The following is a 144,179-nucleotide window of genomic DNA, read 5'->3' on the forward strand; positions in this document are numbered from 1 at the left end:
TCATAGACATATAGGAGTATGTAGAGTTCGGGTCTGGAGACCTGCACCCAGTCTTTAGTCAGATTATGAAACACGTACCTGTGAACCCAGCCACGTGTGAGCAAAAAAATGCCACAGGAAAAAAGTGTAATGGTGCCATGAGGAAAGTCAGTTGTGTTACCAGGAGGAGGGAGGCTGCAGGAAAATCAAGCAGCTTCATAGTAAGGGAATATTTAGTTGTTGGGGTTTTGCAACAATTTTCAATTCTGTGCTTTTTTTATAAGTGAAGCGTAAAATAAATGGATTCCATTTGCAAAAAACAATAACTACATTGAAAATCGTGGTAATGCCAACCGCAGTTTTTCAATTGCATTTCAGCCACCACCACGCCAACATGCGGAGGCCAACAGCCGTGTAATTTTGCTGGCAAATCTGAGCCATGTTGTACGGCTACAGGCCATCACATGCAGGCGGCTGCCATGGAGGTGCGTAAAGCTGGGTGAAAGCCAAGTCGTCCATTTACACCTCCTCACTGAGACTGTAACACAGCTTTTCCAGACTCCTGACCGTCAAATATGCGTGTTATGGAGGATGTCCTGTGTCACACGGTATGATGCTTGTGAAGATGTGGGGCTGAAATAACGGCCATATTGGATGCCGATTAGCTTTCCGATCATGACTATGAGTAGAATCCATGACACCGTGACAGACCTGACACCTTCAGGGCTTATATTAGATGACATTATGATCAGTTTGGAGTAGAATTCCTGTCACACAGCAAGTATACATTGCCTTTAGCATTTACCATGGCTGATATGACCACAGCAGCCTTAGCCCCGTGTTTCCCTCGTCTTATCACATCTGCACACAGTCTGCTCTATGCTACTGTATATTATATAAGGCGTGTAGCTCAGGGGGCGCCTGCGTAGCAAAGGAACTATTGTGCCCGTCCTTGTTTCCCACGGAAGCATTTAAAGCAAGGACCTAAAAGAAAACGAAAGCTTTTTTCTTCGAGCGGCTGACGTCATCGGAGGGACCCTTCCTGCTCTGAAAGTCCCGGATGTGAGGTGTGTTGCACTGAAATACTCCCCCTCCCCCCAAGGTGATAAAGGAAGAAGAATTGCAAAATGCTGGAAAAGTTATGGCTGTCGTGTAAACACAACCCAACGCTGCGGTATGGAGTGCCCATGCTGGTGAGCCCACAGCACTGCAGTGCACATTATGTAGTTTTCAGGCTGTTTACCAATGTGTGTCAGTATTCTCACCCTACACCTCCACCATTGCACACTGAGGTTGTATTTGCTTAATTACTTTATGCATGAAAAGTTATAACATCCTTTTCTTTCATTTGTCAGTTTATCACAATTTACTATTTCTATGTTTGCTGTCAGTGAATGGAAACACTCTTCATCACATTCAGGAGCTCTCCTCCTCCTCCTCTATAGAGCTAGTCCTCCTCCTCTATAGAGCTAGTCCTCCTCCTCTATAGAGCTAGTCCTCCTCCTCTATAGAGCTAGTCCTCCTCTGTAGCCCTGGTCCCCCTCCTCCTCTATAGATCTAGTCCTGCGCTCACCTGAGACAGGTGCAGGTCATATTAATACTCTGGTTGTAAAGGGAGTGTCCAGCTGGAAGAAGATGTCTTTACATGTGTTTAATATGGAAATATGCACAAGCTACTAATATACTGTCCTAAAATGTGCCGTGCTGGCAGCACCTTCTGACGTCTACCTGACACAGAAGGGTTGTGCCTGTGTTGGCACATCATCAGAGCTGTGTGTGAGGGGGATGGCTTATACAATCCATGCATAGAGGAGGGAGCTGGCTGGTACAGTCCATGTGTAGACCAAGAAGGTGGCTGGCTGGTACGGTCCATGCATAGACAGGGAAGGGGGCTGGCTGATGCTTTCAGGGCTGTGGAGTTGGTATACCATGGACTGGCTGGTAGGTCAATGCATAAACAGGGAAAGGGGCTCGGTGGTACGATCCATGCCTACACAGAGAAAGGGGACAAGTTGATATGATGAATGCATAAACATAGAAGGGGGCTTGCTGATACTGTCCATGCATAGATAGGGAAGGGGGCTGGTTGATACGATCCATACAAAAACAAAGAAGGGGACTGTCTGGTACAGTCCATACTTAGACATAGAACGGGGCTAGACGATAGGGGCCATGCATACAGGGAAGGGGGCTGACTTAGCTATTGAAATGAACCAGACAGCAAGCTTCCGTTGCATATAGCTCCGATACTGTGGTGTCGCAGGATTGGAGTTACCACTTAATGATATTATGATTTAACTATTAGTAACTTAGTCTTTTAAAGCTAGTTTATATGTATGTCATGTGGGAGAACAACCCCTTTAAAGCCTGCAGTCCAGACTGATACATGGCATCAAACTGTCAGATTGGTTTGACTGCTGATGCTCTTGGGTTACAGAAGATGGGGTAGACTGTATAGTATTACTTCCACCTCTCAACTGAATCCAGTACAGTAGATTAAAGGGGTCCTCTAGTCACATGAATTGATGATCTCAGGATATGTCATCATCGGATCTTTGGGGGGTCTAATATCCAGTACCTCCACTGCACAGCAGCTGCTACAGAGCTGCTTTTGTTCTCCTGAATAGGGGCTGGTGTGCAGTACCCGATAGCGGCCATTAAACAGTGACCACACATGCTCTGTTCAATTCTTTCGACCGACCACCACTGGTACTAATAGCAGCGACTTCCACTGGTCCTTTATTGATGACCTATTATTAGGATTGGTCATCAATATCAAGTAATTGGAGAACCTCTTTGTTCTACTGTCATGGATTTCAGCCACTGAATGTACATAAGCATGTTCTCATTCATTGATGGTAAGTAGAGATCTGATTTGCTGTACAGTGTAGAAATACACTGAGGTCCTAATAGAAAAGGGTCTTTTAGCTTGAGTTCAGACTGTTGTACTTTTGGTGTATATGTCAGGGAGAGCTTTCAACGCAAAGAACAAACGTATCCATGTGGCCAAAGACCTCCTCCAGATATACACCAAAAGAGGGTCCTTCTACGCTATGTCAGACTGCTGTGCGTTGCACCTATTATTGGGTCTGTGGGTAAGAATATACTTTATTTTCGATCCTTGACATGAAAATTAACACAATCAGGAAAAAAACATTTCCACCAACTTTCCGCAATGGCAGAAAATGACCTGCTTACATGATCTCAGTGATCTTCTCAATGGCTCAGGACAAAGTGTTAACAAGGACAAGGCAGCTGATATCACTGTGTCATGCTGATTGAATTATTAGAGCAGAATAGTTCATTTGAAAAGGGTACTGATGCTCGAAATCATTGTCTTATGTTAACCATGGTTACCTCCAAGGAGACACGTGCAGTCATCATTAATAGGGCTTACAGGCAAGAACATTGCTGCTTGTCAGATTGCCCCTAAATTAACCATTTATTGAATTATCAAGAACTTCAAAGAGAGAGGTTTTTTTTTTTTTTTTTTTAAATTGCATTTCATTTTCTGTTCTAAATTCTAGTTGTCACCAATGCTCTACGGTAACTGTTATGGCAGCTCCATACATTGTCTACATCCAGTCGCTGCCGGAGGTGCTAGCAGCTGATCATTGGTGGTGCCAGAGGTCAGACTCCATCGATCTGATATTATTCGGTCATCAATATCCTAGTACTGGAAATCCTTTTTAAGGGTTTGTAATCAAAATTGGAACTAAAAAAACCCCTCAGAAGTGTACTTCAGGTCTGAATACTGCACAATTGGTCTGCTTCCGGCCTCTTTTCATGGCACTGGCAGCTCCTCTTCTTCAAATAATTGCTAACATTTCCCTCTTGTATTGGTGACGTGTATCAACGAGCTGTCTGCATTCAGAGAAGGGGACTGGCTAGGTGAAAAACTGATCCAGACAGCCAGCATCCTTCAAGCATGTCACTAGTCATGTGCCAAAACCAAGACTGAGAAGAAGGGAATGGTGTCCAGGCCACAACAGAAGTGGATCTTCTGGGATTGTGAGAGAGGATCTGAAATCGAGCCAACATAGCAATGTTCAGAACCTTAAGTATATCAGTAAATGTTATCCGTTTACCCAAAGAACTTACGGTATGTTCCCTGACAGCCCTTATGGAATACTCATCCAAAACATGTACCTTGGACCCGTCTTGAGCATTACTTGCGTGTTACCGTCTGTGTGAGGCTAGAGATGAGAATCATTACTGCACAGCTACCATATTTTTGGGGAGGCTGCAGAGTTTGTGACCGCTGCCCCATAGCAGTTGCCTGTTTCCAAAAAATATATAAAATGTCCATTGTTCCTCACCTCTGCAGGCTTGCTCTCAGTCCAGAAAGGTCATGTCACATGCTAATTTTTACAGGGCTACTTTGCAGGAGGCTTGCATCCTATAGTTTTTTGTTTTTGAGAGACTGCCGAACAATCTTGGAGGGTTACAAGTACTTTCTAGGGTCAATGCACGTGATGCAGTTTTAATGTTTTTTTGTTGTCTGTTTTTCCCCGCTTAAAAAATTGCACAAAAATCCTGCATCAATTATCACTGAATTTGCATGTTTTTACATGTGTTTTTTTTTTTTTTTTTTTGTGTAATTCAATATTTGTTTTTGTAATATTATTTTTTTGCGGTGGGTTTTTCCAACTCCTATCACACCACATCCCTTCCGCTAAAACACACCTGCGTTTTTTTTATAGTGACAAATGTAAGTAGAATGCAACAACTCTTAGTACATGCACTAGTCATGCTGACATTGAGCTCCCCATTGAAGTCTATGCAGAAACAATTGACATGTTGCAGATTTAAACTCCACCCCACAAATCTATTTAGTTTCATAAATAAAAATTGAATTGCCGAGTAGACTATCATAGGTACGAGTGCTACCAATGAAAACTACGGATAGCTCTCGTACGAGAACATCGGACGTGTGAATGAGGCTTTAGAGAGAACACATAGTGATTGACATGATGGGTAACTCCGCAGAAACGTAACTAAATATCTAACGTTTTTTGCTGTAACCCAGATCCCCAGAGTCCTTTCATGACCCCACAGTTTTCATGCTGGAAACAGATGCCTAATTAATGCTGTTGCTCGTTCTTCCATGTTTTCATAGGGCACTGTTACATGATTAAACAGGTGGTTTGAGGATATATCAGACAGATGTATCCTCCTACTCCTTCCTTCAGGGTGCAGCTGATGTTCTTAGGAAGGGATCTTGCATCATTTAAAGATTTATAAAGTTTTTATTTATTTATTTTTATTTTTTTGATGTTGGGGAGAAAAGAATATAAATTGTCCACAGGTTGTTGAGCTCCTATTAAAAGAGTCGTCTTCTCTTGTTAAAAGGGTAAAATTGCAAATTGCTTGTAAAATGAAAAAAAAAAAAAAAAAAAAACAAGCAACTTTACAAATTAAAAATGTAATTCAATTGTTTAAAGCTGGTTACAATGCTTTCAGCATGAGAAAGCACACAGCTCGGAGCAGCTGCCTGATCATGCCCCTGGTGTGAACTGTCAATCTTCAGGAGCACGCCTTCACTCGGGAGGCAGGGGAGCGGTATGCTCCTGAAGCAAAAGATCAGAAAATCCCTTTAACAGGGAAAATGGTTTTCAAAACAGAAATAAATGAGGTTTTTAACATATTTTTCATTTTCTACAATTGGTGGAGGACGGTTGAATTTGATGGACCTAAGTCTTTTTTTCTACCTACGTAACTATATATACTCCCCTATGGCCTACTTTAAATCACTGTCCTGGAAGTGGAGCATTTTACCTTGTGTGGTGATGTTCTAGATGGGCAGAAAACCTCCTCTCCCTCTCTGTCCTTGCTTTTTAGATACGTTTATTAACCAAGTGTTACCCCTTCTTATTCTATGAATTGGCAATAATTCACAAGGGGGGCTGCCAATGAAATGAGCCTGACATCCAGCCCCCATTGTCCTGTAATGGACACTGTTTGCATCTCATGTTCTCTTACAAACATCTCATGTTCTTTTTACTTTAACCCCTTCACAACCTTGGGATTTTGTGTTTCTATTTTTTGCTCCCTTTCTTCCGAGAGCCATACATTTTTTTATTTATTTATTTTTTTTTACTTTTTGGTCAATATGGTCATATGAGGGCTTGTTTTTTGTGGGACAAGTTGTACTTTTGAATGACACCATTGGTTTTACCATATCGTGTACTGGAAAACGGGGAAAAAAATTCAAAGAGCAGTGAAATTGCAAAAAAGAGCAATTCCACAATTGTGTTTTGTTTTTTTTGTTTTTTTAACCATGTTCACTAAATGCTAAAACTGACCTGCCATTATGATTCCCCAGGTCATTACTAGTTTGTAGATACCAAACTTGTATAGTTTTGTTTTTTTTTATTTAGATGGTGAAAAAAATCCAAAGTTTGTAAAGAAGAAAAGAAAAGAATGGTGCCGTTTTCCAAGACCTGTAGCATCTCCGTTTTTTGGGATCTGGGGCTGGGTGAGGGCTTATTTTTTTGCGTGCCCAGCTGATGTTTTTATTGATACTATTTTGGGTTAGATACGATGTTTTGATCACCTATTATTGCATTTTATTGCAATGTTGCGACGACCAATAAATGTAATTCTGGTGTTTTCATTTTTTTTCTCATGCCGTTTACCGATTGGATTAATTATTTTTATATTTTGATAGATCAGGCGATTCTGAACGCAGCAATACCAAATATGTATATATATTTTTTTATTGTGAATGGGGCAAAAGGGGGGTGATTTGAACTTTTATATATTTATTTTTTTAATATTTTTAAAGAAAATTTTTCTACTTTTTACATGCTTCAACAGTCTGCATGGGAGACTTGAAGCTGCGATCGTCTGATCGCTTGTGCTTCAGCCCTGCTGTAACAGAATTGATCATCTGCTATGAGTGCCGGCCACTGGGTGGCGATCATAGCAGACCAGCAATGACAACCACAGGGGTCTCCTGCAGACCCCAGGCTGTCATGCCAACCCATCGGCACCCTGTGATCATGTGATGGGCGCTGATGGTCAGAGCTAGTGACACACAACCAGTTTGTGTGAGTTAAATGCCGCTGTCAGAAATTGACAGCTGAATTTAACATGTTATCAGCTACGGATGGATCATGATTCCACCCGTGGCTATTAGGGGCACGTGACAGCTGATCAGAACAGCTGTTATGTGCCTGGAAACATACGAGCTCATCGCCAGAGCCTGCATGGGATGTAGGGGCACGCTCGATGACGTACTAATACGGCATTGGTCGTGAAGGGGTTAAATATTTTTATTGGGTTTTAACAACATTGATATGAAAACAGAACATTACAATTATGTACAATAATAACAAAAAAGTTGACGGTTGTTATTAAGTTATCGTTAAACATCAGGATATAAGTATAACCAGCTGGATGAGGTATTGATATAAGCGCTTACATGAACCAAATAATTCTGTGTGTGTTAGAGGAATGCAAAGAGAAAGAATGAGCAGGAAAACACTACTTATTTAACTAGCACTTCAGAGGAGACCACATCTACCACGACATTTTATTTTAAGTATTATTTTCTGACAACCAGATTGCCAGGTCATTCCCCTCACTGAATAATATCCAACATGTCTATTTGTGATGAAAAGCTTTGAGGCGATTGTTATCATGTGCAATCATGTTTTCCATTTTTATAATATTATTAGGGTTTCAAATGGAGTGAGTTCATCCTTTATATTAGTCAAGAGATAAGTGAGAATTTATAAATGACCTGAGCTGGAAATAAGCCAGCCAGGATAGACGCCGCCTACCTGGACAGCAGAAATGGCTTTTCAGGAGCTTGGGAAAGCAGGGTAACAACCTTACGGAAGCTGACATCTCTGCTGGAAGATTTTCAGTGCAGGGGAAATATTGCATTACAGCCGTTCCAATGGCTGACTATGTGATGGACGGGCTAGGTCCACCAGCGCATAAGGCTTTGTTTGTTATAGACCCTCTTCTCTGGCAGATCGGAAGTAGCTGTCCAAGTCCAAAGAAATTGTCACAGCCCATTTGCCTCCTTTGGAAGAGTCCCTGCTATGTCAGACTTATTGAGATCATGCAACCATTGCAGTTTTGCCACTATATTGTTTTTTGCTCTAGAGGTCTAACCGAATTCTTCTTTTGACCCCCAATGCACATGCAGTCCCATCGTAGTGCGTAGGCGAATCCGAGTGCCGGGGTCACAGCACTCCCCTTCCTATTTCTCATCAGCTTTTCTTACTAATACATTACTTACAGATCTCACTATGTTTTATAATGCGCCATAGTAAGTGGATTTACCAGTTTACCCCCTTTTCTTGCTTTGCTTGCAGCTGCTGGTCATAGGCGGTTCTTTTGGACTCCGAGAATTTACTCAAATTCGTTACGATGTTCAGAAGCTAAAAAATACCGTAAGTAATGAAGCAATGGAAAAAGCATGAATGATGGTCACTACGTAGGGTGCTACCTTCATACTGCTGTCACAGATCACACAAGTTTCCCAGCCTGGTTATATTGTTATTCCAGAGTTATATGCTGTTTGACTAAAATGGATTTTTCCGGTTTTAGAACCCCCTATTCCCTGGCTACAGTTTGTTTAAAAAAAACAAAACAAATGTGCTTCATTTACCCTCAGTGGGTCCAATGCTGAGTCTCCAGTACTGCTCCTTATGTCTGTTATTGTCTGCAGCACTAATGCCGCATTGACAGCGCTGCAGTCAATCAGAGAGATCAGCCGCTCTGCTTAAGTTGATGGCACGTGCCGCTCTGAGCCACTGAACTCGCTGATTGGCTGCAGTGTAGCCAATGTGACATTAGCGCTGCAGACAGTAACAGAGACTCTGCACTAGACCCGGGGAGGGTGAGTAAAGAACAATTTGTTTTGTTTAAGCAAAATAAAGAGGTTTTTTTTGGGCTAAAGTTTAAGTTACTTGAGTAAGACTAGGGTGGCCGGATTTGCAGATTTCAGCTCGATTGGCCAACTACCGTATGCTATGGAAGTGTGGTGGCTGTGTCCCCTCCCCCCCTTCCTCCCCTTGCCCCCAAAAGCAGATGTTGGGGAAAATGAGGAACAGTCATTTTGGATTTCGATATGCTCGATCCTTATTTTATTGGGAATTAAGCCAAGGCCAGGGTTAGGTGGATCTGGAGGAATCTAAGGTGTATGGCTACCATATGGGGGTTACCTTGATGGTCAATTGGTTATTACAATTTTCTGTAACGTAATTTTGACCAAAGACTGTATAGGAAGACTTTCCAACATTTTCACTAACTAGCTTCACCTCTTGCTGCCTTGATTGACAGCACTTACCTAGCCGGCTAAACTGTGGAGGGAAATGGCTGCTTTAGAAGATTTGGCCCCTCCTATAGTGCTCCAAGCACCTAATTTGCATTTTAACATACTGCTGGCTTTCTCCAAAACTGTTCAGTGGATTTTTAAATCGAATGTATAGTTCCGTGAAGAACAAGACCCTCTACAAAGTCTTGTGGTTTCTCTTATACGGGTTTTGGAACTGATCGACTCCCTTTGAATGGTTTGTGAATAAAATGAGGTATGTACATAACATTCAGGATCTGTGGCGACTCCTGTGGGCACCGCCAGTGTCAGTGCCAGCATAGAAGACCAACATACAGGTGCTTCTCACAAAATTAGAATATCATCAAAAAGTTAATTTATTTCAGTTCTTCAATACAAAAAGTGAAACTCTTATTATATAGCGTCATTATAAACAGAGTGATCTATTTCAAGTGTTTATTTCTCTTAATGTTGATGATTATGGCTTACAGCCAATGAAAACACAAAAGCCATTATCTCATGTGAGGCAGTGACCGGAATCGTATACGAGGGACGTTATATATCCCCCAGAATGTGTACTGAGACCTATTAAACCTGTTGGCATGCATTGCAGTCACAGACACACCTGCAGCTGCAATGCAGGAATGAAGGTGAGCAATGACCTGGTCAGGCTATCTGGCTAAGGCAGATTAAGTAAAACCCGGCAGGGCCTTCATTTCTTGGAGGAGGCTACAGGAAGGCAGTGGGGCGGCCTCCTCCCTCCAACCTGGGTTTTCCAGTGGCTCTTGCCACAGGTCCTTTAAAAACCCTGCACTAAGGATTAGTGTTGTTCAGTGTTGGGACCTGCTAGGAGAATAGCAGGAAAGCTCTGCAGGCCTGTGTGTAGCTGAACCCACGCCTGGGAAGGCTCTGCACCTGCCAGGCTCTGAGTGGCCCGGCGCGGCCGTTGCCCACGGCGACCATTGTTTAAGGGCTTATGTTAACCCGGCTGCGAACCGGAGGACTTTCTGTTAACCCGTGAGTTGCTGAAATAAAAGCTGTTTATGTTGGACTTGCTTGGGTCACTGCCTCAGTTACTGCACTGTGTGAACACCGCCGCTTTACACTCAGTAAATTAGAATACTTTATAGCACCAGCTTGAAAAATGATTTTAAAATCCGAAATGTTGGTCTACTGAAATGTATAATAATAATAATAATCTTTTTATTTATATAGCGCCAACATATTTTGCAGTTCTCTACAATTCAAACAATTTACAGACATTATGGACACTGTCCCCATTGGGGCTCACAATCTATGTTCAGTAAATGCACTGAATACTTGGTCAGGGCTCCTTTTGCATCAATTACTGCATCAATGCGGCAATGTGGCATGGAGGCGATCAGCCTGTGGCACTGCTGAGGTGTTATGGAAGCCCAGGTGGCTTTGATAGCAGCCTTCAGCTCGTCTGCATTGTTGGGTCTGGTGTCTCTCATCTTCCTCTTGACAATACCCCATAGATTCTCTATAATAGATTCTCTATGGGGTTAAGGTCAGGTGAGTTTGCTGCCAATCAAGCACAGTGATACTGTTGTGTGTAAACCAGGTATTGGTACTTTTGGCCGTGTGGACAGGTGCCAAGTCCTGCTGGAGAATGACATTTCCATCTCCATAAAGAGGGAAGGGAAACATGAAGTGCTCTAAAATTTCCTGGTAGACGGCAGCGCTGACTTTGGTCTTGATAAAACACAGTGGACCTACACCAGCAGATGACATGGCTCCCCAAACCATCACTGATTGTGGAAACTTCACACTAGACCTCCAGCAGCTTGGATTGTGGCCTCTCCACTCTTCCTCCAGACTCTGGAACCTTGATTTCCAAATGAAATGCAAAATTTACTTTCATCTGAAAACAACACCTTGGACCACTGAGCAACAGTCCAGGTCTTTTTCTCCTTGGCCCAGGTAAGACGCTTCTGGCGTTGTCTATTGGTGATGAGTGGCTTGACACAAGGAATGCGACACTTGTCGCCCATGTCCTGAATACGTCTGTGTGTGGTGGCTCTTGAAGCAATGGACTCCAGCAGCAGTCCACTCCTTGTGAATCTCCCCCAAATTTTTGAATGGCCTTTTCTTATCAATCCTTTCAAGGCTGCGGTTATCCCGGTTGCTTGTGCACCTTTTTCTACCACACATTTTCCTTCCACTCAACTTTCCATTATTATGCTTGGATACATCACTCTGAACAGTCAGCTTCTTCAGCAATGACCTTTTGTGGCTTACCCTCCGTGTGTCAATGACTGCCTTCTGGACATCTGTCAAGTCGGCAGTCTTCCCCATGATTGTGGAGCCTACTGAAACAGACTAAGGGACCTTTTTAAACGCTTAGGAAGGCTTTGCAGGTGTTTTTTGTTAATTATTCTAATTTACTGAGATGACTTTTGTGTTTTCATTGGCTATAAGCCATAATCATCAACATTAACAGAAATAAACACTTGAAATAGATCACTCTATTTGTAATGACTATATAATACAGCTCTGGCAAAAATTAAGAGACCACTGCAAAATTTTCATTTTCTCTGATATTTCTCTTTATAGGTATATTTTTGAGTAAAATGTACATTGTTGTTTTATTCTATAAACTACTGACAACATGTCTCTGAAATTCAAAGCTAAAAATTTTGTATTTATTTGCAGCAAATGAGAAATTGTCAAAAATACTAAAAAAGAAACCGAGAACCAGAGAACCAGTGCTGTCAGACCTCAAATACTGCAAAGAAAACAAGTTCTTATTCATTTAGAAACAACAATACTCATGTTTTAACTCAGGAACAGTTCAGAAATCAATATTTGGTGGAATAACCATGATTGTTAATCCCAGCTTTCATGCGTCTTGGCTGCTTTCCACCAGTCTTTCACACTGCTTTTGGGTGACCTTATGCCACTCCTGGCTCAAAAATTTTAAGCAGTTCTTCTTTGTTTGATGATGTGTGACTATCCATCTTCCTCTTGAGTTTTCAATGAGGTTCAGGTCTGGAGGTTGGGCTGGCCATGACAGGGTCTTGATGTGGTGCTCCTTCATCCACACATTGATTGACTTAGCTGTGTGGCATGGGGCATTGTCCTGCTGGAATAACCAGTCCTCAGAGTTGGGGAACATTGCCTGAGCAGAAGGAAGCCAGTGTTTTTCAAGGATAACCTTGTATGTGGCTTGATTCATACGTCCTTCACAAAGATTAACCTGCCCAATTCCAGCCTTGCTGAAGCATCCCCAGATCATTACTGATCCTCCACCAAATTTCACAGTGGGTGCAAGACACTGTGGCTTGTATGCCTCTCCAGGTCTCCGTCTAACCATTAGACGACCAGGTGTTGGGCAAAGCTGAAAATTAGACTCATCAGAGAAGATTACCTTACTCCAGTCCTCTATGGTCCAATCCTTTTGGTCTTTGGCAAACTTCAGCCTGGCTCTTCTTTGCTTCTCATTGATGAAAGGCTTTTTTCTAGCTTTACATGACTTGAGGCCTCTAGGAGCCTGTTACGAACTGTTCTTGCCGTGCTCTTCACCCCAGCTGCCATTCCTTTTGTAGGTCACTTAATGTCATCCTGCTGTTTCTGAGTGACATTTGAATAAGATGACGGTCATCCCGGTTAGTGGAGAGTCGCTTTCGCCCTCTGCCGGTCTGTAGCTTTGTTGTCCCCAATGTCTGCTGCTTCACCTTGTTGTAATAGACTGCCATCTTCGAAATTTTTAGGATGGAGGCAACATGATGCTCACTGTATCCCTCTGCTAATAAAGCCAGAATTGAGCCCTTCTTTTCCGCACTCAAGACTTTTCTTTTCAACTCCTTTGGGATGGTTAAAAGTTATTTTTTCATTCAAATTACTTTTGGGCTCTTCCTAGCACTTGTTTTGCCATCCAGCTTGTCCTATAGCAAGAGGATTGTGAAGACCACAGCAGTGTTTTTTATACTTTCCCTAGTTACATAAGATTTGGTTCCGGCGATCACCTAATCAGAAGCACATTAAGTAGAATGAGGTGTACTTTGGGTGGAATTCAACTGACACTGGAATGGAATGGCTGTCAGACATGTAGAGATGGGGATTTTTAGAAAACTGTGCAGTCGTCTCTTCATTTTTGCCAGAGCTGTATATGAGTTTCACTTTTTGTATTGAAGAACTGAAATTAATTAATTTTTTGATGCTATTCTAATTTAGTGAAAAGCACTTGTAAATAGCTGGGTAGAATACTAGAAGAGCACATCTTGTATCCTTGGGGCTCATGCACACATGGAGCCTGTACAGCACCCACCGATGGCTGCGTATCCTCTTGTCTTGTTTCAAGGTCAGTCTTTTTTCTGAAGGTTATTGGAAGTGTTAAAATGAAAGATCTTTTAGAAGAAAAAAAATGTAATTCAATGCCGGAGACAGGAGCAGTTATCCAGATGTTCCCGCTGATGATCAGAGCTGTACCAGCCATGCAGTACTGCGATATAACCAGGCGGTGGAGCTGTTTTCCCTTTGTTTTATCTCCCATTGTATTTACTGGTGCACATTAAAGGAACGGGAGTTGCTGAGGAATAAGTATTCAGCAGGTGTCCTGAGAAAGGCTTTCTTATCCGACATGCTTCTTTTTTTTTTTTTTTTTAATACTCGTTTTAACCTTACTATATAAAAAGCAAAAGAAAATTTCTTTTAACGGTCACAGATGTCAGGCACAAATGTGTTCTGCGAATCTGTCTACATTGTAATAAGTATTGAAAGAAAACTGATGACAAAACCTGTTCTTTATGTATAAGGTTTACACAGCCGGCTAAAGCTTTAACTTGCTGCAGTTGGGAAATCTAGGTCAAGGAGATGGAGATGAAATACTTGGCTGTGTAATATTCTGCGCTCGCTCTCCTGTCGGGTGCTAGGTGTATGTCTGAGCTGAGTCATCCGAGATGCAAAGTAACAGCTGGAACATTACAATGCATCAAACGCTCCCTGCACCGGCCCGGGGCCGGGGCCACGTCTGTTACAAAGTCTCCTGCAAGTCGCACAATGCATCTTTTATTCTTCCATGAGAATGTGAAAAGGTTGTCCTGCCACCTCAATTATAGATCCTTTTATATTCACACCTATTGGTAGCTGCAGAGCTATGGCCGCCTTGCATCAGGCAGGTCAGCAGGGTGGGTGCGTTATCTTGCTGAGCAGTGCGACCTTCCAGCTAAATCTATGGGATTTTATTATGAAAGTTTGGAAATCTGTCGACAGATTTATTTTTTTTTGCCACTTAATCTGAGAGCAGCATAATGTAGAGACAGAGACCCTGATTCCAGTTATTTGCTGTAGTTTTGATTTAAATAATTTTTATCCGCATTACTAAACCTGCTGCCAGGAAGTCCTCCATATTTTATGAGCAGGGCTGTGGAGTCGGAGTCTGTGTCCATTTTGGTGGAGTCTGTATAAAATGGACCGACTCGACTCCTAAAATATGTACGGTAATAAATCGGGTACAATAGTTCAATGCAGTTTGTGGGGAATATTTTTTTTCATAAGAATTTGGGAAAGTTATGAAATGTCCTATAAATGTCTGTCCTATTCCTGATCTAAGGGTCTAAACTTTTACCTGAGATGAATCTGTGCTGCAGTTTATGTACATAAGTAGTGAAGCTCCTCCTCTACAGATAAGGAGAAAAAAACACACAGGGAAGGAATGCCTGCACTCATCTCAGAACTGCTGGAGTGAACAGGAAAGCAGGATTCAGAACAAAAAAAGAACAGGTTCTTGCTATTATAACTGATAATGCTTCAAATATGATAAGTATAATTAAACTGATAAATGAGAATAATGAAGGCGAACAATAGCTAGAAGAAGATTTCAGATTCTGTATGTTGGAGATGGAAGGCCACAGTCCTGTTCCTATGACGGAGGAACATACAGATAAACAGCAAAATCATTCTTAAGGTTAAGTGCACATGTAGCGTTCTCGCTGCTTTTCTGCAGCAGTTTTTCCGCCACGGAAACGCTGCGAAAACGCTTTGTAATCGGTCTGCCAGCTATTGCAATGGTAATCCTGATTGTGCTATGCACATGATGCGGAAATTTCCACTCAGGATTGCCATTGTGGAAAAAACTGCAGCATGTCAATTGTGCGCGCGTTTCCGCCTCAAATTCGCGCCCATTGACTTTAATTGAACCGCAGCAAATTTTCAAGTATAATATTTATACCTGCGGATTTGCTGTATTTCAATTAAAGCCAATGGGTGCGAATTTGCAGCGGAAACGGTACAGGTGGTACCCGGGTCGGCAGAGGAGGAGTACTACTTCCCCCTCATCCGACCTCCACTCCCTCTGATAACAGGGAGAGCGGCGCGGTTGACGGGAGCAGTAGTATCCTCAGCCGAGCCGGAAACCACTCGCGGTAAAAAATAATAACAAAAAAACACTATACTCACCTGGCCTGCGCCCCCCGGTGTCCTCCTGGTCCTCGGTCCCCGGTGATCCGATCAGGTCGGCGGCCGGTGGTGCACTGCCGGGAGTGTGGTCGCTCCCAGCAGTGTACTGCGCTGCCAGGACCTGCGGTCATGTGAGCTTTCAGCTAAAGATCAGCTGAGAGCTCACGTGACCTCACTTTGCAGCATCGGTGCTGCATGGGAACATTCTCAAGAATGTTCCCACCAGTACTGGTGCTGAGGTCACCGGGGCTGATCAGCTGATGAACCCCAGTGACCTCACTCCTGCAGCAGCAATGTACACTGACAGGAGTTATTTTACACTCCTTGTCAGTGTACATTGCTGTCTTCTATAGCAGTGACATCAGTGATTGCTGATGTCACTGCTGTAGAAGTGACCCGGATCGCCTAGGGCCAATCGTGATGGAATCGTGGACTACGTCGTGACAGCGGACAGGTGAGGGACATGGATGTTTTTTATTTTACGTTTTTTTTAGGAGACGAGGGATTCGGGGACTGAGAGTACAATAGAAAATTTTTTTTAAAACCGTGTGTGTTTTATTTCATTAAAATACTTTATTCTAGATTTATTGAAAAAGCGGTGACCACTTTACTGTGCGGTTAGTAATTGGGGCATCTTAGACGCCCTCCATTACTAACCTGGGCTTCACGTCAGCCGCCAATACAAGGCTGACGTGAGCCCCAACCGCATTACCCCTCTTGCCACAGGGCAGTTGGAAGAGCGGAGGCTGAGCTCCCGATTTGGCACATCTTATGGATGCACCATTTCTGGGACTGCTGAGGGGTGATATTATTAGTGGCGGAGGGGGCCAGGATCCATGGCCCCTTCCCTGGCTAATTAATATCAGCCCGCAGCTGTCTGTTTAGCCTTTTCTGGTTAGACTTTATAGGGGGACCCTACGTCAATTTTTTTATGGGGTCCCTCTGTAATCTAGCCAGTAAAGGCTAAGCAAATAGCTGTGGGCTGATATTAATAGCCAGGGAACATTGTTGGCTAATGGCCTCTTTCTCGGCTACTAATATCAGCCCCCAGTGGTCGGCTTTCCCTCTGCTGGTTCTAAAAATGACCGGGAGCCCACACCATTTTTTTAAAAAATTTTAGGCTCTGCCCACGATATGGACGTAGCAGCGCTTTGGACGCATTTTTTGCTACTTTTAAAACGTTGCATTCTATTGAACGCAGGTAAATCCGCATGTGTTCACTGAACAATGCGGATTTACCGCATTCAATACATTTTAGTGGTGAAATTTCTGTTGCGGAGACTAGCGACTCCAAGTGGATTTGACATGCTGTGGTCCTGAAAGAACGTGCCGCATGTCAGTGTCCACCGGTGATTCGCGGCCTCTGATGCACGCATAGTGGACATGGGATTTCTAGAGATCCCATTCACTGTGCTGTAACATCTGGACGCTGCGGGTTTGACGCTGTATAAGCACACAGCGTCCTGACCGTGGCCATATACCCAAACTCACCCGCAGCATGTCAATTTCTGTAGCGGACACACCAGTCTCTGATGCAGATTTTGACCGATTTGAAGTGTCATTATATGCGGTGGATTCACATGTACCAACAACAAAAGTGCGGCATTAGAACACCGCATTTTGGACGCAGCAAAAATACACTGCGTAAAAAGCGCCGCTGAGTGCTGATCGGGGGGACGTAGAGGCTAACTAAACAGCTGTGAGCAGTTAATTATAGCCAGGGACCATGTTTGCGTAATGTCACCTTCCTAGGCTAAAAATAGCAGCTCACAGCTGCCCCAGAAATTACATGAATGGAAATGCTAATGAAGATTGGGTGAATGAGATTAGCTGACACCTATCTCTTTTGTTTGGTGATGACAAGGTGTCAATCAGACCCCTTCATCACCAAACCTAATTAAAGTTAAGAAAATAGTTAAATAAACACACAGACACAGAGTAAACACTTTATTTGAAATACAGCAGACACATTCTTTAATCATTTAAATTAACCAATATGCTCACCCCAGTTCTGATGGTAATCCAAAAAGCAATATCCCACCAAATAACTTTTATTTAGCTACAAAATGCATTCATTGATGTACAAAAACGCTTCAAAAACCACATAAAAAACATGTTTTTTTCCGCAGTGTTTTTCCTCCCAAGGAGATGCAGAAACGCTGCAAAATTTTTTGCTTCAAATCCTAAATGTGCGCGCACAGCCTTACAATTAGATGATCTTGTTGAAGCTGCTTCACACCTCTCTCCTATTCATTACATGCGCTGTGTTGTGCACACGCTGCACCTGGCAATAAGAGATAGTCTGCAAGAGGGACATGCTGGAAATCTGACTGGAATGTGAGGAAATTCGCTATTGCTGCCAGAACCCCTAAAATTGATTCCATCTTGAAAAGACGTGCTGGAAAAGGGGCAATTGTGGAATTACAAAAATTTTCACTTGCTCTCAAAAAAGTGGAAGAGTTCAATCGTTCATCAAAACTGACTGTTTATGAGGCAATTCCTTCATACCCTGAAATTGTTAGAGATGTTGCCCATGTGGTTACTGCTTTGCCACCAACCAAAATTAGTATAGAGAGGTTGTTTTCTAGCCTTACAATAATTGGGTCAGATTTGAGGTCATCTGTCACAAACCGATCGGAGCCACGTGCCCCTGATCCTTCCTCACAACTTCCGTGAGTTCCGGGTTTAGGATAATGTGAAGCGAGCTTATAAATATTATATATTTATTTACTCAAAAGAGCGATGCTAGGTACAATATATACAAGCGGTTACAAGATATATATATACAGTAGTCAGACAGATACAGTAAGGAAGCAGTAATACGATACAGTAAAATTAAAAGGAATAAAAGTGAATATACCACACTTTCATCAAAGGTCTCTGGACACGGCAGGAAAGGTGCTGTCATGGGTCCAGGGCGGTTCCTTGTGTCTTTCTGCACATCTGTAGCGACAGGTGACCCTCAACAGAAGACCCCTTCTCTCTCACAGAGGGACACATTTATACGTAACTTGGGCAGGGCAGAAAATAGGCGATTTACATGTAATCTCCTCTTCCCTTCTATCAGACATTTCCCAGCAATATTCGCATTGTAAGGTGCGCATGGTAATTGATCTAACACAGGAGCTTCCCCTGACTTCAGAGGTAATTCAATTAGCTATTCCTCATTGCCATGATTCAATTAGCTCCCCCATACTCTTGTCAGGAATAGGCGTTTGCACTACAAAGGTATATATCCTAGCTGACCTGTATTCAATTCTCTCCTGGCTTGTCACCCTGGAATCGAATGGAGGCTCCCAGGGGTTGATGTATTGAAGGGAAACAAATGCTGATGTAAATACTTTGTCCTCTCTGAGGTGAGACTGCAGGCCCAGGTACCCATTGTGTTAATGCTGATTACCTGGAAGCAGCAGGTGGAAGGGGGGAACACATGGCCCTCCAACCCCCTGCTGACCATCCTGTATGCCAACCTCCAATACAGTGTCCTATAGCACAAGCAGAACATCTCACCTTGTACATAGCAGCCTGCAATATGATGTGTACTATCATATGGTCTATGTAATCACTATCCCATAATGATGCAATATATGATGTTGTCCCTCACACCTAGCACTATACCTTTCTCTCACGGCATATTCCTTACATTGGTCAGCTGCTATGACAATCAATATTACTTGTTATAAACATTTGTCATGTCCCTGTGAACGCCATCCTGGGCAATAGCATCCTTTTGGTAATTGCCTTTTGGAGCCGGCATAGTAACGTAATGGTAATTAAGTCATATCCTGACTGTGGGGAATACACCATTTCCCCTGAGGTCCTTTGAAGTCAGACAGACTAGCATTCCTGCTGAGACCTTCATACCTGGGAATATGAATTTCCAGTCCCTGGCCTCACCACACTGTCAGTAGGTTTTTGTTTCCCCATCTGAGAGCAGCAGGATGTAGAGGCAGAGACCCTGATTCCAGCGATGTGTAACTTATTTAACTGCTTGCTGCAGTTTTGTTAAAATCACCGTTTTATCTGCTGCAGATCTAGCAGTTCTCTGACTGTTGAGCCCTGTATAACCCCGTCCACACCACTGGCATCTTTCTGCCTATGCACAGTGTACACAGAAAGCTGCCAATCAGTGGTGGGAGCAGGGTTATACAGAGCTCATAAACAGGGCTGTGGAGTCGGTAAGTCAAACCTCCGACTCCTCAATTTCCATGACACCAACTCCAACTCCCTCATACATGGCTCATGTTTAAGTGATAAATTTACTGTAGTAAAATGGTAACATCAGGCTTTTAATCATTATTATGATACAATAATCAAGCTATTTAGATCGAACATAAAATATATTTATTGGAATACAACTTTAGAATAAAAAAACTTTTGCATATTTACAATTTATTATACACTCTGCAGTAAGTGGGAAAAAAAGTTTTCAAAGAAGTACTGAATAACATTTATGCAGTCTATGAATTTGTTCTGATAAATTGTATCGCCTCCATCAGATCCTCCTTCATAGATGACCTCAAATCTGACCTAATAATTTTAAGGCTAAAGAACAACCTCTCTACAGTAACTTGGGTTGGTGGCAAAGCAGTAACCACATGGGCAACATCTCTAACAATTTCCGGGTATAAAGGAATTGCCTCGTGCGCAGTCAGTTTTGATGAACGATTGAACTCATCTACTTTTTTGAGAGCAAGTGAAAATTTTTGTAATTCCACAATTGCCCCTTTTCCAGCACGTCTTTTCAAAAAAGCATTCATTAATGTACAAAACCGCTTCAAAAACCGCATTAAAAACAACATGTTTTTTTCCGCAGTGTTTTTCCTCCCAAGGAGATGCAGAAACGCTGCTAAATTTTTTGCTTCAAATCCTGAACGTGCGCGCATGGCCTTGCAATTAGATGATCTTGTTGAAGCTGCTTCACACCTCTCTCCTATTCATCACATGCGCTGTGTTGTGCACACGCTACACCTGGCAATAAGAGATAGTCTGCAAGAGGGGCATGCTGCTACTCTGATTAGCAAAGTGAGGAAATTTGCTATTGCTGCCAGAACCCCTAAAATGATTCCATCTTGAAGAGACGTGCTGGAAAAGGGGCAATTGTAGAATTACAACATTTTTCACTTGCTCTCAAAGAAGTAGAAGAGTTCAATCGTTCATCAAAACTGACTGCGCACAAGGCAATTCCTTTATACCCGGAAATTGTTAGAGATGTTGCCCATGTGGTTACTGCTTTGCCACCAACCCAAGTTACTGTAGAGAGGTTGTTCTTTAGCCTTAAAATTATTAGGTCAGATTTGAGGTCATCTATGAAGGAGGATCTGATGGAGGCGATACAATTTATCAGAACAAATTCATAGACTGCATAAATGTTATTCAGTACTTCTTTGAAAACTTTTTTTCCCACTTACTGCAGAGTGTATAATAAATTGTAAATATGCAAAAGTTTTTTTATTCTAAAGTTGTATTCCAATAAATATATTTTATGTTCGATCTAAATAGCTTGATTATTGTATCATAATAATGATTAAAAGCCTGATGTTACCATTTTACTACAGTAAATTTATCACTTAAACATGAGCCATGTATGAGGGAGTTGGAGTTGGTGTCATGGAAATTGAGGAGTCGGAGGTTTGACTTACCGACTCCACAGCCCTGTTTATGAGCTCTGTATAACCCTGCCCCCACCACTGATTGGCAGCTTTCTGTGTACACTGTGCATAGGCAGAAAGATGCCAGTGAAGTGGGCGGGTTTATACGAGGCTCAACAGTCAGAGAACTGCTAGATCTGCAGCAGATAAAATGGTGATTTTAACAAAACTGCAGCAAGCAGTTAAATAAGTGACACATCGCTGGAATCAGGGTCTCTGCCTCTACATCCTGCTGCTCTCAGATGGGGTAACAAAAACCTACTGACAGATTCCCTTTAATGAATGCAGCGGAGTTTGGATAAGCATCTAACAACCAACACTAGCCCTAATGTCATTTCATCACCGAACAGATGTTGAACGAACACTAGTATATATTGAAATTTAGCATTATCAGCATGATCTTCAGACTCCCTAACGCCGGCTTCACACGTCCACCATTTATGATCCTGATAAGAACCACAATGTCCACAATTCGCTGGTCTCCTGATCAAAACTCAACAGTCTAATATATGCCGATGAAGCTGTCCGTCAGGTCAGGTGATCGGTTCAGACATCGCAGTCCTTACTACGACCATGAATGTCAGATGTGTGAAGGTGGCCTAAATCATTTTTTGTAAGCTCAGTGGTTCAGGTGGTTAAATGGGAGCAAGCACACACCACCAATGGGTGACGCTGCTGAATCACCGTGCTAACTAGGAGATCCCATGGTGTTCCACATAAGGGATCTGGTATGTAATTAATAAACTTTTATATTGTTTTGCTATATGTGGTTCTCTTTTGTAATGGATTTACAGTACCCTTTTTTTTTTTTCTTTTTTTTTTAAACACTTAAAGTGCTAAATTGAGAGAAGATGTGACTCTAGCATCCAACCTGCTTAGTTTTGTATGTAGTAATACTCTTTTTGTTTAATTCCATGTACTCCACAAGGTAAAAATAAACTGAAAAAAGAAAAGAAAACCGCTTGAGAGCTAATGATAAAGTGATTTCGTCGGTAGGATCAACCCCGCAAGCCGTCTATATGGACATGCAGGTCATAGGAAGCTGAATAAAATGATACATTGACATTGATATCTGTGATCCCATGTCTTATTCCAGAGAAATACCCATTTTTCTTAATATGTAAATGAGTTGTTAAGATCTATGGGACGGACATAGATCTCCCTGAGAATCTGCCTGCAGAGATTATTATAACTGAAAGGAGACGTTACCGGTGTTACTACGGGAAGACATTTCATGACCTAACTAGTATCTAGGGGTAATATTTCTTCTTGCAGAGAGTGACATGTTAAGCACGTCAGGTGAGGAGACTTTTAAAGCCGCAATGCTCCTCTGGGAAATATGCAAATTGTCTCTTCAGAGAGGAAGAGGACTAGAACTCTAGTGCCACCTACAGGAAGTAGCAATCCTAAAAGTCAATAGTGACCCTTTAACTAGCCTTATCACATGACTTAGGATAAAAAGCCAAGACCAGAAACTCAATTTGCAGACACTGTGTTTCGGGGTATTGCCCCTCGTCAGTGCAAAGTGTGAGTTCTGGTTTAGCTGGATGCCAAGTATCAGACTGGTATCTAGGGGTAATATGGGGGCAGAGGATAATTTAAGTCTCCTCACCTGACGTGCTTAACATGTCACTCTCTGCAAGGAGAAATATTACCCCTTAGATACCCGTCTGACGCCTGTCATCCAGCCAAACCAGAACTCACACTTTGCACTGACGAGGGGCAGTACCCCAAAACACAGTGTCTGCAAATTGAGTTTCTGGTCTTGGCTTTTATCCTAAGTCATGTGATAAGACTAGTTAAAGGGTCGATATTGACTTTTAGGATTGCTACTTCCTGTAGGTGGCATTAGAGTTCTAGTCCTCTTCCTCTCTGAAAAGACAATTTGCATGACCTAACTAGTGACATCAGTGCCATCCTACTACAGGACCACGCTGGAATTCGGTGAGCTCTTTAGAACGACCCATTCTTTCACGAATGAACACCTGAATTCAGTGATTAAGGCGTGTTCCCCAATAATTTTCTCCATATAGTGTCTATTATATAGGGTTGTCGGTGATGAGCATTCTCTTTAAATCATCCAACCTCATCTGATCCTTCCTCTTTATGTTGCTATTTCCATTGTTAACAGCGCAGAGTTTTTTTGTTTTTGGCATTAATGTTCCTTCTCATTTAGTTTTAAGCTTTTGTTTTTTCTATCATCGTACAGACTCTGCTCTTCTTGGCCGCTTTGGTGATTCAGACACTGCTGATAGAGAACATATTCACTTGTGTTTCAATTATCGCATCTTTTATTTGAAATAATTTTCTTTTTTTTTTGGTCTTAAGTGTTTGTTTTGACATGATTAAATATGGAATGATAATGCATTGACGAGAAACACTAGAATGTATTATGCTGTGTAATATAATGACCTGGTGCATAATAGTCTATAGACAACCTTTGGGGAAGGACAATTTCCTGGTGGAAAACATATTTTGGTGCGGAACAAAACCTCTTCCTTTAGAAGTATGGTATACTTTTTGTTGAGATGCAAGATGGGTTCTGAATTGTGATCAAGTCCGTGGTTCAAAAATTGGGGTTTGGGGATACATTTTTGTTCTCTGTCCTGCCGTAGGCCAATAGGGTAACATTTATTTGGGGCAGCATACACTGGGGATAAAAAGTATTTAGTCAGCCACCAATTGTGCAAGTTCTCTCACTTAAAAAGATGAGAGAGGCCTGTAATTGACATCATGGGTAGACTTCAATTATGAGAGACAAAATGAGAAAACAAATCCTGAGGCTATGTGCCCACGTTGCGGACCTGAAGCATATTTTTTACGCTTCTCCCTGGCGGGAAAATCGCATGCGGATATTACATGCGGTTTTCCCGCCAGGTAGAAGCGTTTGTGAGGCGTCTTTGCATGCATTTCCGCATGCAGGTTATCAAGCACTTCTCCAAGCATCACTTGGAAAAGTGCTTGACAACTTGTTCAGAATGGTAAAAAATAAAAAAATAAACTTTATACTCACCTTCTGATGCATTCTCTGCCCCGTCCGGAGGCTTGAGCGGCTCACGCTGTTGTGTGCAGGACCTGCGGTGACGTCATTGAGTCATGTGGTGGGTCACATGACTCAATGACGTGGCAGGTCCTTCAGACAACAGCGCGACGGAGGGAAAACATCAGAAGATAAGTATAAACTTTATTTTATTCTTTTTTTTACAGGTTCTTTGGTACCCAGGTCTGGATGAGAGTCTCCTCTCATCCAGACTTGGGTACCATCCGCACATTGATTCCGCTGCGCTTCCGCAAAATTTAATGAACATGCTGCGGATTTTTGACCGTAGCATATACGCTGCGGAAAAATCCGCAGCATGGGCATTGACATTGCAGAATGCCATTGGGGACCATGGGGTGCGGATATACATGCGTTTTTCAAGCGTTTACGCTGCGGAAATTCCGCAGCATATACGCTTGAAAAATGCTACGTGGGCACACAGCCTAAAAATCACATTGTCTGATTTGGAAAGAAATTTTTTTCAAATTTTGGTGGAAAATAAGTATTTGATCAATTACAAAAGTTCATCTCAATACTTTGTTATATATCTTTTGTTGGCAATGACAGAGGTCAAACGTTTTCTGTAAGTCTTCACAAGGTTGGTACACACTGTTGCTGGTATATTGGCCCATTCCTCCATGCAGATCTCCTCTAGAGCAGTGATGTTTTGGGGCTGTCGCTGGGCAACACGGACTTTCAACTCCCTCCAAAGGTTTTCTATAGGGTTTAGATCTGGAGACTGGCTAGGCCACTCCAGGACCGTGAAATGCTTCTTATGAAGCCACTCCTTCGTTGCCCTGGCGGTGTGCTTGGGATCATTGTCATGCTGAAAGACCCAGCCATGTTTCATCTTCAATGCCCTTGCTGATGGAAGGAGGCTTGCATTCAAAATCTCACGATACATGGCCCCATTCATTCTTTCATGTACACGAATCAGTCGTTCTGGTCCCTTGACAGAGAAACAGCCCCTAAGCATGATGTTGCCACCCCCATGCTTCTCAGTAGGTATGGTGTTCTTTGGATGCAACTCAGCATTCTTTCTCCTCCAAACACAACGAGTAGTGTTTCTACCAAACCGTTATACTTTTGGTTTCATCTGACCATATGACATTCTCCCAATACTCTTCTGGATCATCCAAATGCTCTCTAGCAAACTTCAGACGGGCCCGGACATGTGATGGCTTAAGTAGGTGACATGTCTGGCACTGCAGGATCTGAGTCCCTGGCGGAGTAGTGTGTTACTGATGGTAGCCTGTGTAACGTTGGTCCCAGCTCTCTGCAGGTCATTCACTAGGTCCCCCCATGCGGTTCTGGGATTTTTGCTCACCGTTCTTGAGATCATTTTCACCCCACGGGGTGAGATCTTGTGTGGAGCCCCAGATTGAGGGAGATGATCAGTGATCTTGTATGTCTTCCATTTTCTAATTATTGCTCTCACAGTTGATTTCTTCACACCAACCTGCTTGCCCATTGCAGATTCAGTCTTCCCAGCCTGGTGCAGGGCTACAATTTTGTTTCTGGTGTCCTTTGACAGCTCTTTGGTCTTCACCATAGTGGAGTTTGAAGTGTGACTGTTTGAGGTTGCGGACAGGCGTCTTTTATACTGATAACAAGTTCAAACAGGTGCCAGTACTACAGGTAATGAGTGGAGGACAGAGGAGCCTCTTAAAGAAGAAGTTACAGGTCTGTGAGAGACAGAAATCTTGCTTGTTTGTAATTGACCAAATACTTATTTTCCACCAAAATTTGAAAAAAATTCTTTCTAAATCAGACAATGTGATTTTCAGGATTTGTTTTCTCATTTTGTCTCTCATAATTGAGGTCGACCTATGATGTCAATTACAGGCCTCGCTCATCTTTTTAAGTGGGAGAACTTGCACAATTGGTGGCTGACAATACTTTTTCCCCACTTTATGTGTCTACACTGCAGTAGCGGCCAGTTGAGGGCCCTGACGTCCTTGTCAGTTTGTGACTTGGCAGTAATAAAAGCCCTTATAAAAGTCTTCATATACATTGGACTAAAGTTGGCCAAACCTGCGTATATTGGCCAACAGTCTGTAGTGTATGGTGGCCTCTTGATTACACACCTGCAATACCTGACCTGAATATCCACGTGGTCTTTCTTCAATGGTCAAGTTACTCAGTAAAATTTTTAGACCAGTGGCTTGGAAACGCATGTGGCTCTTCCGTTGTTGTGGTGGCACCAGGGATGGCCTTCAGCATGGGAGGTGGTTTTGGTGGTGGCCAACTAGCCGTACCACACACAAACTGTTTGTAAGGTCAACAGTGGTGAGGTGCACTGGGCATGGAGGCCATATGAAGAGGTGACTGTTGGTTCACATGAGCTTGATGCCCTTGGTTGCTGTAGAAGTGCACCCTCATGTCTTGCAGATTGGTGCCATATGGGCTTGGTCTGGCATGTGTACTGTTGATCATATAGGCCTCCTGTGGGTGCTATGCTCAGACCAGGTTGGTGGTCATGTAGTCCTGAACTTAGTGTTGGACTAGGGATCTACCTGAGTGATGCTACTGTGAAGTATTAGGTGGGCTTGGTAAGATGTGGCTACAAAACCCTTTAGTTAGCTTTATTTGATCACTGTTTCGATGTGCAGATAAGTGTTTTTTTTTTCTTTCCGAAATAAAAATGTTGCCTGCGTTTAACAGCCTCCGAGTCAAGTCGGTGAGAAGTCATAAAACTCTTTGCCGTTTTTACGATCCTATCGATCTATAGACCTCAGTGCCCCGCAGCTCTGTCTTTCTGTGTAGCTGTGCAGTGGTCATTACCATCTTTGTTTCTCTCTTCCAAAAAGCTCCCTCTATATCATTCATGTGCTCCAGCTAAAATAAGTTACTTTGAAAAATGTCTATTACCATTAGTCCCATAATTTACCAAAACTGGCCAAAATATACTGCAGCTTCACTGAAGACCTGTGATGAAATAGTGCAGAATGTTCCTCTATGAAAAGAGAAGCCATTGTAAAGAAGTGACCATGATACTGCAGGTTTTGGAAAAGAATTCCCCGACTGAAGCAAAGTATAGAAATGCTAATCTTGTGTCAGTGGAATTATGGATTATGCAAAGATAATTTTTACATAGATTAGTGTTGAAGGGGGGGGAAAAGGCTGCGATCTTGAGTGTGTTTTTCTTTCTCTTTTTCTAATTTTCATTTTTTTGAATGTTCCAGAAAAGGCTATAGTGTAGAGTGAGGAAATAATCCCAGAAGAGGATTCCACATGTGTCATTTTCATTGCAACTTTTTATTTGGAGTTAAATTTGGCGATCGCTGTATCTCTACTGTCATAGCTGCAGATATTAATAGAGGAAAGTAATTGTAGACTACGGACTGAAATTTAGTGTCCACCGTCATTTTTCCAGTTCACATAGACAAAATTCCAGACTTTTGTGAAAAACATTGACTTCCAGACCCATCAAGAGATTATACCTGCCTAAATAATATTTTTTTTTGGCAGCGGTGTACACTATCCTTGTTTATTTTCAGACCTCTTAAATGCAGTTTGCAACTTTCTCGTAGTTTCAGACTTCTCCCAGTCTGGCATGGGCGCTTTCCTCCCTCTCCACACTCACATTTACTTTGCTTAACCTTCTCCCTGTTGCTCTCTCTGAGAAGAAGTTCACACTATTATATTAAAAGAAAAAAAATCATTTGATTTTTCATCCAGGACATTTTTCATTTGTATTGACCCCCTCCCCCTTGTAATTTGTATTTATACATCAGCAGTTATTAAAATTTGCAAGACCAAATACATTGCAATTCTTTAACATAGAAAATGGTATCTGTAAAAGTCAGATGCTGTATATCCTCCCTATTTAATAACATTGGTTCGGGTGCTGTCTGTTTTTTCCTCATCCAGCACTTGGACCTAAAATATGGTCATGTGAGTGTAGACTAACACTGAGAAGTTGGATCAAAGTCTGAAGCATCTGGACATCCAGCTATGTATAGGAGTTATGCAGGCTCTACATCAACAATAGAGTGGGACATTTTTTCTCTAATAACCCCCCACGACAGCACACAGGAGGATGTAACCCCACCCTAATAGGGACAGGAAATACGAAGAGGTTTAAATAGCCCCTCCCACATCCTCCCTCCAGTGTTATTTCCTGTCCCTATCAGGGATGAAGAGGTCATCCCCGGTGTGCTGAGCCGGCGACAGGCACTGGGGGAAAGCTACTAGCCGGGCAGCGGAGGATCGAGCGGTCTTTACCTCTCCTCCTCAGGGCACTGCTCCCGTCTCCTCTGGATTCGGGACCCCCTCCTGCAGTCCGCGCTTTCGGGCAAGGTCTGCAGGATCTTCTGACCGGAGGCCTCTCTGAGCTCTCCGGTCCATCTCCTCCTCCTCTCCCCCGCTGGATGCGCGGGCGATGCCGGCTCCAGGATGTGGAGCGCACGCACGCCGCGGCGTCGGAAGTGACGCCGGGCAGTGGATGATGATGTCACTTCCGGCAGTTTGCGTTCCACTGTAAACCGCATCAAAAAAGCTATGATCAGGAATCTTCACCTGGACACCAGGGGAGGAGCCCTCTAAACAGACGGAGGCGCTGGTCTGGTCGCCCATAAAAGGAGCCCTGGACAGGAAGACATCTACAGGTAGGGCAAAACCATGTCTGTCAAAGCTTCTCGCTCTGCATCTGTAGAGTCCAGCGCCGGTCCGGTCCCAGTAAGTATGGCACTGGTAGTCCATCTCCCAGATGTAGGAACTAGCGATTATAGCTCCCCTTCCCTTCTCCCCTCTCTTGTAGGGGGACAAGGAACCTGCATCTCGAGAAAAAGTTAAACCGTCACTCAGATGTCCCATCTGTACAAAAAACTATCGTCCTCCCATAGAAAGCCCCTATGCAAGGACTGTATGGAGAAGATTGTCAGGCAGGAACAACCTTCCTTAATGGAGGAGATAAAGGGGATTGTACGTCCGGAGATCAAATCCTCCTTAGCCTCGGTCACTCTCCCTGCGCCCTCACCTAGTCAGGGTTCTACATCTACTCCCTCAGCAGCCTAAAAGAGGAAGATTAGCCCGCCAGAGGGAGGAGAGGAAGACTCTCAAGAGGAGAGGAGATATCTCAGAAGATCTTGCAGAGGAAGGTGAACTAAGTCCAGCCCTTGATAACTCCCAACGAGAGAGATATTACTTTCCATCAGATAGTTTGGAGGAACTCCTCATGGCAGTAAGGAGAACTATGGAGGTCGAGGAAGAAAAAGTGCCCCATACAGTACAGGATCAGATATTTGGGGGGCTACGTTCCAGGAAAAAATTGGTGTTCCCTATACACCAGAGTATTAAGGACTTAGAGGAGTGGGAATCTCCAGAAAAGAGATTAAATACCCCTACATAGTTAAGAGAGAGATTTCCTGTAGACAATGAGACGGCAGAATGCTGGTCTGAAGTCCCAAGAGTGGATATTCAGATTGCACGAGTAGCAAAGAAAACCACACTGCCCTTTTGAAGATTCCTCTCAATTAAAAGACCCCTTGGAACGCAAAATGGAGGGACTACTCAGAAAATCCTGGGAGACCTCGGCAACACTATTAAGCACCAACGCAGTCTCTACGGGTGTAGCTCGATCAATGGCTAGTTGGCTAGATCAACTGGAGGAACACCTAGTTTCAGGCACCCCCAGAGAAGACATCTTGGCATCCCTACCGCTTCTACAGAAAGCTACGGGGTTTTTAGCAGATGCCTCTGCAGAATCTGTGAGAGTGGCGGCAAGAGCATCTGGGTTATCAAACTCTGTAAGAAGGGCCCTATGGTTGAAATCCTGGAATGGCGACGTGGCATCAAAAATGAAGTTGTGTTCCATCCCCTTTAAGGGGAAATGCATGTTCGGGCCAGCCCTAGATCATCTTCTAGAGAAGGCCTCAGACAAGAAGAGGACCCTCCCGGAACCTAGGAATGTGAGGAAGAGGCCTTTTCGTCCCTCCCAAGAGCAGACCCCTCAATATAGGGGTAAAGGCATAACGGGACGATGGAGCTACCCAAAAGGTAGAGGAGGCAAAAATCTTTTTCTCTCCCAAAACCGTCAGAACAGACCATGACGTCAGGGCAGTCGTGGGCCGCATCTCGAATTTTCTCCCTCAGTGGAAAGAAATCTGCTCAGACCCATGGGTCCTGAGGGTTGTCGAGTTCGGAGTAAAAATAAATTTCTCCTCCTATCCTCCAGAGAGGATAAGGTTAACACCGCTCTCCTCTCAGAGTCGTCAGGCCACCCTGATATCCGGTCTTACAGACCTATTGTCCTCAGGGGTGATATCCCTGGTTCCTGCAAGAGAGATAGGCACAGGACATTATTCCAGACTCTTCCTAATAAAAAAAACAAATGGTTCACACAGAGTTATAATCAATCTAAGGCCACTGAATCAGTATATCCCCAACGATTCAAAATGGAATCCATCAGGTCGACGGCCCCCCTGATAGGACAAGACCATGTCATGGCCACAATCGACATCCAGGATCCATATTACCATATCCCCATACATCCACTTCCCAGGAGGTTGCTAAGATTCGCAGTGGCTCAGGGGGATCAAATAGTCCACTATCAATTCAATGTTCTCTCATTTGGAATTTCATCAGCCCCGCGAATATTTTCAAAAGTCATGGCAGAAGTCATGGCTTATATCAGGCGTCAGAACATTTCAATACTACCATACCTTGACGACCTGTTATTAATCGGGCCCTCAGTACCAGTGCTTCCAGAGCATCTACAGTTGACCACTCAGATCCTATCATCTCTAGGCTGGTTAGTGAACCAGAAAAAATCAGATATGGTTCCCTCCATGACAAAAACATTTCTAGGAGTACTATTGGATTCCCACAGCCAGATGTCATTCCTGCCCAAACAAAAACAGGTCATGATAAAAGCAAAAATCAATGTCCTAAAGAGCAGAAGATCAGTATCCTTAAGAGATGCCATGTCGGTCCTCGGGTCTATGACATCCTGTATTCAGATGGCGGCCTGGGCTCAGGCGCATACCCGAACATTACAGACCCACATCCTTACGAATTGGGACGGATCCCCACGGTCTCTGAACAGGAGAATCCCTATACCATCAGGACCTCTCTATTCTGGTGGCTGAACGAAAAAAATCTGAACAGAGGAGTACCATGGATCCAGAATCCGCTAGTAACCATAAAGGTGGATGCCAGCGAAAATGGATGGGGAGCCATGGTCTCCTAAGAGCTATTCCAGGGTATATGGACCAAAGAGGTGAGCCAACGCTCATGAAATTTCAGAGAACTAAAAGCCGTAGAGGAAGTCCTCAGCGCAGCAGAGCCTCTGGTCCAGAAATCTCACATTCAGATATTTTCAGACAATATCACCACGGTAGCCCACCTTCGTCATCGCGGGGGGCACAAGATACAAAAGCTTAAAAGCAATCTCGACAAGAATATTCTCCTGGGCCGAAGAACATCTTCTATCCTGGTCGGCTCTTCATATCAAAGGTTCAGTCAATGTCCAAGCCCACTTCTTAAGCAGAACAAAGATTCATCCAGGAGAGTGGAGCCTAAACCCAGACGTCTTCCAGATGTTAGTTGAGAGATGGGTCTATCCAGAGGTAGATCTCTTCGCCGGACACCAGAACGCGAAAGTACCTCAATATTTCTCCCTAGATCCAAACGGCCCTTGCCTGGGCGTGGACGCATTCGCTTACAAATGGGAAGTCAAACTAGCTTATGCCTTTCCCCCATTACCTATCCTTTCAAAAACCTTACAGAAGATAAGGACCGAAGGGACCAGAGTAATCCTAGTGGCCCCTCTCTGACCAAAAAGAAGTTGGTTCGGAACGTTAACCAGTCTGAGTGTGGAGAGCCCTCTAATCCTTCCTCCCATCAAGGATCTCCTTTTCCAGGGACCGATTTACCATCCGGATCCCGAGAGACTACACCTAACTGCCTGACTTCTGAATTTCTGATATTAAAAACCAGAGGCCTCTCAGAGAAAGTCATCAAAACTCTCCAAAAGAGCAGGAAACCTGTAACGAACACCATTTACCATAAGATCTGGAAAACCTTCTTAACGTGGTGTGCACCCACTCACCCAGACCCTCATAGGGCTGATGTGGCTCAGATTCTAGACTTTTTACAAGAAGGTCTGGACAAAGGTCTCAGACCTAATACTCTTAGGGTCCAGGTAGCGGCGTTAAGTTCATACTTCAATCAAAGACTAGCAAAACATCAGTGGGTGAGAAGATTTATAACAGCAGCCACCCGCATCCACCCTAGAGTAACAGACCTGGTTCCCCCCTGGGACCTTAACATTGTTCTGAAAGGGTTAACCCTTCCACCCTTTGAGCCCTTATCAACCATAAGACTGGACAGGCTGACCTGGAAAACTGCTTTCCTGGTGGCAATAACTACAGCCAGAAGAGTGTGTGAACTACAGGCCCTTTCGGTCAACGAACTCTACCTGAGAATCCTGGAAGATCATCTAATTTTCCAACTTGACCCTTCATTTCTACCTAAGGTGGTCTCAAATTTCCACAGATTTCAGGAGATAATCCTGCCATCTTTTTGTGACAACCCAAAAGCCAAAAAAGAGATGGAATTCCACACTCTGGACGTTCGGAGAATAGTACTGCACTAGCTTCAGGAAACAGAAGAAGGAAGGAAAGACAAGAACCTATTTGTCCAAACACAAGGTTCAAACAGAGGAAAGAAAGCCGCAAAATCCACAATAGGCAACTGGATTAAGAGGGCGATTATGGAGGCTTACTAGATCCAGGATCTACCTCCTCCAGCAAGGCTCAAGGCCCATTCTTCAAGGGCGATATCTGTCTCCTGGGCTGAAAAAGCCAGCGCATCCTTCAAACAGATTTGCAGAGCAGCCACCTGGTCTTCAATTCATATTTTCTTCAAACACTACAGACTAGACCTAATGTCTGTTGGAGATTTAGCCTTTGGAAGGAAGGTCCTTCAGGCTATTGTCCCTCCCTAGTATATCTTTGGTATACCTCCTGTGTGCTGTCGTGGGGGGTTATTAGAGAAAATAGAATTAGACTTACCGGTAATTCGGTTTCTAATAACCTACCACGACAGCACGGGTAATTCCCTCTCCCTCGCTTATTGTTTCTACGACAGCTTGATCAGTAGAAATAAAAATTAATTTGAAACCTCTATACTCTTGTGGTCCTTTGTAATAACACTGGAGGGAGGATGTGGGAGGGGCTATTTAAACCTCTTCGTATTTCCTGTTCCTATTAGGGTGGGGTTACATCCTCCTGTGTGCTGTCGTGGTGGGTTATTAGAAACCGAATTACCGGTAAGTCTAATTCTATTTTTTGCCCTGCTGTTGTCAATTTTTGGTTTTGCACTTTTTTTTTCCTTTCTATTTTCCAAGAGCCTTACTTTTTCACTTATTTGTCATTATACTTGTACAGGGTCTTGTATTTTGTAGGACGAATTTGTAGTTTTAAAGGGAACCTGTTAGATTCATGCTGCCTGAACTATGCTGTTATGATACTTGTGTAGCACTGCTGGAATCCAATGGCAGAAGGAGCACGAGCAGGAACAGCGAGCTGAAGTAGAAGTTCTTGGAGTTAGCTAAGGAGTTGTAGGAAACAATCCTTAGCTAGATGAGAACAGTCAGGGTAAGGCAGTCCAGGAGTTGGAGACTGGAACTAACTAGACTAAACAGCTAGATACAATACTCAAGCAATGAGTGAGAGATCCATGCCGCTTTAAGTAGGTGCAAACCGGAAACCAGATAGATTCTGAACCTGTGGAATCCATCTTAGTAAAGGGAAATTGCAGAACACAACAGCAGCGTCCAGTGGTAAGGAGTGGAATTGCAGCACAATTATTAAAGTGAACAATACCAGCTACTAGTGGTCAAACTGTAGAAGGACAACAGGAATCCTGACACATGGGCAGCATGAATCAGAGCCTGCCTGCACGATTATAGAGAAAAGCTGACTGGAGAGAAATCTAGATAGTCTGATGCAGTTCCCGGCCGGCATCTAACCGTGGTTGATTAAAAAGTCTCCCTACGAACGTGTACCTTTTTTAATTAGGTTTTTTTCTCTATGAAAACAGCCGAAATTAAGTGTTTTCTGTGTGTTTTTTTTTTTTTTCTTATTTTTTTCTCTTTTCTTTTGCTGTTAACCCTTTTTGATTTCTATGGGGAAAAATTGAAGTAAAAGTGTTGAAATAATTAACCTGCTGTGTGGTATGTTCTTTTCTTTCCTTTAAACCCCACAAATCAAAAAACACACCAACTGAATGTAATTTTGCTGTAAAATGCTACGTTTTTCTCTGATGCAAAAAAAACACATAAAAAATGCTATGTGTGAAAGAGTACCATCAGAAATAAATGGGCCAAATTTGCAATGTAATCTTGGTGTGAACATAGCGTAATGTTTCTTTTTTATCTTTCCTTTATTTTTTGGCCACTTTATAGCATGCTATAACTCTGTGTGCTGTGCAGTAATACAACATTTTAAGATTTTGATGAAGCCGGATGTTTAATCCGGAAACTCCATTTGATTTAATGAAATCATCTAGTGCTTTGTTTCTATATAGGATTGTAAAAGCCATAATTGGATCACAGTTGGCGTTCTGTGCTGCCAAACAGTGATTTAGTTCACATCTAAAACAACAAAATTGAACAGAAAGAGACTTTTAATAGGATGGGGGAAGGGAAGATCCACAGTGTATAAAACGCTTTGTGGGGTGCTATGAGCTTTTACGACTTTTTCGTGTCCTAATCTTCCTCGGAGCAGGAGTTTCCAGCTCTTTCCACATCAGTCAGTTCAGCTAATGAACATTAAACGGAGACCATCTGGCAATCAAAATATGTTCAATTTTGCTAATTTGTGCAAATATTTAATTTCCTGAATTGCAGCAGTTACACATTATGGAGCCTAGTAATAGTTGGCAGCCTATTGTTCTTTATTCAAGACTTAAAGGAATTCTTTCACTAGACCAATATTATCGTTATGTGAAAGAAAACAATAGAACCTTTATTTAAAGTTTAATTTTGGGCAATAGATACACATTTTGCATTTGCCCATAGTTTGACCATTTTCTCAACGGACTGCTGAGATGTATTGGCACCGGGTAGCTGAGTGGCGTAACGGGAGCCAATGTTGAGTGCCTTCCCTCTACTTTATTGCCTGTGAAAGGGGTCTACCTTTTTGTTTAGGAGATGGACACCAAAGATCTTCCAGGTAAAGACAAATTTCAAAAGTTTTTTTTCCAATGGAGTTGTCCAAGAGCATAGGTCTATTAAGACAATCAGAAGCAACGTGGCATATAAATATAACCATAATTATAAGTCATCGTTGACAAAAAATTGCCCTTAAAAACCCTTTTAAAAAGTGGTGCAATGATTTTTTTTTTTTTTTCCAGATCGTCATATTTTACTTGATCACATTGGCTAATGGATCTAGGACTGTATTGTTTAGACACGAGTAAAAAAAAAAAAAAAAAAAAATTTTCAACCAGTTGACATGATTACAACAGGTCCTACTGATAACATAGTCGCAAGTTTCTCCCACAACAGACTAGACGGGGAAAATGTAATATTATAAAATGGTCAAACCAAGCTCTTCAGAATGAGAAGTGATCTACAAAATGACTACAGTTTTTTTGCACAGCAGAAAACCAAAGAGGTCTTTTTATCTCCGACATTAATAGCACCTGTAGGACCTGCGGCTGATTTGAGAATGGAGTGTGGCCCAGTGTTGTGGACCTGGTGCGTTGGATCATATAAGCCATAGGTAAGGGTGAGCAGCGCGGAATGGAGGTGATGATGCAGCAAATCTGGACTTGCCAGACTGCATGTGGAACAGTGAGGGGCCAGTACACCTGGAAATGCAGGATGGCAGGTGGATAGCACAGGCACAATGAAAATCTGTAGGCAAAGTGGTATCTTGTTGTAGGGATTAGTTGGGTAAAAGTCACCTTGATTCAGCACAGTTGAATATGTTAACTGCACCAGGAATAGCAGGGATGAGAATGTTATTAGGTACTTTGGTTCAGCAGAATTGAAAGTGTGGAAAGCACCAGGAATAGCAAGGACAAAGTAGTTATCGGGTACCTTGATTCAGCAGAATTGAGGATGCGGACTGCACCAAGATTAGCAGGACTGAGCTTGTAATAGTTTCTTGATAGCAGTCAAGAGCAGCTGAGTAGATAATCAGCCACTTGGCTGGATCAGAACCAGGTGGAAATGTAGGTTGACTTATGGAAAACCTGTGACAGCGCATTGGTGCACAACCACTTGAATACTCAGGTGGTGCACAGACAGCCTTAAAAGGCCTTGGATGAGAAGATCAGAGTTGTTTGCTGGGTTACAATAGGACTAGCGCAGAGGGGGCCAGCAATGGGGCGGGGGAGGGAGCAAAGCCTGGAGCTGTAGCCTGAACAGATGATTAACACTCGGCCCCAGTCTCGTAGCTGCCGTCATTGGAGATGTGGCCATGCATGTTCACTGTTCTCCATGGACTTCGATAGGACTTCCAAGAATAGCTGAGTTCTAGAACTCTCCTCAAAGTCAATGGAGAGAGCAGCATAATGGTTTGTACCCATTGGAATAGAATTGGGCAGAACGTGAGCAATAAGCAAAGTGGATTCTACTTATGTAATATAAATGATGGACATTTATACATAATGTACCTATCGGGGGAAAAAAATAACGAGCCGGCATTTTCTATGCTGTGTAAATATGAATATATTTTTCTCAGTGTTGCTTGGAGATGCTTCACACAGAGCTAATTTTCATTTTCAGCCCAGTGTGAGTCTGTAAGGAGAGTGGCAGGCGAGATGCTTCCTATCACTGTATTTCATTTTCTTTCAGCCCTTACCCTGATTTTACTCCGTTGTTTGGAGCGCCAGCCTGCCAGATCGCCTTGTCATTTAGTAATGTGCATAGTGCAGTGACATCGCTGCTTTTCAACAGCCTCAGAAAGATGATGTACATCTAAACAAGTGCGTGTAGATTAGACGATCTGTGCCCATCAGATAATGATGGGAAATTGTCAAGCTTTTTCTTGTTCTCGCTTGACCTCTGCATCTTTTACTGAATTAAACTGCCAGGCGGTAATGTAATCCATGGCGGTGCGCAAGAAGTGATGAGTGTCATTTATCCCTGATAGAAGTGGCCAATAATCACTTTTTTCCTATTACTTATACATATCTCAGACACATGTCAAGGGACCAAAATTGGTCATTGAAGGTTTCGCTTTGGAGATGGATATATATACAGTGGTGGCCAAAAGTATTGGCACCCCTGCAATTCTGTCAGATAATACTCAGTTTCTTCCTGAAAATGATTGCAATCACAAATTCTTTGGTATTATTATCTTCATTTAATTTGTCTTCAATGAAAAAACACAAAAAGAATTGCCCTAAAGCCAAATTGGATATAATTCCACACCAAACCTAAAAAAGGGGGTGGACAAAAGTATTGGCACTGTTTGAAAAATCATGTGATGCTTCTCTAATTCGTGTAATTAACAGCACCTGTAACTTACCTGTGGCACCTAACAGGTGTTGGCAATAACTAAATCACACTTGCAGCCAGTTAACATGGATTAAAGTTGACTCAACCTCTGTCCTGTGTCCTTGTGTGTACCACATTGAGCATGGAGAAAAGAAAGAAGACCAAAGAACTGTCTGAGGACTTGAGAAACCAAATTGTGAGGAAGCATGAGCAATCTCAAGGCTACAAGTCCATCTCCAAAGACCTGAATGTTCCTGTGTCTTCCGTGCGCAGTGTCATCAAGAAGTTTAAAGCCCATGGCACTGTGGCTAACCTCCCTAGATGTGGACGACGGAAAAGAAAAATTGACGAGAGATTTCAACGCAAGATTGTGCGGATGGTGGATAAAGAACCTCGACTAACATCCAAACAAGTTCAAGCTGCCCTGCAGTCCGAGGGTACAACAGTGTCAACCCGTGCTATCCGTCGGCGTCTGAATGAAAAGGGACTGTATGGTAGGATACCCAGGAAGAGGAAGACCACACTTCTTACCCCGAGACATAAAAAAGGCTGGCTGGAGTTTGCCAAAACTTACCTGAGAAAGCCTAAAACGTTTTGGAAGAATGTTCTCTGGTCAGATGAGACAAAAGTAGAGCTTTTTGGGAAAAAGCATCAACATAGAGTGTACAGGAAAAAAAAAGAGGCATTCAAAGAAAAGAACACAGTCCCTACAGTCAAACATGGCGGAGGTTCCCTGATGTTTTGGGGTTGCTTTGCTGCCTCTGGCACTGGACTGCTTGACCGTGTGCATGGCATTATGAAGTCTGAAGACTACCAACAAATTTTGCCGCATAATGTAGGGCCCAGTGTGAGAAAGCTGGGTCTCCCTCAGAGGTCATGGGTCTTCCAGCAGGACAATGACCCAAAACACACTTCCAAAAGCACTATAAAATGGTTTGATAGAAAGCACTGGAGACTTCTAAGGTGGCCAGCAATGAGTCCAGACCTGAATCCCATAGAACACCTGTGGAGAGATCTCAAAATGGCAGTTTGGAGAAGGCACCCTTCAAATATCAGGGACCTGGAGCAGTTTGCCAAAGAAGAATGGTCTACAATTCCAGCAGAGCATTGTAAGAAACTCATTGATGGTTACCGGAAGCGGTTGTTCGCAGTTATTTTGGCTAAAGGTTGTGCAACCAAGTATTAGGCTGAGGGTGCCAATACTTTTGTCTGGCCCATTTTTGGAGTTTTGTGTGAAATGATCAATGATTTGATTTTTGCTTCATTCTCTTTTGTGTTTTTTCCTTGCAAGCAAATTAAATGAAGATAATAAGACCAAAGAATTTGTGATTGCAATCATTTTCAGGAAGAAACTGAGTATTATCTGACAGAATTGCAGGGGTGCCAATACTTTTGGCCACCACTGTATAGGAGAATAGGACTGATCACAAGTTGTCCCACAGGGAGCCTTATCATTTATCCTGAATCTATAGAGAAAAGTAGCGAAAAGTGGTAATTTAGCTTACAATGCCACCATGGGGGAAATGAATCATTCCACTGTTTCCATTTAAATTACTGAATAATTTTTGTAAAGAAAGGACATGACCATTCCTCTATATGGAGAAATCCTGATTGCAGCTTCTCTCCCTTCTGACTAATAGGGCTTCTGAATGGGGGATTATCTATTAACTCAAAATGCCATTATAACATGTTTGATAATGGATATCCTAAACCAATCGGCTCCTTTAAGCAGGATTACATTGACGGGTAACTCCTCTATGTAGAGTAAGTAACGCAGGTTCAGTAAATAGGTGATGTCAAAGCTCTCCTTCTCCTCCTGTACAATGACTGATGGCATCTTTTATATACAGTATAACACAGGATCCACCATTCCTAATAGGAGGAGGTGATCTGTGACATCACCTATCTCCTCACAATTACCTTTGCCCAGATAAGAACATGCTCAGATAAAGCTTCTATACAAACAAATATGGTCTGATTCAGTCTACTGCTGTTAATATTTATGTGAAGAAGTATCTGTCTAATATTAGGCCTTATAAGATAAGATAAGATAAGATATACTTTATTTATCCCGGAGGAAATTGCGGAAAAAATACAGGAACGTTGTAATCCAGTGAAGGTAAGAAAATAAAATAAAATAATAAAATAAAATAACTGTAACAAAACTGTAACTGAAATAAAGTAGAAGCTTCTGCTGCTGCAATGGGCTGCCAGTAGTCCGGCGCCGTATTGTCTCCACAATCTAGTAGAGAGGCAGACAGGCATGTCCACACCCTCCGGAGTCAGAAAGTGAAGAGGCTCGAGTGAAAGATCACTGATGGTTCTTGAGTGACCCCCTTGGTAATGAGATGCCTTTTTATAGGCCATCAGTATGTTTTGCAACAATAAGGTTGGGAAGGTCTTGAGACAGCTCACTGTTTTTACCCATCATGAGATGTTTCTTGTGTGGCACCTTGGTAATGAGACCCCTTTTTGCAGGCCATCAATTGAACCAGTTGATAGTGAAAAATAATAAGTGGCAGGATTGCTTTCTAATTACTGATAGATTGCTGCTGGTGTCATGACTTTCCACGGCTTTTTGCATGTTTCTTTCTTCATGTGTTCAATACTTTTTCCCTGTTATTTCTTATTGGAAAAAAACAAGGAGTGATCCAGCATCCAGAAGTCTTCTTTAAAATCAATAATCCTTTATTGGAAAAGTATTTTAAAAATCATATGCAGAGAAGTCACAGCCCCCACGACCCCCACAATGAAAGAACAAATGGTTAAAACATAATGAAGACTAATTATCTCCACACAATTATATCTTCATTCTGTTTTAACCATTTGTTCTTTCATTGTTCTTTCATTGGTCACTCTGTGTGCACTTATTTAAACCAGACTTTGTACAAATATCTGTGAGTTTGGACAAGACACTCATACAATGATTAAGGACCATAATGTCTGAAACGCGTCTGTACATCACCTCCTCCCACAGACCCATAGACTTTCATTGCTGAGTTTTATATGATACTTAGCTCAATGTCGGCCATGTCTTCATGGTTTTGCACGGACCACTCAGTACGCCAAAAAATTACTGACATGTGAACAGCCCCATAAACTGTCACGTGAAAAATTGACGTGTGAATGAGCCCTAAATGTGAGCGGACCTGGGGCAATATACCCCGTCTGGTCCTGCTTTTTTCTTGTGTTTTATCTCTAAATTAGACCCAATAAACCATGACAGCATTGTTCTTGTAGGCCAACTTCCCCAGATACAGAAATAACTAAGGAAAGGAATAATACAGTTTTAGAACGTGATGGACAAAAAAACAAAACAAATGACTTTTCCAATTCTTATTGCATGAGACACTGGGATATATTCATTTATGATCACATTTATATATTTATAGCTTTAAAGCCCCAATCTGTCTAGTATAAAACTTTCATCTTGTCGGATTGCGTTTCTTTCTCTTTTGGCTGCAGCATAATGATTCCTCACACTCCGCTGGATAATCCTTACACAGATCTATTTTGTTAAAACTCAGCAGATCGGAATGGCTGGAGCGCACGGATGATTATCTCGGAAATTAGGAAAAAATATTGCATGAAAAAAAGAGCTCCAGTCTTCCTTCTCTCATTTATTATAAAAGCCGGCAATTAACATGTAAAACTCATTTGGTGATAAATTCAGTTAACTAATCATTCTTGTGCTATTATTGCTCGGCTAATGTAAGGTGTAAAAACAGACTGATGTAATGCCATTTTTATAGGCGAGCACTTGGCGGTGATCCATAAATATGTATGTGGTGTAATCTTCAGCGTATATTAATTACATTACTGTTACAAATACACATATTGTATAACGGCAACCTGTGTGGGTTATGAAAGTCTCCAAGGACTCGCTTTTAGAATAAATATTAATTTAATTTATACTCTCAATTTAAGGAACGTTAAACTTATTAAAAAAAAACTAATGAAACCCGTATTACTTGTCATTTGCAGCTATATACAAAAACCTTGTCTGAGTCCTCTTCTATCTCCGTTTTAATTTGGGTTGGAGTTTAGAAAAAGGGGTATATACGACTTAGATTGCATGGATTTCCATTGTAGACAGGGAGGATAGTGGGTTAAGGTCCATGTTACTCAATCTTTCTTACAGCTGAAGTCTGGTCTAAAACTGGCAATATTCATGAGACCTCTGTCCGCTGAACATTCGGCAGGCAGGCAGCAATCTCTTCTGACCACCCCAACTCCCTCAAATCATCTTATGTTTTCCACAGGGAGAGGGGAGAAAGTTACTTTTCTCCACTGAAAGTTGAAGTATCTGGCATTGAAATTCTAGCTGTGCCCAATTCCTCTCTCCCCTGACATCATCTATTAGGGAAGAGTCGGGACGGCCCCATATCCTCTATTAGGGGAGAGTCGGGACGGCCCCATATCCTCTATTAGGGGAGAGTCGGGACGGCCCCATATCCTCTATTAGGGGAGAGTCGGGACGGCCCCATATCCTCTATTAGGGGAGAGTCGGGACGGCCCCATATCCTCTGTTAGGGGAGAGTCGGGACGGCCCCATATCCTCTGTTAGGGGAGAGTCGGGACGGCCCCATATCCTCTGTTAGGGGAGAGTCGGGACGGCCCCATATCCTCTGTTAGGGGAGAGTCGGGACGGCCCCATATCCTCTGTTAGGGGAGAGTCGGGACGGCCCCATATCCTCTATTAGGGGAGAGTCGGGACGGCCCCATATCCTCTATTAGGGGAGAGTCGGGACGGCCCCATATCCTCTGTTAGGGGAGAGTCGGGACGGCCCCATATCCTCTGTTAGGGGAGAGTCGGGACGGCCCCATATCCTCTGTTAGGGGAGAGTCGGGACGGCCCCATATCCTCTGTTAGGTCATCTAATGTGAATGGGGGGTCTTTACTTAAGATTTTGGAGTGAGCAAGATGGATGTATCCTAATATATTCTATGGAACATTTAGTAGTTTGTTTCATTGACTATTTGGGCTTGTCCTCTCCTGGAACTTAGGGGTCCGCTGTTGTATCAGATCTTGTGCCCACTATAGCGTCCTTCGGCCCACATCTGGTATACTGGTGTTTGGTATATACATACCTTATGATAAAGCTTGTAATTATTACCTGTGGTCACAATATGTGTGGGCTTTCTTCACTTACATCTCTCTAATTTGCAGGTGGACCCCTCTGCAGCGGGCCTCATCAAAAATAAAGACCGAGATGTAACCCTGGAATCTGAGTACGAGGTATGTCACTCCTAGTAATTTTACCTTTTTTTTTTTTTTCCTCCATGGAAACCTCCTGACCACTCCTCCGCCCCTCGCACCACAGAGTTGGGCGATTTACACAAAACCAAAATAAGCACTTTCCATCTATAGGAATTGCAAGCTCCGGCCCTTCATTTCTTCTTCTCCACATCATCTGGCCTATAATCTAGGATAAAAAAATAAATGAAACCCACTCGCCCAGTTTATTAACCATTGGTGCATGGCTTACATCATCTCTTTAACTTTTTACTTTTTCTACTTTTTCATTTTGATATAACATAGTGTATACACACACACACACACACACACACACACACACACACACACACACACACACACACACACACACACACACACACACACATATACTGTATACTGTACATGTGTGTGACAGAGTCTGGAGACGCCGTGGAGAGCGATCTACTGCCTGCAACATCCTTCAGCATGACCGGTTTGGCAGTGGGTCAGTAATGGTGTGGGGTGGCATTTCTTTGGAAGGCCGCACAGCCCTCCATGTGCTCGCCAGAGGTAGCTTGACTGCCATTAGGTACCGAGATGAGATCCTCAGACCCCTTGTGAGACCATATGCTGTTGCGGTTGGCCCTGGGTTCTTCCTAATGCAGGACAATGCCAGACCTCATGTGGCTGGAGTGTGTCAGCAGTTCCTGCAAGATGAAGGCATTGAAGCTATGGACTGGCCCGCCCATTCCCCAGACCTGAATGCGATTGAGCACATCTGGGACATCATGTCTCGCTCCATCCACCAACGTCACGTTGCACCACAGACTGTCCAGGAGTTGGCGGATGCTTTAGTCCAGGTCTGGGAGGAGATCCCACAGGAGACCATCCACAACCTCATCAGGAGCATGCCCAGGCGTTGTAGGGAGGTCATACAGGCACGTGGAGGCCACACACAATACTGAGCCTCATTTTGACTTGTTTTAAGGACATTACATCAAAGTTGGATCAGCCTGTAGTGTGTTTTTCCACTTTAATTTTGGGGGTGACTCCAAATCCAGGCCTCCATTGGTTAATAAATTTGATTTCCATTGATGATTTTTGTGTGATTTTGTTGTCAGCACATTCAACTTTGTACAGAACAAAGTATTCAATGAGAATATTTCATTCATTCAGATCTAGGATGTGTTATTTGAGTGTTCCCTTTATTTTTTTGAGCAGTGTGTGTGTGTGTATATATATATATATATATATATTGAATATATTGTGTATATATATATATATATTGAACCCTTTCTACGCCCGGGTGGCGAGCATTTTTATTGGTATATGGTCTCCCATGCTGGTATGTGATGCCCCCATCCTATCCTGGTATGCATGGCACCCCTATTCCCTATCCTGTAATGCATGGCACCCCTCACCCGCAATCATGGTATGTGTGGTACTCCTCATCCCTATCCTGGTATGCATGGCACCTCTCATCTCCAATCCTGGTATGCATGGCACCCCTCATCCCCAATCTTGGTATGCATGGCACCCCTCACCCCCCAATCCTGGTATGTATGGCACCCCTCATCCCTTTCACGCTGCACACATACACAAAAATAAACACTTATACTCACCTTTCTTCTCTGTGCTCCAGCGCTGCTGTGTCCTGTTCTGCCGGAGCCCGGGGGAGGAGTGCGGCGCCGGAGCACCGCGCTGTCCGGCTCCATTTTGCTGAAGATACACTGCAAATGTGTCTTCAGTAAAATGGTGCCGGATATCGCTATGCTTATGCGGCGATCCGACGCTTCACTCCTGCCCCGGTCTCCGGCGAAGAGAGGCGCCGCAGCAACGCTCCTCCCGGTCAGGTAAGTATGGCGCCGGAGAGCGCGGTGTGCGTTCAGTGTCTACGCATACCGTGATCTCCGGCCCCATACACTCCTCTTACCTGTAACGGCTGGATGCCTGCTTCTGTCTGGAGCCAAACTGCGTGTCGCGCATGCGCAGTCTATCGAGGCTTCAGACAGAGACACGCATCCCCGGTTATATTCTAGATATACACACACACACACACACACACACACACACACACACACACACACACACACACACACACCATTCACCTATTAGGTTGTTGTTGTGTTGTTTTGCTTTTTTTTCTCTATTTTCGTGTTTTTTTTTTTTTTCTTTTTTAAGGTGGGCATCTAAGACCCTCTTCTTATACGTCTATCATGATTATCTGCGGCATAGTACATCACAAGGGGAACTGATCTGAATACTTACCCTAAGGCCATGGCCCCACTATCAGTATTGGGTCAGTATTCGGTCACTATTTTTTCTCAGGAGTGGGAGCCAAGACCAGGTGAGGAACAATCAGAGAAAAGGTATAATAGAAACTAGTCACCAATTCTGCATTTATCACCCGCTCCTGGTTTTGGCTCCCACTCCTGAGAAATAATACTGACCAAATACTGATAGTGGGGCCTATGGTTTTCTATGGGAATGTTTTGTGAGCAGTGATGTCAGTTGTGTCGCAGACTTCTGCTTGGGCCGGATAGAAAAATGCTGCTTGCATTTAGGCTCTGTCCATATCCCTGTTTATCTTTTCAGTTTGTCTGTTGCATTCTTGTTGCAAATAAAGCACTGGGGTTCAATTGATTTATACAGGGCCCGTCCGGTGTCTGTTTTGTTTTTTTTGTTTTTTTTTAAGAATGGAAGAAAAATTTCTGCATGCATGACTATTTCCTCCATTCTTAAAAAAAAAAATAAAAAAAAAAAAAAAAATAGAAGCCAGACATACCCCATATAAATCAATGGGGCCCCTGTGCTGCATTTGCAGCCAGGACTAGTTCAGTTTATCTATTCAAAATGGAACAGACACACAAAGTGAATAGTGATGTGAAAAGAGTCCTATGGGTGTCAATCTGGTGCATATGTTATGTCCCACCCGGAAAACCACCGGACATGTATATGTAAACCCATCCAACCTTGGAATGATAGGCTCGACATATTATAGTAACAGTCCAAACGATAGCCGGCACGTACATATTCCTAAAATAATTGCTTTATTGATTCGGTAGTGCAAAAAAGCACAAAAAATGGTTGAACCCAACAGCACAAAAATTAAAAAGGCAGAACAGAAATATCCACTGCGCTCCCAAGCAACATGTTTCAGACCTGCATGGTCATTTATCAAGTCAGGTAAATTCAGAATTTACCATCTTGTCATGTATAAATTAATCTTATAAGGCCTTGTACACACTCTGCATCAATATAAGAGTTTTAGTGTCTTGGCGAGTATGGGCTGATTTCATAAAGTGTATCATTTCAAAATACATTACGGTTATCGTTTGCAGAGTACAATATGGTTATCGTTTGCAGAGTACAATATATATCAAATAGCAGAATATTCTATGTTTCACCCAAGAATTGGTCGTTTTACCGTTATAAAAGGGTACAAGAGATAAGGTAAGGAGAAGAGGGCTGAAACTAGACCCTTGCTAGCTGGTGGCTGCCTGTGTCTGGGTCCTCCTTTTAGAGGCTTTTAGGGTGGAAAAGGGGTTAAAGAGGTATTTCCATCTCAAGAGTGCATCCCAATATGTAGTAGGTGTAATAATAATAATATTAGCAAATACCTCCAATTAGAAATGTAGTATAGTTCTTCAGATTCGCTGTCTCTTACCTCATGTGCAGGGCATTGCAGTATCTTAGGTATCCATGGTTACGACCACTCGTATAGTGACAGTTAGACTGCTCTTGGTGGTCGTGACCTTGGATACCTAAGCTACTGCATTGCCCTGCACATGAGGTAAGTGACATAATGAATTTGAAGGACTATACTACATTTCTAATAGGAGGTATTTGCTAATATTATTAATGAATAGTATTATTAGACGACTACTCCTTTTTAATGTTAGAAATTTAATAAAATTGAGAAATCTGTCCTCCTAACCCTATGGGTAGAGTTGGTGGGAATCGATTCGCAGGAACCAGTCAGTAATCTGAACGGGAGTCCTGAAAACGGTCTCTTAGCAGCAGCTCTGTTTTTGATTAGCCGGCCTGGTGCTATGTCACATGTGCAACGACGATGTCACACCAGGATGGCTAATCAAATGAGAATCTAATGGTGATGTCAGGGGTAGAAGCTGTTCCAGCGGCCACGGATGAACAATATGGCTGGTGGACTCGGTCCTGCTAATCATTACGAAAAAAGGTTTGCTGAGATAAGCCCAGTGCTCACCGATGCATATATTTTCATAGTTACTAATACAGTGGAGTGAAGCCACTTTTTTTTCTCCCTAGTTTCTTGTCACTATCAGATGATCTATCTTTTTCCCTGATATAGTTATTTGTGAACGGGCCACCCCACAGGCAGTACTTAATGAAGTGAGGTTGCAGTGAATAACCTGCTTTGCTTAATAGGTTTCTGACCCAAGGCAGTCATCATCCTCTACCAGGACAGTCGAGAGTGGGAAATATGATTCACCAAGGCATTTACATAATGCTAATGACAGTCCTCTAACTTCACTGGAGCCAAATGTGTAATGTACACTGCGAGATCAGAGATCCGGGGAAGTACAGCTGAAATATCAGGCAATTTGGATGCACTGTTAATGCATTTCCAAGGATTACCTTTGGCCTCGCACAATGCGTTGCTTTTTGTATGTAAGATCTGCTCAACACATGTTACGCCCAACTACGATGGGCACAAAATAAGACCGTAATTTTGGACAGGACAGATTCCTGTATTGATTGCATTTTGTCATACAACGAGATTAAGGGTCAGTGAGGGATGTATACTCTCCTTGTATGTATTCTTAAGTTTGATAACTTTCCATGTGCCTTAATGCCACACTTGAAGGTCCCCAGCCCAGGACCCACATCCATGAATCAGAGAGCCACTAACCAACATCATGTGATTGCTCTGCAAACAACTTATTTCGCCACGTGTCGTAGGGATAACCCTTTTTAATTTCGTTCATAAAGGGGTTGATCGGGTGGGATCTGCACCGAGCAACGAAGTGGGACACTCCAATGCATAAACTGGCCGCGGGTCTTCCAACCAGAGTTTGACAGCTTCATAGAAATATATGAAACTACCATGCTCGGACCGATTGCCACGGACATCTGAATGAACGATTAGAATGTAACAGCAGTGCGTATACTTGACCGCCGCTCCATTCTTCCCCTATGTGGCTGCTGAGTTGTCACAAGTTTACTCCAACAGAGAGGGGCCAGAAGACCGCAGCGTCTGATTTCACATACTCTTGCACTGATCAGAAGCACTTCTCCTTCATATTTAACAGTGCCAATTTCTGTTAGCAGTGCAGGGGTTAATCTGTTGAGTTGAGAGCTTCTGGAGCTTTCCAGCATTGATGCTCTCAGCTGTTCAGTGTTAGCCACTGCTCTCTGCTATACAGTCATGGCCAAAAGTATTGAGAATGAGACAAATAGTAATTTTTCCAAAGTTTACTGCTTCATGGCAATTTGCATATACTCCTGAATGTCAAAGAGTGATCAGCTTAACAGCAATTACTGTACTTGCAAAGTCAATATTTGCCCAGAAAATGAACTTTAACCCCTAAAACACATTTCAACATCATTGCAGTCCTGCCTTAAAAGGAGCAGCTAACATCGTTTTAGTGATTGATCCATTATCACAGGTGTGGGTGTTGATGAGGACAGGGCTGGCGATCAATCAGTCATGATTAAGTAAGAATGACATCACTGGACAGTTTAAAAGGAGGCTGGTTCTTGGTATCATTGTTTCTCTTCAGTTAACCATGGTTATCTCTAAAGAAACACGTGCAGCCATCATTGCACTGCACAAAAATGGCCTAACAGGGAAGAGTATCGCAGCTACAAAGATTGCACCTCAGTCAACAATCTATCGCATCATCAAGAACTTCAAGGAGAGAGCTTCCATTGTTGTCAAAAAGGTTCCAGGGCGCCCAAGAAAGACCAGCAAGCGCCAGGACCGTATCTTAAAACTGTTTCAGCTGTGGGATCGGACTACCAGCAGTGCCGAGCTTGCTCAGGAATGGCAGCAGGCTGGTGTGAGTGCTTCTGCACGCACTGTGAGGCGGAGACTCTTTGAGCAAGGGCTGGTTTCAAGGAGGGCAGCAAAGAAGCCACTTCTCTCCAGAAAAAACATCAGGGACCGACTGATATTCTGCAAAAGGTACAGGGAGTGGACTGCTGAGGACTGGGGCAAAGTCATTTTCTCTGATGAATCCCCTTTTCGATTGTTTGGGACATCTGGAAAACAGCTTATTCGGAGAAGAAGAGGTGAGCGCTACCACCAGTCTTGTCTCATGCCAACTGTAAAGCATCCTGAAACCATTCATGTGTGGGGTTGCTTCTCAGCCAAGGGAATCGGCTCACTCACAGTCTTGCCTAAAAACACAGCCATGAATAAAGAATGGCACCAGAATGTCCTCCAAGAGCAACTTCTCCCAACCGTCCAAGAGCAGTTTGGCACCCAACAATGCCTTTTCCAGCATGATGGAGCACCTTGCCATAAAGCAAAGGTGATAACTAAATGGCTCATGGAACAAAACATAGAGATTTTGGGTCCATGGCCTGGAAACTCCCCAGATCTTAATCCCATTGAGAACTTGTGGTCAATCATCAAGAGACGGGTGGACAAACAAAAACCAACAAATTCTGGCAAAATGCAGCATTGATTATGCAAGAATGGACTGCTATCAGTCAGGATTTGGTCCAAAAGTTGATTGAGAGCATGCCAGGGAGAATTACAGAGGTCTTGGAGAATAAGGGGCAACACTGCAAATATTGACTTGCTGCATTAACTCATTCTAACTGTCAATATAACTTATTGGTACTCATAATATGATTGCAATTATATTTCTGTATGTGATATAAACATCAGACAAACACTAATAAAAACCAGAGGCCAGCAGATCATGTGAAAATATAATTTTGGTGTCATTCTCAATACTTTTGGCCATGACTGTATATACTCACCTCTAGCAATCAGGGATTGACAGAGTTAGTTTCATACTGCCTAGTTCTGGGGGTGTTGGTTGTTTGAGGAGGCCTTTGGAGTGTTCTAAAGACACTTGCTTGGTTATTCAGTTGTGTGCAAAGCCTCATCCTCTCGTACACTACTACTCCCCACTTCCCTGGCTGGAGAAGGGATCCTATTAAGGGTGGATTCAGGAGCTCAGCAAGGTACGTCGCCCGGCGTCTTCACCATCAGAAGTAATCCGGGGAGCAGGGATAGCTAGGGCTCCCCTAGTGCTAAGGACAGCCCTTAGGAAGGAGCCCCTGGCCATGGGATATCCAACAACAGTCGTGATAAGAGTGCTGCACATGGCTTTTTCCAGCAGCCCCTTAGAAAATGAATGGAGTGCTGGTCCAGTATTTGACCTGCTGCTCCATTTTGTAACTAGGAAAAGAGACCCAGTCGAGCGATAAAAGTTGCCCTTTATGCCCATCAACGGTTGGACCACTGCCGATCAGGAAGTTATCCATTATCCTGCTTGTTTTCACCTTTCAACCCTATTGGCCTATAAGTCTCCTTACACAGGCATGTCCCTTTCCAGAAGGAGTGACATTACCCCTCAGCCCTTCTTTAAAGAAATCAGAAAGTTACCTATTGTTTAAATCATTTTTTTTCATGTAAACGAAATGGACAACTTTTTTTTTAAAGCAGTTTCTTACTACATAAATGTCTGCATTTTTAGTAAAAATGTATTTTTGCTGTTGGGTTTCAGTAAACATTTTGCACTGTTTGCCTTTCTATAACCCCTGTGTTGCATTATCTCATAATGGCCACAGAGTGAGTTAACTGAGAATCCATCAGTGAGCTCGTTTTGATGTCAGGGACTGTAACATTTAATCTCTCTTCTTCTAAATTTTCTTCTAAGCTGATTTATGACCAAATTAAAGTTTCACCCGGACATATATCGGCTTAGATCTGGGTCAGGAGTGGCACTGTTTCTTCTGTTCTGAGAATTACGACACCGGTCCGATGCTCAAACTGCACGGAAGGAAAGTGGTCGGTGTTGCAGTTCTGACACAAGGTTGGATTTACCATCGCTTAATAAAAAGTTGGCGAAAGTGCCTGCCATAAAGACATTGGAAAACCCCAATTAAGCACACAATATATAGTGATTTCGGATAGAGTCTTTGTGTATATCGGCTGCCCGGATGCAGAATACACACTCTGTGTATCTAGAAAATGGCCGTGTAAAGTGCTGATCTGGAAGCTAAAAGACGGTGCTTGTTAGAAGGAAATCCAGCTCCAGCTCTAGCCTTAGGCTGGGACTGGATGACCATTTCTAAATGCAGGCTGACACGTGACAAATCGTGTGACTGCTGCGTGGAGGATGCCTCCGTAGGTTTACATTCAGACACATAATGTGTGCGCACAACATGTGGCTGTGACTGTAGGCAGCGGAACGCCGATGAACTCGGCTTTGCTGTGTATGATCATTCTGCCAATCTCCACCTTATATCTAGCCTTTTTTGAGTCAGTATTCAATGCTAATTTAATGTTTTAATATATCTGTACAATGGTCTGAGCTCTCTTTTTCTGTGGCAAAGTCATGCAGAGATTTGCTGTTATTTCACACATAGCCGTGTCTACAATTCAGGAACTATCCCACTTTATATGCTTTGTAACTTGCCATCCACTCTGAATTGGCGGCTTCTTTTCGTCAGCACTATACTTTCTGGAGCGTCCTTTCACCTCCCAGCGTTCAATGACTGGCCTGCCCTGAACTAAAATCCCACCTTTCTGTTATGAATGGATACAGTTTGTCTTACCGCTTCTACTCTCCGATCTGTCAACGACCCACTACCATTTGTTGTAACCTCTCAGCATTTTTTTCTTTTGTTAGAGACAGGTTACCCTTATACATCAAAGAGCAATTTAGACCGATGTGCAATATTAAAAACTGTTTTATTCACCCTCCCCGGGTCCAGTGCCAAGTCTTTGCTGCTGCTCCTGGCATTGGCTGACTTCATGTCAACAACGCTGCAGCCAGTAACTGAGCACAAGCGGCTCAAACACCCTGAGCTCACTGACTGGCTGCAGCGCTGCTGACGTGATCTAACAGAGGCCAGGTGTTATGTTCTGCTACCAGAGCTAAGGAAAGAGAGGAAATCTGTCCCTACGATAGAACTCAGCTGAATCCCTACGATGTAACAGGGAACCTGATCCTGCGATCAGACATGCTAAAGTCCTAAGCTAGTCTGTACGGAGACCTATAGAAGTGGGGAAGGAATCCCTACAAGTACTAAGGACTGGGAGGAAAATGGTACACCTCCTAACAGAAATAGTAGCAGTCAGACAAACAAACAAAATATATAGAACACTGAGGTCCGTAGACCAAGCAAACTAACAGAGTTAGATACAGAGCACAGGCTAGCTAGAAAGTAGTTATACAATGAAGTCCAGCAAAGCCAGAAGGGCGGAGCAGGATTAAAAAGGCCAACAAGGTCATGTGACCAGCAAAGGAAAAAAAACCTAAGAGCAGGGTTCTAACAGTACCCCCCCTTCTAAGAGGATCCTCCGGATCCCCTAGGACCAGGCTTATCAGGAAATCTCCTGTGAAACGCTCTGATAAGTCTGGACGCAGAAACATCATCCGACCTCACCCAAGAGTTATCCTCGGGTCCGAAACCTTTCCAGGCCACAAGATACTGCAAACTACCTCTATACAGTCTAGAGTTAAGGATGTGAGAAATTTCATATTCCCCGTCCTCCACCACCGGAGGAACAGAGGCAGAGGCGTCACAATCCGATACAACAGCTTTTTTCAACAGAGAGACATGAAATACCGGATTAATTCTCCAGGAGGTAGGAACCTCCAACCTAACAGCAGATTGGTTGACAACCTGAAGCACCTTAAAGGGCCCTACAAACTTGGGACCCAATTTCTTAGAAGGAATCCTCAACCGCAGATTCCTAGAGGACAACCAAACCATGTCACCAACAGCGAACAAAACCTCCTGTCGTTTCCTATCAAAGTAGTCCTTAGATTTTCTGTTGGCCTCCTGAAGATTACCACGCACATCCGTCCAAACTCTCTCCAAATCACCGGAAAAATTCTCCTCCTCAGGCACGGCAGATCCCAACTTGGAGAACGACCCAAACGACGGATGTCTCCCAGAACAACAAAAAAAAGGCGAACAACCAGCAGAAGAAGATGTATGATTGTTCAGAGCAAATTCAGCAAGTGGCAGAAACTCAGACCACCCCTCTTGATTGTCTGCCACAAAACAACGCAAGAACTGCTCAACATCCTGGTTTTTCCTTTCTGTCTGGCCATTAGATTCAGGATGATATCCGGACGAGAACGATAAATGAACTCCCAACCTGTCACAAAAGGCACGCCAAAAACGAGCCACGAACTGAGGACCCCTATCAGAAACAATGTCAGTAGGAACGCCATGAAGTCTGACAATTTCCTTGACAAAGGCCTTAGCGAGAGTTTTAGCGCAGGGCAGTTTGACGAAGGGAACCAAGTGACACATCTTGCTAAAACGGTCCACGACCACCCAGATGACAGTAAAACCCTCAGAGGGGGGAAGGTCAGTTATAAAGTCCATAGCCAAATGTGTCCAAGGAGCACTGGGAACCTCCAAAGGACAAAGCAACCCCGCAGCAGGAGTATGTGAGGACTTAGATCTAGCACATATAGTACATTGACGCACCCACTTAATGACTTCCTTCTGCCATCCAGGCCACCAAAAACTGCGACCCACCAGTCTCTTGGTCTCAGAGATTCCGGGATGACCTGCCAACCGAGATTCGTGACACTCAACAAACAAATCTCTCCTAAAGGTCCCAGGCACAAACAACCTCCCATGAGGAGTGTTAGATGGGGCATTCTCCTGTGCTTTAAGAATCTCGTCTTCCAAAACGGAGTCCAAAGCAGCTATCACAACACCTTCTTGTAAAATGTTCTCCTCTTTCTCAGCACCAACTATGGGAGAAAAACTGCGAGACAAGGCATCCGCCTTAACATTCTTAGTACCAGGGATGTAAGTAACGGAGAAATTAAACCGCGAGAAAAACAGTGCCCACCTAGCCTGACGGGCATTCAGGCGCTTGGCAGCATCAAGATATATCAGATTTTTATGATCCGTAAGAACCTGAACGGGAAATTCCGCACCTTCCAAGAAGTGGCGCCAGTGTTCAAATGCGAGTTTAATAGCCAATAATTCCCGATTACCAATATCGTAATTCAGTTCAGTCTCCGAAAAAATTTTTGAAAAAAAGGCACAGGGATGTAATCCATCCCCGTTATCCTGAGACAATACTGCGCCAACCCCCACCGAAGAAGCATCAACCTCAACCAAAAACGGCTTAGTCACATCAGGCTGCATAAGGATGGGAGCAGAGGTGAACCTCTCCTTGAGATACACAAAAGCTTCAATGGCCTCAGAAGACCACTGAACCGCATCAGCACCTTTCCTGGTGAGATCGGTCAGAGGTTTGACAATACTAGAAAAATTTTTTATGAATTTTCTGTAATAATTGGCGAAACCTAAAAACCTCTGTATCGATTTCAAACCAATAGGCCTAGGCCATTCCTGTACAGCTTGAACTTTAACCGGGTCCATCTCAAAACCTTCGCTGGAGATAATGTAACCCAAAAAACTAATTCTCTGTACAGCGAACTCACATTTCTCCAGCTTAGCAAAAAGCGAATTGTCCATTAACAATTGTAATACCTCACGTACGCTTCGCCAATGAGACTCCAGATCCGGCGAATAAATCAAAATGTCATCCAAATACACAACCACATTTTTGCCGATCAAAGGTCTAAGGATGTCATTAATAAGATTCTGAAAAAATGCAGGAGCATTAGTAAGACCAAAAGGCATAACCAGATTCTCAAAATGACCCACAGGAGTGTTAAAAGCAGTCTTCCATTCGTCACCCTCCTTCATGCGCAACAGATTGTATGCCCCCGAAGGTCAATATTAGAGAACCACTTGGCCCCATTAACTGATTAAACAGATCAGGAATCAATGGCAGTGGGTAAGGATTGCGTACAGTAATTTTGCTAATCTCACGAAAATCCAGACAAGGACGTAAACCGCCGTCCTTTTTTTTTACAAAAAAAAATCCAACCGCCACAGGAGACTTAGAGGGCCTAATGTGACCGGCGGCCAAACTTGTCTGTATATATTCATCCAAAGCCTTCCTCTCAGGAATAGTAAGGTTAAATAAACGACTTTTAGGAAGAGTCGCTCCAGGGACAAATTCAATAGAACAATCATAGTCTCTATGGGGAGGCAAAACCTGCGATTCCTTCTCAGAAAAAACTCTCCAAAAATCCTGAATAGGAACAGGCAATTCTCCCCTATCCAAAGCTGCAATACGCCCGTTACAACACTTGTCATAACATTTATGGCTCCAGGATTTAATTTCATTGGTAGACCAATCCAGTACAGGATTGTGAAATTTTAACCAGGGCAATCCCAATATTACTGGAGAAGGCAAGTTATTCAAAACTACCAAATCCAATTTCTCATGGTGAACACCATTAATAGTGAGAGGAAATTCACAGACCTTGAGAGTAATATTCTTTAAAGGGGAACCATCCACAGAAACCACAGCAATGGGGGATGATAAAGGTTCGGGTTTTAAATTGAGTCTTTCCAAGAATCCCCCATCAATTACATTCAGAGTAGATCCACAATCAACAAACACCCGAAATTCCAATAATTTATCCTGAGCAATCGTGGAAGCAGCTAAAAATACACCCTTGGAATTTAAACAGGCAATACGGGCATGACTGACCATTTTTTTTTCTTTCTTCATACGAAGCTCACAGTCTTTAATCAAATGACCAGATTTTCCGCAATAGAAACACAAGCCTTCAGAAAATCGACGGTCTTTTTCTTGAGAGCGAGGTGCCACCGATCCAATCTCCATCGATTCACCACTGTTAGTACACACATTCTCATAACCAGAAACTGACATAGCAGAGGATTTGCTCTCATTAACCCTTGCACGCAGTCTCCTATCCACCCGTATAGCTAATTGCATAGCCTGTTGCAAATCTTCAGGTGTAGGATAAGCAATTAGCAGGTCTTTAACCCTTTCATTGAGCCCAGCAAGAAATAGACTTTTCAGAGCAGAATCGTTCCACCCTGTTTGAGTAGACCAACGACGGAAATGAGTACAATATTTTTCCACATTACCTGATCCCTGTCTCAAACGTCTTAACTCAGTCTCAGCTGATGCGACACGGTCAGGATCATCATATAATAGTCCCAAAGCAGAAAAAAAACTATCCACTGATCTGAAGCATGTATCACTAGGTTGCAAAGAAAAGGCCCACTCCTGAGGCTCTTTGCGCAAAAGTGACATTATGAACCCTATGCGCTGGGATTCATCCCCAGAGGACTTGGGTCTCAAATGAAAATACAATAAGCAAGCATTTTTAAATGAAAAAAATTCTCGGTGTTCACCAAAAAATAAATCCGGCAAACATACCTTAGGCTCCAAGAAATGTGCTCCAGGACAGTTACTCACGTGCTGACGGAGCTCGGCCACCTCCAGAGAGAGTCCCTGCAGGCGATGAACCAAATCCTGAACCGACACCATGATGGAACAGAAAAATCTTTCCTTAGAGAATTTGCTGGCTGGACTTACTGTTATGTTCTGCTACCAGAGCTAAGGAAAGAGAGGAAATCTGTCCCTACGATAGAACTCAGCTGAATCCCTACGATGTAACAGGGAACCTGATCCTGCGATCAGACCTGCTAAAGTCCTAAGCTAGTCTGTACGGAGACCTATAGAAGTGGGGAAGGAATCCCTACAAGTACTAAGGACTGGGAGGAAAATGGGACACCTCCTAACAGAAATAGTAGCAGTCAGACAAACAAACAAAATATATAGAACACTGAGGTCCGTAGAACAAGCAAACTAACAGAGTTAGATACAGAGCACAGGCTAGCTAGAAAGTAGTTATACAATGAAGTCCAGCAAAGCCAGAAGGGCGGAGCAGGATTAAAAAGGCCAACAAGGTCATGTGACCAGCAAAGGAAAAAAAACCTAAGAGCAAGGTTCTAACACCAGGAGTAGCAGCGGAGACCCAGGACGCGACCCCGAGAGGGCTAGGTTTTTTTTTTGTTTTACGAAACCGCTTTAACGGATCGCTTGTAATGTTGCATGTCATCTCCTTGGCATGAACGCTGACAGCCACCTCTGCTGTGTTGTGTATCCATCTATTTTCCCAGGATAAGGAATACAGTCTGGCGGATGAGATGATCCGTCACCTCCTCAGAATCCAAGTCCCCGAATCAGACGTTTGTCACCATTTTCGCGATTCTTTGCACTGGGATGATTTATCGGCCGGCTTATCACATCCTAGTTAGGCTAGTGAGTTACATTTGCTCCTCTGTACGTTTTAGTTCTCTCCTCTTTCCTTTCTTCCGCTATTACAACCCCCCCCTCCACCAAAAACCTCTCCTGTCAAGATGACTGTCTCACTGCATCACTTGTAGTGGTGTTCTGCCAGAACTGTTGCTAGAAGCTCCTATTAGATCTTATTCATCTGGAGCAGCTTCCCAAAGCCCTTGGCCTGCTGTCCAGGGCTGCCACATAGAGTTTGTTACCCACCTCGGCTCCTGAGCGGCGGCGTGCTGGTCTCAGCTGGGCCTTGCCAGGAAATGTCCCTCTTGTTTTCAGCATCAATATCATACGCAGGTTAATTGTCTGAGGCAACTGCATGTCCGCTCCGCGTCTGCCCAAACTCCTACAAAGGAAGGAAAAGAATATTAAATCCAACTATGAACGCAAACTTAGTGATGTGAGGACCAAAATTCTGAGGATCTAGAGTAGGGTCTACAGAAGTTATATTACTTTGTAATGACCGGTTCTCCTTAAGGGTAAAACAATTTGTAATGTAAAGTAAAGACATGGCCGTAATGGCGCTGTAATACTGATTACATTGATACCTTTGGTGAATAAATCTACTTTGCGGTTTTTCTTTAATCACCATTTGAAGTTTTCTGCTTATTAGATTTCGGTGCACAGGGGTCGGACTGTGCACTGGGTCTTCTCCTCCTTGTCTGTGATTCCCTGGCCCCTCCGCCTGCCTCCGCTGTGTCGTTCCTCAGCCCCTCTGCCTGCCTCCGGTCTGTGATTCCTTGGCCCCTCTGCTGCCTCCGGTCTGTGAATGACCTGCCTCTTCTGTTTGAAATCTCAGCAGTGACCTGTCATTCACAGACCGGAGGGGCCGGGGAATCACAGACAGGGAGGAGAAGACACAGTGCACAGTCCTGCCCCTGTGCACCAAAATGTAATTAGCTGACAACTACAAATTGTGATTAAAGAAGAACCACAAAGCGAATTTCTCCACCAAAGGTATCGATGTAATCCGTATTACTGCGCCATTACAGCTTGACTTTACATTACAAATCGTGCTGACAGGTTCTCTTTAAATTATAATGCTTTAGACGGTATATAACTTTGATTCCCTTGACTTGGTAAAGCATATGGCTGTTGGGAAGTACCGTATATATACTTGAGTAAAAGCCAGCCCGAGTATAAGCCAAGATACCCAATTTTACCACAAAAAAATAGGAAAACTTATTGATTTGAGTATAAGCCTAGGGTGGGAAATGCAACAGCTACTGGTAAATTTCCCCATCCTGGTACGTATGGCACCCTCATCCCCAATTCTGGTATGCATGATCCCCTCATCCCCCAATCCTGGTATGCGTGGTCCCCTCACCCCCCCCAATCCTGGTATACGTGGTCCCCTCACCGCCCCCAATCCTGGTATGCGTGGTCCCCCCATCCCCCCCCCAATCCTGGTATGCGTGGTCCCCTCACCCCCCCCCCCAATCCTGGTATGCGTGGCCCCCTCGTCCCCCAATCCTGGTATGCGTGGCCCCCTCGTCCCCCAATCCTGGTATGCGTGGCCCCCTCGTCCCCCAATCCTGGTATGTATGGCCCCATCACTGCACACATAAATTAAAATAAACACTTATACTCACCTTCCTTCCTCCCTCTGCTCCAGAGCTGTGTCCTGTTCTGCTGCAGCAGCTCATGTCAACATCTGAGCAGCGCATGGAGTCACCTGCCATGCGCTCTCAGACTCTGATGTGAGCTACCGGCATATTCACTCCTCTCCACACTGGGACTATGTGTGTGAAGAGGAGCGAATATGCATTCTCTTTAGTAGCGGGCACTGTCAGCAGGAGCAGCGGCTCAGCGCTCCTCTGTGCCTGCTACTAAAGAGAATGAATATTAATTCTACTCCACGGCCATGGGAATGGAGAAGAGGGTATATTAATTTCCCTTTAGCAGCGGGCACACGTTGTAGCTGCAGCAGCCCGTTAATGCTTGTGCCCCCGTCCGCCGCTGCAACCCCCCCCCCCACCACTATCTACCAACGGAATATGTATATACCCAAGTATAAGCCAAGGGGGGCTTTTTCAGCACAAAAAATGTGCTGAAAAACTCGGCTTATACTAGAGTATATACGGTAGTTTTTCCTTGTGACCATCTGAAGGCCCTCAATAATGTGGAGCACAGACTTAAGGCCATCATACACATTAAACAAAAAGTCGTCCAAACCTGCCGATGTCAGCAGGCCCGGCCAACAGTCTGTAATGTGTATGGGGGCCTCCCAACTCTTCTCCCGATAGATGATGTCTGGGAAGAGAAGGATTTGGCTTGCTGAATTTCATCTTTTTAATCTCCCCGAAGATAAGTTTCTCCTATGGGAATCTGGCAGGTGTTCTCTCATACAGAACGCAGGAGCACTCGGCTGAGCCAAGCGTTTCGGTGTATTTGGGAGAGAGAGAACTCTTGGCCGAACAGCTATCTAATAAGTATTCAAGCCTTAAAGGGGTTGTCCTCTTTCAGGTCCCTGGGCACAGTTTGTTATAAATAAACAAGCAAACCATGTTTAATCGCTTTTACATCATGCAATATAATTAAGAAGTCATCTGATTGGCTGCAAATTTATTCAGTAGCAGGACAATGACCCCAAACATACAGCCAATGTTATCAAGAAATATCCTGATCTCAACATCATCAACTCTGTGTGAGATTACGTGTATAAACCGAAGGATCTGAGCGAGCTCATACACAGAAGATCTGTGGTTACGTCTCCAAGATGTTTGGAACAAACTGCCTGCCGGGTTCCTTCAAAAATTGTGTGTAAGTTAGAAGTGTACCTAGAAGAAGGCAGAGGGCGGTCACACCAAATATTGATTTGATTTAGATTTCTCTTTTGTTCATTCACTTATTAGTATTTTGTTAATTGATAAAAATAAACTATTACTTGCTGTGACTGGTGGGCACGCAGGAATTGGTAAATTTGTGCGCTAAGTATCTCAAGTTTTAGATTGTAGTCTATGTAGCAGTAATGAAGTTTAAACTTCATATATTCGTTGTTTGCACGCTGTATACCTTGACACAGTGTGCTGCTGAGCTCTTTGGTTTATATTTCTTTTTTTTTATACTTATTTATGCAAATATATTACTCACAAATATGTATGCATCCTTTTTTTTGGGTCTTCTGTGTCTTGTATTGATGTTACTCCGGGTGACTGCATATAAACATAACCCGTAATACTTCAGTAAAATATATGCTGGAGGGATTAGGAGGTATGCCTCATTTCTAGAGCCAGAATTCTTCTTTTCTATGCTCCTTTGCCTTTTTTTATTATTCTGAATAGCACTAAGCAAGCTCTGGTACTTATGTGGTCTTGGAGAAATGAAATAAGTCTGCAGAACAAATCAGATCTCATGCGGGCTTTGTCCCTGCCATATGTTTTGCGATGATCTAGGTTTCCATAAATAGTATTTTCTTTTGTGCTTTCGATGAAGTTCGCGTGTTTTTCTTTAAAGGGGTAGTGAATTAGGAAGCAAAAAGCATTTTCTAATTTTCATTTAATTAAAGGGCCCATGCGTGCTCCAATATAGGGTAACAAGGATTTGGGCCCTTACCTTTTTTTCCATATATGCTTTGGATGACTCTCCAATGTCTCCCAACTATTTAATCTATGTGCTAAAAAATTGGTAATTGATAACTGTGTATAAAAAAATATAGACTTGCTGCTTTTCTTCCTGCAGGTTATTGCAATCTCGGATGGACGGGCAGACCTTGGTTACTTATGCCATCACCAGCCTATAAACCGAGGAGGCTATTCCACAGTGAATACATAATCAATAATCTTTACTACCCCATAATTCACAATAAGAAACACTGTTAACAAAAAACATAACACGAACTAGTGATGCAGAAAATAAAGTCCTGTTGTGCACCACTCATAAAATGCAAGTGCGTTTTAAGCCCAAATATGATTAATTAATAGACCAATCAGTTACGGTTTAAGAGCAATAATGAATATAGTAAAAAAATCACCTTATACACAAATCTATCCAGGCGGTAAGAACTGTATATTCATAATCAGACTGTGAACAACACCATAGATTGAGAGAGGTAAAGTTACATATTAGCAGGATTTGCACTGCACAAACCAGCCGAAGGGATGTTTCGCTTATGCTTCTTCAAGGGTGCACCAAGCATATTTTTGATCTGTTTATTAATACATTATATTTGGGCTTCATATGCACTTGCACTTTTCAAATGGTTGGATTCTAGGTCAACCAAGTACACAACAGGACTTTCCCTTCTGTATTACTTGTCCGTGTTTTTATGTTTTTTTTTTTTTTTTTTTATAGGCTGTTCGTTATTTGTAAAAGCATCTATAGAGTATTTAGTCACTTATTCTCATTCCTGCGTAGGGTGGTTGTCATAGTTATGTCGTTAGTACACACACTGTCCTTTTCACGCTCATTGCACCTGGAGCCCTCCTGAAAAAGCTCTAAAAAAAAAATAACAAGAAGACTGAACGTTGCATATAGATGTCAAAACGACTTGATGTGCATATGTTCTGTCAGGTTTTAACTTTTTTTTTTTAAATGCTTCAGTCTTTGAAAGCAGTGAAGAGGCTAAAAGAAGTGATCTTACCCATTCTTCAGGCGGAACTATTATATGTGTATATGTGTGTGTGTGTGTGTGTGTGTTTGTGTGTTTGTGTATGTATGTGTGTGTGTATATATATATACATACATAGTACAGACCAAAAGTTTGGACACACCTCATTTAAAGATTTTTCTGTATTTTCCTGACTATGAAAATTGTACATTCATACTGAAGGCATCAAAACTATGAATTAACACATGTGGAATTATATACTTAACAAAAAAGTGTGAAACAACTGAAAATATGTCTTATATTCTAGGTTCTTCAAAGTAGCCACCTTTTGCATTGATGACTGCTTTGCACACTCTTGGCATTCTCTTGATGAGCTTCAAGGGGTAGTCACCGGAAATGGTCTTCCAACAATCTTGAAGGCGTTCCCAGAGATGCTTAGCACTTGTTGGCCCTTTTGCCTTCACTCTGAGGTCCAGCTCACCCCAAACCATCTCGATTGGGTTCAGGTCTGGTGACTGTGGAGGCCAGGTCATCTGGCGTAGCACCCCATCACTCTCCCTCTTGGTCGAATAGCCCTTACACAGCGTGGAGGTGTGTTTGGGGTCATTGTCCTGTTGAAAAATAAATGATGGTCCAACTAAACGCAAACCGGATGGAATAGCATGCCGCTGCAAGATGCTGTGGTAGCCATGCTGGTTCAGTATGCCTTCAATTTTGAATAAATCCCCAACAGAGTCACCAGCAAAGCACCCCCACACCATCACACCTCCTCCTCCATGCTTCACGGTGGGAACCAGATATGTAGAGTCCATCCGTTCACCTTTTCTGCATCGCACAAAGACACGGTGGTTAGAACCAAAGATCTCAAATTTGGACTCATCAGACCAAAGCACAGATTTCCACTGGTCTAATATCCATTCCTTGTGTTCTTTAGCCCAGACAAGTCTCTTCTGCTTGTTGCCTGTCCTTAGCAGTGGTTTCCTAGCAGCTATTTTACCATGAAGGCCTGCTGCACAAAATCTCCTCTTAACAGTTGTTGTAGAGATGTGTGTGCTGCTAGAACTCTGTGTGGCATTGACCTGGTCTCTAATCTGAGCTGCTGTTAACCTGCGATTTCTGAGGCTGGTGACTCTGATAAGCTTATCCTCAGAAGCAGAGGTGACTCTTGGTCTTCCTTTCCTGGGGCGGTCCTCATGTGAGCCAGTTTCTTTGTAGCGCTTGATGGTTTTTGCAACTGCACTTGGGGACACTTTCAAAGTTTTCCCAATTTTTTCGGACTGACTGACCTTCATTTCTTAAAGTAATGATGGCCACTCGTTTTTCTTTACTTAGCTGCTTTCTTCTTGCCATAATACAAATTCTAACAGTCTATTCAGTAGGACTATCAGCTGTGTATCCACCAGACTTCTGCACAACACAACTGAGGTTCCCAACCCCATTTATAAGGCAAGAAATCCCACTTATTAAATCTGACAGGGCACACCTGTGAAGTGAAAACCATTTCCAGTGACTACCTCTTGAAGCTCATCAAGAGAATGCCAAGAGTGTGCAAAGCAGTCATCAAAGCAAAAGGTGGCTACTTTGAAGAACCTAGAATATAAGACATATTTTCAGTTGTTTCACACTTTTTTGTTAAGTATATAATTCCACATGTGTTAATTCATAGTTTTGATGCCTTCAGTGTGAATGTACAATTTTCATAGTCCGGAAAATACAGAAAAATCTTTAAATGAGAAGGCGTGTCCAAACTTTTGGTCTGTACTGTGTATGTATGTATATGTGTGTGTGTGTGTATATATATATATATATATATATATATATATATATATATATATATATATATATATATATATATATATATATATATATATATATTTTAATTATTATTATAGCGCCATTAATTCCATGGCGCTTTACATGTGAAAAGGGGTATACATAGCAAACAATAAGTACAATAATTTGATCAAAAATGTGACGGCGACTGGTAAAGAAAGAGAGAGGACCCTGCCCGCGAGGGCTCACAGTCTACAAGGCAGGGGCGGACACAGACTGTAGTGGGCCCCTGTGCAAGAAATTTTTGGGGGCCCCCCCTGCGCTTCATAAGGCAACAAAGTTATGTAAACATAACCCCCCCATGTGCAGCTCTCACCCCCCCATGTGCAGCTCACCCCCCGGATGCATCTCTCATCCCCCCCCCCGTGCATCTCTCATCCCCCCCCCGTGCATCTCTCACCCCCCCATGTGCATCTCTCATCCCCCCCATGTGCATCTCTCATCCCCCCCATGTGCATCTCTCATCCCCCCCATGTGCATCTCTCATCCCCCCCATGTGCATCTCTCACCCCCCCATGTGCATCTCTCACCCCCCCCATGTGCATCTCTCATCCCCCCACTCCTAGTTAATTAATTGTATTTAAGAAAAATAAAACTTGTTATACTTACCCCCATGCGATCCCTGCAGAATCCTGGCGCTCGTCCACGTCGCTGCCACCAGGCTCTCCTGACGTTCGGCCATGTGACGGTGCCACATACATAGCCAACAGCTTTTGTTTTGGCCAAAAGATTTTTAAAGCCGCCACCACGATAAGGTAGACTCTTCTGGCTGGGCCCTACTCTAACCTATTAAAATTTTCTTAAAATATCCAATACTCTTTTTAGATATATTTTTATTTAGTTTTCTTTAAGGGAATGTGTCATATACATTTTTTTTTAAAATGACCAATAATACCACATACAGGGAATACCGCCACACCATCACCAGACCACATATTACCACAACATAGTGACCGAATAATACCACACAGAAGGGAGAAAAACTGCCACACCATGACCAGACCACATATTACCACCACATTACTAATATTACCACCACATTACTAATATTACCATAAGTGTCATTATACACGGGAGCTCTATACATGGTATGTATAATGTAAGTGTCCAGGTAATCTAGTGATCACCAGTGACATTATACACAGGAGCTCTGTATATAGTGTCAGTGTACAGGTAATACAGTGATCACCAGTGACATTATACACAGGAGCTCTGTATATAGTGTACAGGTAATACAGGGATCACCAGTGACATTATACACAGGAGCTCTGTATATAGTGTACAGGTAATACAGGGATCACCAGTGACATTAAACACAGGAGCTCCGTATATATTGTCAGTGTACAGGTAATACAGTGATCACCAGTGACATTATACACAGGAGCTCTGTATATAGTGTACAGGTAATACAGGGATCACCAGTGACATTATACACAGGAGCTCTGTATATAGTGTACAGGTAATACAGGGATCACCAGTGACATTATACACAGGAGCTCTGTATATATTGTCAGTGTACAGGTAATACAGTGATCACCAGTGACATTATACACAGGAGCTCTGTATATAGTGTCAGTGTACAGGTAATACAGTGATCACCAGTGACATTATACACAGGAGCTCTGTATATAGTGTACAGGTAATACAGTGATCACCAGTGACATTATACACAGGAGCCCGGTACATAGTATATAGTGTAAGTGTACATGTAATGCACTGACTCACTGGTGACGTCTCTAGGTGAAGTCCTTCAGCTACGCTTTTCTCCTTCATCCAGCACAGACCGCCATCACGTCTTCCAGCCAGGACTCGTCTCTGCATAAAATAACACAGTTATCTAGAGCACATTCCCCAACTTCTACATTACGCAGCTGAATACAGACGTGCATCCACCATCAATATATGGTTAGTTATTATGCAACCTACCATTCCAAATATAAATTGTAATCCACCACGGTGCCCCCATTAACTGTAAATAGGCACTTAATATATAATTTAATTAGAACCTCTACTCTATACTTCCTGCTCCCTGCATTCATTATTTACATGCACCCCCTGCCCCAATTCATTATATCATGTCCGTGCTCTCCCCACCCCATCGTCATTTATCATTTACTCTCCCCCACCCCACATTTATTATGTGCAGCTCATTATCCCCCTACTCCCAATTCCCCCATGTGCAGCTCAGTTTCTCCCAATTCCCCCATGTGCAGCTCTCATCCCCCCATGAGCAGCTCTCACCACCCCCCATGTGCACATCTCTCATCCCCCTCCCCCACATGTGCCCCTCTCTCATCCCCCTCCCCCACATGTGCCCCTCTCTCATCCCCCTCCCCCACATGTGCCCCTCTCTCATCCCCCCCATGTGCAGCTCTCACCACCCCCCCATGTGCCCCTCTCTCATCCCCCTCCCCCACATGTGCCCCTCTCTCATCCCCCTCCCCCCCATGTGCCCCTCTCTCATCCCCCCCATGTGCATCTCTCATCCCCCCATGTGCATCTCTCATCCCCCCCATGTGCATCTCTCATCCCCCCATGTGCATCTCTCATCCCCCCCATGTGCATCTCTCATCCCCCCACATGTGCACCTCTCTCATCCCCCCATGTGCATCTCTTATCCCCCTCCCCCATGTGCATCTCTTATCTCCCCCCATGTGCATCTCTTATCCCCCCCCCATGTGCATCTCTTATCTCCCCCCATGTGCATCTCTTATCCCCCCCCCACATGTGCACCTCTCTCATCCCCCCCACCCCATGTGCATCTTTTATCATCTCCCCCCCACGTGCACCTCTCTCATCCCCCTCCCCCCACGTGCACCTCTCTCATCCCCCTCCCCCCACATGCACCTCTCTCATCCCCCTCCCCCCACATGTGCACCTCTCTCATCCCCCCCACCCCATGTGCATCTTTTATCATCTCCCCCCCCCCCATGTGCATCTCTTATCACACACACACACACACACACCTCCCATTCCCCCCACTCCTAGTAAATTGTATTTTGAAAAAAACAAAACTTGTTATACTTACCCCCATGCGATCCCTGCAGAATCCTGGCGCTCGTCCAAATCGCTGACAGCAGGTTCTCCTGACTTCCGGCCATGTGACGGCGCCGTCACATGACCGGAAATCAGGGGAATCATGAAGGAGCTGCCGCAGGAGCGCAGCGCAGCGCTGAGATGTCCCGGACCCGGCGCTTAGCATGGGGCCGGGGGCCCCATGAGGAGAGAGACTAACAAGAGGGGTCCCCCAACGGGGCTCCAAAGGGGCCCCTACCGGCTGGGCCCCACACTGGAGTCAGGGCAGACATGCCCTGATGGCGGCCCTGCTGGAGGCTGGAGGGGCCCCCTCTCCCTCGGGGCCCCCGTTCAATGAACCGGCTGCACGGGCGGTAGTTCCGCCCCTGCTACAAGGGATGGGTGAGGATACAGAAGGCAATTTCCTGAAGCTTATTCCTATATCAAAAACTCAGTGGGTTCAACGCCATCTTCACATGCCCTAAGGGAGAGGTTTAAACTAGTATTTCTTCCCTTATCGCCTATCTGTCGCCGCAACTGCTACTGTGATCAGGCCAGTGACTTCCATGAAACCAAAAGGCAAATTATCAGGGTGGAACATAACTATTAAGCTATGACATCGTATGTAAAGTGTGGACACCAATGGATGCCCTAAAAGTGACGAAAATCTCTTTTCTATTTCAAAAGGTTTATTTGCATGTTATAGGAACCAACCAATTTCACAGCGCCAAAGAACGGAGACCGCGAGCGGTACAGGAGCATGAATGTAGACCTGGAGGGCCTTTATTTCATGATGCATATTGATGGGAAGAATACAGAGATACAGAACTTAGCTTTTAGTATTATCCCAAGATAGTAAAGCTTCTTGTTCATTGTCAATTTTTACTGGTGTGAATATTTTTCTCGTGTCCTGTCTATGTATATGAAAGTCATATGGAAATGGATGTCAAAATAGACCCCATTGCCGATGTCAGTAACATATCTATACATTGCTGGGTAAAAATCAGTATGGTGTATCATTAAATGTAAGGACTGCCTATGTTATTCTATGTTCATACCACATTTCATTGCCTTCGGTAAATGTATCAGAGCTCCCGACGTATATGTTAAACCGAGACTCTGACGGATGGCTAGGAGTGTGTTCAGACCTGTTGTTTTTGCCGCATGTTTTGGAATTTATGAAAAATGCAGCATTTTATGGTCCCAGCAAAGTTAAAGTGAACCTGACTGCTGATAAATGCTGCCCGATCAACATGCAGCAGGATTCCAGCTATGTATGTTTAGCTCTGAAATAAACCTCTAAATCCAGGAAACCCGCATCAGAGACTAGTCGGACTGGCGGGTTACCGGTGGCTTCTCCCCGCCCACTGCCCTGGATTGACAGGTCTCTGCCTTTACACGCATCCAGGGCAGCAGGCAAGGAGAAGCCACTGGGGACCCACCTGTCCAACCAGTCTCCCAGCGTGGTTCGGTCCCCAGTGCCCCCAGCAGTGTTTCACAGTTAAACATATATGGGTGTAATCGTGCAGTCAGTATCTCATGCATGTTACCCGTGATCGAGCAGCATGTATCAGCTGTCAGGTTCCCTTTAATGAGACTTCTGAAATCTCATGCATTTGCTGCTTATTTTTTCCTTGCAGATTTGAAGCATGTCAGTTCTTTCAGCGTTTTTGCAGCGTTTTTCACCCATTCTAAGGAATGGGGGAAAAAAAAACATTAAATGGCAAAAACCCATGTTTTATGCAGTGGTTTTCCTGCCAAGAGACACATTTTTGATGCAGAAATGTCTGCAGCAAATACTTAACGTGTGCACAAATCCTAATCCTGCTATCTGCAAGCCATAGACTTCCATGTCATAAAAAAAATACTATTTAAATTACCTTATATCTTTTTTTAATGCTGATAAAAAAAAACCTTTGTCTGGCATAGAAAGGAGGGGCTCCTGTCACGCCAGGTGTGAGTGCAACACAGAGAGTCACGCCAGGTGTGAGTGCAACACAGTCACGCCAGTTGAGTGCAACACAGAGGGGAATGGGAAAGGGAGCCCAGAACTAGGGAAAGGGGGAAGAGGTGACCTCCTAATCTGGGCTAGCGTCACCCTGTCTCCCCCTAACGTCCCTATACAGTCTCCACAGCTCTCGCCGATCATGTGCCTCGCCCTACTATCATATGGCTATAGCTGGGGGTGGAAGGAGATGAGCAGTAGTCAACCTCCGCTAGCACTCTAAAGACAAAAGGGGAAGACAACACAGGGGAATAACAACTTAGCTTTTAGAAGAATTCCAACAGGGCACACGGCCTCAAGACTCCAGAGAGGACGTGGTGCTGCTTCAGCCAAGTTCCAAGTAGAAATGAGTATAACCGGCAACGCACACCTAGACACACCAGGTATATATACACCCAGACTAAAGGGAGGTAGTCGCTAGGTCCTAAACACAGCCTCCTATCTAGGCAGCTGTCTGCATTGCCAAACGTGGAGATCTCCTGCAAACCACTGCAGGGCAACTGTCTGTCACCTCTGACACCCCCGTGACAGCTCCGCTTTTTCACACTCTTGTGCTCTATTACAGTGAGTCGGACATCCTTTCAGTATTGCTCGAACACCATGATATATATTTTGATGATTTTATTGTTTTATAATTTTGGGTAAAAACTTGAAATATTATGTAGACATCTGTGTTTATTGCTGGAGCAGCAATGTAAAACTGTCCTACCAATAATGTATAGATTGTTGGGAATCCTTTAAAAAAAAAAAAAAAAAAAAAAAAAAAAGCCCTTTCTTTTCTTTTTGTTCTGAAGGATTTTCCAGGCTGGAAATATAACGACCACACTTTAATGCTTTTCTAATTTCCCACATCTTGTTCTTACGTGACACCGTTTCATCTTAGTCACATCTGCTTGTTGTCTGTGTTTCCTCCAGCCTTGTAATTGCACGTGTTGGTATCACCGTGTGCCAGCTCACTATAGTTATATGTTGTATATCTTTACATGTATTATGTGCAGTTGGCTGAGCACAATACATATATACAGTAATTGCTGCTTTGTAGGAGTACGGATACACAACAGTGTAGACAATATGGACCCGATTCCGCATTGCATTTCTGCCATTTTTTTTTTTTTTTTTTTTTTTTAACGTGACTACCTCTCAACTAGAGACTCTTTGATTTACGACAAATTCATCAACCAATTTGCACCTATTTTTCAAGTTGCCTATTGTGCGTTAGTTTTCTGATGTTTATATCAATGTGGCTTTTGCACAGGTTTTAAATATATTTCTGAAATGCGTTTCTTTTTTAAAATATATTAATTTTATAAAAGAAGTTGCAAAATTTGGCTCAACTCTTTTCCAGTCACCCTCCTGGAATGATTTTCATGCATACCGGCACTTTTTTTTTTTTTTTTTGCAACTCTTCTCTAAAAAGTTGCAATAAAAAAACAGGAAAAAAATGCAATTTTGGCCTTAGTGCAAAATTGACACAATTTGTGTTTGACATTTAAAAGAATTTGGCGAAAACAATGAGCCAAAAATACAGCTTAAGCATTGGCTTAAAAAATGCAAATGATAAATCGGGCCATATGTGTTTTTTGTGGATTTTTCTTTTCTCTATGGTCTTTACTGCATTTAGATAACTGTTGGGCCAAGGCTATCCCTTCCAAACCTCCTACTCGGCTGAGCATGCATGTGATCTCAGTAGGAAGAGAGGGGTAATCTGCTGCAGTTAAAGGGGTTGTCCAGGACGATTAGTTTTTAGGCCCATAGTAAAAATAAAAAACTATAACAGGCGGATGGTTGGTAACTACCTGCCGCTGGCTGAGAGCAATCACCAACCTTATCTGCCAGCGATTTTAGCTGCTCCACGTCAACAGAGCAACTCTTCCTCTTGCGGGCTGCTATGTCGACGGGTTGTTAAAGCCGACATCATGCTGGTTGACAGCCTGCTCCCCACAGTTAGGCAGCGGGGAGTCGGTTATCAATCAGCATGACGTCGGAAGTCACACTCCTTCAACGGAGCAGAGCGGAAGAGAAAGCCGCTGCTCTGTAGATCTGATGTTCGCGGAAGCCACTGAATCACTGACGGGAGCGGTCTGCGACCACTCTGTGCCGGCAGAGATCGGCGCCAGGCACAACAGGAAAGTAGGCAGTGTTATTGTTTTTTTGTTTTTTTTATACTACGGTCTTAAGAACGATGTAGTCCTGGATAACCCCTTTAAAATTGACCCTTATGATTTTCTTTGATCTTCTGACTGTTGAGAGCCAGGAGGTACCATACACATTATATCGTAGGCAGGTCCTGCTGGTATACAACTTATGGGTATGGTCACCGTTTGGATCTGATCAGACTTATAAAATTGAGTCCAGCTACAGGTCTGCCTATTGATGTCATCTTATTCACTTGTGACATTAATACATAGCCATGTACAGCAGAGATCGTTTTGGGGTGGAGATTGCTTATTTTGTAATCCTCTCCATCTCCCTACCAATATGCAGATTGCTGGTTGCTCAGATGATTGAGTTGACCCTTGGATGACTGCTCTTTTTATTTTGCATTGCTTTTATTCTTAGGCATTTGCCTTTGATACTATGTATTTTGTAGATTGTGGTAAGTTGTATGGTAATGGTACAGTGAAATACATATTGCCAATTTAAAAAAAAAATTGTTATTCTCTTCCAGCTAAACTGGTTGGGAAATGATAGACTTTTTTTAACAAAAAAAAAAAAATAGGGTTATAAGATTGTAAAAAAGATGAGTATCATGGATATTGCATTTTTTCATCCAGAATGTTTCTTGCTTGTATGGAGACAGATTATAAAATGTGTTTAACTTATATTTTTGCTCTTCTCATGCCTCACATTGGAAAACGTATTTATGCTTTGTAATGTGCTCTCTTTTGCTCATTGTCTCCCCTTCTAAGTAATACTTGGCCATGGGAGTAAACCAGTATGAGCATATTTCTAGCTTCATAATGAGGCCCTATTAGCTGTAGCCAAACAGCCTAGCTGAGAATTTCTACTAGCCCAAATGTTATACCACATGGGAACATGGATTGAAAATAAACTGATGTCAATGAGCCTTTCGGGAGACTAGAAGGTCATATGGAAGAGTTGAGGTGCAGCAAGAAGCATCTGGCTCTTAGCCCAATGTCGTGCAAACGTCTTCTGATGGTTTGTGTAGACACGGTTTGATGTCTTAGGCTTGGTAAGTGGAGTCCACTATCACTTCCAGTACAGAATGGATCAGTTGTGGAACCAGTGGTATAGCCATTTCTCCAAAGTGTATTGAGCCATTTTCAACAAGGCAATGCCAGGCTGCATGTTTGTGCTACTGTGAGCAGCCTACATGACTTAAACTTGCTACCATGGCCTGCAGCGTCTCTGGACTTGTCTCCCATCTTGGACGACATTTGTTGCAAATAACAAAGGGAGCTGTCAGCAGAGGATCTTGATAATTTTCCCAATTGAATTCAGCAGCAGAACAGTGCTCAGATGAGCATTAATAACCTCATTGATAGCAGCCAAGGCTGACTTGGCGGTCATACTCCATACTGACCTAATTGAGATGTTAAAATTTTGTTTCCAGTTTTTCACTATTTGCATATCAGTAACATATCTATCCACCCAGGGATTTCCATAATTCCACAACTTTACGTTCTTGGTGTTTTCAATTTCAATGTGGAGTGTATAAATACTACACGTGTGTGTATTTGTGTCTGTGTGTATATAATATATATACAGACCAAAAGTTTGGACACACCTCATTTAAAGATTTTTCTGTATTTTCATGACTATGAAAATTGTACATTCAGACTGAAGGCATCAAAACTATGAATTAACACATGTGGAATTATATACTTAACAAAAAAGTGTGAAACAACTGAAAATGTCTTATATTCTAGGTTCTTCAAAGTAGCCACCTTTTGCTTTGATGACTGCTTTGCACACTCTTGGCATTCTCTTGATGAGCTTCAAGAGGTAGTCACCGGAAATGGTCTTCCAACAATCTTGAAGGAGTTCCCAGAGATGCTTAGCACTTGTTGGCCCTTTTGCCTTCACTCTGCGGTCCAGCTCACCCCAAACCAACTCGATTGGGTTCAGGTCTGGTGACTGTGGAGGCCAGGTCATCTGGAGTAGCACCCCATCACTCTCCCTCTTTGTCTAATAGCCCTTACACAGCCTGGAGGTGTGTTTGGGGTCATTGTCCTGTTGAAAAATAAATGATGGTCCAACTAAACGCAAACTGGATGGAATAGCATGCCGCTGCAAGATGCTGTGGTAGCCATGCTGGTTCATTATGCCTTCAATTTTGAATAAATCCCCAACAGAGTCACCAGCAAAGCACCCCCACACCATCACACCTCCTCCTCCATGCTTCACGGTGGGAACCAGAGATGTAGAGTCCATCCGTTCACCTTTTCTGCGTCGCACAAAGACACGGTGGTTGGAACCAAAGATCTCAAATTTGGACTCATCAGACCAAAGCACAGATTTCCACTGGTCTAATGTCCATTCCTTGTGTTCTTTAGCCAAAACAAGTCTCTTCTGCTTGTTGCCTGTCCTTAGCAGTGGTTTCCTAGCAGCTATTTTACCATGAAGGCTTGCTGCACAAAGTCTCCTCTTAACAGTTGTTGAAGAGATGTGTCTGCTGCTAGAACTCTGTGTGGCATTGACCTGGTCTCTAGTTTGAGCTGCTGTTAACCTGCGATTTCTGAGGCTGGTGACTCGGATAAACTTATCCTCAGAAGCAGAGGTGACTCTTGGTCTTCCTTTCCTGGGGCGGTCCTCGTGTGAGCCAGTTTCTTTGTAGCGCTTGATGGTTTTTGCAACTGCACTTGGGGACACTTTCAAAGTTTTCCCAATTTTTCAGACTGACTGTCCTTCATTTCTTAAAGTAATGATGGCCACTCATTTTTCTTTACTTAGCTGCTTTGTCTTGCCATAATACAAATTCTAACAGTCTATTCAGTAGGACTATCAGCTGTGTATCCACCAGACTTCTGCACAACACTACTGATGGTCCCAACCCCATTTATAAGGCAAGAAATCCCACTTATTAAATCTGACAGGGCACACCTGTGAAGTGAAAACCATTTCCAGTGACTACCACTTGAAGCTCATCAAGAGAATGCCAAGAGTGTGCAAAGCAGTCATCAAAGCAAAAGGTGGCTACTTTGAAGAACCTAGAATATAAGACATATTTTCAGTTGTTTCACACTTTTTTGTTCAGTATATAATTCCACATGTGTTAATTCATAGTTTCGATGCCTTCAGTGTGAATGTACAATTTTCATAGTCATGAAAATACAGAAAAATCTTTAAATGAGAAGGTGTGTCCAACACGTCTCAGGATAACTTCCTGGAGGTTTATTGGAATATGGCATAAACCTCAACAGGGTTCCACAAAATAAACCATGTTCTCTTCAGATTAACGAAAACCAAAAAGATAAAGTATTGTATAGTCCATAGGTGAGCAGGGTTTCGCCCACTCCAGGTAGAACAATGAAGTCCCAACAAACACAAGTCCTTCGGTGGAACTCTCTGGCTTCACCACACACACAGCCTGGAGACTTGCTTCTCCAGAGCGCACACCAGAGAAAAAAACAAAACAGTGACTGAGCATTTAACCTTGCTCAGCCACACCCTGAGGTGGCGATATGGTGAATAACTTTCCTCCTGTCTCTGTCATTCACAAAAAAACACTCCCTTTGAACATGATGGTTTAACCCCCAACATATAACATGCTGGAGGAAATTGTAGGTTTAATTCACTGAGGTTAGAAGCCGCAGTGAAACAGATCTCCCCTCTCATATATCACCAGTGACTCTGTCACTATATATATATATATATATATATATATATATATATATATATATATATATATATATATATATATATATATATATATATATATATATATATATATATATATATAATATTAGTGACAGAGTCACTGGTGTGTTTCACTGCGGCTTCTTGCCACTGCGGCTTACTGTGGTAGATCGGCTCACTTGGTTGCACATAGAGGTAGACACAGGAACACAGCATTGTTAGCAAAAACAAACATGGCCTTCCTGGCCTAACAGGAAAAACAAAACATAACGTATGGCACAGTCCTTGTTGCTTTTTGGGTAACCGCCCGTTTCAGGAACAAACGACCCAATGTTATCTTTCCCTCACATGACAAAACAGCTTAGAGCTTTTACCTCCAGGCCCACCCCACACCAAATGCTCTAAAAGGCTGGGATTTTATCCTCAGAGTTCCTCCCTTTCTACAGGTGTTTAATCACCCTAGCACTAAAGGTGGCTGATTAGCTCCTTTCTTTACTTCGTGTGCTGGAACACCTTTTCTATGTTTATATTACTGGAGCTAACAATCTGTGCTACACATATCCCCTGCAGTACTTTACCAGTGACTTTGTCACATATTCCCCCCACCTTCCCCCTCCTCTGCCCAAAGCCATAGGTTTTTGGCACCTTCAGTCACCAAACAGGGAAGTCTAAACAGGGCATCTACGTTACCGTGCAGCTTACCAGCCCTGTGTTCACATAAAAGATGAAGTCCTGTAGCCCTGAGTTTCAACTCTTAAAACGCCATCTCCTCTTCAAGAGACCATTTGGCAATCACCATCTTTGTGCCCTTAAGAAGGTCGGTCAGGGGTGCAGCTATCATGGCGAAATTCGGGATACACTGCTCATAGTATCCCACCATTCCCAGAAATGCCCGAAGCTGCTCCTTGGAGATCAGTTTTGGCCAATTTTGGACTTCCTCCACCTTAATCACTTTTAGCTTTACTTTGTTTCTTCCGACGATGTGGCCCAGGTATTTTCCCTTCTTTTTCCCGATGGCACACTTCTTTGGGTTTATGGTGAACCCCACTTTCCTCAGCGCATCCAGCATAGCCTAGACCTTCTGCAGATGACTTCCCCCTCCCTTCCCCCAATCCGGGTTGAATATCACAATATCGTCGAGGTAAGCTGCAGCGTACTTTGTGTGAGTGTCTAAGATCCGGTCCATGGCCCTCCAGTGTGTAGCTGGGTCTCCTTGCAGCCCAAACGGAATTCTGGTATACTGGAAGCAACAGTCAGGTGTAGAAGAGGCCGTCTTCTCCTTTGCCCTTTGAGAGAGAAGGATTTGGCAGTAACATTTCATTAGGTCCAGCTTGGTGATGTATCTGGCTGACCTTAGCTTCTCTATGAGATCATCAATGCGGGGCATCGGATATGCATCACATTTCGACATCACATTTAGTTTCCTGTGGTTGTTGCAGGAACGCGACTCTCCCCTAGGTATCTGCACATTTGGTTCCAACAGGATTTCATGTTTGCCCACCTGCTTACATCCTGGCAACTCCGAGAACAGGTCCCAGTTCCCCTGAAGCAGTTCTTGGCACTATTGTTTCTGGGCCAGTGACAGTGTGTCTGCCACTGTGACATCATCGGTGTCCCCTTCTGGCTTGTCCAGCCCACATGGAGGTTCAATGGGATCCCTCTGTTGCCCTGCCTTGATGGATATCGGCACGAGAGGATTTAGGAAGTGAGAGGTGGTAGCAGTCAACTGGCAGTTGAGACAGGACTTGCAATATCTTAGGATTTCTCGGTGACATCTGGGCCAATAGAACCTCTGCATGACACGTTCTTGAGTTTTGGCCTCCCAAGACATGTGAATGGGCCCTGTCAAACACCCTTTTTCCATAGGGTCCTGGTACCAACAATTGCTCCACTATCTCCTCCCTCACCGTAGTAACCCAGTACAATAAGTCCCCACTCAACATGAAATAGGGAAACCTAGTGTCAGCCCCTGACTCCTGTGCTATGCCATTTATGACTGTTACCTTATTGAACGTTTCTTTCAGAGATAGATCCCTATGTTGGGTGAACCCAAATTTTTCTCTTGTCACCCCTATCTCAGGAATGTCCGCCTCAGGGCATACTACTTTCTCCTCTTCTCCCATGACACAGAAGGGAACCTGTCAGACTCTAAGTTTAATGAGATTTTTTTTTTAGGCCAACCCGTTTCTTACCCGAGAAATCGAGGTCTCCGTCCCTCCCCCACAAATCCCAAAATAATACAAAGTCCCAGCCTACGATAACTGGGTGCAGCAAATCACGGACCACACAGACCTCATGGGACTCGGTACCGCGGGCCGCTTCAATGACCACTGGCCACCGGATAGTCTTTGGCATCCCTGTGAATGCAGCTGACGCCAACCTTCTTCCCAGGGATCAATTGGAGAGGGAGGGTGGCCCTCACGAGGGTCACCAAACTCCCAGAGTCTAGTAGTCCTGTCATTTGCAGGCCATTCACTTTTACAGGACAAGCTTGGGGCCCCTTGCCTGGTGGACAGTCCACACTGCAAGCTGGATATGCGTAGAAGGAACACTGGCGTCCCATGCTACAGTCCATTTGCTCGGTGGTCAGGGGACAATGGGCTGCTATATGACCTGGGCTGTGACGTCTCTAGCAAATTACATCCGCCGATGAGGGACTTGGCATGACCTCTGCTGCCCCCTTCGACTTTGGACGCCCCACCCCCTTTTTAACATCCTTTTCCCCTCCCCCCAGTATGGAATGGGTTGCCTCACCTCGGACCTATCAACCCCCTGATACCTTCGATCAGTCCGACCAGGTCATCGGCATTCCGGGGATCTCCCTGGGCAACCCAAGTCTACATCGGGCATTGCAGGGAGTGCACGAGTCGGTCCATTAGAACTCGCTCCACCTTCTGCGCTGGGGTAGAGGACTCTGACTGTAACCTCTTTTGGACAATGTGCAGCAGATCAAATATTTGAGAGCGAGGGGGTTTGTCATGGTGATATGCCCAGCGGTGGACCCGTTGTGCCCTGACAGACATGGTCACCCCCAAGCGTGCCAAAATTTCTGTTTTAAATTTTTCATATTCTTTGGCATCCTGTAAGGCTAAATCATAGTAGACCTTTTGTGGCTCTGCTGTTAAGTATGGTGCCAGGACTCACCTCTCTGGCGGGAGTTTCTCTTTACCGGCGACCCTTTCAAAACAGTTAAAAAGGCCTCTAGGTCATGACCCGGGGTCATCTTCTGCAAGGCTCTCCTCACCTCCTTCCGGACAGAGAAATCATCAGCTGAAATTGTGGTTGGAGGTGCCGCTTTGCCACAAACCGCCTCTGTGAGCACATCAATCTGCTACTGTTGTCAGCTCTGTGGATGGTACTGTTGCTGCTGCATCAGCAGCTTGCCTGTCTCCTGTTGCGCCAGCTGCAGTTGCTCCTCCCGATGCTGCTGATGCTGGTTTTGGACAAGGTGCTTGATCAGCTCCTCCATTTTGTCTGACCGCTGTTCCATCGTTACAGCCGCCTTCACCAAGGACATGCAGTCTGTCCTCAGCCGTCACACTTGCTTCCTGGGTATCTTAGAAATAGCAGAGGGGTTAAAAATATCTCTTTATAATAAACTCTAAAATCCTTATGCTGGACAATACTGTACATGAAAAAGACACAAAAACCACACAAGTGTACTGAATAAAGAGTACCAATGATAGGTTAGCTCTCAAATGAATATATAGCAAGAGCTTATATTAGTGGTATCTTATATGATATAATGAGGGCCTTAAACACACAGAGGCCCTTGTATGCGGTGGTCATGTAAAATAAACAGTGTGTAGATATTCCAACACTGAAACCACCATCATGGAAAGAAAACAGTACACAAGGACCGGTGCACAATGAAGGTCAACCAGTCAATAAATCAGAAGAACACCAGAATACAATGATGGATAGTGGTAAAGTACTGCTGTATGCCACATCACCAACTATTCATATGTGATACAAACTAGTACCCAATTAGGACCAGTGCACAATGAGAGCCAACTGGTCATGGAGTCAAGACAGCGTATTGCGTATATTGATGGGTGATGGCTAAATCATGTCATCTGCCATAAACCCAACTATCCTCAAAAAATGCAAGTTAGACAGGAGGCACATATTTCTTAAATGGAAAGAGGCTTTTGCGACTTATATTTCCTTCATTAGTGGCAGTTCTCCAATATCATAGGCGGGCTCCCTTCCCTTTCTGTCATCAGGGGAGTTCATGGCCCAAATGGTCCATGCCATCACCAAGGTGCATGTAGTCCTGATTTCTGTACCCATGTCTTTTATGCCAGTGCACACGCTGACCGCCGGCGTGCGGCATACTTCCGGGTTGTGACGTGTCAGCTGAGTGGCGGTCATTGCACCCCACATTGGAACACATGGTTTAGGCGCATGCGCAAACCCCGATCCCATAGCGATCCTCTGCGCAGGCGCACGTGCCAAACTCCAGATACAAACTATCTCAAAATTCTAACCAGAGGCGGTGTCTCTATATTGTATATTACCCGCATTAAGAACACGCAAGCTTGTGAATAAATACTTATGCATGCATTTTTTGATCATATAACCAAATCAGCCCACGTGGGTCTAAGAAAGGAATGATCCTACACCACGGGATAAGATACCGTACCTATTCATGGTAAATAGACATCCAAGATTATGGAAATGTATGTAAAGAAGCCAAGGAGGACACTCATACCAGATGATATCTCAAAAAGGAAAAACATATGGTAATAATTACACAGCAATGGGGGTCCCCAAGCTCGCATGACGCATATAACAGGGTGACAAGACAGGTGGGAATGACGTAGTGAGTGGTGAGTGGGGGAGGGATAGATGAGGAACTGATACTGATCCTAAAAACTAGACCCTCTCTAGAAACTGGTAACTATGCAATGTGGAGGTTGGCACCGTAGGGGGACTACGCAGGTGGCGCCCCCACTCCTCGATGGCTGTCCCTCACTAAATGGGTCCATATACTGACCCTATCATTATAAAAAAAGAAGTGAAAGACAGCTGTTCATTGAGTCTGTTAGGCTGCGTAGTTCTCAGCCAAAATATCCATTTACACTCCTTCTGTAGGATTTTCTGATCCCAGTCCCCACCTCTGCTGGGAGTTTTGATCCTGTCAATGCCTACAGAACGCATACACTCTTTGTTGCCCCTATGGAGGTTGTTAAGATGATTGGTGACAGTGGTGTCCCCTTTGTTGATGATATCTCGTATATGCTCGCTATTTCTTCTCCTAAACACACACCTCGTCTTTCTCATATACTCAATACCACACTGGCATGTTGCCTTATACACCACACCAGTCGTGCGGCAATTTATAAATTGTCGTATGGTGTAACTCTTTCCCGTCACACCACTGCTAAAGTTTTTGACTTGTGCCACAGAATCACATGCACAACCATTACCACACTTATAGCATCCCTTGGTCTGGATGCCCAACCAAGGTGAGGGTTTGGTCCATAGCCATTTTAAGGACAACTATCTATCCTTTAAGGATCTTCCCCTGCGATAGGTGACCTGTGGGAGGGGGCCTACCACTTCCCTGACGTCAGCATCCATTAGTAACACTGGCCAGTGGCGCTTAAGAATCTCTCTAACCCCATTGGCTCCATTGGAGTAGGTGGTAATGAATCGGGTAAGATCCGATTCTTTATTAGTCACTTTTGGGGTAAGTCCCTACTTTTTTTTTTTTTTTTTTTGTAGGGAACTCCTATAGGCATCAGTTAAGATTTTTTGAGGATACCCTCTCTCAGTAAAACGTTTGCTTAAATCCTTGGCCTGTGTTTTAAAAGTGCCAATGTCCGAACAATTTGTATTGCTCATTGGGGATGCCTTTTTTCAATGGGCCTGGATGTCCACTCTCCCATCTGAGCTGAGAATTGGTGGACTTTGTTTTCTATAATTGCTCATACTCGATTCTCCCTTTTCCGGATGCTGGGAATTTATCCTCTGACCTCCTCCCTCTCTGCAGATATATATAATGTGTGTGTATGTGTATGTATGTATGTGTGTATATATATATAATATAATATAATATAATATAATTATATAATATTTATATTGTGAGGCAGTGACTGGGATCGTATACGAGGGATGTTATATATCCCCCAGAATGTGTACAGAGACCTATTAAATCCCTTGGAGTGCATTGCAGTCACAAACTCACCTGCGACTGCAATGCAGGAATGAAGGTGAGCATTGACCTGGTCAGGCTATCTGGCTAAAGCAGATTAGTAAAACCCGGCAGGGCCTTCATTTCTTGGAGGAGGTCACAGGAGGCAGTGGGGCGGCCTCCTCCCTCCAACCCGGATTTTCCAGTGGCTCTTGCCACAGGTCCTTTAAGAACCCTGCATTAAGGATTAGTGTTGTTCTATGTTGGAACCTGCTAGGAGGATAGCAGGAAAGCTCAGCAGGATTGAGTGTGGCTGAACCCCCGCCTGGGAAGCCTCTGCACCTGTCAGGCTCTGATTGGCGCAGCCGTTGCCCACGGCAACCGTTATTTAAAGACTTGTGTTAACCCAGCTGCGAACCGGAGGACTGTCCTGTTTACCCGTGAGATGCTGAATAAAGCTGTTTATGTTGGACTTGCTTGGGTCACTGCCTCAGTTACTGCACGGTGTGAACACCGCCGCCTTACTATATATATATATATATATATATATATATATATATATATATATATATATATATACACTCTTTACATTTACTACTTTAGTCCTTGACCATACAGCAGTAGATATCCTATCTGATATTTACTTCTTCCCTTGAATATGAAGACAGCCCTGCAGTAGAGCTTCAGATTCATTGTTGTCAGAGACCGATCCTACATTTGCATTTAATTTCCTGATTAGTCATCAGAGAGCTGAGAAGGAAGGACACAGCGGCCCAGTAAAGAAATTCTTGCTAGCAGCCTCTATAATTCCTATGGCACAAATAGCTCTAGTAAAAGCATTCTTAACCAGCAATTGTAAAGGTAAATGCAAACATTGGGAAGAGGCCTGGAAATTGTATAGGGCAATAAGTAACTTTAACTTAAAGGAGCACTTCCATCAAAATTTCTTAAGATATTAAGTCGTCATATTCTACGTATAGCGCTGTGTACTTGCAATTTTGCCTTTCTGCTCTGTTAATTCTTCTCTTTTCCTTTAGGTCTATGATATCACGTGATTAAATACAGACTAGCTTAATCCTTCTGAGTTCTATGTAGAAACAGGAAGTTTTTTTTTTTTTTTTAACAACTTCATGTTTGATTACATTTTGTTAGAGAATCCCTTGTAGAATCTTGTCACTGTGCAATATTCTTTTAATACACGGTGACAGTGCGCTCCTTTGCCGGCTCATCTCCTTCCCCGGCTCTCATGAGAAATGATGAGCCGGCAATAGAGAGCACTGTCGGCGCATATTGTAAGAAGATATCCTGTCGAGCAGGAAAAGCCAAGACCAGTCCTGCCCGGGAAACTGAGGTCACTGATAACTCTTTGTTTCAGAGTGGGGACGGAGGCTGTGGCAGTGACTGCAGCTTTTGCCCCCTGATGACATCTTGTTTGAGTATCCCAGCATGCGCTGGGACTCAAAAATGAATGGTCATCGAGAGTGAACGGTAGGGAGTTTTTAAATTACATCATATTAGAAAACAAATTAGATTATTACTTTCAATAGATAGTAATTTAGGATTAAATCAGTGTTCGTTTCAGAGCAACCATTTAAAGCAGTGTGGATGAAGATGAGAGTAGGTCCCTTCAATGGATTTAGAGTCAGTCCATACTCTGCTGAATAACCAAAGGAAAATAATATGGTACAACAGAAGAGGAAAAGAGTCTTATAAATTTAAGTCCTGCAGAATTTAACTAGCCTAGTAGTGACTTTTTATGTTTTTGTACTTTTTATTCATTTAATGTGCAACTTTTTTTTTATTAACTTAGTTCCTTCTGTTCTGATTGTGTTTTTTTTTTTTTTTTTTGTTTCTATTTTTTTTTATTTAATTCTTTTGTTTGCATTGCTGGCGCGGTTTTCCTTACCTAGCCTAATTAATCATTGTGACTTTTCTAAATATCACTAATTTTTTTGTGCAATTGTATACCTTAGTGGAGTACAAAATGTATATACAGTAATTTTTTTTTTTTTTGCACAGTTGAAGACTAACCTGCAAGATTTTAATGGATAGTGTGACTTTTGTACTAAAAAAGGTGCAAAATAGTAAGATAAAAATAAAGATTATCTTTAATTTTTCACAAAAAATATATCCACACGTGTTCTCCATTTTAAAAAATTTGTTCCAAAAAATGGAAAAAATACCACAGAACAATAAAGAAAAGTCACTTAAAACAACAAAAAAAAGAAAAAACAAACGGCAAATGATGAATTGGCCCCATAATATGTAACTCCGAAAATGAACTACAAATGAAAGTTAGAAATTATAAATACAACTACGGAATCAAACTAACTCCAAATAAAATTACATGTAACTAACTCCAGAAATGTTTCTCTTATAAATGCGTCAACCATCTTAATAAAAAAAAAAGAATTCCCCCTTTTGAAATCAGCATCAAGATCTCATTGCAAATCCGTAGCAAAATCCAGATGTGTAACATACAGATTTTGTTGCTGATTTCACCCATGGTCGGGCGTGAGATCCGCAGAGTGAATCCACAGCAGGTAGTGGTTTTATTTGCTAAAATCTCATCCACATGCCCGCTACTGTATTTCACTATATCTGGAGCTTTTCCTTAAAAGTCACATGAGGCAGAAATACTGTGAATTTTTACAGGCAAGTGGTTGAGATTTTACCATAACTTATTCACATTCAATGCAGTTTTGTGTGCAAAAAAAGTGATATCATGGGGTAGTTTAAAGTGAACCTGTTACCTCCCAGAAATGCTATTTACCTGCAGGTATAGTGGTAATCTACTTTGTGCAGAATTGGGGACCTCCTAAATAACTTGTTATTCAAAATTCCTGCCAAAATTGATGTTATTTTACCAGTTTTTTTTTTCTGGTTTATTGAAGTGAAACTTCACAATAAGCTTTTGTGTCTGTGTATATAAGGAACAACACTATATCTGGTCATTATATGCCATATATCATACATGTTTCACCAGTTTTCTCCTCAGTAGAATCTATCTCTAATTTTCAGTTATCGCGGATCTAGTGGGTGGAAACTAGCTATTGTTATGTTTTGTACAGACAGCACACAGAAAGAGAGAGATTCCTGTTTTTTCTCTATGTAGCAAATGTTCAGAAGCTGCAGGATATATTAAAGAAGTACTGAGCTGTGTGGCTGTGAATTCAGCACTGTAAAGGGGTATAGCAGACTTCTGCTGCTGCTTCAGGCAAGCTGGAAGCACTGTGCTGAGTGCTTCTCACCACTGTGCTGAGTGCTTCTCACCACTGTGCTGAGTGCTTCTCACCACTGTGCTGAGTGCTTCTCACCACTGCTTCCCCAACCACTCTCTACACAATATAATGCATGTGAGCTTGGCAGTCCGTCTTGCTTTCACGGAGACAGATTTGAGCTGTTTATTAAAAAAAAATTTTGTCTGGATGATAAGTTTAGGAGGCAGGAAATGGTGAGAAGTGGCTCATAAGTGGAGAAAGCAGCCGATTTCTTTGAGCGGATATATTACAAGTTTCTTATATTCATGTCTACTATTGATTTATGCAAAGTTTGTTGAAACGACTATTTAAGGACCTGTGAACGATGTTCTTGCAATCTGACTTATGCAATATTTATTATGCATACGAGGCATTCGGAATAATGGTGCGAGTGCATTCATACTGCAGTTAGCAATCTTTAGCTGAAGCCTCGTCTTTAGGATCACAAATTCTGTAGTCACAAGGGATATGTGAGACATTTACCTGTTTCTTCATCTCGCTCTCGTATTCCTAGCACACAAACACGCTCATTGGAGACACCATTTGTCTAAGCCATCATCACTCTTTCTATCTGCTGTGCTAAGACTAATGAAGATGATTTGTTCCTGGGCTGAGGACATGTAAAACAGATTGTAAGGAATGTACAGTTTGTCACCTAAGGCCCAAGACGAAGTAGAACGTTTAGACTTGTTTTTAAAGATGCCGGTTTACTTTTTTTTCGTCTGTGCATTTTGATTTGATCTAGAATAATTAGTTGAGTGTCCGTAATGGAAAAAAGTGTCTCGTGTATGCGCCACCAGAATATGGATAGTATTGTGATAATTCGATGTTGGTATCGGGACGAAGACAAAAAGTGCAAAAAACCTAAATAAACGTAGCAAGAGGAAGTGTCCAAGAAACCTTCACCTTTTAAGGGTCAAAATACAAAGATGTGGAGGTCTTGCCTCCTCCGTACTTGGCTCTGTAAACCCCTGCTGGTCTGTTCAGATCCACATCTGGCAAAGGTGAAACGCAAATGCTGCAGCCAATCAGCAGCCGCTGATTGGCTGCAGTATTCACATTTCGATTGTGTTCTTTCGACATGGATGAAATGCAAACGCTTCAGCTAATCAGCTGCTGATTTGATGCAGCACTCACATAATGCACCCACACTCAGTGGTGCTGAAAATGGTTGTCCAGTAATGACCTGGGGCAGCAGCGGAGCGGCAGTGCTATAGCTTTGGAAGGGCAGGGGAGAATAAGGCTCATTTTCTTGTTTTAGAGCAAGCATCTGGAAACAAAAAGTGAAACATGGACAACCCCTTCAAAGTGATCATGCACCCTACATAACTCATATAAATATCCCCCTACACATGCATGCTCGATTGGCCAAATATGCATGTTTTCTGAATGGGAAGAGCAGAATAAGCCGCTATAAACACCCCTAAACAAAAGGATTGCGCTTTTGAAATTTAACATGTCTGATCCGTCTTTCATCTGACATCTTAAAGGGGTTGTCCACTACTTGGACAACCCCTTCTTGATCAAAATGTTTTGCCCCAATAAAATAAAAAAAGCCTATACTCACCACCTGTGCTGGCGCAGTTCCCACGGTGCCAGCATTTGCAGTTCCGGGGCTCCCGTACTACTGTTGTGCCGCCAGCGCCCAATCAGCGCTGTCGTCACTTTCCCCGCCTTCGGACAAATCGAACATGAAGAGGAAGTCCGGGCTGCATCTGTTCTCGGACTTCCTCTTCATGCTCAATTCGACAGGAGGTAGGGACAGTGACTCCAGAACTGATTGGGCGCCGGCGTCTCGTGTCACAACAACCGCACGGGAGACCCTGGGAGAGCGAGTGTGACACCGCAGGAACGGCGCCAGCATGGGAGGTGAGTAGTATAGGCTTTATTATTTTATGGGGGCCAAGCGAGGTGTATGAACAGGGGTTGTCCAAGTAGTGGACATCTTCTTTCTCCGAGAGAATTGGGTTGATTATGAAAATAAGAGTCGAGTGTGGTCACGAGTGTAGTCACGAGTGTGGTCACGAGTCTGTCGGATGAGAGCATGGAGAAAAACATTTGTCCATCTTGTTCATTCTGGCAGTCTGTGGAAATCTGACTGCACTCTGATGGTTTCCATTGACTTGCTATCCAAATATTGGATCAAATTTGGGTATGCAGTGATTTTTTTTTTTTTCTTTGGACAAATTTCCTTGGACCGATGTTTTGGTAGATCGCACTCGGACCGAAAATGAGTTCGCCTGCATCTGCCCTTAGGGGAGAATCAGAAGGCCCCCATACAAGTTAGATGGTTTGTCAGTCATGCTGAAATGGGTGGGATCAGCAACCAATAATATATAATATGTATTGGGGGGGTGCATAAGGGGACAATGTATTGTGAATAAATCCAGATATAGTATGAGTAGTAAATCTTTTGCGTACGTTTTAGGAGACTGTCACGGTATGTTCTTTCTATATAATATGTGGCACTTCAGATATAATTTCCCTTTTAAAAGCTCCTTTGACCCCTTTATTTTATCCATTAGATAGGTAAGACACTTGAAAGCTTCGGCTGTCTGTTCTGATCTTTGCATTTTTTTTGTAATGATCTCAATCCATTTAGGCTTTTTAGATCCGACGCTTTGTGTGATTTCTTTCACTAGTCAAATAGGCAGCTGGTGGTCTTTGACTTCGTTTTTTTTTCAGATATGTTTTGTCTCTGAGCACTTTGTAAATGTAATACTTTGCCCGAATATAATAATGCAAGGTTGCAAGAGGACAAAAATGTATATACTGATGGAAAAATATGTTTTAAGTGTCAAAGATAACCTTACATAGATCTTATTCTTGGCTCATCTGATGTCACTTTGCATAAGCTAAAAATGACGAGCGTCTGGCTGCAAAGACAGGTTTTATGAATAGGTTTATAGTGTATATATAGCATCTAGACCAGGGATATCAAACTCAAACACACAGAGGACCAAAATGAAAAACTTGGACAAAGTCGCGGGCCAACCAGTATACAGTATAATGGGCCCCACACAGTTCTCCATACAGAATAATGGGCCCCACATGGTCCTCCATGCAGAATAAAGGGCCCCACATGGTCCTCCATGCAGAATAATGGGCCCCACACGGTCCTCCATGCAGAATAATGGGCCCCACATGGTCCTCCATGCAGAATAATGGGCCCCACACGGTCCTCCATGCAGAATAATGGGCCCCACACGGTCCTCCATGCAGAATAATGGGCCCCACACGGTCCTCCATGCAGAATAATGGGCCCCACACGGTCCTCCATGCAGAATAATGGGCCCCACACGGTCCTCCATGCAGAATAATGGGCCCCACACGGTCCTCCATGCAGAATAATGGGCCCCACACGGTCCTCCATGCAGAATAATGGGCCCCACACGGTCCTCCATGCAGAATAATGGGCCCCACACGGTCCTCCATGCAGAATAATGGGCCCCACACGGTCCTCCATGCAGAATAATGGGCCCCACACGGTCCTCCATGCAGAATAATGGGCCCCACACGGTCCTCCATGCAGAATAATGGGCCCTACACGGTCCTCCATGCAGAATAAAGGGCCCCACACGGTCCTCCATGCAGAATAATGGGCCCCACACGGTCCTCCATGCAGAATAATGGGCCCCTCATAGGGATGGTGGTTCTGATGTTGCTTGCCTAATATAACCACACTGCGGGGCAGATTTGGCCCACGGGCCAGAGTTTGACATGTGTGACCTAGACAGAAGATGTGACTAATGTATATACCCCAGGTAGCTGTACTATTCACTATAGATAAAGATCTACTATAGATGTATATACTATAAAGGTAGATATGCTGTATACTGTAGATGTACTATAGATGTAGATGCATTATATATGATAGTACATCTATATCTAGAACAGAAGTGGAAGGCTCACTTTCCTTCCACACTCCAAAGACATACTGATAAGGGAATTTAGATTGTGAGCACTGATTGGCTGCAGTGCCCTTATGACACCCCTCCGGATGTTGATACCAGCAGACCGGCGAGCAACACAGCACTGACTACAGAGAACTGGACCGGTCTAGGAGGTTCGTATCCATTTTTATTTTTCTCCTCTCCTTGGGCACTTTAAGGTTCTTGTCCACTAGTGGAGAACCCTTTCATACAATGCTTGTTGTTTTCAGTTGTCAAATGGAGAAGAAAACATTTTATGTTTCTGGTTCAATACAGAATTTTGCAAGTTTCCTGCTACCAGAGTGCAATGTATTTCTAGATACATGGACTCTGCATCCTGGCGAATGACAAAAACATGACGGCACCTCATAGAGCAACAAAAAAATGGAAGTGAGAAGCTTACGTGAAATCTCATCATCTATAGGTTCTGTGGTGGAGGCACAACTCCCATGTAAATTGTGTGAAGCTGAAGAGCCATCCTGGGTCATTATCCCAAAGTTCAGTATCAGTCCTTTACTTCATGAAGGAGATAGTACTGACCTGAAACGCGTCATAATTGTGCACGATCGGGGTGCAATTGCAAGCAGCGCCAATCCTGCAATATAGATTCCAGAATTGCAGATATACTGTAGAATGTATCACAATAAATGTATATGTGTGTTCAATAGTATTAACTCTATAAAATCAGCCTGATGGCACCCCCACTACATGGTTGTGCACTCATAACCTGGTGATTTGAAAGTGACTGAGCGGAATCCTGTGATAATTGGCTTCCAAATTGGATGAATTGCAGTCACTTATTTGCCGGAGGGACCCCCCTGACATCTCTGTGTATATATTCTAGGTTTATATCTCGCCGCTGTCATCCTTTAATATCTGTTCCTATTTTATCTGCTCAAAGTGACAGACTGTCTCCTACGTGTAGGACTACAGATCCAGATGAAGAATTTTCAGTCCCGTTGTGTCAAAGAAGACAATTTTTCATGACTACTCCATATAGTTAAACATACTTTATGTGCCCTCCTGTGTTCGCCCAGTAATCATTTTATAATGTAGGTTAAAATGTGTCTGCAGGTACAGTACAGACCAAAAGTTTGGACACACCTTCTCATTTAAAGATTTTTCTGTATTTTCTTGACTATGAAAATTGTACATTCAACACTGAAGGCATCAAAACTATGAATTAACACATGTGGAATTATATACTGAACAAAAAAGTGTGAAACAACTGAAAATATGTCTTATATTCTAGGTTCTTCAAAGTAGCCACCTTTTGCTTTGATGACTGCTTTGCACACTCTTGGCATTCTCTTGATGAGCTGCAAGAGGTAGTCACCGGAAATGGTCTTCAGTACGAATGTACAATTTTCATAGTCATGAAAATACAGAAAAATCTTTAAATGAGAAGGGGTGTCCAAACCTTTGGTCTGTACTGTATGTTTGTATATATAATATATACTGCTGAGCTGTGCCTCATATACTGCTTTGTCTGACACTTAAAAATACAGGCACAAATTCTAGCCTTTATGCTTCCTAAGGCAGTGAGTTAAATGGCACCCGGGGAACGGGTGCACACAGGATGGCATAACAAGTCCTAGACTTGTACAATTTGCTTATAACATTCATTGGTCATATGATTGAGGGAAAAAATAGATGTTTACCTCATCTCATAGTAATGCTCATAATGCTAACTTCCCAATATCCCCGACTGAGACAGCCTTATAGGATCACAGTGTCACGATTCCATCCCTCAGTGTGTCTTGTTCGTAGTGATTGACAGCTCAGTCATCCAGTGTGGTGCAGGGGCCTGCTGAGCTGTTTGTGCTTTGGATTGACAGCTCGGCTGTCCAATCTGGCACTGGAAGGTGCTGGCTGAGCTTCCATCAGGTGTTCCCTGTTTCTAATGATTACTCAACTATTTGGCTGGCAGTCCCAGATAGCTGTCAGTCTTAGCTTCAGACCAGTGTGGTTTGCTTCTCTGTGCCTTGTATTGATAGGTGACTATGGCCTAATGGCCCCCATTGAATCCCTACTTTGCTTAGCTGTAATTACTCATCTACTGGGTAAGACGATAATGTTCGGAATCCTATTAATGTTTTCTGTTTGTGCCATATCATCTCTTCCTTTACATCATAAGCTCTTTTCATCTTATGTCTTTTGCAGAAATTGAAGGAGAAGTCATTTGACGAATGGGAAAACATTCGAGGGCCTCGTCCATGGGAAGACTCTAAATCCTACCAAGACCAGCAGAGGATGAGCATCACCAAAGAAACCTAAACCATAACGGATTCCAAAAGGAGGAAGGAACTTCATAGTCCTATGACAGAAACTGTGAATAATTTCCATTTCATGGACACTGTCATGTTTTCTGCCGTCTCCCACGCTTCAAACAACAAACACTCTCCTACAGTCCCCCAAAGTATATTCCGCCGGGTGGACCTTGATGAAGCTCGGAGCCTGACTGTGATTTTGTGATTGTTTTCGGAGATCTGCTTTTGGTTACTATTAAACTGTTTTTATACAGTCCTGCTCTTCAAGTGCCTTTTTCAGATTTCTGTTCATGATTGCAGCAAACAGAATATTACATCTTCCACATAGGACCAGTCATAGAAATTGATTTCTGTACAGAACTGTAGACGCTGAAGAATGGGAACCAGTCAGGGACCAGATGAAAGCTGCTTCCTATGTGAAATAATCATTGAATATCCATGCTTTACCAGTCATTAATGGGGGTTATGTAGCATATGATTATTACGGTGAAGCACGGAAACTACCTGATAAACAGGACAATAATGAATATTAACCCCTATCTATAGAACTAGGCTGAAAGTTAGGAAGGCACTTGATGCAAGTTGGATAGGACAGTTTAACCCCTTCCCTTTGGAGCCAGTTTTTATTTTTTCCTCTCCCATGTCCGAGAGTGATAACTTTTTTTAATTTTTTCATTGACATAGCTGTATGAGGGCTTGATTTGTGCTGGATGAGTCACTTACAGACTGATAAGCCCAGACATCCCTTTTAAGTCTACAGAATTATGGTTCGTAGTAGCACTTAGTCCCTTCAGCATTCACCCTTTATGGTCAATCTTGTATTTTATTAAGTGCACCTGCATTTTTTTTGAAGATTTAAAGGGGTCATATGACATTGATGACATATCTTTAGGCTAGGGTCACGCGACCGATGTTCTCTCATCCGAGAAAATCAGTCCGAATATGCTAATCACACTCGGATTATGTGTGTGATCATAGTGTGATCTGATTTTTCTCGGATATGGCGAATGAAAAAAAAAAAATTTCCATCTTCTCCATTCACTATGTCCGTGAAAATTGGACCGCACACAAATGTCATCCAAGTACAGTCCGACGTTTTCATCCCATAGACATGAATGGCCAAGTGCGTTCCGATTATCTGAGATAACTCATGCATGCTGCAATTTTTTTTCTAGAACCGTATCTGTACGAGGAAAAAATTAGACGTGCACAGTCCCATAGAATAACATCAGTATGAGTGCTGTCCGTCAAAGCAATAGATATCACTCATCTGATTATTACGGTCGTCTGCACGAGCCCTTAAGGGTATGTTCACACTAGACGTTTTTTTTATTTTTTTGTTTTTTTTTATGCAAATTTTCAGCTGCGTTTTACAGCAAAGTCTGAGATTTCAGAAATCCCTTGCACACATTGGTTTTTGTGTCCTCGGTATTTTGTGCTTTGCATGGTTTTTTGCACAATAAAGCATGTCACTTCTTTCAGCATTTTTTCAGCGGTTTTGCAGCATTTTCTCACCCATTGAAAGTAATGGGCAGTGAAAAAAATGCAGGTATCAGGTTTTGCTGCGTTTTTTTTGTGCCAAAACCTGATGAGGTTGAATAGGTAATTTTTTTTTTTCACTGAACTTTATCAGCATGCATAAAAAGCAAATTAGACAGTGAAAAAATCTTAACAAAAACCAAGCAAAAACTGCTTTTTGGAGGCAGAAACTTTACTGCCAAGAGATCAGGTTTTGCTTCTGAAAAAAAACCAAAAACGCTTAGTGTGAACATACCCTTAGATAGATCATAGAGATTATATTGGTGGAGGCCCGCCACCTCCACTGATGAGCTGTTGCCAGATGTAGACATTGAATGGAGCAGCACTGCACAGCTCTGATCAATGTGTAGCTGCCGCTGCTGAGTGCTGCAGATACAAGAGAATAGGAGCTGGTCTGCAGTACTTGGCAGTGGTCACTAGCCCATAATATCCCCAGGAATATTCAGTGAAATGAGGTACGGTAAGTGGTCTGTACGTGTTTACTCCGATGTCGCCGTGGACAGCAGTCGGTAATCCGAGCAGGAATTTGTGCCTATCCCTCTGCTAGCCTATACTGATTAAAGCCTCTGTGCATGTGCTGACATTAGATTGCATTAAATCTTGTAGCCGCGGTGCTATTGCTTTTTGTCCACGAGGGATTTATCTGCCAGCAATGAGTGGATTTAAAACCCCATTGACTTGCGTTATCCAAAGTCAAACGACATATGGAAAGCATTTAGTACAGAAGTTTCCTAGCTGGCAGTGTATCTTTAATATATTCCTGGCATACTATTGTCCTGTGTTCAGAAAGCAAGAAGGATTAAATCCGGAGTAAATGAGCATTTGTTCAGCAAGACAGAATGAGATTCTGTGCTTTTCTGAGCATCGGCGCAACAGCTGTCCATGAATAAAGTATTTATTACAGATATTGTTGTTGTTTTTTTGCTGTAGATGATGTTTAAGGACTTTATATCCATTTTAAAATGTTACTTATAACATGACCTGCTTAACCCTTTCCTACATCTGGTGCCCCCACAACTTATTGGCAGCTTTCTGCCTATGCACAGTGTACACTCTGCCCGTGTGCAGCAGATAAAACAGGGATTTTAACAAAATTGAAGCTAGCAGCCCAGTCAGTGATACATCACTGGAATCCTCACTCTGCCCCTACATCAGCTGCAGTAGCAAAAACCTGCTGACAGATTCCCTTTAGAGAGAAGCCGATGTGTTAGAAATGGTGACATGCGAATTCCACCTGTGTTAATCGAATGCTGTTCTTAATCTTCTTGGCATGTCGTCACTTATATGATGAACTTGACTTTTAAATTATTCTGTAGTATAGATTTCTAATTAAAAGTTTTCCCTTCTTCACCCCTTAAGTTTGTGGATGGTGAAAATAACAAGACTTTGTAGTGAAATAACACTTAGCAGTATGTTCATTTTGCACTCGAGCCTGAAATAATGTGAACAGAGGATTTCTACAGTTGCTCATCTCGCCAATCGCAGAAACAGAACCAAGACTGTCACGAGAACAACAGAATGTCTTCTCGGTGTCTAACACTACGCTTTATTATTGAATCACTCCGTATGTCTGTAAGACCTTTCTAAGATGATTGCAGATGGAGCAATCTGCCGTTATAGTAATGCATGTTGAGTAACACAGTTACTGGCTCTAGTGTGCCGCAAAGGCATGGTTAAATCCTATTAGAAGGGCTGAGGAAGGGGGAAGCTTGTTGTTTCCAAAACATGGGTGATAAAATGCAGCCATATTTAGTCTACATGAAACCAGTTTTGTTTCTTTAAAGGGGTTGATTCCGACTCCATTCACAGTTTACATCTGGCCAATGCTGAAAACGGCTTGTGTGGCGGACCCCCACCAATCTGATATTGAGGAACTATCCCAAGGATAGGTCTTCAGCATCACACCAATGCTGAAAACGGCTCGTGTGGCGGACCCCCACCAATCTGATATTGAGGAACTATCCCAAGGATAGGTCTTCAGCATCACACCAATGCTGAAAACGGCTCGTGTGGCGGACCCCCACCAATCTGATATTGAGGAACTATCCCAAGGATAGGTCTTCAGCATCACACCAATGCTGAAAACGGCTCGTGTGGCGGACCCCCACCAATCTGATATTGAGGAACTATCCCAAGGATAGGTCTTCAGCATCACACCAATGCTGAAAACGGCTCGTGTGGCGGACCCCCACCAATCTGATATTGAGGAACTATCCCAAGGATAGGTCTTCAGCATCACACCAATGCTGAAAACGGCTCGTGTGGCGGACCCCCACCAATCTGATATTGGGGACCTATCTCAAGGATAGGTCTTCTGCATCATGAAGCCAGTTACCCATAATAATAATGCATTCTTCCAATTTTAGATTTATTTTTGGAATTCCAATATTGATGGTCTATCCTTAAAAGGTTGTCCAGGACTTACGGTAGTTTTTAGGCCCATAGTAAAATAAAAAACAGGCAGGTAGTTGCTAACTGCCTGCCTGTTTTACCCGCAGCTGGCTCTGAGCACTCACCGACCGCTTCTGTCAGCGATTCAGCTGCTCCATGTCAACAGAGCAGCTCTTCTTCCCGGCTGTTGTGACTTCCAACATCATCCTGATTAAGAGCCGGCTCCCCACACTTATGCAGCGGGGAACCAGCTGTTGATCAGCATGAGGTCAGCAGTCACACCCTGTCAACAGAGCAGAGTGGAAGAGAAGTCGCTACTCTGTCGACGCGATATCAGTGGAAGCCGATGATTCGGCAGCAGGAGAAGTCTGTGACTGCTCTATGCCGGCAGAGATTGGCAACAGGCAGGTAGTTAGCAGTTACCTGCCTGTTTGTTCTTAGGCGCATTGTAAAAATATGAAAAGTAGGAGGAAATTGAGTATAGGGTTGATAAAGCCAGTACAAATTTATTGGGTATCTTTAAAAAGTAGAAATGTACAAACAATAATGAAGCTAAAAAGGGCTTCCACTCCATCCTCACCTGCATTAACAACACCACGGTGGAAAGGTAAACCTCCTCCCTCTTTTTACCCCATATCCATTAGGATTATTGGCACTTTGCTATTGACCTTATTGGGGGCTTTTGGTCTGGGGTTTGTCTGCCATATTGGCATACAGTATGCCACATACATTGTACCTCTCTATGTGGTGCTGTCTGCTCATGGTGAATTGCTGTCTTTTTTTGCTTCATTATTGTTTGTACATTTCTACTTTTTTATGATACCCAATAAGTTTGTACTGGTTTTATCAACCCTATACTCTGTTTCCTCCTACCTTTTATATCTTGTTGGAGTTGAACCCCTTGGGTGACTCATGGTGCATGGTCTGTGTTGTCTCACCCTCTACTACTGGCATTTTTGTTATTCAGCACTGTAAAAATAAGATAGGCCATCAGTATCAGATCTGTGAGGACCCAAATGATCATCGTTAACAATCAGCTGCTTGAAGGGGCAACGGTATTTGCATAAACGCTACGGCCTCTTCACTATTAACAGTGCACCGTCTTCATACACAGCAACACCTAACACAGCCGCTACTAAGTAGACAAGGAGCCGGCACAATCTGATCAGTGGGGATGCCAAGAATTGGACCGTCAATAATCTGAAATCAGTGACCTGATAGGATATCAATATTGTGATCCTAGAAAACGTCTTTAGTGGAAAAAAAATGTTTGTGTGCCTTTTTGGCTTTGCAGTGTCTGAACGTATTTAGGATATTGCCTTTACATGAGTATTTAGATGGGCCGACCCTGTCCAGCATTGATGGGCTGCATTCAGATTGTTCTGCACTTGCTTACTGGCCTGTTTAGAAAGGACGGCTAAAACTAATGGGAACAAAATGTTTGTTAATATAATCATTCTGTTGTCGGCAAGACGTTTCCGGTTTATCGGGGCGATGTGCTGCTGATAACGATGGTTGGGGATAAGCCGATAATTGGGAATGATCATTCTTACAAACGCGTGTTCACCGATTCTAGGCCCATCTAAATGCACTCTTTTAAAGATGTCTACAAAAGAGGTCATTATTTCTGTGTAGGCAAGGAGAGTCATCGGCCAGACAATTTTGGAGAAGGGATAATGATGATGCACGACCAGAATGTTGGTGTCATAAAGTCGAGGACAAAATTGTCTTTAGAACCCAGAGCCTAAAAGCATCATTAATGGAGTTGTTGTCCCATCACGTCATAAGGACATCAAAAAGTGGGGTTGCATGCAGTCATCAAAGCAAAAGGTGGCTACTTTGAAGAACCTAGAATATAAGACATATTTTCAGTTCTTTCACATTTTTTTGTTAAGTATATAATTCCACATGTGTTAATTCATAGTTTTGATGCCTTCAGTGTGAATGTACAATTTTCAAAGTCATGAAAATACAGAAAAATCTTTAAATGAGGTGTGTCCAAACTTTTGGTCTGTACTGTATATATGCAGATTGTCTCTTCAGAGAAGAAGAGGACTAGAACTCTTGTGCCACCTATTAACTTTTAGGATTGCTACTTCCAATATTGATCCTTTAACGAGCCTTACCATATGACTTTGGATAAAAGCCAAAACCAGAATCTCAATTTGCAGACTGTGTATCGGGGTACTGCCCCTTGTCAGTGCAAAGTGTGAGATCTGGTTTGGCTGAGTGAGAGGCATCTGACCGGGATCCAAGTGGTAATGTTTCTCCTTGCGGACAGTGACATGTCAAGCCTGACATGCCAAGGTGAGGAGACCTTTAACCCTTGCAATGCTCCTGTGGGAAATTATGGGACACAGGGAGCAAAGAATTGTATATGCTCACCTGCCTGGGTTGTGACCGGGCACAACTCCGTATTTGTAAGAATGAAGAGCCGCTGCTCCGACCGGTGGGAAGAAACGTATTCAAAACAAACAGGAAAAAGAGTGAGCATTCCCTGGCGCTGCCAAGACTGAAGACAAGGGTGTATGTTCACTGGATCTTTAATCATACAGCGCGTTTCAAAGTTGGATTGACTCCTTCATCAGGTGTAGTCTGTAGTCTGCCCGGGAATAACCGCTCTTTTTCCTGTTTGGTTTGAAGATGAACTGTCATGTAATTGTCTGTGAATAATGTAGAGATTTGTTACTTAATGGAACTTCTGTTCTCAGTTCACTTAGTCAATACAGGTTGACAACTCCACACATATATCCCATAATGAACCATCACTGGCCGATCTGGAATGATGACAGGATGCGGTTGCTATGGCTTACGACACCATTATAGACAGGAGCTTTGTGATTACGGCTGTTAGCAGCACAAGTTTAATATTACTATGTCAACTAACAAAGACTCAGCATGCTCCTGACGCCACAATGAATGACGCTAGCTCTCCGTACCATTATTCCAGCCTTAGAATTACCAGCGTGTAATTATTGATTCGGGCTGCAGGAAATGAATTCATCCTCACCTGGCCTTTCCAGAATTATTTTCAATGCGTATATATTATTGGTTGATCTAAAAGTTCACATTCTATAAAAGAGCAAAATTATGTATTTCAGATCCAAGCTTATTCATAAGGAAACTGTCATTTATGTTACCTTTGTAAATTATAGTAATTTGACCTGCTACAAAGCGCCTTAAAACATAATTGTGCTGTAAATACAGTGCTGGTGCAGATTAGAGACTATCCAAATCATGCTTCCTTATAAGTGACCCCATATTATTGTAAAGTTTTGTATCCTGTTTACCCAATGCTGAGAAGAAATGGCACGTTTTTTTAAGAATCTCATGAAATAAGGAGATTTAGTTGAAGGGGGACTCGGGGCCGGCGCTGTGGGCCAATTCTGACTTCTTAACCTTGAAACCCCTCTTGTAAATGGATATTTTTCCCATGTGTGTTGTGCTGTTGCATTCACTCTGCTCTTGTATGCCGAAGGCCTCTGCTCCATCTGTCTTTGGGACCGGGATTAGCAACACACACACCAGGAGACCTTGGGTCCGGTTCAACAGGTTTGATTTTACTGTACAGTTCAAGTACATTCGACTGTGGCATACAGTATGGGGCAGAGCCCCATCCGGTTGATGTTCCCATAAAACAGTACACTTCAATGGCCTGCCTGAACTGTCCCCACCTCAACAGCTTCTGTTGGCTCTAGGGACTCCCCGTCCCGCTGTCCAGCTTTCTTGTGGCCCGCCACCATTTCCTCTTGCTGTTCCCCGACCGGCATCTTACTCTTAGGAGAGAATGAGACATGGACTCCAATGCCCCTTCCGGGCCATAGGCCCCAGACCATCCAGGGATCTATGCTAGACTCACGGTGCGCCCTCCTGCTGTTTGGAAGCTTGGTACTATTAGGGCCCATCTCATCTTGTACTTGAACCTTACACTAGCCCTGTCTGAGACTCCCTATCAGGAATGCTTCCCCTTTTTGTTCCTATAACCCCTCCCAGTATGTGGGCTATCCCCATACCATTTACCTGTTTCTTACCCAGAGTGTACTAATTATATCCCTATAACCTTAATGGTTCCCCTATTGGACATCCTTCCCACTCCCTGGGGGACGGCTTTGAGGTAAAACCTCCAGGAAACCGAACATAAACCGGCCATAAAGATAAAATACATTTTTATATAAATATAACATATGCAAAACAAAGAACACTTTCATCAAATTTAACTCGCTTGCAAAGACATCTTCTTGAGCACTGGTCACTCTCTTACATATAGAAGTAAACGCTGCGCGGCACTCAGTAAATAGGAATCCACTCCAGTAATAGTAAAAAAAGGATTTGGCACTCCAGGATATCATGCAAAGAAATTTATTGTCTACAATATCCACTTGTTTGCAAAAAAATATAATTGCTGTTTCGGTCAATAAGGGCCTTCCTCAGAACAGAGTACTGATTATAAATGCGTATGAATGGAGTTGAGCAGGGAGTGTTATAAAGAAAAGCCCATAATCGTGATAAGGCGCTGGTGAAAAGCACTTCTGTGCTGCAAATTGAAGATAAACTTTCGCATAGTTTGTTAGTCTGTAGGGTTTTCTGTATGTTCCTCAAGCTTTGCAGAAATCTTGTGCACAACACAAATCTTAACTTTCTTTTGATCTCTCTTTAGGGCATGAGGTTTAATAAAGGACGGGTCTTAAAGAAGTCCACTACTTTGACCTTCAGGATATCCGCACTCCCGCCGATCAGCTGTTATCAGTTTCGGCGGCAGCTGCCACTGGCCGGAAGTCCTTACCTGCAGGGCTTGGCTGTCCATCTGTAGTGGCCGCGGAATACTGCACATCCGCCTCCCATTCAATTGCCCCCGCCAGCACTCATATTAGCTGATCGGCGGGGGTGCCGCGTGTTGGACCCCGGCCTATCATACATTGATGTCCTATCCTACAGATAGGGTATCAATGTGAAAGTAGTGGACAACCTCTCTAATATTTCTGATCTCCAAATCCAGGTAACGCAGTAGTGGAAGGCTCCTGCTGCAGTCATTTGTTTTACACTTAGATATTTTATTGTCTAAAGTGATGAATTACTGATTTGCTAATCTCTTGTTAGGCTTACCCGGTGAGGTGGATTCTCTAAGCCTCTGGTCCAGGTGGGCACATGGACCCTGGGCGTGATGCAGCAAGCAGGAAGGCACATGGGCAACGAAGACTTGGCACATGCCGCAATCTGTGGAGAAGCAGGAATGTAAGCACAAACACAAGAAACACAGATGGTGGAGCAAAGCAAAAATAGTACTAGAGCCTCAATCCCAAGGCAGTATGTCTTAATTTGACTTAATAGCCCTATGTAGATGATGTCGCTGATCCACTCCGGGCACCTTGCAAAACTTGAGTTGAAACACAACAGAGGGCAGTTTCCCAGGGGAAGTAAGCGGAGTCAGGGATACCCGAGCCAGGTGTGTAACATTGCTCTGTTTCACAATTTCAATAGGACACAAAGTAGGGTCAAATCAGAATGATAAGATTGAGAAAGACGTTTTGGGGATTTACAATTATTACAGTTTTTTGATCCTCAGTATGAAAAAAAATCATAAGCTGGCCATAAAATTAGCTTATTTGGTGCAACAGATTTTCCTCTCGACCGGTTAAGCATGCAAATATTCTCAATACGGAGAGACAATGCCAGACATCTTTGCCCGAACTGTCTTTCTCTAAATATTTCTCTTCTAGCGAGATTCAGGACACAACATATATGCGTTAGATCAGAGGTCCTCAAACTTTTTAAACAGGGGGCAAGTTCACGGTCCCTCAGACCATTGGAGGGCCGGAATATAGTTTTTTAAAAAAACTATGAACAAATTCCTATGCACACTGCAGATATCTTATTTTGTAGTAAAAAAAACAATACAGGAACAAATACAATATTTAAAATGAAGAACAAGTAAAGTAAAATCAACCGGTATTTCAATAGGTAGGTAACTGTACCCAATAGGCAGCATAGGTCCCCAATAGGCAGGTAACTGTACCCAATAGGCAGCATAGGTCCCCAATAGGCAGGTAAATGTCCCCAATAGCCCGGTAAATATCCCCAATAGGCAGCAAAGGTCCCCAATAGGCAGTGTGGCACCCCAGGGGTCTGGTTTCCACAGTAACAGCAATGTTATGTCTGAGAGCAGGTGGGAGGTCTCTTGGTCAGGGATCCTATGCATGCCACACCTCCTGCCCAGTCCTGGGAGGGGAAGAACTTCCCCTATATAAACCTAGGGCTGAGGCAGGGTTAGTGAGTAGAGAAGAAGTAGAGAAGAGAAGCAGATATAGGAAAAGAACATCAGGAGCTCTGTGGGAGCAGTGCTATAAGGAGTCAGGGGCTGGCAGCTGCAGAGCTCGCCCTGACTGAGAAGCTATCACCGGACCCGGAGTCCGAGGCTGTGGGGACTAATCTTTACCCAGCAGCAGAAACCGCCCGGCAGGGGATTTCAGGTCCTCTGGCCAAGAAACCCGAAGGCACGGTCACACGCGTGGGACCAGCACCGCCGTCGTGGAGCGGACGCCACTAGAAGGCCCCGAGTCACCGGCCATACGGGTGAGCACCACACGGTACACTCAGGGACGTGGGCTACTTATACCCGCCTCTAGCAAGGTAGCCAGAAGAGTACAGTCAGTTTGGGAGGCCTACAACTCCGCCTGGCCAGGGGAGATCCCATCTGCTCAAGGACTGACCAGGCCCCGATCGCTAGCCAGTACTCCGGGAGGGTCTATCTTTATCACCAGTAAAGACCCTGAACTACACCGCATCGTCTCTGAGTGATTCCTGCTACCCCCATCATCCACGTCGGCTGCCCTGAGGCCATACCCCTCCCGTTGGGGGTGATACTACCACGCTGCACAATCCTACCACCGGCCTCAGCGGTCTGCCCTGCAGCGGCAGCTCCTTCGCTGCATTCAACGGGTGGCGTAGTCGTCCAACATCTACCGCTAATACAACGCCACTTAGTCTGACTCCCTGGGCACGGACCGGGTCACCGCCACGAGACTACAACCCTCAACAGATCCGGCTCCGGGTAAGCTCCTGCATGCGCAACGCTGTGCGACACAGGCCCAGGGGTGCGTCAGCAGCATAGGTCCTCAATGGGTAGGTAAATGTTCCCAATAGGCAGGCTGTTTCCCCCTTATAATGCCATATGCAGGCTGTTCCCCCCCTTATAATGCCCCATGCTGGATGCCACCCCCCATATAATGCCCCATGCAGGATGTCCCTTTCCCCCACATATAATGCCCCATGCAGGATGTCACCCCCCATATCATGCCCCATGCAGGATGTCACCCCCCATATAATGCCCCATGCAGGATGTCACCCCCCCCATATAATGCCCCATGCAGGATATCACTCCCGTCTTTATAATGCCCCATGCAGCATGTCACCCCCCCATATAATGCCCCAAGCAGCATGTCACCCCCCCATATAATGCCACATGCAGGATGTCACCCCCCCATATTATGCCCCATGCAGCATGTCACCCCCCCCATATTATGCCCCACGCAGCATGTCACCTCTCGCCCCATGCAGGATGTCACCCCCCCATATTATACCCCATGCAGGATGTCACCCCCCCATATTATACCCCATGCAGGATGTCACCCCCCATATCATGCCCCATGCAGGATATCACCCCCCCCCCATATTATACTCCTTGCAGGATGTCACCCCCCCATATAATGACCTATGCCTCCATACATTAAAAAAAAAAAAAAAATTCCAATACTCACCTCACTTCCTGCCGCTGCTCTGGTCTGGACTCCAGCGTAGCGGCGGCATTGTGCCGCTCTGCGCTGCCTGTGACAGCACTCGGGAGGGCGCGGTGTAAAGACGTCACCGCGCCCTCTGACCTGAGACGTCACAGGAAGCGCAGAGCACGGAAGACAGCGGATCTGCGGAGACACGGGGAGAGGTAAGTATCCGGCTGCCGGGGCCCTGAGCAAGCGGGGGAAAGGGCGGGCAATGGCACCGCTCTCCTCTCCTCCGCCCATAGCCCGGCGGGCCGGATGAAAGTCCTCCGCGGGCCGCATGTGGCCCGCGGGCCGTAGTTTGAGGACCCCTGCGTTAGATGGTCGTCTAGTTGCTCAAAGATCAGCAGGTTTTTGTGATAAGTGTTTAATATTTATGAGCACCTTCGAAGGGCATTGACCATTCAAGATAATAGTGAATGAGTGTTGTTAAAAACATTCATTTCACTATTATCTTGCCATGTAACCAGACTGCCTCTCACCAGATCAACGAGCAAAATGCTCCTTCATCAGGTAAAATGATCTTTTGTGCAGCGCAATAAATCATCGTTCTCGGCAGTGCATCGTCCTGTGTAAACAGGATTCGCACTGCCGAGGACTATGGCAGCCAATTTAACTTTTCTAGATTGCTCAATGTGCATAATTTACTGTGTAAACAGGCATTGAAACGATCAGGTTTACCAATCGGCAGTCGTATTGTGCTTCCGGTCATTCCATGTAAATGGACCCTTAGTTTTGCCTAAAAATCTTAGTATTCAATCTTGTTGACGTGTTGTACCATTGGAAAAATGTCCTTTAAAACATGAAAAAGTTGTCTGTGGAGTCTATGGATGTACAGTACAGTGCAAAAGTTTTATACAGGTATGGGAAAAAATGTTGCACAGTAAGAATGCTTTAAAAAATAAAATAGAAATGTTAATAGTTTATTTTTAACAAATAAAATGTGAAGTTAATGAACAAAACAGAAATCTAAATCACATCAATATTTGGTGTGACCTCACTTTACCTTCAAAACAGCATCAATTCTTCTAGATACACTTAGGCTGAGTTCACACGATGCGTTTTTCATGCGTTTCCGCGGCGTTTTTGCAGTTGCGTAAACGCCGCGGAAACGCATGAAAAACGCATGGTAGAAGGGCAGCAATGTTCCCCAATGGAAATCCGCATGTGCTGTGCCCATGATGCGGATTTTTCCGCAGCGTAAACGCTGCGGTCAAAAATCCGCAGCATGTCAATTAATTTTGCGGAAACGCTGCTCTTTTGCCGCCATTGACTTGCATTAGACCGCATGGATTACGCATCACTGTATATGTTTGATGCGCTTTTCATGCGGTCTAATGTGCGGATGGTACCCGGGTGTGGATGAGAGGACTCTCATCCAGACCCAGGTACCATTAAAAAAAAAAGAATAAAATAAAAAATATATATATTCTCACCTTCTGACGGCCCGCGCTGCGTCCTGCTGGCTTCCCGGGCACTTCACGGTTGAATGAAGGACCTTCGCTGACGTCAGAGTCATGTGACGGGTCACGTGACGCTGACGTCGGAAGGTCCTAAAGTCTTCACTGCCGGCAGCCGGGACCGATGAAGCAGGACACCGGGGGCCATCGGAGGGTAAAGTATAGATTTATTTTTTATTTTTTGACATACACACTATATAAATCCATGCTGGTTGCATGGATTTATATAGTGTAAAGTTGACAAGCACTTTCCAAGTGATGCTAAAATCGCTTGGGAAGCGCTTGTCAACCCGCATGCGGAAATGAAAGTGAAGACCGCTTCATTTCCGCATGTCCCTGGCAGGAAACCGCATGTACAATCCGCATGCGTTTTTTCCTGCCAGAGAGATGCAGAAACGCTCAGGAAAAAATCCTGAGCATTTCTGCATCGTGTGCACATACCCTAACACAGAGTTTTTGAAGGAATTTGACAGAGAGTTTTGTTCCAAACATCTTGGAGAACTAACCACAGATCTTCTGTTCATGTTTCTTGCACAAATTCTTTTGTTTCTTCATGTGATCGCAGACAGACTCTACGATGTTGAGATCAGGGTTCTGTGGGGCCAGATCATCACTTCCAGGACTCCTTGTTCTTATTTACAATGAAGATAGTCCTTAATGCCATTGGCTGTATGATTGGAGTCTTTGTCCTACTGCAGAATAAATTTGGGGTCAATCGGACGCCTCTCTAATGGTATTACATGATGGGTAAGTATCTGTTCGTATTTCTCAGCATTGAGGGCACCACTGATATTGACCAAATCCCCAACTCCATTTTTTTTAAAATGCAGCCCCATACTTGCAAAGACCCTCCACCATGCTTCACCTATGCCTGCAAACACTTATTACTATACCACTTTCAAACTCTTTGGCAAATGAAAACTGCCTCCTGTTGCATCCAAATATTTCACATTTTGACTCGTCAGTCCAGAGCACCTGCTGCTACACCTCCGTTTATTCCTATACATTCTTTTATAGTAGAAGATCTGTGGTTACTTCTCCAAGATGTTTGGAACCACCTCCCTACTGAGGGCCTTTAAAAACTGTGTGCAAGTTTATCTAGAAGAATTGATGATGTTTTGAAGGCAAAGGGCGGTCATACCAAATATTGATGCAATTTCAATTTCTTTTTTTTTTTTATTCACTGTTTACTTTATTTGACAAAAAATAAACTAACACTTTTATTCTAAAAGCATTTTTACTTTGAAATTTTTTCCACAACTTCCTAAAGCTTTTGAACAGTATTGTAAGCGCAGTAAGTAGCTAATATTGGACACTCCCATAGGATATGTAATAATGTACCCATGCCATCTCCCACAGGGGACAACGGCATGAATACACGGAGTCTAGAGGTATAGGGTTTTAACGATCGCAGTCACAAAGGGTGCGACTGCAACCATGCCTGTGCTGGAGGGGGACCAGCCAACGCCAGCCGCTATTTCAGAGGCCGGCAGCTGACGATGGCAGGTGGCACATGACCGTGACATCATATGTCGCCCAAAGCAACCATACTGTGCCGGTTACAGAAGAGGACACCGTGCGACTTGGGAGCGAGGGAAGGTGAGTTGAATTTTTTGTTTAAATTATGCATTGGAGAACAGCGACTGAACAGGGACATGTATATCAGGAAGGAACCCAGGATGGGGGCATATATACCAGGAAGGAGCCTAGGATTGGGGGCATATATACCAGGAAGGGGCCCACAATGGGTGACCTTAATACAGGATGGTGGACATAAATAAATAATGGGAAGGCAACAAATTTGTCCTTATAGGATTTAAAACGCTACAATGGCCCCTTACATCTGACCAACATGGGGGTGGGGGTGATATCCAAATTTGCCCTGGGGCCCATCAGACTGTAGTTACGTCACTGTAACATTATTCAGATGTGCAGGAGGTTTTCACATCTCTTTCCCAATGTTACACCATACAGTAGGACATGTTTTTTTTTATAGGGAAGATAAGAATGTCTTGGATTTGGGAAAGCATTTTGCACAGCCTGAGAGTCGCCGAGGCATAATCAATAACTTGATTAAGTATCTGTATTGTGGAGTACTCTTTCGGGAAGTGAAAAGTGTTTATCGTGTTGTACATGTCAAGAGAGAGTCAGAAACACAAAGGATAAGTATGTTATAGGAGGTTGACTACTCTCCACTTTACCCTAGTTAGGTTGTGTTGCTGGATGTCACTTCAGCTAAATTATTAATACTAAATGCTATGACAGTCGGGAGAACTGAGACTAGGACTGACCTTGGAGCAATCACACTTACAGGATTGTTCTGTTTCCCCTTGTGCGTCACTCATGAAGAAAGGCTGCAAGATTGAATGTGGCAGATGCTTTTAAGTACATTAAGGGTCACTTTTAGAAATAAAAACAATGTCCTTTAAAACTGTTGATCTTTCGATCTCCTTTTTAAAGTGAAAAATAGATGTCATTGAAAGGAAGACTTTATTATGTAAGAGTATTTAATAAATGCTGGACTTTCTTCCTGTTCAGATGGTTAATCCAGAGGTAAGTTTAGAAAAGACATGATTATTGCTGCCTGTTAAAACCACTGCTTTGGTCAGACCTCAAAACTATAGAAGATATTTTTGTTAAATTCATAAAATGTGAATCTCAGTTTGCAATTTGTTATAACTTCTATCGAAAAAAAAAAAAAACAACAACAACTATTGGTAAAAGAATAGTTTAGAAGAAACCCTTTTTAAATGAATGGACCTGGGATCTTACACTTTGTGATTTTATTAGGCTCACTTTGTGAAGTGGACCTACTAAGCCGCTGGAATGGGTGGGTACACGGGCCCTGGTGCAGCTAGCAGGATGGCACGTGGGGAGCGAGGGTGAGACGCCCTCAGGAATCTTGTGAGCTCCACGACAGATGAAGTTAAGTCAGTAGGGCTGCCGGGATGGAAGCAGGTTAGCATGGTGTCCACAGAACGTGGAGTAAACCAACTAGAGACTAGAATCACAATTCAAAGACACAGGTGTGTGTCAATGGGCCTTAAATAGGCCTAGGGAGGGGATGTCTTAGATTCACTCAGGGCAACCTGCAAAACTTGTCGTGGAGCACAACAGAAGGCAGCAGACGCAGGAGAAGGGAGCGGGGCCTGGGATACCTAGGCCAGATGTGTAACAGTTCTGCTTATTGTCAAGGGATTGCCACATAAGCTTCGATATAGCGGTGTGAATGAGAACCTAATATTGTCCTCTATAATAGTTCAGATGACACCAGACTCACAATGGGGTATAGCTATACAAAAATAGGATTTATTGGCAAGAACAAGGGAATGGGATGAAAAAAATGTGTCTAATCTAGTTCCACTATTTCTCCAATAACTATTGATGCACTGCAGTTTTGTCTTGTTGTGCCGTTACTTTTCCCTATCTTGCACACCTTTCCCTATTTCCAAACTTGACTCCTTAAAGTGTAACCTCCATTTTTTTTTCTCATTTCTAAACTAGAAATGCAATTTGACTTGTGTAATAGTGTTGATTATCCCATTTTGCTGACTTTGTGGAGAAAATAGGTGCTAAAGATATCATTGACAAGTACATAGATCTCCGAAATATGAGTAGGGGGGATGCAGAGCCTTCACACTCTGTGTGGTCACATTGCGATGAGCGCAGGAGTTGGGTCTGTACAGCACTCTCAGGGCGCAGTCAGACGGCCATCAAACCGAGATCGGACCACAATGCACGGACTGGCCAGCGGCTCTACTGGTCTGAACGGAACAGCTTCATATATTTCTATGCAGCTTTCACGCTCGGGTCAGGAGAGCCGCTGGCCAGTCCGAGCATTGCGGTCCGATTTATACGGCCGTCTGACTGCACCCTCACTGTGAGTGTAGCGTATTATTCTCTGTACATTCTTGTATAGGAGAGAACAGCTACTGTAACGCTTGTCACCAGGGCCACAGAGGACCCGTCTGCTTACCCTACAAGTGTATCCGGACCCTCACTCCTGCACTGCGACTGTATCATACTTTAGCACCTATTTTCTTCATGGAGGCAGCAAAAAAGGGCAATCAACCCTACTACAAAATATATTCAAATTACACTTCTAGTTAAAAAAATGAAGAACAATATAAAAGTTTAGTTACTCTTGAAATCACTTTTTTATTACGATGTTCCGAGTTTTATTTAAGTTCTGTGTATTCTATTAAAGCCTTTTTAGTGTTGTGCTCCAAAACTTGTGATCCATAAGATTTAGCCAGCTTGGTATTATATTTCTTTATTATATATCGCACTAATCTCAAATCTCCTAATTTGTGTTTAACAAGTTCTGATTCTGGGATTATCCTCATATTTGTTTAATGCGTAAACATCTGCACAAAGAAAAATACCATCTGGTTTCCTTTACCTAAAACAGATTTGTCCAGCAGGAGATTTTAAAGAAAATGGCAACAGTACCAATGATTTTATTTCTAAATACTGTACTGTAGCCGTTACACTGGGCCCCATGTCTTAAGGTGATATCAGAAAAATAAGCTTTAGTATGCACTTTGTAGAGATGACATCTGACCACTCGACCATCCATTTATTTAGCAGCTACATCTACCACAAATGGCACTCCTCTGAGAAAACTGATTGTGTGCTGAAGCCCTTACTATGTGTGTGACTGTGGTGTTTAAAAGTGACAGGTAATTTAGGCTTTGTTCACATCTATGTACTGGTTCATAACGGAAGCCACACTGTTATCTGACGGATACATGGACTTAAATACATTTTTTCATCACTTTCACAAAATTTGCCAAAGCGTAGGAATCCTTGTACAATAAAGAAACAAGCTTTACGTACCACCGCTTGACCAACAGGAGGATTCGAGTGGAAAGTAACACTAGTTTCTTTATTTTTTAACAATCCTTACATTCTGGCAAATTTAGAAAATTAGTGCAAACCCCCTTTAATGAATTGCTTTGGTTTTCTGACAAAGGAAAATGATACATTTTTATGTAATATTTATGAGCTAAATGCCTTTTAAGTTTTCATTTTTAATATCATCACACCACCGCTGCCACAGTCTTATTTTAGTCTCACAGATTTTTTATCAAAATATTTTGAGCCATCATCCAATTAAATTTAGTATCCCAAAAAAAAAATTCTAAACTGTGACTGGCTCCCCCTATTTTCTTTCAGCGTGACTTTTGGAACTATGAGACCTCATCTGATGCAGAACCTCAAGGGAAGCCTGACTGTCAATCATGATTTTGCCTCTTGAAATCACCCGCTTCCACTGTGAAACACAACAGAGAATGACAGCTCTGTTTCCTTATTTAACAGCCTCAGACTTTGCTGCACTGACCTCTGTGGTGGATGACTGGCTTCCGACGTTGATCCAAATCATTAAAATCAAACCAGCCTGCGGGCCAATTGCTCAGCTGCCACTCAAGCCTGCGTGCCCCAGAGCTGAACAAATTTCAGTTCCTTGTGTGTATTTTTAAAACAAAAGGGTGTATTTATTAAGCGACATTCGGCATTGTACAACGTGCTCCATAAAGCCGGTGCCTTTTTCAGCCTCAGTTCTTCTACGTCTCATGTTTTCCTGAGTAGATGTTTATGTTTATAATGATCTATTAACTCTTTTCCTCGGGGCTGCGCTGTTTTGCCTTAAAGACTTAGCCCCAAAAGACCTTTGTTCATAGCTTTTAGAAAGCCTCTTGAGTTCCATCCCAATTGACTAATGCAAAAGAACAAACGTAAAAGAATAAAAAGGAGATTCATTCTTCTTTTTCTCACAGCATTGTGAAGGCAGCAGACACAAATATCAAAATGTTACTGGTTTAAATGGTCTGTGTTCTATATATTTTCATTTTTTGAAAATGGGAGAATATGGAGTGTAAATAGTTAAATGGTAAACTTTTTATTCATGAAGTCTTAAACAATTTTTTTTTTTTAAATGTATAGGAAAGACCGACAAACACATAACAACCACGAGTTATCAAAGTAGCAAGTGATTAGAAACAAGTATTTAAACATATACCCATAGGTAGGAGCAACCCTAAGCAGCATGCCTTGGAAAATGTGTCAAACCAAGTGGGAAAAATTAGCATACTAATTATAGGGACGCACCTTACCCATACATAAGGAGAAACTCAGGTTGTCATCAAGAACGGATAACACGATCCCCGACGCGCGTTTCGCCTATTTGAATGTTGCTTTCTCAAGGGGAAGACCTTTGTTCATAGCTTTTGAGTTGGGCTTTCTACCTAGCGAGTTACATCCCAATAGACTAATGGAAAAGTATAAATGTAAAAGAATAAAAAGGAGATTCATTCTTTTTCTCACAGCATTGTTAAGGCTGCAGAAACAAATATCAAAATGTTACTGGTTTGAATGGTCTGTGTTCTTCTATACATTTTCAGCTTTGTACATACCAAATTTACTATGATGTGTTTATTTTTCTATTCTTCTATGGCTATAATATTTTGTATTTGCTAGGTCTGTCTGTCTATATAGCAAGGAATGATCATGAACTCCATTGATCCTTATTTAAAATGGAATTTGTCAATATAGTAAAGTCAAAGGTGTTCTCTCGCAGAGAACTTCTCAAACTTTTTCTTCTTGGGCCTCATTAGGACACATCAAATTGAGTCCAGAACCTCACCACATATGGTAGTTAACATGTCCTTTATAAATATGTATTTTTACACCAGAACCACTTTTCTCATTTGCTTTATTAGAAAATACCCTACACGTCTCCCTATCCTGCTAAACCCTAAATATGTTTTAATTACCAGGACCTGAACTAAGGAAAGGGCCTAGGACTGCAAGGGAGTTAAGGGTTAATAAACAGTGCCGGAAAGTGTATGGGCTGCCCCAAGGAATGGAGGTTCTTTGTTAAAAGAAGGGATACAGAGGCACCAAGCTACATCTTACCAGCAGTAGAAGAATTACACCCACCCGCCCTCTTCTAATTTTTTGGGAATTTATGAAGATATTTATATATATTTGAAGAACCTAGAATATAAGACATATTTTCAGTTGTTTCACACTTTTTTGTTAAGTATATAATTCCACATGTGTTAATTCATAGTTTTGATGCCTTCAGTGTGAATGTACAATATTCATAGTCATGAAAACACAGAAAAATCTTTAAATTAGAAGGTGTGTCTAAACTTTTGATCTGTAATGTATATTAAAAAATGTTGTCACAGCAGGGCGGTTCTCTTCCATGCCCGGTTCTGGTTTGTTTGCAAGGCCCGCTGTGTACCAGCGATTGGCTTTCGGTCAGGAAGAACGGTTTAAAGTTAAAGGAGTATTCCCATCTCCAAGATCCTATCCCAATATGTAGTAGGTGTAATAATAATAATATTAGCAAATCCCTCCAATTAGAAATATATTGTTTTTCTGATTCGCTATGTCTCTTTCCTCATGTGCAGGGATTGGAGGACCTTAGATATCCACAGTTATGACCACTAGCAACTAGCTAACTGTCACTATATCAGGGGTCATAACCATGGATACCTAAGGTCCTGCAATGCCTGCAGATGAGGAAAGCAGCATAGCGTATCAGAAAAACTATACTACATTTCTAATAGGAGGTTTTGCTAATATTATTATTACACCTACTGCATATTGGGATAGGATCTTGGAGATGGGAATACCCTTTAAGAATAAAGGGGCATGCATTTTTTCTATTTACAGTGGGTTTGGAAAATATTCAGATCCCTTTACATTTTTCACGCTTTGTTTCATTGCTGCCATTTGGTAAATTCTAAAAAGTTTGTTTTTTCTCATTAAAGTACACTCTGCACCCCATCTTGACTGAAAAAAACAGAAATGTAGAAATTTTTGCAAATTTATTAAAAAAGAAAAACTGAAATATCACATGGTCATAAGTATTCAGATCCTTTGCTCAGACACCCATATTTAAGTCACATGCTGTCCATTTCCTTGTGATCCTCCTTGAGATGGTTCTACTCCTTCATTGGAGTTCAGCTGTGTTTAATTAAACTGATAGGACTTGATTTGGAAGGCACACACCTGTCTATATAAGACCTCACAGCTCACAGTGCATGTCAGACCAAATCAGAATCATGAGCTCAAAGGAACTGCCCAAGGAGCTCAGAGACAGAATTATGGCAAGGCACAAATCTGTCCAAGGTTATAAAAAAATTCTGCATTACTCAAGGTTCCTAAGAGCACAGTGGCCTCCATAATCCTTAAATGGAAGAAGTTTGGGACCACCAGGAGTCTTCCTAGACGTGGCCATCCAGCCAATCCGAGCAATCAAGGGAGAAAAGCCTTGGTGAGAGAGGTAACGAAGAACCCCAAGATCACTGTGGCTGAGCTCCAGAGATGCAGTAGGGAGATGGGAGAAAGTTCCACAAAGTCAACTATCACTGCAGCCCTCCACTAGTCAGGCCTTTATGGCAGAGTGGCCCGACGGAAGCCTCTCCTCAGTGCAAGACATATGAAAGCCTGCATACAGTTTGCTCAAAAACACATGAAGGACTCCCAGACTATGAGAAATAAGATTCTCTGGTCTGATGAGACGAAGATAGAACTTTTTGGTGATAATTCTAAGTGATATGTGTGGAGAAAACCAGGCACTGCTCATCACCTACCCAATACAATCCCAACAGTGAAACATGGTGGTGGCAGCATCATACTATGGGGGTGTTTTTCAGCTGCAGGGACAGGACGACTAGTTGCAAATAAAGGAAATATGAATGCGGCCAAGTACAGATATATCTTGGATGAAAGCCTCTTCCAGAGTGCTCTGGACCTCAGACTTGGCCAAAGGTTCACCTTCGAACAAGACAATGACCCTAAGCACACAGCTAAAATAACAAAGGAGTGGCTTCAGAACAACTCTGTGACCATTCTCGACTGGTCCAGCCAGAGCCCTGACCTAAACTCAATTGAGCATCTCTGGAGAGACCTGAAAATGGCTGTCCACCAAAGTTCACCATCCAACCTGACGGAACTGGAGAGGATCTGCAAGGAAGAATGGCAGAGGATCCCCAAATCCAGGTGTGAAAAACTTGTTGCATAATTTCCAAGAAGACTCATGGCTATAATAGCTCAAAAGGGTGCTTCTACTCAATACTGAGCAAAGGGTCTGAATACTTATGACCATGTGATATTTCAGTTTTTCTTTTTTAATAAATTTGCAAAAATTTCTACATTTTTGTTTTTTTTCAGTCAAGATGGGGTGCAGAGTGTACTTTAATGAGAAAAAAATGAACTTTTTAGAATTTACCAAATGGCTGTATTGAAACAATGAGTGAAAAATTTAAAGGGGTCTGAATACTTTACGTACCCACTGTATGTTAATAACGCTGTAGCCAACCCATTTAACCCAAAATTCATATCTAGTGTGTGTTTGTTACGTTGCAGTTGGGCCCTAAGCAGCACAATATAAGCTTTTTTAGGAAAAGTTTTGTTCATGCATTCCTTGCAGTCTCCTGTGATGTTTCATTTAAGGGGAGTCTCAAATGGGACGTAGCAGGAGGTTGGAGCTGCACTCACTTCCTTGCAGCTTCAATCGCCCATCCTGGAACCGGACGTCACCAGGGGTTGGCACTGCAGTCTCTTACCCCTGCTTCCTTTATTGCCAGCCTCTGAAAATGTCCTAAATCCATGGTGTTGATAGAAGTTATTGGAGAAGTGATCAAGGCGCTGGGACTCTGCTTCTGTCTCTGCCGCTGCAGCTTCTTACTGTGAAACAGGATGTTATCAAGGGGGGGTGATAGAAGTAGGGTGAGTGACAACAGTGCCGTCCCAAAGTTTTTATTACCACTCTCAAATGAATCATGATTACAAGGCGGCACTGATGTGACTCATCCTGCTTCTATTACTGCTCCTTGATGACGATTAGTTTGAAGGCAGTGATGGAGGCTGTGGGGTGGCACTGGTGTCACTCACCCTGCTTCTATCGCCACTCCTAGATGACTCATTTCACAGAAAAACGATGATGCAGTGGAGACCGAAACAGAGTGCCGGCACTGCGCTCACCTCTCCCACAGCTTCTATCAATGTTATGGATCAAGACATCTTCACAGGGTGATGATCAAAGAAACTGTGGTAAGTGACCTCAGCGCTGCCTCTTGGTGACGTTCTGTTCCAGGAGGGGTGATAGAAGATGCAGGGAAGTGAGTGCAGCACGAGCCTCCTATGATTTAATGTTTGAGACTCACCTCAAATGATACGTCACAGGAAGTGAAAAAAAAAACATATATAGGGATAAGCAGGATAGGGAGAATGGTAGGTATTTTATAATACAGCCCAGGATAAAAGTGCCTAAGGTGTAAAAATAGATATTTATAAAGGACATTTTCAGTATTGGACCACCCCTTTAATTTATCAGCTTAATTTATCTTATCCTAGTTCTTGTCTCGACACACTGGAAATGGTGGGGAATACCTTCTTCAAATCACCTTCTTAGCCAATCACTGGCCATAGCAATGACCCACCTCAGTTAAGTGGGCATTATGTGCCATTTTCTATGTGTCAAGACAGAACCAGGAACTGGAAATCCAGATCTATGAAGGCAAATGTCGTTTCATTCATTCATTTATTTATTTTTAAAACATTATCTCTTGATCAGTTCTCAAAAATAGATGTTTTGGAGAGATGCCTAATGTCTTCCTTTATTTTCTGCCTGTGGTCATCTTAATGCTTTTGTTTGTCTTAGTTTTGTCTTCAAAAGTGTCTTAACCCTAAAAAAAGAGGACTAATTCATTATGATAAACTGCATGAAGATGAGTTGCTGTACATTGCAAATAACCTTTAGATGTACAAGTATTGATTCTGGCAAATATTCATATTGTACAATCTAATTCTCTGTAACATAAAATAATAACTAATCGCCCCAAACTCCTTAATCTGTTTTTCACTTAAATTGCTGTACGATTTTCAAAGCATAAAAAATAATCAGCCGTCACTGACCCAAAGATAATTTCTAATTGGAGTTATAAATTTCACAGACTCCCTGAGAAAAGATGTACGGTATTTCTGCTAATTAGCAGATAGATTCAAGTTGAGAATCTATAGCTGCAGATCAAAGATCTTGAAGTCATCAGGCATCCCATAGAGAGAGACATTAGCCAACATATTTCTTATGAACGCCAGTTGAGTCAAGAATGACCCGAGTCTGATTTTTGATTCATCATTTATTATGGGCAATGTTATTTTATTAGCGCACATTAAAAAAGGCAGTAAGGAACATAGTAATATTCACATATCTAAAGATGACATTCCTATTATTTATTTTTCTAATACTTGTATAACTGCAACATTTTCTGTAGCGCTGTCAGAGATCATCTATTTCCAGTATTTAGGATACAGTCAGCATTTAGTTTGATGATAAGCTTGATGGTTAAAGGGGATCTGTCAGCAAATTTTAACCTATGGAATAAGTGGTATGATGGTTTAGGCACTTGTCGCCAAATTAAAATGATACCTTTTTTTCATGCAAATCAGGCTGCGAGGGGACATTTCAATACACTCCAAAGAATTTAGTCAAGTACATTGGCAAGCCACTGGTGAACTTCTAGCCTGATTTGCACACGGTTTCTACAGTAGATGGCTTCTTCACAGATGCATACCTTTTTTTCACAGGGTACATATGTCTTTTAAACCATCCTTATTTTATTTTTTGACACCCCCCAAAGAAACGGTAATTTTGTCATTGTCATTTTTTCTTTTTGTTAAGAAGTCAACAGTGTAGAATTAATAAAGTGATACTTTATAAGTCTGGACAATTATATATACAATGATTCCTAATTTGATATTTTTTTTCTATTTTTAAATCATTTTTTTTAACTTTTTCTGTTGTCTTACTAGGAGACTTAGGCCTTTCGAACACTTGATTGCAGTTACAATATACTGCAATACTGCTGACTTGCAATGTATTGTCATTTTAGCGATCTCCTATTAAAGGGATTGTCTCAACTTCTTAAATGGATAAAATTGCAAAGTGCTTGTAAAAGCAAGAAACTTTGTAATTTACGTCTCATTAAAATCCCTCTGTTCTTGAGAATGGGGAGGATTTTTAATTGTATAGCTCATGGCTGATTGCTTGGTTTGAGGGCAAGTAACCTGCTCTTGGAATCTGTTTGCTGTACAACCTGCCAATGTTGCTCTGAAACTGGCAGGATTGTTGGATCGTCTGGTACTGCAGAGGCAAAGCTGAATCTGCCTGCAGCATCAGAGAATGAACAGTTCAGACCAGTGGTGCGACCATACCGCTGATCCAAACTGTCAATTTTCAGGAGAGCTCAATCCCTGGCAAGCAAAAAGCCAGGAGGGTGAGAAATAGTGCACTTATTTAAGTTCCCCTTTAAGCACTGTTTGTTGAGTACAAAGATGGCAGACACGGCTACCTTTAATAGAGCCCCCCTTTGGCTAACTACTCTGTAACCTAATCTAAGTGGCTAAATTGCTGTGATTGGAGCCAGCTCCCATTGGATTGAAAGAGTAAGCGATGGTACCCCTGAAGAGCCCCTGCGTGATGTAACATTAGTGGGGAATGACTTCCATCTGCTGGCTGGACGAAATCAGGTGGAACCAACTGGCACCAGAAGAATTGCAGGGGGAACCAGTTCTTGTGCGGGACCTTGTCAGGTGCCTTGCATGACAGAGCTCCTGGATATAATAGTCCTGCATGCCAAACTGCAGGGGGATTTGGCGCCAAGGAGAGGAGAGGTGCAGACGTGGACCAGAGACGACGCTAAAGCCAGTCTGACAGGCTGCAGCGGAAGGCGTGCGCCAGCAGGGTGCTGGTCACCGGCAGACAAGGCTCAGACAACGCCCGGTGAGACCCAGCGACCCGACCTATGCCGGTCAAGACCCAGAGTCCGTGCTGTGCCAGTCAAGACCAGGACGTTTTTGCCCCACACCGGTCAAGCTCCAGAGGCCAGACGAAGCCCAGCCAAGTCCTCTCTGCCCCATGTCTAGGAGACACCCGCCAACTGTCAACCACCCAAGATCAGCGAGGAGGCGTCGACCCGAAGAGGACGCCAGTGTTTACAGAAAGACAACACGAGTGAGCATGGCCATCACTTACAGCCATAAAATATGGTACAGGGGTTGGCCTGGGTTAGGACAACAGGTGGGGTGGGGGCCAGTTGGTGCACAGGAGGCTCAACGCTCCTCAATAGACTTTGTCAGGAGGACTTGCAGCCGCTAGGGCCATTGTTGCAGGAACAGCTAACGTGGTAGCTCGCAGGAACGGGCGTACCACCCTTGTATAAAGAACATTAGTATGATTCTTGAGAGACTTTCCCTGTTATTATAATTGTATTGTTGTATGGTTTATTGCTTTTTTGCACTGTTTGATATCATTAACTGTCCCCTAACTACTGTGAATTCCCGCTGTATTTGAAAGAATTAAACCGTTCTCTGACTGTTCCTGCCTCGTGCCTTCTGTGCGTTGCATTCGAACACCTGCATTAAAGGATGTCAGCTGTGTATGCAACATCTCAGCTCTTGGGCCTACTCCATATAACTCCTGTGTATAACCGCCATAGACATGCAGTAGAGTTTTATGGAGCAGGCTCAGGACCTGGTCTTAGGAGTTACCTACTTAGTGGTCCATGCTGATTCTAACAGCCACAAAATAAAAGATAGAAGATGCGGCTGTAAAGTGTTTGTTTTTTTACATTTAGAGCCTTTCACACGCTTATCATACACAGTGTGTTCATTTTGGGCATTTTGAGTGCATTTAGTTGGCACCGTTTTACACACTTATACTATTGTGTTAAAGCATCTTAAATTAACAGTCCAGGCAAAAGTTATGCAGTATCTTGTACCTAGGACACACAATTTATAGAGTCCTCTATAGTTTGATTTTGGTTGTGCCAAACCATAGTAGCATCTCACAGTTCCAGCTAAATTAACCTTATTTTACAGCTTCAAACAAAGCTACTGTGTTTTGCCAGCCATCACAGCTTGCCACCACACTAGCTGGTACTGATGGTTTGATCACACTGGTAATTCTGTACTGTTTTTCATTTAAAGCAGATCATACCATTCCTCCAGCACTACTGAGGAATAACTGCTGGGATAAAAGCATGTATACTCGTTTCGGACACTTTAAGTTTATTTAGTGGATAAAATTTTGCACAAAGTACCCAAAATGTTTGAAGCCATTTAATAAGGCAAATTTGGCAGGAACTATGAGATGCTACTATGGTTGGCACGATCAAAAACAAACTCTGTACATTGCCTTCAGTAGAAGATAGTGCATCAGTTTTGCTTGGATGCTCCAACACAACAATATAAGCATGCAAAATTGTATCCACTAAATATGTTCACTTAAAAAAGCACTCCTCCCATCACAGTTTTTATCAACTTAATACAATGCAGTCGTATTGTATGGCACTGTGTACTTACAATTGCTCATTTTCCTTTCTACCCAGGTAATTCTTCTTTTTTCTCTGTGCTATGTAGATACAGGAAGTCTCTTGTCCCTGCATTTATCATTGCCCTCTTCAACTTCTGACCCAGCTGCTCCGCTCCTCTCCCTGTCAGGGACTTTTGCAGTGACTCATGACTTGTGCAGAGAAAATTGACCTCCTGTTTCTACATAGCGCTTAAAATGATTCAGCTAGTCAGTTTTTAATCACGTGATGTCATAGACCTAATAGAAAAGAGAAGAATTAACTGGGTAGAAAGGCAAAATTAGCAATTGTAAGTACACAATGCAATATAATATGATGATTGCAATATATTAAGAGGATAAATATCTTCATGGGAGCAGGAGTGCTTCTTTAAAGCGCACCTGTCAGCAGGATTATGCTTAGTAAACTACATACACTGTCAGGTGGGCGACATTACACTGAGTAAAATTATACCCTTTGTTGATGAAATCCGTCCAGTGGTTCTTTAATAATCTTTATTTTCATTTCTGCCATAATGATATGCTCGTGCTCTGGGGCCGGACTTTAGGGAGGGGCTGTAACTGGTGCGCTCATTATGTATTCCTATCTCTCAGGTGCGCTTTAAATTGCTGCATTAGGGTATTATCTTTGGTTATTGGATGGAGCTGCATGGCGACATTGGCAGCGACACAGGTCACTTGGGTGAAAATCGCTGTATGCTTCTGTAACATCGCAGCATAATTGTGATTGCATTGCAACACGTAAAGTACTGCGACAAGTAAGTCTCAAAAAATCCGACTTTTTGAGACTTGCTTGTTGGGGGTAATTTGTGGGTTACAATTTGACTCCATTCACATTATATTAAAATGTAGCACATAGCATTTTTCAACTGTACGAAACTTGCCTTGTAGCCTCAGCCTTAGACATGCTGAGTTTGTGTGTTCTTATTTCTATTTATTTTGTATAGTTAGAAAGAAAAATTAAAGCAAACATCTTTTTTTTTTTAAAGCTACTGTAATACAGGTGTGATATCTTATTCTCTGTACACCTTTGCCGTTCTGTTCCACACAAGCGTCTCAACTCCTCTGTCACTTTGTTCCCTTTAATGATCCCGTGACATAGATTACCGACTGCCTTTAAAGACCAATTGGACCATCTGCTTTGCCCTGTGCCTGCCTCCATCCGCCAATTGTCTTATAAATACATGCAGACTGCAAATCACTTTGCAGCTAGAAGAGTCGTGAAGTGAATTGTTGTGACTGCCTTAAATTTACTCCGGTTGATAAATATGCCCCTAAAGGCCCAAGATGAAGCGGATCTACAGCTGTTACTGACTTCATGCCATGTATTCTGTCAGCGGAGATGACATGCATTTCAATCGTGGATTCAGTTTAAACACTTGATGTTACTTATGTATGCAACCTGTATTACAGGAAGAAATGAAATGTTGGGAGTTCATAAAATATTAGTAATGTTCGGCAAGTGAAGAGAACCGCTATTTTCTTACATGTATGTTGGAAAGACAGAACGCCAAGACATATCTAAGAAAGAGAGAACGTTAAAAGCCGAAAATACTGTTTTTAAGCTTCCTTGAAGTGGTACTCCCATCTTAAACAAACCTGATTGTGAAGGTATTTCTGCAGTATCCGTCACTCCAAGACTCCGATCCTGCAAAGCCATATTTTCAAAAGCTTATTTCTGGAGATTACCTAGAAAACTATTGCCATGACCTCTCAGGATTTGTGTGGATGTTGTGGTTCCGCAAAGAAATTATTGACTGTAGTGGCTTCCCCTACGTTGAAAAGTCCTGAGGCTGAGGATTGTCCTTTAGATGGATTAGCATGGACTTTGCTTTGACGAAATGGAAGTGCAATACCACCGATTTTACATTTACGCCTCAGGGGAACAATTCCTATTTTTAGAGACTTGGCTTGTAGTTTGCCCCAGGTGACTAGTGGATTTCTGTCATTTTGAATGAGAAATCTTGATTACATTTGTTTTTCAAGTGGTCCTTAATCCAACACTGAATTATCTTCTGCTCTGCGAGGAGCAGATCATTATTGAGCTGATCTTTTGATTCAATACAAACTTGTTTTCGTAGAAGCACTCTCTTCACAATGCCAGTCACAGTGCCTCCAGAGCAACACGGGCATGGAAAACAGTGTGTCTCTGTAAAGACAGTTGCCATCACCAAAATTAACCACTAAGTCACTTGTAGGCCATGTTTCCATATACACACACAGCATAATTGCCACAATAATTTATGAAGAAAATCCATTGTGTTTAAAGGGGTTATCCGGGACTATTTAATTTTTTTACTATGCGCCTAAGAACTAACAGGCAGTTAGTTGCTAACTACCTGCCTGTTGTGCCTGGTGCTGATCTCTGCCAGCACAGAGCGGTCAAAGCGATTCAGCAGCTTCCGCTGACATCATGTCAACAGAGCATCAGCTTCTCTTCCGCTCCGCTCTGTTGAGAGGTCGTGACTGCTGACGTCATGCCTAACTGCGTGGGGTTTGGATCAATGAGCATGACTTCAGCAGTCGTGCCCTGTAGACAGAGCAGAGTGGAAGAGGAAGAGCTGCTCTGTCGATGTGGAACAGCTGAATCACTGGCAGGAGCGGTCAGTGACTGCTGTGAGCCAGTGCCTAATAGATTGGGCAGGTAGTTGCCTCTGTTAGCAACTGCCTGCCGGTTAGTTTTTAGGCCCCAAGTAAAAAAAAAATAGTCCTAGATAATCCCTTTAACAGTTAAAGCAAAGTGAATGTGATTTCATGAAAGCTCATGCCCAATGGCCCAATGTGCTTTTAAAAACCCGGCAGAACTGTGCTATTTTTTTGTGCGACTTCTACAAGGAGCAATTGTGTTTTAAAGAGGACCTGTCACCAGGTCAAAAGTGTCCAGTTTTTGCTCTTACTTTATTCTTGCTGCTCCTCTGAGTATATTTGTGTTTGTTTTTGTTTTTTTTTGGGGGGGGGGGGTTTTGTTGTTTTTTTAAAATTCATCATACAGGTCCATAGATATGGGCCTTTTGTAGCTCACAGTATTCTCTGTCTTCAGACTGCTCTTCATTATTATCCTGAAAGCATAATCATAAAAAAGGGTAAAAGGTATAAAAAAAAAACAAGAAACCAATCCGATTTCAGTTACGAATTTTGGTGCGGTCACTTGCAGAAAATAAGAAGAAAATACACAACTTTTTTTGCATGCGGGAACATGGCTTAATCGTTTCTCTGAGAATCCGGCACCTATTGGGCTTCATGTACTCCACACATGACTAGGGTATTGTAAAGTACTCGTCAATTCTTCTTGCTAAAAACACTGCTCCAAATTCGACTACTAAATCTATTGAAGTAAAAAAAACTATTTTCACCAATATTTTTTATATCCGATTGGAACTAGCACATACACAGAAGCATTTGCCCTCTTGTAATACATACAATATTATTCTTGATAATAACCACCAGTGAGGTCCTGACTTATGAGCAATTATTTCTCTACAAATACGTTTCAGCAATGTCTTTAGAGTCGGCGGTAGGCTACAAGGAGCAAAAACATCATTTTAAGGAATGAAGCAAGAAAAAAATGGACAGGAAACAACAGCATGTGCTGCTGGAGATTAGATTTTGAACAACTGTATCTGAGATGATGGTAACGTTACCAAGTCATCAGTGAAATAGAGGGGAAATGTAATCTGAAAACTGCGATATAGCCTGACCTCACCGGATCTCTGTATCCCACTGTGCAGAAAAAAGGATAAAAACACTGTAAACAAAAGCGATCATCAAAGCAACCATTATGGGAAAGGAAGCCGAGCTAAAGTATAGCCATACATTTCTAGCTATTTGAAATAAATACCTAAGTCATATCAGTGCACATTTTATTCAGTTTTTCCAAAGAGAACAAAATATGTAAATTAGCTCTCTCCAAGAAGGAAAAAGAACTAGCTTTATATCGCCACCTTTCCTTTGAGTCAGTGTCCTAATCTCTAATGAGTCTCACAACATGATATTAGATGGGCAATAGACCTCGTCCTGTAGCAAGGCTCGTTAAAGGGAACCTGTCACCAGGTTTTCCCAATATACAGTAGGGCCAGCACCTATAATCCCTCTTTTACAGCATTCTAGAATGTTATATGGATTACCCCAATTCCCTATGTAAGGCACAAAAAATACATTTTATTATACTCTCAGATGGCGTAGTCCGTCCGATGGGCATCTGTGGTTTTGATCCAGCTCCTGCTCTCTTCTTATGATCACTGTCCTCCTTCCCTGCTTCATGTGGAGGACAAGTCTTACGTCATCCACACAGTGTGTCCCCCATTGTGCTTCTGCGCAGTCGCACGTCTCTTTGCCCTGCGAGGGCAGAACAATGTACTGTAGTGCGCATGCGCCAACTTTACCTACAGGTCATCGGCACATTCGCACTACAGTACCTTGCTCTGACCTTGGCAGGGCAGAGAGAAGTGCATCTGCAGAGAAGCATGATGGGGGACACTATGCGGATGACGTAGGACCCATCACCCACATGGAGTAGAGAAGGAGGACGGTGATCGTAAAAAGAGGGGAGGCGCCGGATCAAGACCAGAGACACCCATCAGACTGGACTGTGCCATCTGTGACTATAATAAAAAGTCTTCTTTGTGCTTTGTAGGGGGAATTGGGGACATCCATACAACATATTAGAATGCTGTAAAAGAAGGCTTACAGGTGCTGGCCCTACTTTATGTAGGAAAAACCTGGTGACAGATTCCCTTTAAAGGTTTGGAAGTTGACTTATAGGTTAGCTACTTTTAATACCTGGAACTAGCAAGATAGCTGTCTCTCAGATGGAAAGAAAACTAATACGGTATGTATTAGTAACATTTAGAAATTAATTATTTTGTACCATAAAATGGTGCCTTAGTAAGACTAATAAGACTAATGAGTAAGAATAATCATTATTGTATCAATGAGATTGAGATAAGAATAACAGGTTACAATATATGTTCAGTGTACTCGTCTAGAGCACCTTCTGGTCTGTATATGATGTATATATGCAGTTATATAAAAACTTAGAAAGAACAGTAGATGAAAGACAAAAGTAGAAAGACCAAATTAAAATGTTCCTTGCAGGAAATGTGAACTAGAATCTTGGGCTGTATCTCATTCCAGTCAAAAATGTGTTCTTGTGTAAAGCAAAATGAATAGATAAATTATTTAGCGCATAGAAAGCAATCAGAATCCATATTTGGACCCCTATCCATTTTAGATGGCTGTCAACCAAATTGTGACATCTTGGTCGGCCAAGTGCTCTTGTGTTCTCTATGAGAAACCTCCAGGAGAATAAAGTGATCGGCAGTCCGAAATCGGGCCAACAACTCCCCCGACAATCAGTTGGCCGACTTCACCGCACAAATTACAGTGTCGACTGAGCCTGTCGATATCGGCAGGTGCGGTCTGCATTAATCTAATGTGTATAGCGGGGGCTCTAGACCTCTTTACTTGAATGGGTAATCTGTTCCTTATCACAAGAATGCTTATGAGCTGAAGAGTTTGTGAAGTTTCAAGAAGTGCTGCTGCTAATCAGCGTAATTTATTATTTGGGATGATCTGCTATTTTTATGTTTTGCCATACTTGATTTAGGCTTGGCATTAATGATTGGATGGTTATTTATGGCATAATATTTGAGGATTAGAACATAAAACACATTTCATTTCCAATAGGGTAAATATGATAAAACATCCATTGTAGTATAGTTGTAGCATTAAATAGACCTTTATAAACACATCTTTAACTTCATTTAGGCTAATTAGATTTAGATAATAATAACTCAATCTGCAATTAAAAAAACATTAATCAGTACAACACTGATCCACATGTCAATTCAGCAACTTGAATCCACTCTGTATATCCCTGAAATATCCTGAGCCATGGAAAATGAAAGCAGGGATTAACAAGAAAGTAATTATTAATCCCTGGTAGGGGCTAGGGACTTTTACTGAATTATTCAGGACCTGTACTGATAATTTCTACTGCAATCAGGCACTAATGACTTATGCTGGGTTTATACTTTTTTACTATGCCCATTACATGACCGTCGAATAGCTACATGCTGGCTAATAGACTATTTTGTTAACTGCCTGTTTAGTCCGGTTGACCGCACTTCTATGTGCACAGAGTGATCACTAATATGATCGTTCTGTGCACATACAATATCCTTCTACTCGGTAGCAAGTCCGGTTTACACAGGACAATGAGCTATTTTAATCCCTCAGATCTGAGATACACTAGATCCCAAGCAGGTGCCTGTATTGTTTGAAATTACTTTTTTTATTACAAGGAATCTGTCACCTAGTTTTTGCTATGTAATCTGAGAGCAGCATGATGTAGAGGCTGAGACCCTGATTCCAGCGATGTATCACTTGCAGGGCTGCATTCATGCCGTTTTGAATCAATTACCATTTTCTCTGCTGCAATATCTAGCAGTGCTCTGAATGTTGAGCCCTGTGTAACCCCACCCACACCACTGATTGGCAGCTTCCTGTATACAGTGTGCATTGTCAGAAAGCTGCCAATCAGTGATGGGGGCGGGGTTACACAAAGCAGTTGACCAGGAAGCACAAGACACCTAGTCCTGTAGTGATAATCTCCTGCTGATAAAACACTGATTTTATTGAAACAGCAACACACAGGCTAGTAAGTGACACATCCCTGGAATCGGGGTCTCAGCCCCTACATTATGTTGCTCTCAGATTATATAGCAAAAACCTCCTGACAGATTCCCTTTAATATGTAATCATACTTGTAGTTTGGAGGTACTATACATAAAATGCTAGGAAACCGCATTATGGCTCCTCCTATGTAGTCATTTATTTTTTTGAGCAGTGTATATTTTATATATATATATATATATATATATATATATATATATATATATATATATATATATATATATATAATATAGCTTAGTTACCCTTTTAAAAATCACTTGGCTTACAAATACTGATGTAAAATACTGACCAAATGCTGAACGAGTGAACATGGCCTATAGGAGACTGTGGTCAGGATTGCAGTGAGCGGCAAGGTCCTTCTTGACTGTTGCTGCTCCATAAAAGTCTATAGGACTGATGGAGATAGCAGAGTAATGTACTGTATGTAGTACCCTGTACACATTATTAGATTTGTCATGTATCCCCCAAGTATTTTAGGAAATGTACCTTAAATAGAATTTTAATGAAACCCTTCCTCTGAAATATATGAATCACTATGTAATCAGTCTCTCTATAATTGCAGCAATATGTTAGTTGAGAGTAAAGAGCATTTTGCGCGGGGTGGAAAGGACAATAATAGAGGCTTTGTGGTCACAGGCAGCTGAATGCTTATTTCAGACCTATGTTAGGTTTGTTCAGGGCAGGACTTCACATATTTTACCCACCAAGTACCTCTTATTTCTATAGATAGCTGCCAAACATCCCACAGATTGTAAAACACAGGTCTGGGTGCCCAAGTCTCGCCTGTCTTATTTTGGCACATATAATTTCATTTCCTGGTGGATCTTTTAGACTAGATGTAATTCTTTTGAGACCATACGTAGAACAGAAGACACATTAAATAGGTGCTGCTTTATTATTTTAATTTTATTTTGAGTAAGTACAAAAGACTACAGTAACTCCAACAACTGCAAAATATACACTGCTCAAAAAAATAAAGGGAACACTTAAACTACAGAATATAACTCCAAGTAAATCAAACTTCTGTGAAATCAAACTGTCCACTTAGGAAGCAACACTGATTGACAATCAATTTCACATGCTGTTGTGCAAATGGAATAGACAATAGTGGAAATTATTTCCAATTATCAAGACACCCTCAATAAAGGCGTGGTTCTGCAGGTGGGGACCACAGACCACATCTCAGTACCAGTGCTTTCTGGCTGATGTTTTGGTCACTTTTGAATGTTGGTTGTGCTTTCACACTCGTGGTAGCATGAGACGGATTCTACAACCCACAGAAGTTGCTCAGGTAGTGCAGCTCATCCTGGATGGCACCTCAATGCGAGCTGTGGCAAGAAGGTTTGCTGTGTCTGTTAGCGTAGTGTCCAGAGGCTGGAGGCGCTACCAGGAGACAGGCCAGTACACCAGGAGACGTGGAGGGGGCCGTAGGAGGGCAACAACCGAGCAGCAGGACTGCTACCACCGCCTTTGTGCAAGGAGGAACAGGAGGAGCACTGCCAGAGCCCTGCAAAATGACCTCCAGCAGGCCACAAATGTGCATGTGTCTGCACAAACGGTTAGAAACCGACTCCATGAGGGTGGTATGAGGTCCCGACGTCCACAGATGGGGGTTGTGCTCACAGCCCAACACCGTGCAGGACGCTTGGCATTTGCCACAGAACACCAGGATTGGCAAAGTCGCCCCTGGCGCCCTGTGCTCTTCACAGATGAAAGCAGGTTCACCCTGAGCAGATGTGACAGAGTCTGGAGACGCTGTGTTGAGCGATCTGCTGCCTGCAACATCCTTCAGCATGACCGGTTTGGTAGTGGGTCAGTAATTGTGTGGGGTAGCATTTCTTTGAAGGGCCGCACAGCCCTCCATGTGCTCGCCAGAGGTAGCCTGACATTGCCATTAGGTACCGAGATGAGATCCTCAGACCCCTTGTGAGACCATATGCTGGTGCGGTTGGCCCTGGGTTCCTCCTAATGCCGGACAATGCCAGACCTCATGTGGCTGGAGTGTGTCAGCAGTTCCTGCAAGATGAAGGCATTGAAGCTATTGTGACGCCCAGCTGCGCATGGTATCACAGATCCTAGAAGAGTGCATTGATGGATTCCTCCACAAGAGGCCCCCATAAACATCCACACATCTCCACCTTCCACCTCAGACCAGCAGAGGGAGCCCATTAGGGATATAAATAGGGAAGGTGGAGCCAGGCAGTTCAGTCTGGAGTCGACAGAGAACCAAGTCTGTTGAGAGAGTTCCTGCAGTAGAGAAGCCCGAGAGAGGTCAGTCTGCAGTGGAGTACAGTCCAGACTCAGTTGTAGCTCAGAATAGTGAGCTTTAGGTGTGCCGGCCCCATAAGATCGGTGAAGCGTGGCAAGCTGCCGTTAGTGTGTATAGCCTAGTGAGGGCCCGAGTAGGCCAAAGGCGAGTGGCGAGTTAGTACATAGGGGGGGCAGAGGAGCTTAACCAGCTCACCCCGAAGCATTTACCGGACACCGGGTCCGAAGCTTACCGTGATCTCTATGACCCAGTAAGGCATAACCGGAATCCCTGGAGAACTACAAGTCCCAGGATAGCTAAAGTGCTGATATGTAACAGAGCTGGGAGACACAAAGGCCCCGCAAGCTGAGGAGCGTGTACTGCAAGAAAAGGCCCTACCACAAGGTCAGCCCGCGCAGGACAGAGACAAAGTTAGGCCTAGCTCCAGGCACGTCAGAAACTTACTACGCAGAAGCAAGTAACAGGAGGCCCTATACCCGCTCATTGGGGAGGATCCTGACATGCACCCTTCACCCTACAGTGCTCCGGGATGTGCCTGATTTTCCACCAGTAAAAGGTACTGAAGTGACTTTCGTGTCTGTCCCTGTTCTTGCTCTGACCCGGCTGGGTCTCACCTGTCCTGCATCCCCCTCTCCGTACGCTGCCCTGAGGCCCAGCTCCACCTGTGGGGAGCTATACCATTGAGCTGCCTTATCATCGGCCTCAGTGGACTGCGCAGCGCTGGTGATTCTCACCAGAAGCTACAGGTGGCGTCACAAACTTTTATAAAATTAACAACTATCAACGCTTTTAAAGAGTGACCCCAGGGTACGGGCCCGGGAGCCGACCACCGCGACATCCCTAAGGCCAGGCAAAGGCCCGGGTACCGAGTCATCCCCATCTCCCTGGGCTATTCACTATGGACTGGCCCGCCCGTTCCCCAGACCTGAATCCAATTGCGCACATCTGGGACATCATGTCTCGCTCCATCCACCAACGTCACGTTGCACCACAGACTGTCCAGGAGTTGGTGGATGCTTTAGTCCAGGTCTGGGAGGAGATCCCACATCCGCAACCTCATCAGGAGCATGCCCAGGCGTTGTAGGGAGGTCATACAGGCACATGGAGGCAACACACAATACTGAACCTCATTTTGACTTGTTTTAAGGACATTACATCAAAGTTGGATCAGCCTGTAGTGTGTTTTTCCACTTTAATTTTGGGGGTGACTCCAAATCCAGGCCTCCATTGGTTAATAAATTTGATTTCCATTGATGATTTTTGTGTGATTTTGTTGTCAGCACATTCAACTTTGTACAGAAAAAAACATTCAATGAGAATATTTCATTCATTCAGATCTAGGATGTGTTATTTGAGTGTTCCCTTTATATTTTTGAGCAGTGTATGTAACAATAAAAAGTAAAAAAATCCTTATACACACAGTGTATTCAATTCTGTGCAAAGCATCATAGGAATATGCAAACATTCCCGGTGCTGCCATTCATAATCCTCAATGTATTGTCACTCAAGGTGTGGGAAAGACTTAGTGCAACACAAAGGGAAGAGGGAAAGAGAGCCCAGACTCTAGGGATAGGGGGAAGTGAAGACCTCCTGGCTGATCTAATGTCACCCTGTCTCCACTAACGTCCTTATATTGGCTCTTCACCAATCGCCGCACGTGAACCTCGCCCTGTCTTTCCCTGACGTTTTGCCCTGGCTAGGGAAGGGAGGGGGATGAGCGCTAGTCGATCCCCACTGACCACTGAAGACAACAAGTGGGAACAAGCAAGGGAAGATAGCTTAGCGTTTAATCGACTTTAGAGAGATGAACACCCGTCCTCATATCTCCAAAGAGGATGAAGTAATGCACTTTCTCCGAGACTTCACAAAGGGTAATGTGAATATCGCTGGCACCTCCCTCCAGCAGACAGCAGGTATTTATACACGCAGGCCAGGTTGTTAATTAGCAAGAGGAAGGTAGCCTCAGGGTCCTAGAGAGATAGCCTCTAAGAAGGTGTCTGTAATGCCAAATGTAAAGATCTCCTGCAACCAACTGCAGGTCGACTAGCTGTCACTCCTGACGCACCCGTGACACGTATGGAAATAAGTAATGTTTTATTAAAATCGCACAACGCGTTGCAAGGTTGGTACGACCTGTTTTTCCGGTACATATTAAATGCATAAACCGCATGTTATAAAGGTGCGCAAATATGACGTAATCCTTCAATCATCTGTGTATTTGTAGCCTTCCAGATATCCCTTTGTGTGTCTGTCAAAATGATTTTAAGGCCAAATGTGATGTTAGAAAATTTAAATATAAGAATAAAATAAATTGAAGCTGTTATGCAAGAAGTTGTGTAAGTTGCCTAAATATCTCTAAGTAAATAATTGAAAGGTTTATCCAGGATAAAGTTTTAGGCCCGTTGTAAATGAAAAAAACTAAAAGCAGGCAGGTAGTTGCTAACTACCTGCCTCTTCTACCTGGCACCGGCGATTCAGCTGCTCAATGTCAAGATTGGCGCTGAGCACAACAGGCAGGCAAGTAGCAAACACCTGACTTTTAGTTTTCAGGCATGTAGTAAAAGAAATATATAGTTCTGGATAACCCATTTAAGCCCACAGAACCTCTTAAAGATGGATTATCCAATGACTTATTTATAGCACATGGATAGGATATGCTATCAATGTCCTGACAAAGTCTCACACACTTGGATCGTGGACCCACTGTGTCACGAGCCGGGCTCAGGAGGAGCGTGGCTAAGGGGCTGCCTGGTCTTTGCTAGAGCTCCTGATGGTGCAGGTAGCCTCTAGGTACCACTCCTGGGCATTCCCCGGTACTGCAGCAGCTGACTCCTAGGGTCAGGATAGCAGTCACAGACATGGACCCGGAGTCACTGGCAGGATAGGATTCAGATACTGGTTTAACAGCTGGTACCGACGGTGCAGATTCTGGATCACCAAAGAGAACGGATACTGGTCCTGGTTCAGACATTGCGGATCCTGGAACACTTGACAGGATGGACATTGGTGCAGGTTCAGACAGTGCGGATCCTGGAACACTTGACAGGACGGACGCTGGTGCTAGTTCAGACAACACAGGTTTTGAGGACAGGTTCTGGTTTAGACAACACTGGTTTTCAGGAACAAGTTCAGGTTCAAACAACGCCGGACTCAAGGACAGGGACCTGGCAACATACTAGTTGCACACACTAAGTAGGGAAACTACAGGGGTTGCTCAGGCACCTCCGTACTGGGGAGGGTGCCTTATATACCTGATGCCTCCCAGCTATTGGTTGGGGGCATTTTCAAAGTGCGTACTGCCCCTTTAACAATTGGGGATCAATTGCTCACTAGGCGTGTCACCGGGAGACCTGCACAGCGTGCGCAGGCCCAGAGAAGCAGGAAGCCACAGCAGGGAAAAGGGGCACTGTCGTGCGGCTGGGGTAGTGAGTATGTCAGTGTCCCTGCCAGGAGGGGGAAGAGGGACCACGCAGGGACACCGACATTGATGTTACATTAAGCAGGGCGCTGAGACACATGCTAGGAGGAAAATTACATTGTGTCAATTATTAAATTGAGTATGCTTTTTTGAAGTAACTAGCAGTTTACAAAGTTCATTTAAATTGGAATGTTTTTTATTCTGGACTTGTATTTTATGCTACAATTAGTGACTCATTATTCAGTGTTTTACAACTTTCCTCAAGTATTATATCTAATATATTGTTCTTATGCACTTTGCTTCTTATCAAATTGGAGCTATACATGTTCTTTGAAAATGTTTGAATATTGTAGTATGAGTATTTGAGTATTATTCTTATACCTAAATTACTATAATAAGGGTTTTACGCCTTCTGTTTATATGGTGTAGCGCTGGCGTCCCTGCCCTCTGCTAGGCAGGGACGCTGCTCCCCTCACCGCTCTGCTCCGTGCCCGGCGTCCTCTCCCCGCTCTGCTGTCAGCGCGCGCTCCTTCCCGGCGTCCTCCTCCCGCTCTGCTCTCAGCGCGCGCTCCTTCCCGGCCCCTGTGCTTAGGGCGCGCGCGCGCGCGCTCCCCTCCTCTTAAAGGGGCCGCGCGCGCCGTCCTAAGGAGTCCCCGGCCAATGGCCGGAGGACTTCATCATATATAAGGCACCTCCTCCAAAATGGAGGTGCCCGAGCAATGTTGTTTGCACCTGTGTCTCACCTGTGCTTCAGCCCTCAGGTCCCGTTGCCAGTTACCTGCCAGTTACCTGCCAGTTTCCTGCCAGTTTCCTGCTAGTTACCTGCCTGATTCCTGCCTGAATACTTGTTACCTGCCTGCCTGCCTGAGGTCCGACGGTCTGCCTTACAACTCCGGTCAGTCTGTCTAAGGACCAACTTGTCCGCTCACCTGGGAGCGCACATCAGCTACCTGCCTGCTTGCCTGAGGTCCGACGGTCTGCCTTACAACTCCGGTCAGTCTGTCTATGGACCAGCTTGCCCGCTCACCTGGGAGCGCTTCTCCGCTACCTGCCTGCTTGCCAGCCCGGAGGCTCCGTTGTCACGTGCTGTGACCACCAGCTATCTCAGAGACTCTTGCCCGCTCACCTGGGAGCGCATCTCCGTTACCTGCCTGCTTGCCAGCCCGGAGGTCCCGTTGTCACGTGCGGTGACCACCAGCTATTCCAGAGACTCTTGCCCGCTCACCTGGGAGCGCTTCTCCGTTACCTACCTGCCTGCCAGCCCGGAGGTTCCGCCGTCACGTGCCGTGACCACCTGCTATTCCAGAGACTCTCGCTTGCTCACCTGGGAGCACACATCTACCATCTGCCTGCTAGCCTACCCGGAGGCTCCGCCATCACAGGTCGTACCTACCCCTTACCCAGAGACTGCCCTGATCACTTGCCGTAACTCCCTGTCCGTTCACCCAGAGACTGCCACCCGCTCCCTTACAAGGGCCGCCCCCTTGTATAGTAGCTCAGAGGTTCCGCCTCCCGGACCCGTTACAGTTTGCTCGGGCCATGGAACCCGGTGGCACCCAAGCTCCCTCGCTCTCGGACCTCTGTCTTGAACTGTCCCGTCAGAGGTCCCAACAGGAGGCCATCCTGGGTCACCTGCGGAATGTTAATACTCGCCTGAACACTCTGTCTGATCCACCAACAACCTCCGCCAGTGCCATATCTTGCAATCCGGCAGCTCCGCTGCCCACTAATACTATGGTATCCTTCCCCGGACCCCGGCTCTCTGCACCTCCTCGCTTCGGAGGCGACCCCGTCCAGGCTCGGGGCTTCATAAATCAGTGCACCCTGCACTTTGAACTTTTGTCCCATCAGTTTAATTCCGACCGGGCCAAAATTGCCTTTATCATGTCCCATCTCACCGGGGAGGCCCTGGCCTGGCTAAATCCTCTATGGGAGAGAGGAGACCCCCTGGTGTCCAACTTGCCTGCTTTTCTCTCGGCTTTCCGGAAAGTCTTCGACGAACCCGGACGGAAGACCTCATCCGCATCCTCTCTGCTACGCCTCCGTCAGGAGGGTCTCACCGTGGGCCAATATGCCATACGGTTCCGCACCCTTGCCTCGGAGCTGGCCTGGGATAACGACGCTCTGGTATCCGTCTTCTGGGAGGGTCTGTCCGGTCGTATTAAAGATGAACTTGCTGGTCGGGACATTCCTACCTCTCTCGATGATCTAATAACCCTTGCCACCCGGATTGACCTACGGTTCCAGGAGCGTGCCAAAGAGGTCACCCGTGAGAGAAGGATTCCACGTTTAGCTCCTACTTTCCAGAAACCCGTCATTCCCTCCATCTCTCCCCAGGTACACTCTCCTGAGCCTATGCAGGTCGACCAGACCAAGATGGTCAAAACCCGTCAGGACTCACGCCGTGCCGAGGGGAGCTGCTTCTACTGTGGCAGTAAGGAGCACCGGATCCGTGCCTGCCCGGAGAGGTCGGGAAACGCCTGTGTCTAGGTTCGCTCAGAGAGGTCCACCTAGACAAGAATAAATCCTCTCCATCCCTGCTGTTGTCAGTTTCGATCATCTACGGGGAGAACCGTTATTTCGAACTAGCCCAACTTGACTCTGGAGCAGCCGGGAACCTTATTTCTCAGTCCCTGGTTGAGAAATACCACATCCCCACCAAACCTCTGGCTGTACCCTTGTCTGTTGCTGCCGTGGATGGGGGCCTCTTACCTCGCCCCATTCAACTCATCACCGAATCCATTACCCTGCAGGTGGGAATGCTGCATTCTGAAAGTATCTCCTTTCATGTTCTGCCTGGACTCTCTCACGCCCTCTTGCTAGGTCTGCCCTGGCTCCAGAGACATGCACCCGTGCTAGACTGGCAAACCGGAGAGGTCCTTCGCTGGGGACAAGACTGTCATAAAACCTGCCTGGTTCCCGTCCATCCCGTCCGTCCCTCTCCTACCCCAGCTAATCTACCTGGACTTCCGATTCCTTATTGGTCTTATGCAGATGTCTTTAATAAAAAGGAGGCAGAGACATTACCACCACATAGACCATACGACTGTCCCATCGATCTGCTACCCGGTACTACTCCTCCCCGTGGGCGTATCTATCCTTTATCCGCTGCTGAGACCCGGTCAATGTCCGAATATATTGAGGAGAATCTGGCCAGAGGATTCATCCGGAAATCTACCTCCCCGGCGGGAGCAGGCTTCTTTTTCGTCAAAAAGAAGGACGGCTCTCTCCGTCCCTGTATAGACTATAGAGGCCTAAACCTGATCACGGTGAAGAATAAGTACCCCCTTCCGCTCATTCCAGAATTATTTGATCGCCTGAGGGGGGCTAGGATCTTCACCAAACTGGACCTTCGTGGGGCGTACAACCTGGTTCGTATTCGTCAGGGGGATGAATGGAAGACGGCATTCAACACCCGGGACGGCCACTATGAATACCTGGTAATGCCCTTTGGTCTCTGTAACGCTCCTGCCGTCTTTCAAGAGTTGGTCAATGACATCTTCCGGGACCTTCTCTACTCCTGCGTAGTGGTGTACCTGGACGACATCTTGGTCTTCTCTCCGGATCTCCAGACTCACCGGAGGGACGTTCGTCAGGTCCTGCTCAGGCTAAGGCAGAACCATCTCTACGCTAAATTTGAGAAGTGCCTCTTTGAGCAGACCTCGCTTCCGTTTCTGGGCTACATTATCTCTCAGACCGGCCTACAAATGGATCCTGAGAAACTGTCTGCCATCGAGAAATGGCCCCGACCGGAGGGGTTGAAGGCCATTCAGCGATTCCTGGGCTTCGCCAACTACTACCGCCTCTTCATACCACACTTCTCTTCCCGGACGGCCCCAATTTCTGCGCTCACCCGTAAAGGTACTAATCCCAAAGAGTGGCCACCCGAAGCAGAGGAGGCCTTTCTTTCCCTTAAACAGGCCTTCTCTTCTGCCCCGGTGCTGCATCGCCCAGATGGCAACAAACAGTTCTTCCTGGAAGTTGACGCCTCCTCCTCTGGAGCCGGAGCGGTACTTACTCAAAAATCATCTTCCGGGAGGATGGTAACTTGTGGCTTCTTCTCTAAACTCTTCTCCTCCTCTGAGCGCAACTATTCCATAGGAGACCGAGAGTTATTGGCCATCAAACTGGCATTGGAGGAGTGGCGTTACCTGCTCGAGGGGGCTCTTCACCCAGTAATAATTTACACTGACCACAAGAACTTGGCTTACCTCCAGCATGCCCAGAGACTTAACCCGCGCCAAGCCCGGTGGTCCTTGTTTTTTGCTCGTTTTGATTTTGTCCTTCATTTTCGCCCGGCTGACAAAAACGTCAAGGCGGACGCCTTGTCTCGGTCCTTTCTGGTGTCTGATCTCGAGGAGGATCCGAAACATATCATCGATCCCGCCAGAGTAATGCAGGTGGCTCCCGTGAGTCTAAATCGTCTTCCTCCTGGTAAGACGTTCGTACCAGTACCTGATCGGGAGAAGATCCTACACTGGGGTCATTCGTCTAAACTAGCTGGCCACGCCGGTCAGAAAAAGACCCTCCAGCTTATTACCCGGCACTACTGGTGGCCTAACCTGCACAAGGATGTAATAGACTTTGTTTCTGCCTGTGTGTCCTGCGCCCGCAACAAAGTTCCGAGACACCTGCCGGCCGGCCGCCTCCTACCTCTGCCAGTACCTGCTGCCCCCTGGCAGCATATAGCGATGGACTTCATTACTGATCTACCCGTCTCTGCCGGTTGTACGGTCATTTGGGTGGTCGCTGACCGCTTCTCCAAGATGGCTCACTTCATTCCACTGCCAGGTCTTCCGTCTGCACCCGAGCTGGCTAAAGACTTTATCCGCCACATCTTCCGTCTTCATGGCCTGCCCTGTCACATCGTGTCGGATCGTGGGGTACAGTTCACTTCCCGTTTCTGGAGAGCCACTTGTAAATTGCTGGACGTCACCCTGGACTTCTCCTCCGCTTACCACCCACAGTCTAATGGTCAAGTGGAGCGGATCAATCAGAACCTGACCAGTTACCTTCGGCACTTCGTTAATGCCCACCATTCTGACTGGGTGGATCTCCTGCCATGGGCCGAATTCTCGTACAACAATCACGAGAGCGAGTCTTCCTCCAAATCCCCGTTTTTTGTAGTCTACGGTCAGCATCCTCGGATCCCGTTTCCCGTCTCCACCTCGGCGGACAATCCGGCTGCGGAATCTCTTGTTAACAAATTTTCCTCCATATGGGAGAGTACCCGGTCCGCACTCCTTCTGTCATCCGAGCGTATGAAAAGACACGCTGACAAAAAACGTCTGGACCCTCCTCAATTCCGCCCTGGGGATAAAGTCTGGCTCTCGTCCAAATATGTCCGGCTCAAGATCCCTTCCTATAAGTTAGGGCCTCGGTTCATCGGCCCACTGGAGGTCATCAGTCAGATCAACCCGGTGGCCTATAAATTGAAACTCCCGGCCAACTTACGGATCCCTAACTCCTTCCATGTGTCTCTCCTCAAACCTGTGGTGCTTAACTCTTTTTCCAAGTCTACAGGTACGCCTCCTGCTCCGGTTTCTGCTGAGGACGAGTTTGAGGTAGAGAACATTCTTGCCACCAAAAGGGTAAGAGGAAAGACCTTTTTTCTGGTAGATTGGAAGGGGTTTGGTCCTGAGGAGAGAACGTGGGAGCCCCGGGAGAACATCCATGCCCCTCTCATCCTAGCTAAATTTCTGTCTGGCCTAAAAAAGGGGGGGCCTAAAGGGGGGGGTACTGTAGCGCTGGCGTCCCTGCCCTCTGCTAGGCAGGGACGCTGCTCCCCTCACCGCTCTGCTCCGTGCCCGGCGTCCTCTCCCCGCTCTGCTGTCAGCGCGCGCTCCTTCCTGGCGTCCTCCTCCCGCTCTGCTCTCAGCGCGCGCTCCTTCCCGGCCCCTGTGCTTAGGGCGCGCGCGCGCGCGCTCCCCTCCTCTTAAAGGGGCCGCGCGCGCCGTCCTAAGGAGTCCCCGGCCAATGGCCGGAGGACTTCATCATATATAAGGCACCTCCTCCAAAATGGAGGTGCCCGAGCAATGTTGTTTGCACCTGTGTCTCACCTGTGCTTCAGCCCTCAGGTCCCGTTGCCAGTTACCTGCCAGTTACCTGCCAGTTTCCTGCCAGTTTCCTGCTAGTTACCTGCCTGATTCCTGCCTGAATACTTGTTACCTGCCTGCCTGCCTGAGGTCCGACGGTCTGCCTTACAACTCCGGTCAGTCTGTCTAAGGACCAACTTGTCCGCTCACCTGGGAGCGCACATCAGCTACCTGCCTGCTTGCCTGAGGTCCGACGGTCTGCCTTACAACTCCGGTCAGTCTGTCTATGGACCAGCTTGCCCGCTCACCTGGGAGCGCTTCTCCGCTACCTGCCTGCTTGCCAGCCCGGAGGCTCCGTTGTCACGTGCTGTGACCACCAGCTATCTCAGAGACTCTTGCCCGCTCACCTGGGAGCGCATCTCCGTTACCTGCCTGCTTGCCAGCCCGGAGGTCCCGTTGTCACGTGCGGTGACCACCAGCTATTCCAGAGACTCTTGCCCGCTCACCTGGGAGCGCTTCTCCGTTACCTACCTGCCTGCCAGCCCGGAGGTTCCGCCGTCACGTGCCGTGACCACCTGCTATTCCAGAGACTCTCGCTTGCTCACCTGGGAGCACACATCTACCATCTGCCTGCTAGCCTACCCGGAGGCTCCGCCATCACAGGTCGTACCTACCCCTTACCCAGAGACTGCCCTGATCACTTGCCGTAACTCCCTGTCCGTTCACCCAGAGACTGCCACCCGCTCCCTTACAAGGGCCGCCCCCTTGTATAGTAGCTCAGAGGTTCCGCCTCCCGGACCCGTTACATATGGGATATATTGCTAGTCAGTGCACCTTGTTTATTTCCCTTACCTAATTGGTTCTCCAATGGTATTTTTTGGTCCCCATATTTATTGGGATACCTTGTTGTGTACTGTACATATTAGTTGTATTTACTTGTAATAAAGATTGTTATCCAAGAGATATCTAGCACCTTTTCTTTTGTTGGTAGCATCACCTGAAATACAGTTTGCAGCCTGATCCAAGTTTCAGATTTTTCTCTTATAGGAGTGTAGGAGTGTCTTTCCCAGTAATATAGGCTGGATCCATGGTAGTGCTGTTTTAATTTACGCATTTATCAGCACAGCTTCTATCCTGTAATTTACTCTTCATGTGATTTCCTCATTTTCAATTGGCTGTTCTCTCTTCCATATCAGAGATTGTACATGCTTTCTTTCCTATCCACACTGGGGAGCTATATTTTCAACCACTTCCCTTCTCCCAGCTCCAGTAAAAAACACTGATAAAAGGGAATGGGACAGAAGAAAGAGCTGTCAGAACTGAGCAGGTGCTCTGACAGATTTGTAACAGTTTTACAAAGCACTCAGTTACTGATAAAGGACTGATATTCTACAGTAACAAAATGGTGGAACATTATTATCAAAAACAATGTAGAAAGCTGCATTTGAGAAGCAAACTAACAATAAAAAAAAATTACGTGAAGGTGTATATAGCATTTAAGGATTAAACGACAAGTTGGTGCTCGAGAGAGATCTTGCACCTTAAGAATACAAAAATACTCAGGATTCAGTAAGTTGTTTGCCCACTTTGGTTGTTTATCTGCAATTCACAAAAGAATCAAAGTCATTTCAAACTCATAACTTTTTTTCTTTCATGCCTACAGAGACAACAATTTTGGTTGTCGTTTCCCTGGAATATCTTTTGGGGCATGCAGTGAAGTGCAATCATATTGGACACGCAGCACTTGACAAAGGCATGGAAATTATAGATGGTGTAGCAACTGGAGCAGTTTGAAGTGCCTTGGCTGCTTTTAATGCCTGGTTGAGAGGCAGCTGAGAGAAAACATTTAGTTCATGGAGTACGAGGTCATATGAAACTCTGCAGAGTTAGAAATGGCAATAGGGTCGGAAGAGACACAGAATAACAACAAAAATGGAAGAATGTAACATTATTTTGTCATTCTTTTTGACAAGATGCAGTTCTATGGAGAAAACGTTTTAGTGTATTTTTTTTGTGTTGTCATGGAAGGAGACAAGTGATTCTAAGGCTTTATTTCGTGGGCAGATCGTCCTTTGGCGCTTCGCAATATTCTAATTTACTACATCTTGTGATCCTTAGAGATCAAATGATTTACAAAAAAAAAAAAAACATTTCATCTACAATCGTAGTTAAGTATCTGCCACATTCATTTCCAGCTGCTTAAGGGCCTTTGAAAAATAACTAATCAAAGGAGATGTCCACCTCGAAGGCATCTTTGCCATTGAGTTGAATTGACTTGATCAATTCTACTGTGTTAATGGACATCTTGTCAAGGTTTAGCTCTTGGGTTAGAGATAAAGATTTTGGAGTTGTACTATGATCATACAAATATTTCAGAACAGATTACATTACCTTAATGTTCAGTGGTTGTAAAATGTGGTAGTGTTGTCATAAATTACCAGCCTATTTCATATTGATTGTCTTATAAGGTTGGATTAATGGTTTCTAATCTTAATATATTTCATCAAATTTTCTGGACCAAACTGATAAACTGTATTATGCCAAATTGAAGTTTGAGGGGGTAGAGCAGAAGTGGGGAATCTTTTTTTCTTCCAACGGCCATTTGAATATGTATACCATCCTTCGGGGGCCGTACAAATTGTCTACTAACGCTGCCCTCAAAGTACTTCCTGACGCTGGCACTGGTGTCAGGACGTAATCTTTCATTGCACGTGCCTCAGCATTCAGTAGTGAATACTTCATGCACATGCTCACAGAGCAAGAAGAATTTAATGATCCAGGGACCTGCAAAACACAGCTGCTGGTCCAAGCACTGTGGTCCCTAGGAATCTGCCCGGCGGCCGGATGGAAGGTCTTTGAGGGCCGTAAACAGCTCACAAGCCTGAGGTTCCCCGCCTCTGGGGTAGAGTATAACACAGGGAATCAAAGAAAACCAAAAAGATGCATTGCCCCGTCAGACATGATAGTAGCCTTAACACAGCAGAGTTTTGACCAAAGGCAATGGCCATGCGACTCAGGCAGCAGTTTATCTTCACTACAAACTAAATTATTGACAATTGAAATTCCATTGGCCCTATTTTTCTCTTTCCCAACATCATCTCTCTGGGGAAATTCTGCAGGCTCTTGTATAGATCAGATGGTTGGCTGGTCCTGTCGAAATCAACTGTCATGTAAAGCGTTTAATTGCCAGCTTTGAGTAGCCACTTTACATATGATCTATTAAGGCATATGATCTATTAAGGCATATGGAGGTAGTAGAGGGGATCCCTCAATTAGGACCTTTCTTAAATGTGACTTAAGGCCCTCATACACATTAGCTTATCAGCCGAACCCCCCCCGATATTGACAGTTTTGGCCGACGGTCTAATGTTTATGGGGCGCCAGCTGACTGATGGTTGAAATGTCAATTGCGTATGTTTGATTTCGGACTGCTGGTAATATTGTTCTCCAAGGGATAAGTTGCCAGCCGACGTGTCAGTTGTCGGCTTTCTTATAGAAATATGTATGTGTGTGGAGAGTTGGCTGAGATGGCTGTCGGCCGAAACATCGTTCGGCCGACAGCCATCTAGTGTATATGACCAGCTTTAGAGTATAAAACTGCTGTAAAGAATAGATCTCGCTCTGGAGCACCAATGGTATCTAGTCACAGACACTGTTAAGTTGAATGAGTAGCATGGGAAGCAGCATTGTTGTAGAGAAACTGCTCCCCTGAGATAACATCTGTTAACCGTAGGACCAATAGAGGTTGAGAAAAATGGACAGAGTCTTCAACAGTAGTAGTTGAAGAGAATGTCCACATTAAAAAAAATCATAGCTAAATGAGCTTAAAATAGTTATACAGTAGAGCTCATTCTGATATCAGTGATTTTTCTCAAACACTAAAAATGGTCCAAGTTTCATCAGTGTTTTTTTTATCATGTTCATCAGACTTTGGTCAGTATCAATATTAATCATCATATTTTTATCAGTTTTTCTTGGATGATATAAAAAAAGAACTGATGAAGGTTTCTCAAGCTTCTTCTAGCAAACAGTCTGTGAAAAATGAACAGCACATGGATGGTGTCCAAGTGCTGTCCGATCTTTTTACAGATCCATACACTTGCACTGGCGATATTAATGACTTTTAGCAAAATGAAACATATCTCCATTATTTTGTGAGGACCACTTAGTCCGCAAATACACGGATATGTGTACAGCCACATAAGAGGTATGAGTTCTATCTGTGAAAAGCATGGATAAAACTCGTACATGAAAAATCACATCTGAATGAGCCCTTACTAGTATGTTGCTAATATCACATGATCATAGACCTCCAGCTATCTCCACAAGCCGTCATTTGTAGGGCGAAACCCTGGGTCTGGCTACACATTTGGTATTCGTCACGAGGTGGACTGCTCAGTGCATTTGTTTTTATGCGTTGTTTTAATTACTTTTGTATTATCAATGACTTTCCACTGCTTGTCCAGTCTAATGTATCTTCACTATATTCTGTTTTATCGGTTTAGGTACCGTGTCACCTGGATTTATACACGTTACTTCATCTGAATCGTGACATTTACCGAGATACCAACTGTATCACTTTGGATTTTTTACTGGACTGACTACTTGGAAACCAAGGACTTTGTTCATATTACCCTTTACCTGTATCAGGTGGTGAGCGTGCTCTCATTTCTACCTATTGCTGTAGTATAGTGTTTTGTGTTTTTTTTGCAATTAAACATTGGGATTCAATAACTGATCCCTAAAATTGCATCAGCTGTTAGAAAAATGATCTGAATCTTCTTTATTCTTTTCTTGCTGCAAGTGGACAAGGCACTGGTCATAAGCGTTGTCTAACTTATTGTATATCACCGGACTTTCTATACTCAGATATACTTGTCTATTTCTTATTAGTTAATATCTATTTGCGTAATTAACTTCTTGGAATGTTAGTTATCATACAAAAGATACTTAAAGCGGCGACGCTGTCTTGAACTATCTCCCCTGAATGCGCCTGCTTATCTAACCCACAGGTATTGATAACACAAGTCCTGTATAAACCCAAGGTCTCAGTCCCAAACTAGCTCTAAACTAGAAACAAGTGTTTGATAAGTACAAATCTACAAACATTCTATTGTCTCTGCCATGAGAACATCTCTTGGAAATACGTTTCGCTATAACTTTAAACTCTTGATTTTCGTAACATCCTATACTAATTATTATCCAACATGGTGACTAATGCGCTACAGAGATAGACCGCAGAAATCCCTAAACTAGATCTAGATCTATGATTATGTTCACTGGTACAATCCTAGCTGTTCATTATCCCAGCAAGTAATTTTTAACCCAGTATCTAACAGATTCAACTCGACAAGAAAAATGATGAGTGAATTTGATATAAGTGGGATCCACTGAACCATAATTACCTGCTCCAGAGAAGCATAATTTACACCACTATTGAGCCGATACAACTCCGTCATTATATCACACATATCATCCGCAATTAATTTGCCTGACCTCCCGATTATTGGCTCTTTCTTTGTAATGCATGAACTGAAACATAATGCAGATGAGTTAATTACAATGAGCAAGGGAATATCTATTGTAAGTATGAAACGGAGATGTTCTTATACACAAAACAAGTACATATTCTGAATACTTCATACGTGTATGGGGTGAGCTAGAAGAAGTAGTTCATATAGTTTTTAAAGGGTCTTCTCATCTAAGACCGTGATGGCAGATTGTTAGTATATGCCATCACTTTTTGATAGGCGGTGGTTTGGTTGCAGGTACAGCCATTGGTGTAGCATTGAAGGAGGTGGGTGGGCATACAGGTGCAGTTCCCCTGGGTGCAAAATATCCAGAGCAAAAAAATGGAAAGTAGCTGTCACTAGTGGTGAAGATCTGGGGCAGTGTCCAGAATCTCTGGAGGAGTGCCATGTTGGTGTAGATAGGCTTCTTGGCCCCCCACATTCCATATTGCAGGCTTGTGAATTCATACAAGATGTCAGTGTCATGGCACCGGTGGTGCAATAATAACACCGCATTGTGCCACCTGTTCCTGCCAGCTCATTGTTGTGATTCAGTCTCTTGGATTAGTGGATTAGGTGATTTTTTTTTGTGACGGGGGCAACACAAAGGTGGCATTCTTAGTTTTGAAATGGACACTCATTACTTTTTAAGAGGGGATTAATACTTTGCAAGGGCTCAGACTCATCTGCGTTGAAAAAAATCGGTCCAATGTTGTTCCTGAAAAGTTATGCGAGCACAATGCGATTTTTCTCACCTAGCATCTGTTTGACATCCGTATGCAATGTGTTTTTAACATCTGCTTTTACAGGAATTCTCTGTCAAGCTAGTTTACTAACTAAGAAAACAATCTTAGATACAGATATAGATACATATGTGATATATGTCATTGAACTATATAATCAGTGAATGGCTTGTGTAGTTTAGTGTACATGTATTTAGCTACTAATTCAACAAATTAAAGAAAAAAAATGGCCTGGGGTCACCCTACTTTTTCTTAACCAGCTGAGGGAAAGAAGACAGCTGTGGGCTGATGTTTATAGTGTGGGAAAGGGGTAATAAACATGGAGAGTCCCAGGCTATTAATATCAGTTCACAGCTGTCTAATTTGCCTTTACTGGTTATTAAAGTGCCCCCCCCCCAGAAAAAATGATGTGGGGTCCCTCCTAAAATTAATAACCAGCAAAGGCGATGCAGACAGCTGTGGGCTAATATTAATAGATTGGGAAGGTGCCATGGATATTGGCCTTCTCCCAGACTAAGAACATCAGACCTCAGCCACCCCAGAAATGGTGCATCCATAAGATGGCACTTAGTCTGGTGCGGCGGCAAGTGAGGCGAACAGAGTTCATCGGCCATGAACTCCGCTCACCTTATTCACGTCACCGCGAGGCACTGATGCTACTGCTCAGTGTCTCTTCTGGATACCAGACTGAACGGTCGCATCATGCCACCGTTCAGCAAGGCATCTAGTTGTAACAGAGTTGAACTCATTGCAGCACAAATTAAATATAGCTGGACAGGTGAGGAATATGATGTTTTATTATTTTGCATTTTTCAATAATAAATGGGTAAAAGAGGATGGGGAGTGTTTATTTAAAATAAAGGAGTCTGTGTCTTTCTTTCAATTAAAGGACTTTATTCTGGCTGTGTATTTTTTATAATATAACTATGGGGTTAGTAATGAGGGAGTCTTAAAGACTCCTCTCCATTACTAACCCCTGGGCTTGATGTCAGCGGCTATAAAACTGCTGACATCAACCCCAACCCCACTTGTCCAAGATGCTGTGGCATTGCTGCATATAGCACAAGTGATCGGTCGATCGCATCTTCAAGTCCCCTAAGGGGGCTGACAAGATCAGTAAAAGGTAAAGAAAATTAAAGAAAAAATATGAAAGAATAAAAAAAAAATGAAAAGTTCAAATCACCCCTCTTCCCCCCCATTGAAAATAAAGATATATATAAAAAAAAATACACATATGTGGTATCACCATGATTAGAAAAGTCTGATCTATCAACATATAAAAACAATTAGCCCAATCGGTAAACACCGTACACGGAAAAAATGTAAGAATTCCTAAATTGTTTTTTTGGTTGCCGAAATTCCACAAAAATGCTGTAACAAGTGATATACAACCCCTGGCAAAAATTATGGAATCACCGGGCTTGGAGGATGTTCATTCAGTTGTTTAATGTTGTTGAAAAAAAGCAGATCACAGACATGGCACAAAACTAAAGTCATTTCAAATGGCAACTTTAGGGCTTTGAGAAACACTAAAATAAATCAAGATTAAAAATGTGGTACTCAGTAAGGGTAATTTTTTTCAGACCAAGCAGAGGGAAAAAAGTATGGAATCACTCAATTCTGAGGAAAACAATATGGAATCATGAAAAACAAACACACAAAAGAACTCTCCAATACATCACTAGTATTTTGTTG

The 144,179-nt window shown here is 43.6% G+C and overlaps 1 protein-coding gene across 1 annotated transcript; it reads left to right on the forward strand.

Annotated features, from left to right (window-relative positions):
• Window positions 1–982: 982 nt before the first annotated feature.
• On the forward strand, window positions 983–90,518 carry COX16 (cytochrome c oxidase assembly factor COX16). Its single transcript, XM_073638901.1, has 4 exons — window positions 983–1,172; window positions 8,310–8,387; window positions 43,009–43,077; window positions 90,159–90,518. The coding sequence occupies exons 1-4, from the start codon at window positions 1,107–1,109 to the stop codon at window positions 90,270–90,272; spliced, it is 327 nt and encodes a 108-aa protein (XP_073495002.1). The 5' UTR covers window positions 983–1,106; the 3' UTR covers window positions 90,273–90,518.
• The last annotated feature ends 53,661 nt before the right edge of the window (window positions 90,519–144,179 follow it).

This window comes from Phyllobates terribilis, unplaced genomic scaffold (genome assembly GCF_046119375.1).
Source record: "Phyllobates terribilis strain yellow unplaced genomic scaffold, ASM4611937v1 Scaffold_7__3_contigs__length_470593459, whole genome shotgun sequence".
Lineage (NCBI taxonomy): Eukaryota > Metazoa > Chordata > Amphibia > Anura > Dendrobatidae > Phyllobates > Phyllobates terribilis.

Coding starts and splice junctions, on each gene's coding strand:
- COX16 (XM_073638901.1), top strand. CDS start 1,107: ATGCTGGAAAAGTTATGGCTGTCGTGTAAACACAACCCAACGCTGCGG. Junction 8,388..43,008: donor TTCAGAAGCTAAAAAATACC/GTAAGTAATGAA, acceptor TCTAATTTGCAG/GTGGACCCCTCTGCAGCGGG. Junction 43,078..90,158: donor CCCTGGAATCTGAGTACGAG/GTATGTCACTCC, acceptor TGTCTTTTGCAG/AAATTGAAGGAGAAGTCATT.